General features: G+C 43.2%; 1 protein-coding gene across 1 annotated transcript; it reads right to left on the bottom strand.

The window, feature by feature from the left end:
• Positions 1-62,010: 62,010 nt before the first annotated feature.
• LOC124606349 (homeobox protein HMX3-like) lies at positions 62,011-134,449 on the bottom strand. The gene is made up of 5 exons (XM_047138331.1): positions 134,299-134,449; positions 94,110-94,365; positions 85,668-85,858; positions 62,197-63,047; positions 62,011-62,127 (listed from the first exon to the last, which is right to left on the bottom strand). The coding sequence occupies exons 1-5, from the start codon at positions 134,447-134,449 to the stop codon at positions 62,011-62,013; spliced, it is 1,566 nt and encodes a 521-aa protein (XP_046994287.1).
• Positions 134,450-144,179: the final 9,730 nt, after the last annotated feature.

Raw genomic sequence — 144,179 nt, 5'->3', positions numbered from 1 at the left:
TCATAGTGCTTGCAGTGGATCCTGATGCAGTTTGGCATTTCTGTGTGATGGCCTGGATAGATGTCTGCCTACTACACATTACGACCCTCTTCAACTTTCGGCGCTCTCTGTCAGTCGACAGACGAGGACGGTCTGTACGCTTTTGTGTCCCTTCACGTTCCCACTTCACTATAGCATCGGAAACATTGGACCTAGGGATGATTAGGAGTGTGGAAATCTCGCGTACAGACTACAAGTGACACCCAATCACCTGACCACTTTCGAGGTACGTGAGTTCCGCGAAGCGTCCCATTCTGCTCTCTCACCATGCCTAACGACTACTGATGCCGCTGATGTGGAGTACCTGGCAGTATGTGGCAGCACAGTGCACCTAATATCAAAAAACCTATGTTTTTGGGGGTGTCCGGATACTTTTGATTACATAGTGTACATTTTAAAATAACTACTATGGTGATTAGTCAAGCTGGACTCGCGGTGTAATAACACGGTTAAGAATAGTATGGTACTGCTCAAAGCAGCAAAAGGTTGCACAGCTGCGTTCTGCTTATCTCGTAGTTGAATATGTTTACCGTTTACAACAGTAATCAAGCCAATGCATCAAGTAATAGGTTCCAAATCACAGTGATGTTGCTTTGCAAAATATTCGCGAAAATTTGTTTACAATATAACAATGTACTCAGATGCCCAGGTGACAGAGACGTGAGAGCCCAGTTAGAACCCACGTTATCCAATCACTGTCTGTGACCTTTTTCTTTTCGCTTTTTCCAATTTATTAATAAAAGAAAAGTTTCTGGCTTTGGACTGCTTTAACAAATACAAGTATAATAGTCTAATAACTCTTAACATTGTACTCGATAATGGGATAAAGGCCGAATTCTAAATAGTATAGAGGATAAATACAATGAAACGCCTTTAAACGATGGTTTGTTCGTTCTAAACACGAACAATTTCTTGTTCGACCTCCGAGTCAACTATTAATGTTCTTCCACTTCAAGATGCTGCCACCTGCAAGGCATTTCTGTCTACAGAGTGCCACACTTCAGTAGGACGTGCTAAACAAATGGACGCAATATTTAAAAGCAAATTACATCGATTCTGTCTTTGTCATTATTCTACCATGACCATCGGTGAAATTGGCGTCTAGATCAACAGATACAGTATCCAACCTAATGCATCCAGACAGTCCTGTGTGATGCGGAACTGACCGCTAGATGTCATGAGAGGCGGATCAGCGGATACATAAAACTAACCGGGGAGTATCCTGCTGTCAGTAGAGAAGCAATAACAACAGAATAGGTCGCTCAGGTGAGTTCAGTGACTTCAAATGTGAACTAGTCACTAAATTCCTCGTGAATAACGAATCCATGAGGGACAGTTCAGCCCTTCTAAAGCTGTCCAATGTTATCGTGCGGGAACGACAGATAAACCAAGAAGAGACAGACCTCATGTACTAATGAACAAAGACTGCCGATCAGTGCAGCAGTTGAAATCAGCGGAAGGACTCACCCGTTGCAAAGTGATGCAAAGCAGTTCAGCTAGCGCATTGACTGTGAGTACGGAGTTAAAAAGAATGGGGCACGATAACTGAGCAGTTCCTCAAAGCCACTCGTAGTCGAAGATATGCGACACTTGACGTGCTGTAAAGAGCGACTTCACTGGACAGTGGGTGATCGGTAATGAGCGATTTGCAGTAATGAATCACACTGTACCCACTTGGCCATCCCGCTACGGTCGCAGGTTCGAATCCTGCCTCGGGCATGGATGTGTGTGATGTCCTTAGGTTAGTTAGGTTTAATTAGTTCTAAGTTCTAGGCGACTGATGACCTCAGAAGTTAAGTCGCATAGTGCTCAGAGCCATTTGAACCATTTTGAACTTGGCCATCCCATGGAGGGGTTGGGTTTCGCAGATGCCCGGAAAACGTTACCTGCCCTCGTGTGTAGCCCGAACAGTAAGTTATGGAGGAGGTGGTGTTGCGGGGTGATGGGTGTTTCTCGTGATTAGGACGCGGTCCTCCTATTACGCTAAATGCAACGTATATGAACACACTTGATATCATTGTGTACTGCGTACAGTACAGAAACATTCCGGGGTCAATGATTGTTTATACCAGCACGACACTGCATCCTGCTGTGAAGCAGCATTTGTGAGGAAACGGATTATCGACAATAACATTCCAGTAATGGCACAAAGGAATTACTGGCATTGGCTGCGAGTGGGCATTGATAGAAATAAATAGGATTTGAACCCGGGCCAAGCGCAAATTTTCAACTTTTCCAATTGATTTCAATCAATGATCGCTCGCAGCCAATGTCTGTAATTACTTTGTGTCTTAGTTAACAGTGGCTGCTGGATCAAAATGGTCTCTGTTCTTTCGGACATGTCCTAAACCGTAGATACCACATATACGAGGGTTGGAACTTTAATAGTGGCAACTATTTATTTACAGCTCGTACAAAATAGATACGTGTTTCAAAGTTTTACTGACCTTCAAAGTAGTCATCAGCATTGTGTATAACCCGATGCCAGCGATGTGGAAGTCGTAGGATACTCTTACCAGTGCCAGTTGTGTTGACAGTTTGAGCGTTGCGGTCTATTGCTCGACGAATTTGTAGCAGTTGTGGAGCACTGTACGTGCTTGAGCGTTGTTCTGCAAAATGATGGTCAGGTCCTGCAGAAAGTGTCATCACGTCTGTCTCTATGCTGTTCATTTTTGGAACACAGCTTACGACCAGCTTAGAGACAGAAGCGATGACACTTGCTGCAGGACCTGACCATCCTTTTGCAGGACAATGCTCAAGCTGTTACTGATTTGTTTGACTAATGCGGCTGCTAAGTGCTATACCACCTATTGCACTCCCCTGACTTAAGCCCTGGGGAGTCCAACTCGATTTCTAAAGTGAAGGAAACATTTCAAGGCATTCACTTCAGAACTGCTACAAATTCGTCGGGCAATAGACCGCGCCGCTCAAACTGTCAACACAACTGGCACTGCTAACAGTATCCTACTACTTCTACATCGCTGGCAACGGGTTATACACAATGCTGGTGACTGCTTTGAATGTCAGTGAAACTCTGAAACACGTATCTATTTTGTACGAGCTGTAAATAAATAGTTGCCACTATTAAAGTTCCAATCCTCGTACATTCCAGTAATGGAATGACTTACCCGTAGTCCCGGACTGCACCCAATGAAACATCTTTGGCATCAGTTAGAACGTCGACTCCGCTTCAAACCCTTTGTGTTTAACATCAGTATCTTCTCTGGTTTCGGCTCTGGAAGAAGAATGGATTGCCATTCCTCCACAGACTTGCAGACATCCCGTAATGTCCACAGCCTAATTCAAGCCATCTTTAGAGCGAAGGGACGACACAATCCATGTTAACGTCCGCTTGTTCGTGTACTGACTCATTTAATGAGATATGTAACAGACTAGGAAGACAGTCTTAGCAATCTCTCTTGATTTCCTCAAAAGCATGCAGTTGTCTGAGATGACAAAAGTAACTTTCTCTGCCAACGCTCCCAACATCGACGAAGGAGAACTGTTGAAAACTAGTGTTTCACTTTGGATAAAATGTTATTAGTCGAATAAAATACATATGCTGATATATATTTTCAGCTGGTGGCGGCCAGTAGTTTATTATAGGCACTGAAGCAGCAAGAACAGTACGACTTTGCAATCGCCATGAGTAGTGAACTTTTAGAAAGAATAATAAAAGAACTGCAAGCAACTGAATTACGCATTGCAGCTGTTGCTAGCGACATGGGAACCAAAAATTTGAAACTATGGAGGGAGCTTGGGCTATCAACACAGAAAACGCATTTCTCAAGCCATGTGTATAGAGAGAGGATAGTATGGGTATTCAGTAGCGTCACCGTTATTGAAATTACCACTTGCTAGACGAAGGAATCATTTTGCTAGTTGTCATGGCCACGCCAAATAAGTTAGTAAAATACCTGTTGCATCATCAGAAGAATGATCTTCAAATTATGTTTTATAATTCAGAGGTGCACCTGTACATTGCTGGATGCGCACGTCACAGTGTGAGGAGAGATGCATAATCATTTTCACTCCACTCTGCACAAGCTGTGAAATACGTGCTTTTAACAACACGCGAACGTAATTTTTTGGAACTCATTAGCGACACTTGTTAGCTCGAGATACCCAGAAGACGAGAGGATTACCCTAAAAAGTGCATATGGCCTCTACCTCAAAAACCGGGACATTATGTTATGATGGTTTTTGAATCTTCGGCTATGACTGTAGGGAAAACGGCAAGTCTCTGAGCATTTTAGAAAGGACTTTTGACACCTGCTCTCTTTAGCAATATAGGAAACTTGGAAGCGTCTTACATATTGACCACTGGATTGAAGCAGGTACTGACTGTGGAATTATTTTTCCACAGTTTTTGGTCTTCGAGCATTCCATAACGTTTTACGTAAAAAAAAAAAAAAAAAAAAAACAGGAATATCCTCATAACGTTCACTAGAAACGCGAACGCTGTTCCTTTTTCTCATGGTTCTGTAGTTTCTGAGAACAAAACTCTGCCATTAATTTTTACTTCCATTGTCATAGTAAAATTACTATGAATACTGCTTCAGATAGCACGCTTCCTCTTTTTTGGTAAGCATCGTATCTGTCCTGTTGTGAAACGCTATGAAAAAATAGCCTGTGCATAGTTACTAATAGTTTTCTGTCTCTTTCTGTAGCTTTTTGAGGTGTGACACGACCATTAGCCATATCTTTACCGTAACGTGATGCTTCCTACAGACCTCATTTTATTTTCCAGTAAATAGTACGGCTGAATCCTGAATAAATTCGGTAGCTTCGGGAAACGATGAAGAATAACATTATGCGCATAGGCGTCCGCAATGGAGGGCAAGAGAGAACACTTACCCCCTCCTGGGGTGTGCGGTAAACTTTTTATTAAATCCAGAATTCTCAATATAATAGAAATGATTGCTCCTACTCAACCACAGATTTGGCACTGCCTATTGCAAGTGGGAAATTGTGGCTTTAGTAAACACGACGTTGTTTGGTTGTCAGGTTGTTTAAGGGAAATCATACCATTTTCTTATCGTTGCAGCGGTTTTGCCGTCGTTCTGCAACCTTGGCGGATGTGAACTTTTATGGAACTTACCAAAAAAGAGTCCCCCATCTCCTAGATTACTTGAGAAACGACAGAAAGGGACAGTTTCAGCACTCAGCGCAGTAAAAAACATGTCTGCAGTACGATTGCACGACACCCGCCCTAATTCCAACAACGGCCCCATCGTCTGCTGCACGCCTTGAACTGATCAGTAGGTTTGCATATGAACCGTGAATGCTTGTGATACCACGTTCAGTGTTATATGGTAGAAAGATTATAGCATAGCCTGAGGAACTCGGCTATGCTATATTGCGGGTGTATTCACCGACCCAAATTCAGAAAAAAATTAATTTCTGAGGTGGAAGAGAGGAAAAATGGTAAAATATCAAAGCCAATAATGTGTTTGGACGTTCTTAACCCAAATGGTTCTTGGACTGGACGCAACGCAACAACTCAGCAATCTAGGGCGAAATCTGACCGTAAAGGTTATGAGTTCTCAAATCCAGTTGTCATAGCTACACAATAACGTGTCAGGCTAGGGAGACCAAGACCAATGTACATCCTGTGAGAGGTATTTCTTGGGGCACGACACATTCTCGTACACAACTGATCGGTTGCATAAAAATGATGCTTTTGAAATCTAACCATCTCTTGGATAAATAACTACCGACTCCCGTGATAATGTGTTTTATCAGTTATGTTGTTTCAATGAGTTACAGCACGATTGTGCCTGGTATTATTTATTTCGCCGGCAATCCAGTTTTCAATAGAAAAGTAGTAATGAAAACCTAAACCGCAAAGATATGTGCACACGAAGCGATTACTACTTGAAGCTAGCTACCAAATCTAGTTTGCAACACGATCCCCCACTGGCATCACAGCAAACGTTATGGCTGTATTTTGCCCGAAAAGTGGAATACATCCGCCTTGTGCTGACAGCCCGTTGTACTCCAGACCTCGACACAGTGTCCGTGTGGATACTTCTGTGCCTGGAAACAAGCTCATTTACTGAATAACGGCAAAATGGTTCAGATGGCTCTGAGCACTATGGGACTTAACTTCTGAGGTCATCAGTCCCCTAGAACTTAGAACTACTTAAACCTAACTAACGTAAGGACATCACACACATCCATGCCCGAGGCAGGATTCGAACCTGCGAACGTAACGGTCGCGCAGTTCCAGACTGTAGCGCCTAGAACCGCTCGGCCGCTCCGGCCGGCAGTCAAGGTACGTGACTCGGTTTTGCGAGCCCAAATGGTCGCGAGAAGAATAAGTCTGTGCTCTGGACTCATTGTGATTCGCATGGCATTATAGCCCTAGGAAATCTGTCGGTCCGATATATATATATACACTACTGGTCATTAAAATTGCTACACCACAAAGATGTGCTACAGACGAGAAATTTAACCGACAGGAAGAACATGCTGTGATATGCAAATGATTAGCTTTTCAGAGCATTCACACAAAGCTGGCGCCGGTGGCGACACCTACAACGTGCTGACATGACGAAAGTTTCCAACCGATTACTCATACGGAAACAGCAGTTGACCGGCGTTGCCTGGTGAAACGTTGTTGTGATGCGTCGTGTAAGGAGGAGAAATGCGTACCACCCTTTTTCCGACTTTAATAAAGGTCGGATTGTAGCCTATCGCGATTGCGGTTTATCGTATCGCGACATTGCTGCTCGCGTTCATCGAGATCGAATGACTGTTAGCAGAATATGGAATCGGTGGGTTCAGGAGGGTAATACGGAACGCCGTGCTGGATCCCAACGGCCTCGTATCACTAGCAGTCGAGATGACAGGCATCGTATCCGCATGGCTATAACGGATCGTGCAGCCACGTCTCGATCCCTGAATCAACAGATGGGGACGTTTGCAAGACAACAACCATCTGCGCGAACAGTTCGACGCCGTTTGCAGCAGCATGGACTATCAGCTCGGAGACCATGGCTGCAGTTACCCTTGACGCTGCATCACACACAGGAGCGCCTGCGATTGTGTGCTCAACGACGAACGTTGGTGCACGAATGGCAAAACGTCATTTTTTCGGATGAATCCAGGTTCTGTTTACAGAATCACGATGGTCGCATCCGTGTTTGGCGACATCGCGGTGAACGCACGTTGGAAGCGTGTATTCGTCATCGCCATACTGGCGTATCACCCGGCGTGATGGTATGGGGTGCCATTGGTTACACGTCTCGGTCACCTCTTGTTCGCAGTGACGGCACTTTGAACAGTGGGCGTTACATTTCACATACTACAGTATCGTGTTGAAGCTGCTTGGGCAGCTGTACCTGTACACGCCATCCAAGCTCTGTTTGACTCAGTGCCCAGGCGTATCAAGGCCGTTATTACGGCCAGGTGTGGTTGTTCTGGGTACTGATTTCTCAGGATCTACGCACCTAAATTGCGTGAAGATGTAATCACATGTCAGTTCTAGTATAATACATTTGTCCAATGAATACCCGTTTATGATCTGCATTTCTTCTTGGTGTAGCAATTTTCATGGCCAGTAGTGTACGTGACAGTCGTGGGGGGTCAACCAACGGGAGCAGCAGTATGACGGAACCGCAAACTGCTGTCTCAATACGACTCGAGCATGCCGCTGTTGAATTCCGACACATATTCAGAGCTCACATTTCTGACAGCGATACCGCAAAGGCTATGTCGCGGAGTGAATATTTAATTACAGATATGAGACCCTGTGTGATAGAATTTAGTGATTTTTTTAACGTGAGTAAGCACTTGCGTTATTACTCGTAGAATTCTGTGTATATTCAGCTGGAAATCTGATACATCTTTTGATTTGAAATTCATGAGAAACTGCAACTATATGAATAGGATGTTAGTGGCAATTGGCTAGATTCAATGCTTTTTGTAAATCAGAGAGAATCGACTATGTCAAAATAATACACTCCTGGAAATTGAAATAAGAACACCGTGAATTCATTGTCCCAGGAAAGGGAAACTTTATTGACACATTCCTGGGGTCAGATACATCACATGATCACACTGACAGAACCACAGGCACGTAGAACACAGGCAACAGAGCATGCACAATGTCGGCACTAGTGCAGTGTATATCCACCTTTCGCAGCAATGCAGGCTGCTATTCTCCCATGGAGACGATCGTAGAGATGCTGGATGTAGTCCTGTGGAACGGCTTGCCATGCCATTTCCACCTGGCGCCTCAGTTGGACCAGCGTTCGTGCTGGACGTGCAGACCGCGTGAGACGACGCTTCATCCAGTCCCAAACATGCTCAATGGGGGACAGATCCGGAGATCTTGCTGGCCAGGGTAGTTGACTTACACCTTCTAGAGCACGTTGGGTGGCACGGGATACATACGGACGTGCATTGTCCTGTTGGAACAGCAAGTTCCCTTGCCGGTCTAGGAATGGTAGAACGATGGGTTCGATGACGGTTTGGATGTACCGTGCAATATTCAGTGTCCCCTCGACGATCACCAGTGGTGTACGGCCAGTGTAGGAGATCGCTCCCCACACCATGATGCCGGGTGTTGGCCCTGTGTACCTCGGTCGTATGCAGTCCTGATTGTGGCGCTCACCTGCACGGCGCCAAACACGCATACGACCATCATTGGCACCAAGGCAGAAGCGACTCTCATCGCTGAAGACGACACGTCTCCATTCGTCCCTCCATTCACGCCTGTCGCGACACCACTGGAGGCGGGCTGCACGATGTTGGGGCGTGAGCGGAAGACGGCCTAACGGTGTGCGGGACCGTAGCCCAGCTTCATGGAGACGGTTGCGAATGGTCCTCGCCGATACCCCAGGAGCAACAGTGTCCCTAATTTGCTGGGAAGTGGCGGTGCGGTCCCCTACGGCACTGCGTAGGATCCTACGGTCTTGGCGTGCATCCGTGCGTCGCTGCGGTCCGGTCCCAGGTCGACGGGCACGTGCATCTTCCGCCGACCACTGGCGACAACATCGATTTACTGTGGAGCCCCACGTGTTGAGCAATTCGGCGGTACGTCCACCCGGCCTCCCGCATGCCCACTATACGCCCTCGCTCAAAGTCCGTCAACTGCACATACGGTTCACGTCCACGCTGTCGCGGCATGCTACCAGTGTTAAAGACTGCGATGGAGCTCCGTATGCCACGGCAAACTGGCTGACACTGACGGCGGCGGTGCACAAATGCTGCGCAGCTAGCGCCATTCGACGGCCAACACCGCGGTTCCTGGTGTGTCCGCTGTGCCGTGAGTGTGATCATTGCTTGTACAGCCCTCTCGCAGTGTCCGGAGCAAGTATGGTGGGTCTGACACACCGGTGTCAATGTGTTCTTTTTTCCATTTCCAGGAGTGTATATTTTTTTGACATTTTGTGGGTAGTTCGCATTGAAGTCCCAGGAATGATAGGGGGCGATTATTCAATCATAAAAACGTGTGGGACTTACAGTAGTCACGAGGAAGGGTCCGTGACAAAGAGGGACCTTGCTGCTCTAGCGGTGTATTTTATGGGCCTACACGGGTTCTTTTTTTGGATGATGTTGGATAATTATTACTGATTGCTTCTCGTTTTACATCTATGTTAAGACACTCTCTTTCTTACGAATCACCTTACAGATTAAGTTATAAACGTCATTTTATGTGATGTACCTATGTCATAACTCATTTAGTGGTAGAAATGGGAAGTGGTAAGGTGCTGGGTAGAAATTCCTTTACACATTTTGTTTAAAATAATTTATTACGTAGAAATTCGAAATTCAATATAAAAAAACAAAGATCTTGTATTAACTTTGAGAGGATGAATAAACATGTGCTGTGTTCTGTAAATTATGATTTATGATGATATGACGCTACAAGAAGTAATAGTTTGACAGTGCGATGGTGATTCACATGAAACCAAGCGGAAACCACAAATTTTAGGCACCAACTATAGACCAGGAAAAGTTTCAAAAACGACATAAATTTCATAGAACTTAGGTAACAACAAGTAAAAGCCTGAGTTAGAAATCTTAGCTGCGCTTTCGCGAATTCCGACTTAATTTAATTCCAGAAGAATGAACTTGCAGTTACCATATAAATTATAAAACCCTATTAAAGGTGTTATAGGAAAGTCCAATGCAGTGAACAGATTTTAAAAGGAACAACAATAATTTCATAGCTTCAGCTGGTGAACGCTTTAAAACTTGAAGATCAAATACGCAAATACCGAATAACGAAAATCTCAGGCACACAGCCTTTTCAAACAATATCTAGCCACAGCAGCTGATGCATCTCATTTGAAACAGTGGTCGTCGTAAGAAAAACATTGACTGGCTTACAAGGTGGCAGGTTACTTAAGAGCCGAGGTCCAAATAACAACACACAGATTCAAGACCCACTATCAAGGGCAGCTTCCTTGGTTTCTAAAAACACTCAGTAATCAAAGTGACCTTTACAATGCGTTAACAAAGAAGAACATTTGGGTACAATTACCTGAAACAGATTTTGTTACCATAAGCAACCAACATAACTAAAACATAGGGTATGGCACTTGTACACTCCTTAAGTGTAGTAGCTATCGATTATAATGTTAAGAAAATACGACCAAATTGAGGTCACACCGCTGTCCAAACTCTGCATGATAATAAACATAACTCGGCTTTCAGATGTAACTAGGGAACTGTGTAAGTCGTACGAAATTCTCACCACTTTCTGGAGGACTCGGTGGAAGGAAACCATTGTCACCTAGCTTAGCTCTCTAGACCAGCTAGAATTAACATGGTGGCGATCGGATACCAGAGAAAGAATAATTGACATAACTCCCACAATAGTCTACCATAATGTCATCAGTTCACTGGAGGCTCCACAAGCGCCCGCTCCACAGAATTCAAAAATAGTATACAGTCTTCTGATCTGCTCCTAAGGGGGAACGTTGATGAAATTGACCAAAAATGTCAACTATCGATTAATTTTTTATTTGTTAGTACAACTGATGGACAATAAGTTCCCAAAGTTTCAAAGTTGGAATTGCATCCGAAGTGCAGCTCAGTGTATTACTTTCAACCTAACTTTTGCGGGATACCTCTAGAAGGCCGTGATGCATACTCTTTGGTTTTATAGATCATCTTTGGCCGATCCTGCACTTCTCAGAAAGCGTGTTCATGGCAAAAGCCAAAATCCAAATGAGTCTGTAAATTCATTCATATGGAAACGATACCCTAAAAACACATTTGCACCTGCTACAGTTGTCAGAATTGCAACTTATGATGCAGTTATTGTATTTAATGATGGGAACGTCGGGAGGATGGAGGTGTGGGTGATGGAGAAAACAATTCCTTTATTCCCACATACATTTAGCAATAACTGAACACTACACACATGAATGAATTGTGTAGACATGAACAGCACGGAATAACTAACTAAAGCTAAGTCAAAGAATAACTATATCACTGCACGTAAATTAACACTTCACGGAATGTTTATGAAGCACTGTACACTTGTAGGGATCGATTGTCAGAAATAGGTCACTACATGACTCCCCTCTTTAAAGCTAACGATACAGCAGATTAAATTTCACACGCTGTCCAGCTCTTGTAACTACTTCTTCCTTGAAACCGGGCAGTGCGTCACGTTTATCAGTGGTTGTGTCAGGGAGTGGTGTAGTAGTGCTCGACGTCGGTCTTGGTGTTGCAGTGACTGGTGTTCGCTGAGCGTTGTGGCGTTCATGGGGTACAGGAACACATCTTGTAGCTTCTCCTGTCTTCTCTGGTTTGTGTTCAGTGGTAGCTGTGGTGTGTGTTGCGTCCAGAAATGCTGGCTTGATACGGTCCACTGCAACTGTGGTGGGTGTACCGTTAATCATTATGCGGAAAGTATTGGTATCCCTACTGACTACCAGATATGGTCCGTCATATGGTGGCTGCAGTGGTTTACGCACAGTATCATTGCGTAAGAATACATGCGTGCACTTGTCTAGCTCCGCAAAACCGAACGAGTGTCTACCAAGCTGGTTTCTGGGCATTGTTGGTCTCAATTGGCGTATATGCTCTCTTAATCTTGTGGCGAATTCTGAGGCTGTGATTGTATCATCTGCCATGCTGTGCAGAAATTCTCCAGGTAGGCGTAACGTTTGTCCATACACCAGTTCTGCTACTGTTGCTTTCAGATCACTTTTGAATGACGTTCGTAGACCCAAAAGTACGATAGGTAGTGTCTCTGTCCAATTCGGTGTTGTGTGACATCTCAGTGCTGCCTTTAACTGTCGATGAAGACGCTGAACCATGCCATTTGATGCGGGGTGGTATGCCGTGGTGCGTACGCGTTTCGTACCTAATAACGTAGCCAATGCTTTGAAAACATAGGCTTCAAATTGTCGTCCTCGATCAGTTGTAATTCTCAGTGGAACCTCAAACCGGGCAATCCAACCACGAAAAAATGTTTGAGCTACAGTTTCTGCAGTGATGTCCTTCATTGGAAATGCCTCAGGCCACCTAGTAAATCTGTCAATCACCGTGAGGCAATAACTGTAGCCTTCCGATGCCGAGAGTGGGCCGATGATGTCAACATGCACATGGTCAAAACGCTGATTTGGTGGAAGAAATGTGCCTAATGGTGCCCTGACGTGCTGTGTGATTTTATTCCTCTGCTTCACAAATGTTTTACAGTCTGTGTGCATACATGGCCATACAAATTTTTGTTTGACCAATCTGAGTGTGGCTCTTACTCCTGGGTGTGACAGATTGTGCATTGATGCAATTGCCTGTGTTCTGAATTGCTGGGGCACAAATGGACGTATCTTTCCTCTTGCTACGTCACAGTACAACTAAATGTTTGCTTCAGGAACTGTCACGAGCTGTAGCTTCAACCCTTTCTCTTCTTGCAATAGACCACGCAACTCACTATCACATTGTTGCGCATGCGCGAGGGCGTCGTAATCAATGGCCTTTGTCACTGCTTCCACCTGTGCGATGTCATCTGCTACTGTGGACACTGCTTCTATGCGAGAAAGTGCATCAGCTGGAACATTTAGCTTCCCTTCCTCCACATACACAATGCTGGTCGTGAACTGGCTGATATAATCTAAGTGTCGCAGCTGCCTGGGCGATGCTTTCTCTGGCTTTACCTTAAAGGCATAGGTAAGCGGTTTATGATCTGTGTAAATCGTGAACTGTGGCCCTTCTAATGCGTGTCTGAATTTTTTTACTGCCGCATAAGCGGCGTACAGCTCACGGTCATATGTTGCCCAACGTTGCTGAGATGGTGACAACTCATGACTATAAAATGCAATGGGCTGCCATAACTGATCAATTTGTTGCTGAAGTACGGCACCAATGGCAGTCGACGAACCATGAGAGCGAGTGGATCATGCGCGACCGGGTGTGCTAATTGTGCGGCCTCTGCTATAGCTTTTTTTATAGCGTGAAACGCGGTGTCCCCCTCGATAGTCCAATGTACACTGTGGTTAGGTTTAGGTGCGCCTTTAAGTAGTTCATTCAATGGTGCAGTTATCAGTGCATGATTGCGAATGAAGCGTTGGTAGAAATTCACTACTCCAATGAATCGTCGTAATTCTCTGACTGTGACAGGGCGGGGGTATTTGTTTATGGCCTATACTTTACTGTGTGGCGGTCGAATGCCCTGTGCATTCACCAAATATCCTAGAAAGTGGACCTCTTTTCTCCAAAAACACACTTGCAGGATTAATTACTAGTCCATGTGTGCGTAGGTGGTCAAACACTTGTGCCAAAAGCTGTAAGTGCTCCTCTTGTGATGGAGACATCACCAATAAATCCTCTATATACACATAGCAAAAATCTAAATCTCTTGTAACCTCATCCATAAAACGTTGGAAGGTCTGGGCGGCATTACATAGTCCGAATGGCATTCGGGTGAATTCAGATAGACCAAATGGTGTTGTCACCGCTGTTTTAGGAATGTCTTCTGCAGCTATATGGGTCTGATAATAAGCTCGAACTAGATCAATGGTAGAAAATATAGCCTTACCGTGAACATTTGCAGAAAAGTCTTCTATATGTGGAACTGGGTACCGGTCTGGAATGGTCCTTACATTGAGTTGGCGATAGTCACCGCAGGGGCGCATCCATTCTTCTTTTTAGGCACGATGTGAATTGGGGATGCCCAACTGCTACTAGAAACTCTGCAGATACCTTGTGACAGCATGCTGCGAAATTCCTGCTTTACCACTTTTAGCTTTTCGGCCGTTAAACGTCTAGGCCGAGCGTGAGTTGGCGGCCCAGGCGTGGTCAAAATGTGGTGGACGGTTGTATGCTTGAGTGGTGGGAGAGTAGGTGTTTGCTGTGTGATCTCGGGGTATCCTTTCAGTAATCGTATATATGGCGTGTCGCCTGTGACTGTGCGTACCTCTAGTGGTGTGATACAACGGACTTTTCCTGTTGTATGCAGACTAGTAGTCAAATCTATTAGCCACTGACGTCGTAGATCTGGCAGTAAGTCGTAGAAGGACAAAAAATCTGCTCCGATAATAGGCTGTGATATATCTGCCACTGTAAAATGGCGTTCAAACACACGGCGTAGCCCCAAGTTAAGGAATAATGTTACTCGACCGTATGTTCTAATTTTGGAGTCATTGGCGGCGTATAGATAACAGTCGTCCCAGCTCCGGCGTGATAGGCGGTTTGCTGGGTATGCGGATACTTCTGCGCCATTATCGACGAGAAACTGTAGTTTTGTTTCGCGGTCTGTCACAAAAAGTCGGCGAGTGTTTGCACTGGAAGTTATCGCTGCTACGGTGTCTGCCTCGTGTTTCCACTTGCAAGGTGGCGTACACTTTCGTGCATCATTACCAAATGTCTTGTGGTACCAGCATAAGTTCTGTAGTGATGCCGGCCGCGGTGGTCTAGCGGTTCTAGGCGCGCAGTCCGGAACCGCGCGACTGCTACGGTCGCAGGTTCGAATCCTGCCTCGGGCATGGATGTGTGTGATGTCCTTAGGTTAGTTAGGTTTAAGTAGTTCTAAGTTCTAGGGGACTGATGACCTCAGATGTTAAGTCCCATAGTGCTCAGAGCCATTTGAACCATTTTTCTCTGTAGTGATGGTGATCGATTGCGACTGCGTGACCGTCGGCGGCGTGGCCGCGAATCCGAGTCCACCAGGATGGTGAGAGGAACGGGGTGTCGGTGCCAGGGCCGTGGAACTGTGGTGCCGATGGTCTGTAGTCCTGCGAACGTGTCACGGAGGGCGTCCACTTTACTGTATAGTTGGCGAGCCTTACGGCGAATGGTCGTCTTGAGAAGGGCCGTATTTGTCTCCTCATGCACAGTGACAATCCTGGTGAGCGAAGGGGCATGAAGACTCCACCTCAGAACTTTATTCTGTAGGCGCTAGAGAGTCAGCATCCGGGACTTACTGATCTTCACCCACGCAGAGGAACCATGCGTTAGTGAGGGTAGGACTTCGGAGAGATACAGCCGAAGCGTCAGCTCTCGGCTGGAGAAGAGCGGGTACAAGGCCTTTGTCAACTTTAACCCTTTATGAGTGACGTATTCCGCGTGGCGGTGGAAGAAAAGTTTCTTACCCAACCAGACCCTGAGGTACCTGGTAGCTTTGGCCACGGGACCCGGACGCTCCCGATTGAGATGTTGTTTCGGTGTACAGGGCGCCGTTTAGTGAAATACACAGCCATGGTTTTGGCGGCATTGGGGGCCATTTTATTGGAGCAACACCAGGTGACCGTTGCGTCCACTTGCCTTTGGAGGCGAGCAATGAGTTGATCAGGATTGCAGTCGGTCGTATAAAGCGCCGTGTCATCGGCTTATTCCTCCAAATGGCAGTAACAGATGATGGGCATGTCATTGACATAGATATTAAAAAGAAGAGGGGACAGCACAGAGCCCTGAGGGGTACTCATTGACATGTGGCGTACATTGGAGCGCTTTCCTCGCTGAGCAACGAGGAAGGTCCACTGGTTAAGGAAATCATCCACGATATTAATGTAGATGTCAGGGATGTGCTTTTACGTCAGCATCTTATGCACCAGGTTGTCCTGCCAAATCTTATCATAAGCAGCAAAACTGATGAAAAGATTTACTTCACTTTATACAATTCATAGTCACAGGAATGAGCTAGACGTTTGCAAAGAGCCTTTGAATATTAAAGCGTCACCTGATACACACATTTACTGAAATTTCTCTCGAAGTCCGAAGTTCTCGGTGTTCAAACGCACAGTTTGATCTAAGACGTAACACATGAGCCCTAACTAGTCGATGTTGTCTTCTTGGATGGAGGTCAGGAGCTGTCACTGAGCGATTCCATGCTCGGCTACACATCGGCCTCCGTGCGGTGGCGCTGCAGTGCTGGCAGCGGGGCTGTGGCTCCAGTAGCGCCTGCTATTTGGCGGTGTGGATTGCAGCGGAACATCACTGTCTTCTGTCGTATCGATGTGAGATGCCTACTTTGGTATGGCACTGCGACCTTCGGGTGATATCGCATTAAGCTTCTTACTTAACCAATGGCTAGTCTAACAAGGGGCACGTTTGACACTGAACACTCGAAACTACACGAACCCATGCTTAGAATAACACTCTGTCATAAAAAAGAAAACAGTGGTCTGTGTCATTTCCATGCAAAACAATGAATTCTACACAAGTGACATTTCAATAGAGGCAAACGAAGTAACAAGACATCAGAATCATAGGTGGGAAATTATAAATAATTCAAAGACATCAGTGTGTCATTACATTTTCAGTCAAATGTGCCAAAAGCCCTCTGCTCAAAGCAATTATAATAGTCCAAAACACACATCCCTACACACATGACTATGCTTATATTATTTCTCATAGTGCGGTTGTGGGATTTCGATGAAGTAGTTAAAACAATGTGGAAGAGAACAATGTGCAAATCTCACTAAGGCCACGTTTTTACATTCAAAATCGGTTTCACATTCAAGCAGTCCAATACCACAAGCCACACTAATTACATTTTCAAATGATATGGATATATCAGTGTCATAACTGGACTTTCGCCAAGCATGTCGCAACATAGGCGTAGACTCTGGAGCAGAAAATGGATTGTAAATCACGGAGTGAAGTTTGATGGTGAAACAATGATCACGATGTAACTTCACTTGTGGTTTGGCATGTTGCAGTCTTACAAAATCAGCATGTTGACGCAATAAGCAAACATCAAGGGATTGGTAATATTTTGTTGTTTCCGTGGCAATATCTTCAGCATTACATCTCTGTGTGAAAAACTTGCATCTAGTCACAGGAATGAGCTAGACGTTTGCAAACTGTCTTTGAATATTAAAGCGTCACCTGTTACACACATTTACTGAAATTTCTCTCGAAGTCCGAAGTTCTCAGTGTTCAAACGCACAGTTTGATCTAAGACGTTCTATATGACCTATCCAGGAACCACTCGGCAACAGGCTCTTTCCACTTATTACATGTTCGCCAAGAGCTGAAGTCAGAAAACATTTCATATGTCCTTTATCATTTTTCCGTTTTTGCTTGCCTCCACATGAATGTCTAACGGGCAGTTTGTTTCAAGTTTTTTTGTAAATATTTGGACCGAAAGTGCCTTGTGCCGCTTGAAAACCGATGTGCAACTTGTTTGATAGTTTATCTGTCGTAGATGAAGCCACATGACTTGTGTACTGTAGGTAAAGCTATGGACAGATTGCAACTAATCTGCCAGGAAGTTTCACACTAACAGTAGTTTTCTCTCCTCTGTGAGACTGCTGATGCTGAATGCATTTCATAGTGGAATTGATTCTGGTCACTGTCCCAAACATTTTCTTTCTCCACACACTATCATAAACATGTTCACTTTCTCCACGAACTATTATGACTTCTGACGTATACTACCATCGTCTTCCATGTCCTTACGTGTGACAAATGTAGTAATATGCCTGGATAAAATGCAGTATTCAGCCTTAAGGTTGTCTATAAAACAAATCGAAGCCTTGAAATTATCCAGACCAACCATCACAGGTTCTTCTAGTGCCCACATTTGCAGATGCCAATAGTGAACTGTAGACCTATACGACCTTGCTCTATCAAATTGCGATATTACGCGCTCTTTTATGGTTTGTAATTGTGACAGTGTGTTTCCTTTGAAAGGAGCTCCTGCTCGTCTTTTGCTTGACACATAATTTAGAATTAAAGTGCAATTTGGTTTACTTCTCAATGTACTCACAGCGTCTCATAAGTGTGCTATAGGAAATGAAGCCACGATTGTAATAGTCCTCAGAAATGTTCTCGAGCATGCTGTCGGTAGTATCTTCTAATGGACTGGGCGTCAACGGTTTGGGTGGAGATAGTTGGTACTCTCTTTGACTGGACTGTACCTGATGCTCTGGAGATGAACGCCGTGTACAGCCTTAACAACCACCTTCAGCTTCAGGTTCTTCTGGTCCTTCAAAACCCCAGTATATCTATGCAGAGTAATATCATGTATTTCCGTATCATCCCCATTACGTTTCTGAATTATTGTGGTATATAATATATCGGAAAACTCTCTGTCCTCGAGCCCGATTTCATTTCCATATCCAGCATATCGAAAGTTTGTCCCTAATATTTGGATCACATTCGCAGGATTAATTCTCTTCTCTGTACCCAACTTACAAAATGGTTCAAATGGCTCTGAGCACTATGGGACTTCACTGCTGAGGTCATCAGTCGCCTAGAACTTAGAACTACTTAAACCTAACTAACCTAAGGACATCACATACATCCATGCCCGAGGCAGGATTCGAACCTGCGACCGTAGCGGTCGCGCGGCTCCAGACTGTAGGGCCGAGAACCGCTCGGCCACACCGGCCGGCTACACAGCTTACACCGAGACACACACCTAATACAGCACTGCACCTATACCATTCACTTAACTTGAGCACTTGTTAGTGTAGCTTCAACATGTCACCGTGTGATGGCTCTATCAGTGATTTGTATGGAAATGACCATGACCACTGTTGTTTTCTATGATCGAGTGTTAGACTAAGCATGGTTTCGTGTGGTTCCGAGCGTTCAAAGTCAAAAGTGTACATTGTAGGTAGTGACAATGCTTTCTCTAGTCTTTAGTTTCTTTGCCGGCATTCCAACAACTTAATTTTTGAAAGTAAAGTATTTTGATGCGTTTATATTATCTCAGTAATTACATTGAGATCTTTTTAGTTTTAACTGACAGCTTACATCAGTAATTTGTAGTGATCTGACTGCAATTGAGGCAATTAAATGTAGAGTCTCCTGCTGTATTCTAGAGCTCGGAGAAGTGCATGAGTGCTTCGACAACCATAAAAAAGTAAATTTTTAGAGACCATACTTCTTCTTTACTCGAATTCGTTGCGTTGAAGAAACGGAGGCTTCGGCAATAACACACAATAATACATAAGGTGTAGGGGGCGGGGGGACCATAGTTTATGAAACCCGTGAAAAATTTGCCTCTCTTTCTAATCGTAACAGGATGCCAAAAAGGTATTGCTCGATCTAGGCTATTTTAAAACGTTGAAATGATTTCCTGACATTCTTAAAATGACAAGGACTGTATTTACATATGCCTTCAAATCGATTATTTTCGGCGTACTCTTATTGGGTAGACAAAACACGTCTGGTTTGGCCGAAGTCCGCAGGGGATAAAACGTAATGGTGGGTGCAAAAACAAGAGAAAGGCGTAGAAGTCGATGTCATTGATTGGTGAAGTCGATGGATTTACAATATTTAAAATTTTCGACGACATTTGAAATAATTAATTGTACAGTCTGAGATTGTATTTAGCATATCAGGTCAGCTCAAAAGTACTTCAAAAATCGTAAAACTGCAATATCTTCGAATCAGAAAACGAAAGTATCACACAGATCCTTCCTTATTCTCATTCGCTGCGCCGCCAAAACGTAGAATTTGACGATCAGTCTGTAAAATATGTAGGTTAGGGCCCAACGGTTCACGAAATCGGAGTAAAATTTTCCCCTCTTTCCGATTGGGAGAGAAGGCTCTAAAATGTCACGATTTCTGTGCTTCTATAAAAGGCTTAAGAGCGATTTCCAAAAATCCTTAAAATGGCAAGTACTTTATTTACGTGCGCCTTCAAATCGTTTTTTATCGGCACGGGCTAATAAGTAGGGACCAAAATCGTCGGATTTGGTCGGAGCTCGCAGGGGGGGAACGGGAAGTTGAAATAGTAAAACAAAAAGCGTTGTTGCAGTGAAGAAGCCTATGCGATTAATTGGTGAAGTCGATGAATTAGTAAAGGTGCGATTTGGCGCCGGTGGTTTGTTGGGGTCAGCGTTAGTGGGAGTTGGTGGTGGGGGGCGGGAGGGGGGGGGGGCGCAGAGCAGCATTTCGGCAGTAAGCGGCTAGGCTGGCCGGTGACGGGTCCGCGCTGGGCGCCCACTTGGAATAACGCCGGTGATTAGCGGGACGGCGCGATTCGGATTTCCATTTAAATGAAAAGTCGCCGGCAGCGCCGCGGCGCGGGCGCGAGTTTAATTATTGACGCGCGGGCATTCCGCGGCCGGGCCGAGCCGGGCAGGGTTGCGCGGTCTTCAGCTGTTGCATTATTTATAAGTGTTGGCGCGCCGGGCCCTAATGCGGCTGGCAGGGTGTGAAATATCCCCCGGGAGCGGCGGCTTATGATTACATTCATTGGTTTAACCATGCGCGTAATGGGGTTTTATTTGCTCGGCCGAGTAGCGCGCGAGGTGACCAACTTGGCGCGCGGCACGGGGAGGTACGCGGGCGGCGGGCGACGCCCTAAGAGGATAAGGGCGCCGGTCCAGCACTCACTGTGCACCCGGCCATTACAGCATATAGCCCTCAGGAGAATGCGCTTCGTCACAGGCGTGTACTTACAAGCTCTTCTTACATTGTAGACACACCAGGGAGAAATGAAGAACGAGAACTTTCAAAGACACATAAGCACCACGCTTAGGTAGAGTTCTGACGGAAGGTGGAGCAGATGAGAGGCTGAGGTTCATTAAAAGAATATCAAATACAGAGAGACTGTGGTATGTCATTATCAAACCCCTCCGTAAGACAGGGAATACACAGATGCCAATAACTACAGACCTGTTTCACTGCTTACATCATTTTCCACAATTTTTGAGAAGCTATTACATTCTAGAATGGTATCTCACCTGAGCTACAACAATATCCTCAAAAAATCACAGTTTGGATTTCAGAATAGATGCTCTACTGAGAATGCCATTTACAAGTTCGCTCACCAAGTTTTACAGGCATTAAATAATAAAAGAACGCCGGCTATTATTTTCTGCGACATATACAAGGCATTTGACTGTGTGAATCACAGTATTCTCGTAGAGGAATTGAAGTTTTGTGGGGTTAATGGCACAATTAACCAGTTGGCAGTGTCTTATCCAACAACAACAAAAGTGCAGGAAGTTGTACTTGGTGACTCAATGAATGTAATTTTGTCATATGATGACATGATGGAGACCGTGGCTGTTGTTTGAAGACAAATGTTGATAGTGTTAGGACAGCAACCAGCCACAAATTTACTTTCAGTTCCATTATTCAAAGGCTACCGTTACCGGTTTCGAATCGTTGTGATTCATCCTCAGACGGTTTACATGCTTTCTTTATGACATGTGGTGGTTTTTTTTACGGATTAATTGTCCTAAAATATAAATAATACATAATTATAAACACGCCACACACAGATAGTTGCGTTACAGATTTTCGTTGCATGTGACTTAAGTGAAACGTCGGTTTCGAATGTTTGTTTTCATAAAATTCGTCCAGCAGATGTAAATGCATTCCCACTGGATTCTTGTTGTAGCACACGTAAATTGTTCTCACTGAACACTTAAGATTTTCCACTGAGGTGATTTCTACCAAACACCACATGTTTTGATACACACAAAGAGCTTACAAACATATAAGTATCACAGATCCTATGATATATCATAACATTTGACGATGATGTCCTATGTTTGGAAAGGATGATATATTCATTTACACAACTGTAATGCCTTTCACACTAGTATGGAGACATTGAATTTTTTTTACTAGTACAGAGACATTGAATTTTTTTTAGTTGATGTTGCTAAAATAGTTATAATGTTTTATATACATATATATATATATATATATATATATATATATATATATATATATATATTAGGACTGTATAGGTAAAATAGTATATTATTTAGTTGCATTTAGTATCATGAGAAATATAGTAACATATAAATTTGCTACTTGATCCGCAGATAGGTGTACTAATATTATTTGCTTTGGAGGCTGGGAAGTTATTTTTGGAAATTTTTCAGGAAAGGGGTGTTAGCTAACTCTGTTTGTTCGTTAAGGATATAGTCTGGGGTGCTGCTTTTGTGTGTGTGTATTTCTAATTCTTCTAGTATATTCATAGTGGCTCCTTTTTCTGCTAGATGCAAAATTTTTAAGTCGTCCTCAATGTTTCCCACTGAATGGTTTTCTTCGGCAGTGTGGGCTGCAAATGCTGATTTGTTCAAGTTACCAAGTCTGAGAGCATCAATATGTTCTTTGTATCTAATTTCAAAACTTCTGCCTGTCTGTTCAATGTAGAATTTTGGGCATGTATCACATTTGAGTTTCTATATTCCTGATTTACGGTAGGGGCTCTTGGATGTATTGACATCATTGACTACTTTTTGTTGTAATTTATTATTTGTGGAAAAGCTGATTGTGATATTTTTCTTCTTTTTAAATAATTTTGCTATTTGGTATGAAAGTGGGCCTATTTATGAGAGAGTAGCATATTTAGATTTGGCTTCAGTGGCACACTGATTTGGCTTGAAGCGACTGCTGTGAAGTGGATCTGTGGTTTTTGTCTGCATTTTGTTGTGGAGTTTTTCTATCATTGTGGGTTTATATCCATTATTATGAGCAATTGTTTTAATTATATTGATTTCATTTTTTTGGTCTGTGTCACTCATTGGTACTTTTTTAATTCGGTGTAGCATCGTTCTGAAATATGCCACTTTTTGTTGGTGGGTGTGGCAAGATGAGTTGGTAATACTGACATCTGTGGTGGTAGGTTTTCTGTAAATACTAAATTGATGTTTATTGTTACTATTTCAAATTTTCAGATCAAGAAAGTTAATGATTTTATTAGTTTCATGTTCAACTGTGAATGTAATATTTTTGTGCATTTTGCTTAGATCTGCTGCTAATGATCTATTTCATTGCTTGTACCATCAAAGAGCAAGATTGTATCATCAACATATCTTCTGTAGTAAATTATTTTGTTTGAGATGTGCTGGTTGGTTGAGAAGAATTTTTGTTCTATATGGTTGATGCAAATGTCAGCCAACATCCCAGCTAATCTACTTCCCATTGCCAAACCATCATGTTGTTGGTACAGTTTGTTGTTGAAGCTAAAGTAATTATGCTCTAGAATAAGTGAAAGTATTTCTATGAGTTCACAGATCTCTGCAACACTAATTTTCTTATGTTTGAGCAGATTGTTTCTAATAATGTTAATAGTCTCTTTGACAGGGATGTTCATGTAGAGGTTGACTATGTCTAGTGATGCTAATTTAGCTGTTGGTAGGATATGGATGTCTTTAATTAAGCTTATGAGTTCATGTGTGTTATGTATGGTGTAGTTATTTTCAAATGTTTATAATTTGGTAATGAGGTCTTTTAATTTACGGCTTATGGAGTATGCAGGGCTGTTTCTTGAGTTAACAATCGGGCGAATGGGACAATTTTCTTTATGAACCTTTGGCTGTGCACGCAGTTTTGGTGCTGAGGGATTCATTTTTATGCAGTTACGTATTTCATATTTGTTCAGCGAAATCCTACAGTAAAATTCCAAACTAAACTCCGAAAGCTACTACAAAACTGTAACTTTACTAAATCAGGATGGCCGGATGCGGATTTGAAACGTCGTCCACTTAAATGCGAATCCAATGTGGTAACCACTGCGCCACCTCTCTCGGTAAAAACTGTAGAGGAATGCATCTAGCAAATAACTGAGGACATGGGTTGCAATTCCTATTCTGAGAAGAAAAGGTTGGTACAAGTGAAAAATTCATGGCGGTCCGCACCAAACCAGTCAGAAGACTAACGACACAAGAAAATTGCAATAGACAACAGGTAAGAAATGAACTCTTCATACGTTAATTATATTGCATGCTCCCCACGTCTTTCACTATAAATGTTACAAGTATTGACATAGATTAAAAATTTACAGTCACATATTTAAGGGCTAACTGTATTATATATAAATAATTATTCTAGTTCGCAATGTCCCATTAGTTTAAAACGTATCTTCCATGTGGAGAATTTATTTTTATGCCTTTGTGAAGAGAGTAGTCCTCGATATACGCTACAGAGTCAGTTTCCTGTTAAGCCATCCGAACAGTAGAGCATTTAAATTCGTCACACTCCCAGACAATGGACTTTATTCAGTTATTTTCGAGGTATCTTGACTTTCTTATGTTTCAAGTTTTCATATGCTGCAATCTCTTGAGCCACACGTTCTAAGCACTGCTGCTGTGTATGCCATCGTGGAAGAAATGATATGCTTCTCAACTCAAATAATTTATAATTCAATTGAATTTCCATGCCATCAGTTTCCCATCCCGACGAATTTGCGTGGCATTGCATTTTGCAATCATACTATTCCACTCGACATAGAATAGACCTTGTCAACGGCAAAAGATCGATATTATCTTAAAATGTTTCTATGATCAACATCAGACAATTCGCAAATCATTGTGAACGTTATGCATTGTCTTTCTATGCATGTTTTCCAAAACAGCAAGTAAATGGCGCACTTAAAAGAGTTGGCAGTATTGCAGTTCTTTATTTTACATAAAGTGGAATTACTTTATCTTTCATATGAGTTAAGGCAACAATCTGTACACACTATACCCATTGTACCCGTCAGAAATATGAGCACTGGCGATTAAAGGTTTCTCATTTAAATTAATATGTTTGCTGCGATTAATCAGATGTATGCAAATCAACTATTTTTTGCTATGCCCATTATACATTGTGCAAAGTAATTTTCCCCTGTTCTGGGTCATATTTTCTAAATATTGAAGTCAGATCGCATTCCTATATAAAATCATGATTCTAAATTTTGTATGTAGACAGTGTTTCATTTCTGGGTATATTTCGGACTTACCTTTGTAGGCAATTCGATTTCAAAACTGAGCTGACGCAACGTATTGAGAATAATGGCCCTTGAAAAGTAAGGATCTTCAGAATGCCAAGGTATTCTATTTCTTAGTTACACGCCTGGAAGTGTGGCCCCCATGGATAAGCTTTCAGCACTACTGGCTGCTGCAGAAGATGTTCCACCCAGCTACAGGTGACCACTTCAAGGTTGACTTCACGTGCGTGGGCGAGCGGTTCTAGGCGCTACAGTCTGGAACAGCGCGACTGCTACGGTCGCAGGTTCGAATCCTGCCTCGGGCATTGATGTGTGTGATGTCCTTAGGTTAGTTAGGTTTAAGTAGTTCTAAGTTCTAGGGGACGGATGACCTCAGAAGTTAAGTTCCATAGTGCTCAGAGCCTTTTTTGACTTCACGTGCTGTCAAAGACGAATCTAACATGTTCGTGAGTTCAAGGAGGTATATGGTATAAATTATGCCCTAATCATAGTTGTGACAGTTTGCACTATGTATTAGGATTATTATACAGATTACATGACACACATAATTCTTATTTTCTCTGAGCAGTAATTTCTTTGTAATTATGGTATAGCATTGTACTTGGAATGGACATAAAAGTAATTTATTTACTTTTACTATTACACTAAAATATTTATGTAAATTGCTCTTAAAAGCCTTTTCTTCTGTGGCAGTGACCACTCATGTGGTCAACACATACGTGTAACACACCGCCTGCTCCACCTCTCTGTGGTCACCTCTTCCTCCATCTATCTGTCCATCTCATCCTCCCACCTCTATCTATCTATCTATCTCCTCCTCCCCATATCTCTGTGTCTTCATCTCTTCCTTCCCTCTTTCTGTCCATTTCCCCCTCCATCTCGTTCTGTTTATCCCCCACTCTATCCATCTCAAACAGTCCCCAGTCATGCTCATCGGCAGTTGTAGTCCTTGTAAAAGAGTTCAATAAAGCAGACAGTTACTACTCCCACTACCAGCCTGTGATGCAGAGAAGGCTATAGAGCAGAAGCTTGCAAATCATTTATTTGCTCCTGCCGTATAGGCCACCTTGAAAAGCAGATCTACAAGGCAGCCTGATATTATTCCAACATAGCATTCCTGTCACACAGAGCAGTGTACTTGTTAGGGCCTGGTAAACAATTTCTTGCCCCTGACATGTAGGCTGCACTGCAATGCATGTTGATTTAGCAGGCTGATACTGTTCTTACACATCATGCCTATTGTGCAGTGCAGCCCATACAAAAGGTAACACATTTTTGCCATATCCCACTCCTGTTGGAGCTAGGATCTTATTAACCCTGCAGTACAGGCCTGTAATTTCTGTGCCAAATTTACTTGAAATCGGTCCAGGGATTTGGGGGGGGGGGGGGGGGGAGGAGATCCTGGGCATACACACACATACATATGGACATCACAGTGATCTAAAAGTAGCCTACATACTGAATAACAATAGTATACACTGGAAGGGGTGTAGGTATCACTCTCAGCCACTTTCCCTCCTCTATCCTCTCTCCATAAGAGACACAGATGATGAAATCTATGTTAAAATCGCCAAGACTCATAAACACACTGTCAATGTGAATGAGTGTTGGCTGATTGAGAGAAGTGATGATATTTGCCTGTCACTCTTTCCCCTACCATCAAATTAAGGGGTTCTCACCTCTTAATCTTCTCCTCTCTGAAACATGGAGACATCGAACAAATTCTCTTACAGGAAGAAATTCTATTTCTGCAATAATAAACTTGATTAAGACAGCTGCAATTAAATCGGTTATAGTCGTGATAAAAGGTAGAAATGCGAGGCAGTCCCGTTAAAGAAAAATGCACATTTATTAGCCAGCAAGTTTTGACCATATGGCAATCCACTGGCTTGCTGTGGAGCAAGCTACATTTACATGACAAGACAGAGGCACGTGAGAAATAATAGTAACTTGTCAAGTTGCTAGAGCTAATACTGATTAAAAATCGGAAATGAATCTCCAGAATTTAGAATCACGAACGAAAGTAATGAGCCACGAGTAATCACGTAATGCGAGCATACAGACAGTAGGAGCGTAGCAAAGTTTACCACTCTAACGCTGATGGAACCGTAATGCTGATGCAACAGTTCATGGTTCCTTGCAGGATGATGGAAAACAAAGTGTATCGCAAAAAAGGCGGCGTTTGCCGTTCTGCTACTAGTCAAAAAATGATTCCTACCGAGATCCGAAACGAACTGAGAGTGTGTTAGCGTGTCTCAGTAGTTTTGTTTCCTCAAACGCCACACAACAGTGTGATTCCTCCAATAGGAAAAGGTATCCGTAGCAACTTGACTGGGTATGGCAATTCAGGTTGTTGCTACAGTTTTCGCCATCGCCTTGCCTTGAATTTGAAACTAATGGCCCTCGAAACTTTCGCAGATTTACGGCGTATTGTATATTTTATCAATTAAATGATTGGTGATCATGAAAACTGCTCTGCCCTCACTGTTCGACAGTGTGGTTATAATTTTATTTAACTCTCTCTCGCTCTCTCTCTCTCTCTCTTTCTCTCTCTCTCTCTCTATCTCTCTCTCTCTCTTTCTCTTTGTAATCAGACTGGTTTGGACGTCTGGACAGGTGCTAGGACTTTTCCATGTTCTCTAAGCGTCCCAGCAAAGTTTTTGGGCTCTAACACGATGACTTCCCCCAGAATGGAACTCTGGATCCACCCCTGCTACGAAAGAAGTGACTTACAGAAGATCTGTAACATCGATTCTTGATTATTGCGCATCCGTCTAGTTCCTTGCCAGGTTGGATTACTTCAAGAGATAGGAAAGATCCCATAAAGAGGGGCATGTTTCGTCACAGGACCAATTAGTAAACGTGAGAGTGTCACGAAGATGCTTAACAAACTCTTTTTCTACAGGACCATTTAGTAAACGTGAGAGTGTCACGAAGATGCTTAACAAACTCTTTTTCTTTCAGACCCTGCAAAAGAGGCGTTTGAGCCATGCAACGACCTATCGATAAATCATAGCACGTCCTTGAGGCAAAGATGCTGGTGTATGGAACGGGTCAGCGAGATGGCGCGCTAGATCTGGGAAAGAGGGATTTCACAGTATGGCGCTCGGCGAGGCGAATGGAGCTGACGATTGGTGGTTGCGGACTGAAGCGTTGCGTTGTTGGCCTGTGGCCTTCTGGTTTCTAAGTCTCCTGGGTCCGATAGAAGACGTCGTGCTCACACTAGACGCGGGGCGTGGAGAGCGCAAAGCTGGTTGAGACGTCTGTGTGGATCGGCTTTTGGAGGTGTGAACTGTGGGAATTAAGTCCGCTCACCTTCCTGTCGCCGCCACCGAGATCAGCTGCCTCCAGCACCGATTAAGAACCCAGTGAGAATATCCTTGGTGTGGAATTATTCGAACTACTATTTCGTTTCTTCACTGTATTTAAGTGGTGACAGATGCAGGTTAATTCGATGGTTAGTTCATGGCTCCACAGTAACCGTTTCCGTCAGAATCATAAGAGTCACTAGTTGTACTGTCGCTGGCCGATATTTGAAAAAGTTATGTAGAGTGGATCTGCTCTGCCTCCCTGTGTTGTTAATGTTCCTAGATTAGCGGTACTTGTCTCCACTCTGAGATACTTTATGTACGACAGATCATAATGTGCCGTGCACCCGCCAGGTTAGCCGAGAGCGCTAATGCGCTACTTCTTGGACTCGGTTAGGCGCGCCCGCCCCTGATGGAATCCACCCGGCGGATTACCGACTTCAGCCAGGCTACGTGTGGTTTTTAGGCGGTTTTCCACATCCCACTCTAGCTGCACTTTATTATTTTCAAGGGCCTGGGCTCAGACCCTTATGGTTGCAGCACTTTAGGCACGGAATACGGTGGTAAAGGACGGTTGGCGCTCTGTGCGCTAATGAAATAGCATAAGGAAGATTTACATTTATCCAATGTGTTGCAAGTGAATTACCTTCTCCGCAGCTACGGCAAAGCCAGTGGATGCAGAACGCATCCTTAGAATACCCTGACTTGTCCCGGCTGGGTCGCAAATTTTCTCCGCTCAGGGACTGGGTGTTGTGTTGTCCTAATCATCATCATTTAATCCCCATCGACGCGCAAGTCGCCGAAGTGGCGTCAAATCGAAAGACTTGCACTAGGCGAGCCGTCTACCCGACGGTAAGCCCTCGTCACACGCCATTATTATTATTGTGTCCACTTCGACAGATTCTCGAGACCATTGTCTCTGCGGCAGCCGCTCATGTAACGCTACAGTGCCATGCAGGGCAGCAGACGGCAAGAGTAGCTCGATAGTGGCATCGACCACCAGGCCATCGACTGCGTCTTACTTTGGCACTCTCGTTACATCAAACCAGAGGTAGGCCGTGCGCGCCAGTCTCTGCTTAGTCGAGGCCAGCATTCCTTAGCAAGACTCCCAGATACAGCGACAGGCTGGCGGTGTGCCAAAGACTGTCATTTAGGCTCTCAAAAATCTGGAGGTAGAAATCTCCAAGACTTCACATCAGCACATGAGATGGAGGCAGCTCACAACAATCAGGATCGGCAACAATCTCGAAGGCAGAAGAGAGTCATCTGGCGAATAGTACGCAGTACATCACAGGGTCTGCATCGTAGCTGGCTCAGTGCAATTACACAGAGTATGTGCTTGGAAGCCTGAGTATTAATTACTGTCCGTCCAAGGCAATGACTTTACGTCCTGCTGAGGCTGACCACATGTGTCCTCGTTTTCTGAACTCATCAGCTTTCTTTGCAATACCTCGATGTCACAAAAGTGGCCTTCATTCTTTCAGCTTGATGCTTTTTCGCCTTGTCTGCAGGATGATAGGTGTTCTTGGGGGAACATCTACTCATTTCATGCGGCAACTTGCTGCGCTGTCAGAATGATGTTACAGTCCTTCCTTAGTGGGTCATGTTGCTGAATTAGCTATGCAGACTTCTTGCTCGAGTGAGTTGAAGCAACAGCTTATGGGGTACGCCATATTATTTGCAGTATTGGCTCTCTATCTGTTTGTCATTCTGGTTGCTACAGGATGCAGTGGCCTCGTCTCCTTAGTGAGGTCATGTTGCTGAATTAGCAATTCAGACTTCTCGCTCGAATGAGGTGAAACGATAGCTTCCACGACGTGCCATATTATTTGCAGTTTTGGCTCTCTGTCTATTTGCAGTTCTGATTGCTACACGGTGTAGTGCTTAGAAAATTGGATATGATATCTTTCTGTGGTGCAACATATTTAAACATTTGAAAAATGGGTGTTATGCTCATGCTACATAGGATCATTGTGGCATACAAGTTATAAACTAGCAAACGTGGACATTCTGGTGTATACATTTAACAATAAGAATATTTTTTATGACCTACATCTAGTTCCAAAGCCTGTAATTCTACCCCTGATATTTCCCCAAAAGGTACACACCCATATACAGACTGTAGCAACCACAAATGTCACATAAGGATTATATGGTGACATACTGGTAAACACAAACGAGATATTATGGGTAGGAAGCACATAACTGAATAAAGCAAAAAACACAATGAAAACAAGTTATGAAACGTTAACTAAAATATCACTAATGCATGAGTGCCTTTAGCTTTGAGTCCAACTTACCCTAACTACCACTTTTGTCCGCAACATCTGTAGGAAGGCTGCATTTGCGAAGACCAGGTGCTTTATCCAGAACAGCCCATTGTTCAGATAGAATAGCTTCAATAACTTATTCCAAGCCATGCAGGAGAGGTGGTGGTTTCCCACCAGCACCTTCTACTCTGCTTATAAGAAGCATTGTCTCATGTTCTTCGCAATCTCCCTCTGCCACTGAAATGCCACTTTCCTAATATTTGTAATTTTATCGGCTATCGGCTGCCACATGTCTGTACCTGGTCATCTACTGCAGTAGAGATTTTTTGATGTCTAGACATACCTGATTTTGTTCAGCAGTGGGCCATTACAGCTTAATGATTTCCGATTCAAATTCCATGAAGGTTGTAAGCGCTTTGTGACTGGTAATAATTTCACATTTACGTCTCCGCTCAGGTCGCTACTCATTAACTCCATCTTCCATCGAAGTAGTCATGAGTTTGACAAGCTGTCTTGAAATTGCCAATTCCATGTTTTGATATGCAGGTCACAGCCTGCGCTACAAATGCGGAATTTAGTCAGCGAGGTGAAGCACTTATCATCAAAGTTACGGTCACTGATGCATGCAGATCGCGCAGCTAAACAAGATTCTCTCCCACTTGCTCTGTCTTACATTAATGCATATATTCCACCAGGTTGCAAATTTTCACAATTGCTCTGTTAGTATCTGGCCATCTGCCTACTCTCTGCTAGCGGTATTAATGGCAGTGGCACCACAACTTATGTGCTCATCCAATCGTGAATGGTATCGGGCGAGTGGCAGGCATCATGGGTGAATGGGTTTTTTAAAAAAAAAAAAAAATTAAAAAAGAGAGAGAGAGAGAAACTTAAACCAACTTACGCTAAGGACAACACGCGTGCGCTCGGCTAGTCTCTCAGAAGCTCTGCATGGTGTGGAGATGATCCACAGCATAGACCTCGCAACAAAGAAGGTTGGGGATGTTCAGGACTTACAGGTACCATTTGGGGCAGCAGCGGTTAGCGCATGTCCCAAATACTGCGACGGGCGTACAGTGCATCAAGCGCCATCAGTTCGGTTCGGCAAACCATAGGTAGAAGTCTTCAAATCTCCTCACCAGTGACTGCAAGATCAACGACTCAAAGTGACGGTATCTGGTGGACCAGACAGATAGCAGTCTAGGGCAGGCAGAAGACATCTTGACGAACGGTGGCAGTGCATCACAGGCTCGCCTTTATAGCTGGTGTACTGCAACGTGAAGACTGACCCAGAGACTGAGAAGCCTGAGAGTTTATTATTACTGTTTTAAGGCAGTGATGTTATGGTGGGTCAGAGATGAGCGAATGATGCCCGCTCCTTAATGTATTCTCGGTTTGTTCCGTTTTCCTCAATGTGCCTGTTTGTCGTTTTGATTGCGACATAGGGCGTTGGCCTACCTTACCCCAGCTAGGTGCTGGGGCTTTGAGAAAATTTTACATTTAAGTAGAAAACGCTTCCTCTGTGTAACGGTATACCACGCAGTGCTCAACATTCATACGCCAATGAAATGCACTAATCCATGGCGCTCTCACAATGAAACATTAGCTAAAAAATCAACAGTAATAATGTACACAAAGCAAGTATCAATTATAGAGCAGTAAATATGTCATCGACACTATGTGATCAAAAGTATCCGGACACTCCCAAAAACATACGTTTTTCATATTAGGTTCATTGTGCTACCACATACCGCCAAGTACTCCGTATCAGTAACATCAGCAGTCGTTAGACATCATGCGTGATTTCCACACCCCTAAACATCCCTAAGTTCACTGTTTCCGAAGTGATAGCGAAGAGGAAACATGAAGGGACACGTACAGCACAAAAGCGTACAGGCCCACCTTGTCTGTTGACTGGCAGAGACCGCCGAGAGTTGAAGAGGTCGTAATGTGTAATTGGCAGACATCTATCCAGACCATCACACAGGAATTTCAGACTGCATCAGGATGCACTGCAAGTATTATGACAGTTAGGCGGGAGGTGAGAAAACTTGGTTTTCATGGTCGACTGGCTGCTCATAAGCCACACATCACGCCGGTAAATTCCAAGAAGAATTGGCTGCCGTTCCCCAATAAACCTTCCAGAACCTGACTGAACGTAAGCCTGCGAGAGTGGAAGCTGTCATCAAGGCTACGGGTAGGCCAACAACATATTGAATTCCAGCATTACCGATGGAGGGTGCACGAACTGGGATCGCATCTCGTGGTCGTGCGGTAGCATTCTCGCTTCCCACGCCCGGGTTCCCGGGTTCGATTCCCGGGGGGGTCAGGGATTTTCTCTGCCTCGTGATGGCTGGGTGTTGCGTGCTGTCCTTATGTTAGTTAGGTTTAAGTAGTTCTAAGTCCTAGGGGACTGATGACCATAGATGTTAAGTCCCATAGTGCTCAGAGCCATTTTTTTGCACGAACTGGAGGGTGCCACGAACTTGTAAGTCATTTTCAGCCAAGTATCCGGATACTTTTGATCATGTATCGTATGTCTGTCACATTTGCTAGTAACTCATTTGCTTTTTTATTATGTTGGAAACTGTGTAAGAAATATCTCACTCAATTTGTTTATCTGCAATATATTTATAAGTATCACATGACTGTGGAAGCACTGCAGTGTAATGCTTGTCATTTTTCATATTAAGGATCGTGGTGTGCCAAAGTGTGAAGTGTGTGTGTGTGTGTGTAAGCTAGCAAAAGAACGTTATCGGTATCAATTTATAACGGCTACCGGAAGGCAGTGGAAGATAAGTGTTCTCAGACCTCAGACATGACGATCTTTTCGTTTCGTTAACGTTTCTGCTAACGAAATTTCCATCATATCCGCCAGTGCCACTATTCTTGTGTATAACTGCACGTGACCCGGAATAAAATGCTCCATAACACCTCCATCTCATAATAAACTCGAAAACTAGTTAATGGTGCAATAAAACGTATCAGATACAAAAAGCGACTTGTTGCTTATTATTCTTACAAACACCACACTGAACACGAACTGAAGTCCACAACCTGTATCAGTAACAAGGCATACTAAGTATCACGGGCTGATGTATGAGTCCATTTTAACGTGGACTCCTCATACAGACAATTTAGTGCAATCCTTCGTTAGTGCACTAAGTCATGTGTGCTGGGAAGCCTCCATAGAACGTCATTTAACATCGATGGAGCAATTTTTGAATTTCTTCGCGTCGTCAGTCTTCTAACTGGTTTTATTTCCGACATGCAGAATCTGCGACACGTGTGCAGAATTAATAAATGTTTTAACCTAATTGTTGTTCAGACATAGTCACACGTGTAAAAATTGGACTCATTTGCCGTTCTCGCAGTAAAATAGGCTTCCATCATATTTTATCACATCTACACTACTGGCCATTAAAATTTATACACCACGAAGATGACGTGCTACAGACGCGAAATTTAACCAACAGGAAGAAGATGCTGCGATATGCAAATGATTAGCTATTCAGAGCATTCACATTGGCGCCCGTGGCGACACCTACAACGTGCTGACATGAGGAAAATGGTTCAAATGGCTCTGAGCACTATGGGACTTAACTGCTGAGGACATCAGCCCCCTACAACTTAGAACTACTTAAACCTAACTAACCTAAGGACATAACACACATCCATGGCCGAGGCAGGACTCGAACCTGCGACCGTAGCGGTCGCGCGGCTCCGGACTGTAGCGCCTAGAACCGCTCGGCCACTTCGGCCGGCCTGACATGAGGAAAGTTTCCAAGCGATTTCTCATACACAAACTGTAGTTGACCGGCATTGCTGGTGAAACGTTGTTGTTATGCCTCGTGTAAGGAGGAGAAATGCGTACCATCACATTTCCGACTTTGATAAATGTCGGATTGTAGCCTATCGCGATTGCGGTTTATCGTATCGCGACATTGCTGCTTGCGTTGGTCGAGATCCATTGACTGTTAGCAGAATATGGAGTCGGTGGATTCAGGAGGGAAATACAGAACGCCGTGCTGGATCCCAACGGCCTCGTATCACTAGCAGTCGAGATGACAGGCATGTTATCCGCATGGCTGTAACGGATAGTGCAGGCCACGTCTCGATCCCTGAGTCAACAGATGGGGACGTTTGCAAGACAAGAACCATCAGCACGAATAGTTAGACGACGTCTGCAGGAGCTGATAGTGCATGCTGGGCTATCAGTTCGGAGACCATGGCTGCGGTTACCCTTGACGCTGCCTCCGATGGTGTACTCAACGACGAACCTGGGTGCACGAATGGCAAAACGTCATTTTTTCGGACGAATCCAGGTTCTGTTTGCAGCATCATGATTGTCGCATCCGTGTTTGGCGACATCGCGGTGAACGCACATTGGAAGCGTGTATTCGTCATCGCCATGCTGGCGTATCACCGGGCGTGATGGTATGGGTTGCCATTGGTTACACGTCTCGGTCACCTCTTGTTCGCATTGACGGCGCTATGAACAGTGGACGTTACATTTCAAATGTGTTACGACCCGTGGCTCTACGCTCCATTCGATCCCTGCGAAACCCTACATTTCAGCAGGATAATGCACGACCGCATGTTGCAGGTTCTGTACGGGCCTTTCTGGATACAGAAAATGATCGACTGCTGCCCTGGCCAGCACATTCTCCAGATCTCTCACCAAATGAAAACGTCTATTCAATGGTGGCCGAGCAACTGGCTCGTCACAATAGGCCAGTCGCTACTCTTGATGGACTGTGGTATGGTGTTGAAGCTGCATGAGCAGCTGTACGGTTACAAGCCATCCAAGCTCCGTTTGACTCAATGCCCTGGCGTATCAAGGCCGTTATTACGACCAGAGTTGGTTGTTATGGGTACTGATTTCTCAGGATCTATGCACCCAAATTGCGTGAAAATGTAATCAAATGTCAGTTCTAGTACAATATATTTGCGCAATGAATATCCGTTTATCATCTGCATTTCTTCTTGGTGTAGCAATTTTAATGGCCAGCAGTGTATTAATTCAACCTGCTAAGGGTCCAAGATTGACGAACAAATCTCATACTTTGCATGTAACAGATCACGAAAATTTTAAACGCGTTGTACGTGTGATAAATAATTATAGATTGTACCGAACATCAGGGGTAATCACGGGTACTTTTAAGAATGCATATTGACATAAGAGTCGTGTGGTGGAACTGTAGCACATCTATACGTATAAGATTTAGCGTTACAACACTGAGCTGACATGTCAAAAAGCAATGTGATGATCATGTGACTGGCTTATAAGTACTTAAAAGGTAATGCAATAAGTCTGTTCGGTACATTTAGATATCTATCTGTTTACCAGCGAGACAGTCAGTTCTCTAGACATGTCTAAATATTCTTCGCATTCCCATAATTACTTTCACGGCGACAATAATTCTTACTAAATTTTGTCCTTGTCGTTAATACTATCAAAGAAAGCCACAGGGGATGTCGTGCTTTTGCCATCCACAGTAAACGCAAATAGCCATGTGTTCGAAATATTTGCAGCATTAAGGGACGTACAAGAAATCTCTTTATAAAGCTCCATTGAACGGAATGGACAGTGTCTTGAAAGGAGGGTATAGGATGAACGTCAACAAAAGCAAAACGAGGATAATGGAATGTAGTTGAATTAAGTCGGGTGATGAGGAGGGAATTAGATTAGGAAATGAGACACTTAAAGTAGTGAAGGAGTTTTGCTATTTGGGGAGCAAAATAACTGATGATGGTCGAAGTAGAGAGGATATAAAATGTAGACTGGCAATGGCAAGGAAAGCGTTTCTGAAGAAGAGAAATTTGTTCACATCGAGTATAGATTTAAGTGTCAGGAAGTAGTTTCTGAAAGTATTTGTATGGAGTGTAGCCATGTATGGAAGTGAAACATGAACGATACACAGTTTGGACAAAAACAGAATAGAAGCTTTCGAAATGTGGTGCTACAGAAGAATGCTGAACATTGGAGGTATTGAGGTATTGAATAGAATTGGGAAGAAGAGGAGTTTGTGGTACAACTTGAGAAGAAGAAGGGACCGGTTGGTAGGACATGTTCTGAGGCATCAAGGGATCACAAATTTAGCATTGAAGGGCAGCATGGAGATTAAAAATCGTAGAGGGGGACCAAGAGATGAGTACACTAAGGAGATTCAGAATGATGTAGGTTGCAGTAAGCACCGGGAGATGAAGAACTTTGCACAGGATAGAGTAGCATGGAGAGCTGCATCATACCAGTCTTAGGACTGAAGACCACAACAACAACAGCATTGACATCTGAAGTTGTTTTAAAAGAGATGGTTACATTGCATCTACTAGACGTTTAATAACTGTCACGCTATGCATTGGCAAGCCCAGCCATGTGAAAATGGCCGACTGTGCCTATAGCTCACTTCCATGCGATAGTGCATTTGTTGCGAAAACTCTACGCCCATAAGTGCGGCAGCCGCCAAGGCTGTTGTCAAACTGTGAGAACCAGCTAATCAGCGCTTCTGACGTTAAAACATGGGTTTGAAGATGGGTGACCATGATGTCATGTAGCTGATGACGCTGCTGAGCTAGCCCTCGTGGTCTGGTAGTGGTCGTGGTCGCACAGTGGCGTTGGCTTGATACCGTGTATCGCACTGACGAAATTGGAGAGTTTATTACGTAGATAATAGTTAAATGATCCACATGTCCCCTTCTGTGCCGTTACTTATTGGCCCTTTCCTAATGGCTGTTGACAGTCTATTTCAACACAGATTTTCTCACAGATAATATCGCACAACGGTTCTGTAATGTATGAAGGAACATTTAAATTCTTCTTGGTAAGAAGCGTAATATTTTCGATCCAATTTATGTTTCCTATGTCACGAACAAAATTATCTGGTTTTTCGGTAGCAACCACAAACCTAAGCATTCATCAGTTGGTCTCGTCTTCTTCGCCAATAGCTGGGGAATGTGCAGCACTTTGCAGCTATCCACGCTGACACGTTCTGCTACCACAGAAGACTGATCGATTGTGGCTCTGAGGCCTCCTTTTATACTCAAAGAACCAAGATGGCGGCACTATGGCGAGTTACCACCATACCACAGCTGTTTCATAACTTATTCGTTAATTGATACTACATGGAAATGATTGACATAAAGTACAGAGGAGCACATTGTAAAAACTGTTTTTCGGTGATTAATACACATAAATGGCCTTGCACAGGGATAAACACATGATCCATTCTGTTTGCAGTTGTAAGATTCTATTGTGGTGTAAACTGGCAGGTACCCTAACACACTAATTTTACAATGTTCTGCGTGCCTATCGGGCGAGAGAAGTTGGCCGTTGGGAGACCTTGAAAAGTATCTGAAACTAGTCAAGAAGGCAAAACATCTTTCATTTTGTAGCTATTTCAGCTGCCCTTACTTTAACAGTCATGATTTCCATTGAATAGCTCTCTGCACATGAATAACTTAATGCTTTGTTGTCGACATGTAGTTATACACTAAATCAGTTTTGCAGTGCCATACATGTTACATAGACTACTGTTGATGAAAATAGGACTTTAGTATCCCACAAAACTAAGCTCATCCGTTAATATTGTGCTGAATTCTTCAATTCTATCATCAACATCTCACCTTTTCTGGCTGCTTTCCAGTTCCATTGCTTTTTACGTTGATTGTCTCGCTTTTTCCCCCAAATATAGAAGCATGTGCTTCATACCTCGAAAAGAGTGTGCCACACATAAGCAAATTTGTCGATAGTCTACGGTATACTGATACAGTTGCGTATTGGTATATTGACTTTGATGTAAGAACTCCTCGAAGTTTAGTTTTACCTACTGTCATTCAGTTTCCTCATTTTATCAATAACCAGAAGGTCATATTCCGTGTGATTCCAGCAGTCAGCGCATATGCTAACAAATCCATTGTACGGCATGTCAATTTCTGCATGCCCTAGGTAAATATGTTTCAAATTTACGTAGTTCTATTTCAAGGCAATAATAAGGTACATATCATCCCTTACCAACTGCTTTGGAATCCTGGAATATGTCCTGCTCAAATAAAAAACATGGCTTTCATATGACGGCCGAGACCGCCGACAGTTGAAGAGGGCCGTAATGTGTAATTGGCAGACATCTACCCAGACCATCACACAGGAATTCCAAACTGCATCAGGATCATTGCAAGTAGGCGGGATGTGAGAAAACTTGGTGGTCAAGCGGCTGCTCGTAAGCTACACATCACACCAGTAAAAGCCAAATGACGCCTCGCTTGGTGTAAGGAGGACGATTGAACAGTGGAAAAACGTTGTGTCGAGTGACGAATAACGATACACAATGTAGCGATCCGATGGCAGGGTGTGGGTATGGCGAATGTTCGGTGAACGTCATCTGACAGCGTGTGTAGTGCCAATAGTAAAATTCGGAGGCGGTGGTGTTATTGTGTGGTCGTGTTTTTCATGGAGGGAGCTTGCAGCCTTTGTTGTTTTGCGTGGCACAGGCCTACATTGACGTTTTAAGCATCTTCTTGCTTCCCACTGTTGAAGAGGAATTAGGGGATGGCGTTTGCATGTTTCAACACGACCGAGCGCCTGTTCATAATGCACGGCCTGTGGCGGAGTGGACACTACAATAACATTACTGTAATGGACTGGCCTGCACAGAGTCCTGACCTGAATCCTATAGAATACATTTGGGATATTTTGGAACTCTGACTTTGTGCCAGGCCACTCTGACCGACATCGACACCTCTCCTCAGTGCAGCACTCCGTGAAGAATGGGCTGCCATTCCCCAAAAAAACCTTCCAGCACCTGATTGAACGTAAGCCTGCGAGAGTGGAAGCTGTCATCAAGGCTACGGGTGGGCCAACAACATTTCTAAATTTAGGCATTACCGATGGAGAGCGCCGCGAATTTGTAAGTCATTTTCAGCCAGGTGTTCGGATACTTTTGATCACATAGTGTATGTGCGAAGACAGCTCCCTCAGGACGTGTTAACAGCAACAGAAGAAGATTAGTCTGCCCACAGTCAGATTGTCCAACAATCAAATCACATGTATTATCAAGGTGTAGTGAGACATTTATGTTCTCCAGGATTCCGGTATCATTACAATACCAGTCACTTATTACAAGACCCTTGTGATGAGGCTGTTTCATCCCCTCGTTCATGGTGGCAACTGCTCATCTGCATTAGTATGTAGGTGTTTTATAAAGGAATCAGTGACATACATACAGCTCTTAAGCTTTTCTTCATTATAAACGATTACATATAGCTGGTATGTAAACAGACTTAGGTAATATTGTAGTTATGTTAAACATCTGGAAAAAGTGATTCATGCATTTCCACCTTTATCGACCAACAGCACGGATCATAGAGATGAGCTACGTTTTTTTGCAGTGAGTGGAGAGTTCGGTGAGGTAATTCAAGCAGATCACTCTACAGTGTTCATAGAATTGCTGAACATACGGCTGCCACCTTAGTCAACGCTCTAGCTCAATCTGTGTTGCTTAGCTGCTAAAAATTATATTCTTAAAGTATAAAAATTCTTACAGTCCATATGTGGCATAACAACAAACCAGTGCTTAACAGTATTGGTTAAAAACAGTCTTGGTTGCAATTTTAATTTATTTTTTATTTTTCAACGACGCGTTTCGCCTTATTTAGGCATCTTCAGGTTATCTTTCCTAGATGGACACGTCTGCTCCTGCAAATGTATGCACGCTCTGTTGTTAAATACACTACTGGAAATTGAAATAAGAACACCGTGAATTCATTGTCCCAGGAAGGGGAAACTTTATTGACACATTCCTGGGGTCAGATACATCACATGATCACACTGACAGAACCACAGGCACATAGACACAGGCAACAGAGCATGCACAATGTCGGCACTAGTACAGTGTATATCCACCTTTCGCAGCAATGCAGGCTGCTATTCTCCCATGGAGACGATCGTAGAGATGCTGGATGTAGTCCTGTGGAACGGCTTGCCATGCCATTTCCACCTGGCGCCTCAGTTGGACCAGCGTTCGTGCTGGACGTGCAGACCGCGTGAGACGACGCTTCATCCAGTCCCAAACATGCTCAATGGGGGACAGATCCGGAGATCTTGCTGGCCAGGGTAGTTGACTTGCACCTTCTAGAGCACGTTGGGTGGCACGGGATACATGCGGACGTGCATTGTCCTGTTGGAACAGCAAGTTCCTTGCCGGTCTAGGAATGGTAGAACGATGGGTTCGATGACGGTTTGGATGTTCCGTGCACTATTCAGTGTCCCCTCGAGGATCACCAGTGGCGTACGGCCAGTGTAGGAATTCGCTCCCCACACCATGATGCTGGGTGTTGGCCCTGTGTGCCTCGGTCGTATGCAGTCCTGATTGTGGCGCTCACCTGCACGGCGCCAAACACGCATACGACCATCATTGGCACCAAGGCAGAAGCGACTCTCATCGCTGAAGACGACACGTCTCCATTCGTCCCTCCATTCACGCCTGTCGCGACACCACTGGAGGCGGACTGCACGATGTTGGGGCGTGAGCGGAAGACGGCCTAACGATGTGCGGGACCGTAGCCCAGCTTCATGGAGACGGTTGCGAATGGTCCTCGCCGATACCCCAGGAGCAACAGTGTCCCTAATTTGCTGGGAAGTGGCGGTGCGGTCCCCTACGGCACTGCGTAGGATCCTACGGTCTTGGCGTGCATCCGTGCGTCGCTGCGGTCCGGTCCCAGGTCGACGGGCACGTGCACCTTCCGCCGACCACTGGCGACAACATCGATGTACTGTGGAGACCTCACGCCCCACTTGTTGAGCAATTCGGCGGTACGTCCACCCGGCCTCTCGCATGCCCACTACACGCCCTCGCTCAAAGTCCGTCAACTGCACATACGGTTCACGTCCACGCTGTCGCGGCATGCTACCAGTGTTAAAGACTGGGATGGAGCTCCGTATGCCACGGCAAACTGGCTGACACTGACGGCGGCGGTGCACAAACGCTGCGCAGCTAGCGCCATTCGACGGCCAACACCGCGGTTCCTGGTGTGTCCGCTGTGCCGTGCGTGTGATCATTGCTTGTACAGTCCTCTCGCAGTGTCCGGAGCAAGTATGGTGGGTCTGGCACACCGGTGTCAATGTGTTCTTTTTTCCATTTCCAGGAGTGTATTTCAACTGTCTGAGGGAAGATCTCTGTAGAGACTGAATGATCACACCGTATCACTGATGGAGACTGAAAGTTTTCGTGGAATAAGGCTGAAATCTGCATTGACACGTTACATAGAACACACCATTACCTACTGATAATATTACTATCCTACGAGAGAATTGGTATGTGGTGCTGCTTTTGTACTTCAACAATTAGAACTTTTCCGTCTGTAAACGATCAAAAAATACTCGTTGGTCTTGTAGTAGCAGCAATTGATTCGTATCTACAACGGAAATCCTCAACAACTCCAGATATCCACTTCATCACCGTTGATATTCTGTCTGTAAGCATAGTCATGTTGACATCCGTGGGGCGTGACGTAGATGATGATGATGTTTGATTTGTGGGGCTCTCAACTGCGTTGTTATTAGCGCCCGTAAAAATTCCCAACCTTTGCTCAGCCCAATATCGCCACTTTCATGAATGGTGATGAAACGATGAGCACGGCACAAACACCCAGTAATCTCGAGGCAGGTGAAAATCCCTTACCCCGCAGGGGATCGAACCAGGGATCCCGTGCTCGGGGCGTGATGTAGAGCCTATCATGGCACACAGTTATCTTAAACAACCTTCTTAAGCTCCACATGGCATTACGTCTACTCGACTTCGGACTGTGCTGTCAATGAGTAGAAAATTGGGAGGATATGACTGGGTAGAGTGCAACTGTTTCCATATTCCGTAAGTGTATGTCAGTTCCTAAGTTTATGAAGCAAATTTAGGTTTCTTGGTGAACGAAGTGATGAGCTTGTGGTCCTAACCAGTAGATTTCACATAGAATTTGATGGACTTCTTTTTGATGATTAGGTAGGTGGATGGCTGCTCTAAGTGTTGGCTTATGTGTGTGTTGAGAACATAACTGGGATCGTTTGTTACAACTCTGAAAATTCTATTCTGGAGAGTGTGCGTTTGGTAAAAGTGTAAATACCTGCCAGTTGCGGGGCAGTGCTACGTCTCTAGGTTTCGGACGGTGTGACCACTGACTTGTGGCGGAGACGGTCGTAACATTTCCTGGTGGCGACTCCCGTGGCACACAGTGCCCTCAAAGATGATGTCGACCTCTGATGGTTAAATATTTTGCGATTGAGGCATTGTGTTTACTCGAAGAAGCTCACACGGCATGGCAGGGATTTGTTCGGAGAACAAAGGAGGATATAGAAACCGACGGCACACACAGCAAATTGTACTTGACAAGTTGAGAGAATGGTCTGTTGTTTCTAGCACCTTACCAGGATGGCGTCGATTAGCACGCTATATCCAAGTAATGAATACATTTCGAGGCCTTCATTGTTAGCCACCAAAATGCTACAGCAATGAGATATTCCTTTTGATTAATTAACATTAATCTGAGAGTATAATATCATATGCCATATGCAGTCACGTAATACGTATTTTTAATGGAAAATACGGAGTCTGACCTTATCGAAATATGCACATTTTGGTCGTAATTGCCGGCCGCTGTGGCCGAGGGGTTCTAGGCGCTTCAGCCCGGAACCGCGCTGCTCGCAGGTTCGAATCCTGCCTCGGGCATGGATGTTTGTGATGTCCTCAGGTTAGTTAGGTTGAAGTAGTTCTAAGTCTAGGGGACTGATGACCTCAGATGTTAAGTCCCATAGTGCTTAGAGCCATTTTTTGGTCGTAATTTGACATTGTTCTTTTCCGTATTTATAGTAGCTTTTCCTCTACTGCTTCGGTCGCGACTGTGTAGCAATTAGACCAAAATAATTGTATAACCATGTATTAATCCCACCGAAAAATATATTAAAGAAGCTTTCCTTCTGCTATGCAACTTTGACAAAGCCAAAAGCCTGTTAAATACACCCATGATTAAAAAAAAGAAAAAAGAAGAAAGAAACAGACCACCTTGAACGACTAGAGATAGGACGTCTGTATTTACAGGTTGTGTTTGTGTATGTTAGTATGTTCTGCAGGAATTATTAGTATTTGAAACACGTCGGCCTGAAGTTACAGGTCAAGATCGATATCGCAGCGCAACACCACCTACCATTAAAGTGCTCCTGCGGCTCCCGTTGTCGCTATAAACTGAAGGAAATGAATCAGTGTGACTTGAGAAAACGTGCAGGATCCCTAAACCATACTATCAAATCAGTGAGTTTGGAAGAAGGTGCATTATTGGAATGACAGAATGTGACGCATCCAGTAAATTATAGCTCGTGTGGGACGAAGAGTTTCGGCCGTGCAGTAGGCGTGTGCAGAATGGTTCACGGAAAGTCGTAGAACACCACGAGATGTGTCCGGCCTCACCAACCAGACCAGCCCCCCACCCACTCCTGGAAGTGTCCGAATGTCATTACAGATCTGCGTCCTCCTCGGCTCTGGAGCAACAGTAGAATGAAACGCATCAGGAGTGACAGTACGTCGCCGATTATTACTGAATGGGTTACATACGCCTACCCCTCGCGAGTGTGCATAAACTTGATAGACGGATATGGTTTGTGGAATGACGTCACTGGGGACAGGAATGGCATTAAATAATATTTTCAGATGAGTCTAGGTTCCGTTTGTTTGAAAATGGTGGCCGTGTTTTCGTTCGCCGTAGACAGGGATACGGAAGTACTAAGGAATGACGAGATACGTTTGAAGTTCTCTAACGCTATAGGTACAGCAATAAGGAATAGCGCAGTAGGCAGTACAGTTGAAGAGGAATGGACATCTCTAAAAAGGGCCATCACAGAAGTTGGGAAGGAAAACATAGGTACAAAGAAGGTAGCTGCGAAGAAACCATGGGTAACAGAAGAAATACTTCAGTTGATTGATGAAAGGAGGAAGTACAAACATGTTCCGGGAAAATAAGGAATACAGAAATACAAGTCACAGAGGAATGAAATAAATAGGAAGTGCAGGGAAGCTAAGACGAAATGGCTGCAGGAAAAATGTGAAGACATCGAAAAAGATATGATTGTCGGAAGGACAGACTCAGCATACAGGAAAGTCAAAACAACCTTTGGTGAAATTAAAAGCAACGGTGGTAACATTAAGAGTGCAAGGGGAATTCCACTGTTAAATGCAGATGAGAGAGCAGATAGGTGGAAAGAATACATTGAAAGTTTCTATGAGGGTGAACATTTGTCTGATGTGATAGAAGAAGAAACTGGAGTCGATTTAGAAGAGATGGGGGATCCAGTATTAGAATCGGAATTTAAAAGAGCTTTGGAGGAGTTACTGTCAAATAAGGCAGAAGGGATAGATAACATTCCATCAGAATTTCTAAAATCATTGGGGGAAGTGGCAACAAAACGACTATTCACGTTGGTGTGTAGAATATATGAGTCTGGCGATATACCATCTGACTTTCGGAAAAGCATCATCCACACAATTCCGAAGACGGCAAGAGCTGACAAGTGCGAGAATTATCGCACAATCAGCTTACCAGCTCATGCATCGAAGCTGCTTACAAGAATAATATACAGAAGAATGGAAAAGAAATTTGAGAATGCGCTAGGTGACGATCAGTTTGGCTTTAGGAAAAGTAAAGGGACGAGAGAGGCAATTCTGACGTTACGGCTAATAATGGAAGCAAGGCTAAAGAAAAATCAAAACACTTTCATAGGATTTGTTGACCTGGAAAAAGCGTTCGACAATATAAAATGGTGCAAGCTGTTCGAGATTCTGAAAAAAGTAGGGGTAAGCTATAGGGAGAGACGGGTCATATACAATATGTACAACAACCAAGAGGGAATAATAAGAGTGGACGATCAAGAACGAAGTGCTCGTATTAAGAAGGGTGTAAGACAAAGCTGTAGCCTTTCGGCCCTACTCTTCAATCTGTACATCGAGAAAGCAATGATGGAAATAAAAGAAAGGTTCAGGAGTGGAATTAAAATGCAAGGTGAAAGGATATCAATGATACGATTCGCTATCCTGAGTGAAAATGAAGAAGAATTAAATGATCTGCTGAACGGGATGAACAGTCTAATGAGTACACAGTATGGTTTGAGAGTAAATCGGAGAAAGACGAAGGTAATGAGAAGTAGTAGAAATGAGAACAGCGAGAAACTTAACATCAGGATTGATGGTCACGAAGTCAATGAAGTTAAGGAATTCTGCTACCTAGGCAGTAAAATAACCAATGACGGACGGAGCAAGGAGGACATCAAGAGCAGACTCGCTATGGCAAAAAAGGCATTACTGGCCAAGAGAAGTCTACTAATATCAAATACCGGCCTTAATTTGAGGAAGAAATTTCTGAGGATGTACGTCTGGAGTACAGCATTGTATGGTAGTGAAACATGGACTGTGGGAAAACCGGAACAGAAGAGAATCGAAGCATTTGAGATGTGGTGCTATAGACGAATGTTGATAATTAGGTGGACTGATAAGGTTAGGAATGAGGAGGTTCTACGCAGAATCGGAGAGGAAAGGAATATGTGGAAAACACTGATAAGGAGAAGGGACAGGATGATAGGACATCTGCTAAGACATGAGGGAATGACTTCCATGGTACTAGAGGGAGCTGTAGAGGGCAAAACCTGTAGAGGAAGACAGAGATTGGAATATGTCAAGCAAATAAATGAGGACGTAGGTTGCAAGTGGTACTCTGAGATGAAGAGGTTAGCACAGGAAAGGAATTCGTGGCGGGCCGCATAAAACCAGTCAGTAGACTGATGACCAAAAAAAAAAAAGACAGGGGAGCGGCCGGCCGGAGTGGCCGTGCGGTTCTAGGCGCTACAATCTGGAGCCGAGCGATCGCTGCGGTCGCAGGTTCGAATCCTGCCTCGGGCGTGGATGTGGGTGATGTCGTTACGTTAGTTAGGTTTAATTAGTTCTAAGTTCTAGGCGACTGATGACCTCAGAAGTTAAGTCGCATAGTGCTCAGAGACCTCTTTTTTTGTGAGACTACGGCTACTGTTGCACTGTTTCCGTTTGGCGGCATATTATTTCAGTTTTGACGTATTATGTAGATTTGGTAATTGACATTCACTCCTTTAACTGTAGCATAGAAGATAAAAACTAGAGAACAAATTTTTTGCTGGATGAACCAGAACTCCACCGACAAACTTTCATAGTTTGTTCACGGAGATACCTTCTGAGTGTCTTGATATAAACGACCCGAGATCTCTGGCGGCACGTTACATGAATGTTGTTTTTCGTTTCGTTTCTTGCCCCCTGTTAGAACTCTATCTGCATAATAGGGCACAATAGGGCACATGTCAACGGCAAGCGCCGTGTGTCTTGGCTCCATTCGCTCACGGTACCTGTTGTTGACGTCAGTAATGCCCTTCCTACCTCCCTCAAGTTTGCATTCAGTACTCCTCTGTTCTGTCTCGGGGTTTGTTGTCTGGCAGTGTTAGTTGTACGCTAAGAATGATAAAAAGCACCAGTTTGGACACGTTTATTACTGATCAACAGTTGACCGATCTGCATCTCATATGTGGGTTCATTAAATGCCATGCAACAGCGCACAACGGCGCTATTTTGAGCTGTTGCCACAACGACTGCAACCACACCACAGTACTTTTGCGTCTGAGGGTTGTTTTATACATTGTAAGGTTTGGCTATTGCATAGTAAAGGATTTTGAAGGTCCGTGTAAATATTTTTTTTGCGGTAACAAACCGAATAAATAATAATTACACTACTACTCTGTAATTAGCCACCGACGACAGTGAAGAATTTCTGAAAGTTTGTCGGTGGAGTTCTGGTTCTTCCTGTATAATGATTTACTGAATTTCAAACAGTTTGTCATCGTGTTATGGAAATATTTGCCAGGCTGTTACCGAAGTAAAGATGGAACGATCATGTAGATAGTGTTGGGGAGAAGGCGATCCAAAGACCGCGTTTTATTTGCAGAACACTTAGAAGATGCAACAGGACCAATGAAGAGAATGCCTACATAACGATTGTCTTTCCTCTTATGGAGTACTGTTGCGCGGTATGGGATCCCTACTAGATGGGACTGACGCAGGACTTCGCAAAAGTTGAAAGAATGACAGCTACTTTTGTATTATCGAGAAACGGGGAAGAAAGTGTTACGTATACGATATGCCAGTTGGGATGACAACAATTACAACGAAGCCATTTTTCCCTGCAGCGAGATCTTTTCATGAAATTTCAATCTCCAACTTTCTCCTTCAACTGCGACCTAGATAGAGAAAACGACCATCGTAATAAAATAAGAGAAAGAGATTAATAGAGGCGACAAAGTCACAGGCATACATTAGCTGTTAAATACGCCATACTGTATGTTAATGGTTTATCATTGTGCACTATGTCAGCCATATTACATAGCTTCGAAATGTACTCCTATCCTATAATACGACAAGTGGTCTGCAAGACCAGACATACGTTTTTTCGACGATGACATGTCACAGACAGGTCAGACATTTTAACATATCAGCATGCACTCAAGAATGGTTAATCATGAATGTGTAAAATAAATGAACAATTAACAGTCAAATAAAGGAATTTTCTTTCAAAAAATTCAAGGGGCAACCTAAAGCCTAGCTACTAGTCGTTTGGAAAACATCAATCGATATTAACAGCTCAGTAAAGCATTTAGTTCCTTGTGAAAAATATTCGGAACGTTTTTTGATAATGTGACCTCTTTAATACAATATTCACAAAAATATTTTTTGTGCAGCATCGCCTCAGAGCCTTTAGCTGGGCGGCGTGTCTCGATAGGGAAGCCAGGGTGCTCTACGACCGCTCAATAGCTTCTACAATCCAGGAAGAACAGGTTTTACGACACACACACACACACACACACACACACACACACACACACACACACACACATCCATTTTCACAGCATCCCATAAATACTCAGCACGATGAACTCATTCGGCTTGACAGGTACTTCATCTTCCTTTGAGAATTCATGAAGCCCATTTGACACAATGAGAGAGCGGTAGAGAGCTACATGTCTACCTGAACGCGCGCGTCCCGTCAGGCAAAGACGCGGTTGCGATACATCCCCGTACCTTTTGCCTATGAGGGATGATTCTAGAAGTACCAAATTCCCATTCCATCACGAAAACACGTTCTTCATGCGACGATTCCATCACCAGCCTACATTGTCAGTGTTGATCTTGGGTCTATCGTCTGTTGTGCTTCTGGAAGGCTTATGCGACATCTTCAGTATGAGCTATAAATTATAACGACTAATGTACTTATACAACACGTATTAAGAATAAAACAAAGAAAGAATAAAGCACTGAGGAGCAACTGAAAAGATGTTACCGAGAAACTAAATATCAAATCAAAACATGGTAACACATAGTAGATGAAATGAAGGACTTCTATTACTTTGGAAGTAAAATATAGCATGATGGATGAAGTATCGAGCATATAAGAGACAGAACAGCAAATGCAAAGCAAACATTCCTTGCCGGAAGGAGTTTACTAGCGTCAAACATTGGAACTACGAGAGGTGTTCACTAAGTAACGCAACACGTGTTTATTGAGGATTCCAACGCACCGTGTTATTCCCCATTCTCTTGACTACAAAACCCGTTTTTCAACATAATCTCCGTTCAATGCTCTGGCCTTAAGCCATCTTATTGGGAGGGCCTGTGTGCTCGCATGGGACCACTCCACTGGTCGACGTTACAGCAAACGCCTTGCTGCATTTACGTATTGCTTACCGCAGAGTGGTCCGTCGTTGCTCTTTATGATCTTCTGTCAAGCGGCGAGAAACCCGGTGGGCACATACCCCAACAGGTGGACGAGTGTATCAGTGCTACCAGCAGAGACGTCCAGCTGTGCAGCGAGGTGTTTTATTGTGATTCATCGATCACCTCGAATGAGAGTGTCCGCACGTTCCAACATTGCAGGATTCTGTTGTGCTATGTTGGCCGGCCTGCACGCTGAGGATCGGACAGGTATGCGTGACCTTGTAGCGGTGATGGCAGAAGCCCCGCCCAACTACTCACCGTGCTTCTGTTCACAGCCAGGTCTCCGTTGATACTTTGTAAGCGTCTGTAGATATCTGCAATGCTCTGGTTTTCCGTCAGAAGAAACTCAATGAAGTTCTCTCCTTGGAACGCATCTCCGTTGCGGACGTCATTTTGAAGAATACGTATAGCGCCGCCACCCATCGGAACTTCATCTACATCTACGTCATTACTCTGCTATTCACAATAAAGTTACTGGCAGAGGGTTCAATGAACCACCTTCAAGCTGTCTCTACCGTTCCAGTCTCGAACGGCACGCGGGAAAAACGAGCACTTAAATTTTTCTGTGCGAGTCCTGATTTCTCTTATTTTATCGTGATGATCATTTCTCCCTATGTAGGTGGGTGCCAACAGAATGTTTTCGCAATCGGAGGAGAAAACTGGTGATAGAAATTTCATGAGAAGATCCCGTCGCAACGAAAAACGCCTTTGTTTTAATGATTGCCACTCCAATTCACGTATCATGTCTGTGACACTATCTCCCCTATTTCGCGATAATACAATACGACTGCCCTTCTTTGTACTTTTTCGATGTCATCATGAAGCTATAGTGCCTGAAACGGGAGTATTCCACGATGTCCCGTAACAAACATCGCATTTTATCAAACGAAACTGGCCGTGAAAAAAATGTGTTGCATTAGTTATTGAAAGCCCCTCATATTTTGAGAAATTTGTGTGAACGCCCATGTATAATACTGTATTTTATGGAATTGAATTATTTGGACACGGGAAAAACCTGAAAAGGAAAGAAATGTTTCAAATGTGGTGCTGTACACGGTCGATGGAAATGAAGAGGACTGAAGAGATAAGAAATCTCAAGAGAATCGGAGAGGAAAGTAATGTGAAAATAAATACTAGGAAAAGGATCAGGATGATAAAACACAAAACGTGTTAGGACGGCAGCGAATAACATTCGTGACATCAGCTGGAGCCGTGGGGGGAAATAGAGACTGGAATATATACAACAAATACTTGTGGCCATTGGGTGTTTGAGCTACTGTGACATGAAGAGGCTGCCACAAAGGACAGATGAAAGAACAAAGGTAGCGGTATTTCCCCACTTGATTAAAAAACCGAAGATTGTGTGCCCTCTAAGGGGCTTTTCAGAGTGCAGTGCTGGTAGTGAAAGTGAAGAATAAGCACCACTCTTCACAAGTTGCTCATATCCAACGATAAATTATGTAAGCTACCTGCTGCAGTCTGGCTTGTTCACCAGTGCCTTAGACGTGATTAACTCCGTACTGCATAGTGCGACTCTATTCGATCCATGTCTTACAAGGTGCGACTTCGCATCACTTACCTGTAACTGGGGTGTTGCTGTAGACGTCCAGATAATCGGTGATTTAGGCTGTGTGCCTATAAGGCTGCTAATGATGACGGTGACAATCAGCGTCTGCTTCTTTGACACCCTTATCTCTTGCGACCACAGTAACAGCCCAAGATTTCGTTTGCTCCAACGCTCAGAGTGATATTCGCCAAGAAGCTTTTACATATGTCATTAATCTATTTGCTGACTAGCAACTCAGAAAACAGCATCCACATTAATAGTATAAACAATCTCTCTTTGCTTCAGTGACATGCTGTTTCAGAGGAAAGTGTCGTTGGGTTGTGGAGGTCAGTATCAAAGATTATCAGTTTGTTTCATTTACAGCTTATTGCCTTGTTGTCTTTCCTTCAGTGTTCACTGTTGTTTGTGTGGTGTAAATTACTGTGTGATTTCCAAATTTTAAATTTCCATGTAACGGAACAAGTAAGTTGCTAGTTGTTGCTTCCTCTAAGTGACAATGATGAAACTCAGGAGACTGTTGTGAAAAATTTCGGTACTTCGGAGATCTTGTTAACGGTGTTCTCAGAGATATATTTTCTAGCGTTTATGAGACAGGTCACTATTTTTTATGATTTATGAAAGTAATTTCGAATTATACCTGTTGAAGAACATCAACTGTGCTTTAATATTATCAAGGGAAACAAAACATTATGCAAATGATAAATAATAATGTCATTCATCATTACACTCTTATTGCATATATTACTTTTGATTTTATTACACATCAGATCAGTAATTACAATAAATACATACATTATTTGTAGGATGAATAGGCTTTGTGCGAGACTAATTTATCTAACGTCACGATGAAAATTTACAAGCAGATTCGTTTTGTTATTTACATAACAGTTTTCTATTAATAAATAACTATTTGTACAAATCAATCGTTTAAAGAATAGTTCCAAATTAATGCTTTTAATTCGTTACATAACTTGGAATAGAAGTCACTAGAATAGGTTCGACGCAAGAAATTCTTCTTGTTTGAGGTAAATGAAAATGAACAACCGACTGAGTGATGAAATTCGAAATATTGTTTTTAATTAAAAGAGAACATCTTCTGTCACTGAAATATTACTGGTTCCCTAAGCAAACTGTCACAGTCACTAAGTCTGTTTCTTAAATCCTGCAGTATTACTGCAAGTAGACACTGCGTTCACGTTATCATCACGTTTCGAAAAATCAGAGAAAGTTTGTTTTAGTGAAAAACTATGATTTTATTTCGTACAATATTCTGTACTACTGTTTCAGCTTAATCCCAAACGTAGGGTTGTGGCGCAGGGAATTATCAGTTCACACAAATTTCAACGACTGTAGGGAAACCTTAACGTGCAATTTACTCTTTAGCTAAATACTGAGCGTGGAGACATTTAGATAACATTTCTGTTTCACATATCATTTCATGAAGGCTTTTCACGTAATTTTATGAAAAGCAGTAAAGTATTCTTGCAAACTATTGGTCTGGCTGTAACAAGTGAATTATCATTTCATTAAAGCTATAAACGCTGTTTTCGAGTAGTACAAATAAAACAAAAAAAGAAAAGCAGCAAAGAAGTACTCGAACGATGAGTTGACAGTTGGCCTGGCCTTTGTTTGTTACAGCCTTAAATGATTACTGTTTCCAAAAGCCCTGAGGCAATCATTAACAGAGGACACCAGGGTCGCATTTTTGAAGTAACTGAATTAACTTTAATTCTTTCATGTACCACGGATCTGTTTCGGATGTTACTTTACGGTATGAGTTGCACTGTCATAATACTAGTTGTTTCTAAGGTAGATTAGTGATTGAGGGCTGTCATTGCACTGGGATTAACTCGATTAACAGAAGAAGGAAGCCTTTTCTAAGGTTAGCTACTAAAGCGTTCTAAATGGAGCCAGATTTCTTAGACGTAAAGTAACAGTAACAATGTTACAAATATTAACTGTAGCACTGACAATAGCAATATATTCGAAAAACAATGACCAGCTCAGTTGATAAACTCTAACGATTGCATTTCTCAGTTGCACTAAATCAGAGTAGCTAGATTTGCAAATAAGTAAAAACATATGTAAGATAGTAGATAAAAGGACTGAAATTAAAGTTGTTTATATTAAAATGATACATAAATTTGTACACAATGATTCTGAAATTTTTGATATGAGTTGATTCAGAAAAAACAACTTTTACACAGATTTAACAAAAAGGTAACTCAAACATCCCGTAGAAGCAGGAAATAGTTTCCTATTATTATATTAAGAAAATGCTTTCTCTGTCACATGAAGTGTACTCGTAGATTAAAACATTCAGAAAATTCAGTTTGCGTTAATTCTGATGTCCGTCTGGTACCGTTCTCTTTCTCATTTAAACATCTCACTTTGGCTTATCAGAACTATTTCACTTTTATAAGCGTGTTTATACACGGTCTGTGTCTTTAATCAAAACAATTAATGGGAAGCAATTACTTTCAAAGACAGTTCCTAGAAACCGTTCAGAATTCGTTACTGCACTGCTCTTTCGTGGAAGGGTTTCAAAGCGCCTGCATCGATATGACTGTCCACTTGTGTACCTCGCTTTATAATGAGAGCTCCTGAGTATTTCACACGCTGTGTCAGTTTCACAGGCTATAGACTATCGCACACGGAAATAGCGTCCATTAGCAGCATCTTTTAAAAATGCGATGGCATTCAAAATGCAGACTACACATGAGTATTCCAGAATGAGAAACAGTTATTTATCAAGTCATATAATCACCAAGCATCTGCAATTGTATGTGCCCACTTCACTTATAATCTGGCTTTGTAGACGTTAGTCCGTTATCCTTGAGTCACCGTAACTAGTATTTAAAGTTGTAGTTTCGTCCAGATAATGAGATCTGTCAGTAGGATCACACAACACAAGAGGAGATGCAGATTCAGCAGAAACGTTGTTGCTCTTCAAGATTGAGTTCCCGACGAGCTATGAGAATGTTTCACCCAGCAATCGTCGAATGCTCGGTATGCTCAAGAGCACATTTATTTACATAACGGAATCAAACATGTTAAAATAACTTCGAGGAAGTGTCCATTAACCCACTACCAGAGTACCGCAATTTGCCCTGCAGCTAGTAGACGAGTGCGTACGTAACTTTGAGACATAGGGTCCTATGTACTTTGGACAGTAACAAATGAGTGCGCGAGTACTCCGTCTCGTTTCAACTCAACGTCTGAATCGACTCACTCTAATATTACATTTTTGTGAATAGCCTGAGAAGAGCACAACAGAGTCATACATCAGCCTAAATAGTGCTGGCTGTGATCCCGCACGAAACACTGACGAGGAAAGCAAAGAAAGACAAGAATTCGTCTAGAACAAAATTGTACAAAAACAAAATGTTAAAATGGACTATTGCACTTACTGAAGTATGCCTAGTTAAGTTAAAAATATCTTCTGAATGAAAATACCTGTAACTGAAGTGCGTTATTGTATAATTTATGTTCTTTAGACACTTTTGTCAGTTAGGATACTTAGATATGAATTTGGTTTTTTAGATTTTGTAAAAAAAAAAAATGAAGATAGTAATAATTAATAAGTATCCCTAACGTAGAGGAACAACTGCAAGAACTGAAAACAATTAAGTCGCAGGTCCGGATACTACGGCATTGGCCCCTTACTTAGCTTGCATTTATTGCGAATATCTCGTCCAACGCAAAGTCCCAAGAGACTGGAAAAAAAAGTGCAGGTGATTTCAGTGTACAAGAAAGGTAAAAGAGCGGACCCCCTAAAATTATACAATATTCTTAACATCGGTTTGCTGCAGATTTCTAGAAGATACTATGAGTTCGAGTGTAATAAATTTCATAGAGACCACGAATCAGCACGGTTTAGAACGCATCACTAATGTGAAACTCAGCTTGCCCTTTTCTCAAATGATATCCTGTGAACTATGAATGAAGGGCAATAGGTATGTTCCTTATTTCTAGATTTCCGAAAAACATTTGATACAGCACCCCACTGTAGTCTGTTGACGATGGTACGAACAGACGGAATAAGTTCAAAAAATGGTTCAAATGGCTATGAGCACTATGGGACTTAACATCTGAGGTCATCAGTACCCTAGATCTTAGAACTACTTAAACCTAACTAACCTAACGACACCACACAAATCCATGCCCGAGGCAGGATTCGAACCTGCGACCGTAACGGTCGCGCCGTTCCACACTGATGCGCCTAGAACCGCTCGGCCAAACCGGCCGACGGAATAAGTTCCCAGATATGCGATGGATTGAAGACTTCTTAGATAATAGAACCCAGTATGTTGTCCTCGATGACGAGTGTTCATCAGAGGCAAAAGTAGCGACGGGAGTGGCCAAGGGAAGAGTGACAGAATCGTTATTATTTTCTATGTACTTAAACGATCTGGAGGACAGGGTGGGCAGTAATCTGCAGCTGTATGCTGATGACGTTATGGTGTACGGTAACGTGTCGAAGTTGAGTAACTGCAGAATGGTACGAGATGACTTGGAAAAAATTTGTAGTTGGTGTGATGAATGGCAGCCAGCTCTAAATGTAGAAAAATGTAAGTTAATGCGGATGAGTAGGAAAAAGAAAACCATAATGTTCGGATGCAGCATTGGTGGTGTCCTACTTGACACAGTCACGTCATTTAAATATCTGATCATACCGTTGCAAAGCTATATGAATTGAAAGGCGCATGTGGGGGTTGTGTTTGGGAGCGCGGAAGGTCGACATTGGTTTATTGGGAGAATTTTGGGAAAGTGTGGTTCATCCGTAAAGGTGACCGTCTATAGGACTCTGGTGCAACCTCTTCTTCAGTCCTGTCGAGTGTTTGGGATCCTTACCAGGTCGGATTAAAGGAAGATATCGGAGCAGTTCAGAGGCGGTCTGCTAGATTTGTTACCGCTAGGTTCGAACGACATGCAAGTGTTACGCAGATGCTTGGGAAACTCAATTGGGGCCGCGCGGGATTAGCCGAGCAGCCTCAGGCGCTGCAGTCGTGGACTGTGCGGCTGGTCCCGGCGGCGGTTCGAGTCCTCCCTCGGGCATGGGTGTGTGTGTTTGTCCTTAGGATAATTTAGGTTAAGTAGTGTGTAAGCTTAGGGACTGATAACCTTAGCGGTTAAGTCCCGTAGGATTTCACACACGTTTGAACATTTGAACTCAGTTGGGAAGTCCTGGAGGGAAGACGACGTTCTATTTGAGGAACACTTCTGAGAAAATTTAGATAACCAGCAATTGAGGCTGACTACAGAGCGGGTCTACTGCCGCCAACATACATTTCGCGTAAGCTTCGCGAAGAAAAGATACGAGAAATTAGGACTCATAAGGAGACATGAGTGTACCTGCGAGTGGAACAAGAAAGGAAATGAATAGTAGTGGTACAAGGTAAATCCTCCCCCCCCCCCCCCCCCACCCTTCTCCGCAACCGTATGGTGGCTTGCGGCTTATTTATGTAGATATGGATAGACTGTGTATCTAATGAAGAGGTATTGAATAGAATTGGAGAGAACAGAAATTTGTTGCAGACCTTGACTAAAAGAGGGGATCAGTTGGTAGGTCACATTCTGGGACATAAAGAAATCATCAGATTATCAGTTCATTGTTAGAGAGAAGCGTGTAAGTATGCCTGGGGGGATGGGGAGGGGGGAGGGAGGGAGCAAAAATGGTAGAGGACGACCTAGAGACTAATACAGTGAAAAGGTTCAAATGGATCAGGTTGCCGCATTTATTCAAGGATGAAGAGTCTTGCACATGGAAGTGTAACATCGAAAGCTACATCAAACCAGACTTGGACCGAAGATCACAACATAAGCAACAACAAAAAATGTTATATTACTCTTTAACTTAAAACGGTTAGCTATTGTAACATGTCTCAATGTCGTGTTGCAAGGAGAAGACGAGAGGAAATGAGTGATGAGTAGATAAAAGTTGCGGAAAAGGTATAAGTCGATCAGTAGTGCCCTATCGAAGCAACCACCTCAGTCACTTTAAGCGGTTTTGGGAAATCACAGGATATCTGAATCTCACGGCCTTCCTCAGTAATATGTCCAGTGTCGACGACAGCTCCACCTTGATCGGTGGCCAATGAACCACTCAAACAGCGTACCTCTCGAGGATGAGTGGCCGTGGAAACGATTCAGTCGTGAAAAAATTCGAACCATTAGCTGAAAGTTGCTGTTGCGAAATCAACACGAAGATTGTAGCGATAGGGCGTAGTAATAACAGTTGCATTGCTGTTGTAGTTTTAGTGCATGTAATTGCAGTATAGTTGCTGTGATATCACGAATAGCACCCGGTGTTTTAGATAATGGCGAAATTAGTTTTAAAAAACTTAAAGAACGAATTTCTGTATTTGTTCTGTTCATCAACCCTAACAGTGGAGCGAGCTGTTCTAGATCCGACCCATTAAAAGAGTCGCGGTTCTATTCATCCAGTTGGCGGACAAACAGAGTGGGGCAAACGGCGCATCCCAATTCGCAATAAATGGGAGGGGCTCACAGTTCCGTCATACTTCTTACACTCAAGGGAAACCTCTGAAAAACCTTGGTCGGGACCGGGAGATTCGAACCACATTAATTTATTTCTGGAGCAATGTCCATCGTTAAGAACTTCGTCCCAGCCAAATATTAAAATGTTTTGTATGCGTAAAGTGTGTACGTGTTGTACGAGTGTGTATCTGGTGCTGAGCGGAGTGATGTGTTTCCGTGTCAAATGAAAGAATGAAAACCCTTGACTCGTTTTCTCTAACTGTAAAGGAACATCCGATTGCGAGTAGGAAAAATGCCGAAGGAAAGCGCATGTAGTCTAGCACATTGGTGGTCATCTAAATTTTAAGAGTAACAATAGTAGATCAAAAACAAATAAGGAAACGTGATGTGATTGACGCTGGTAATGCAGTTCGATATTCAGAACACAGAAAAAAATTACACAATTCATTGACCATTCATACAGTGTAAGATAGGTGTTTACATAAAGGTGTAATAACTACTGAAATATAAAACTGAACGAAAAGTCCAATAGTCCGCAATAGATGCATTTACTGAAGTGGATTAAGGATTTACACAAAAGGTTTCGCAACTTTTAAGTGGCATCTTCAGGTGTATACCTGCACAGAAACTATTTATAAATTAATACTTTGATATTGGGGAAATAAAATTATCTGAGATTTTAAAGTATTTAGTAAACATATTTAAACGAGGCAGAAAATACTATCATCTAGTTAGGGGACTGGATGTGGATCACATAAGCCCCACAAGGAACGGCCGTCTTCGTATATAAAAATATATACTTGTAATGTCATATCAAAAGATGGTTACTTGAAAACTTTGTCACACATGGCATAGCGAGCTATTACAGAATGCCGCAGAGTTACAGTTGGCGTGGCTAGGCAAAGTTCTCAGCTTTCTTCAATTGGTAAAACCATCCTCAATGATGAATGTCCTATCTATAAAAACGGAGGAATGGAATTAGGAATCAGAAACAGATCCTTGATTAAATAGAATGAAGCAGTATGCAAAATGAAAAAGAGGTGGTGACAATCCCGTGTAACGTCAAAAAACAACCACAATCTGGAATGCTCTCTGTTAAATTCTCAATGAACTATCATCGCTTGACCGATCAAAACATATTCCTGTGGGCATATGTCAAGTAACGATCGATGCTCCTCGTAAATGTTATCCAGGAATAGATTGCGCCCTGGAGTGACTGAAAACGAAAAATAAAGTTAATGATGAAAACTAATAAAATTAGTGGACAAAAAATGCGATGAATAAAATTGTTTTAACATTTTTGGGGGCCACCAGTGATCGAGAAGAAGCCGAAACGCTTTTGTGTTTTTGTCACCAACATATTAGTAGTCGTAGAGCCTGACAGCTCAGGCTACGATGTGTCCAGTGCGTTCCCGTCACCTGTCCGATGTCTGCCGTACCGGTACTGAGACAGTTAGGGAAATAGAACTATCGCGGGCAATATGGAAGAAAGAGAAGCGCGAGCGAATGGTCGTATTCGGTTTTTGGCCGAATTCTAGGAAATTAAACCTTATCTGTAAAGGAGATCGCATATAGAATATTAGTGTCACCCTTTCTTGAGTACTGCTCGAGTGTTTGGGACCCGAACCAGGTCGGATTAAAGGAAGACGTCGGCGCGCTGCTAGATTTGTTACCAGTAGGTTCTATGAGGACGTGAGTATTACGGTAATACTAAACGAACTCAAATTGAAATCCCTGGAGGGAAGAAAGTGTTCTTTTCGCGAAACGTTATTGATGAAGTTTGGCCGCGCCGGGTAGTCCCCCCGTCTGGGGTTCGAGTCCTCCCTCGGGCATGGGTGTGTGTGTTGTCCTTAGCGTAAGTTAGATTAAGTAGTGCGTAAGCTTATGTATCCGATGACCTCAGCAGTTTGGTCCCATAAGACCTTACCACAAATTTCCGAAGATAAAGTTTGGAGAGTAACAGAGTTAGAACTGCCACCAGCGTATATCGCGTAAGGACAGCGAAGATACGACAAGAAAGCTCAAAGTTCTTAAGGGTGCATACAGACAACTGTTTATCAGGTCCTCCGTTTACGGGTGCAACAGGTACGGGAATGACTATCAGTGGTAAGTGATATCCTTCAGCATGCACCGTATGGACGGAAATGCTTGTGACCACAAATTAGCACAGTTTTAGAAATCAACCGTCATGCGAAACTCAGCAGGCAGTTTTTTCACATAATATACAGCGAACCACGGATAAAATGTAACAGCCAGATTCCCATATTTTTAGATTTCCGTAAGGGACCACACTGTCGGCCGTTAAGGAACGCACAAGCATACGAAATAGGTTCACAGACATGTGAGTGGCTCGAAGACTTATTAACGGAACCGAATATGTTGTCCTCGACGGCGAATGTTCATCAGAGATAAGGGTATCGTCATGAGTGCGTCAGGGAAGTGTGACAGGATCGTTGTTTTCTATATACATAAATGGTCTGGTGCACAGGGTAAGCGGCAGTCTGTGGCCTTTGCTGATGATGCTGTGGCGTGTGGGAAGGTGTCGTCGTTGAGTCATTGTAGGAGGATACAAGATAGCTCTAAATGAAGAAAAATGTAAGTTACCGCAGGTGAGTAGGAAAGAGAGACCCGTTATATTCGAACAAAGCATTAGTAGTGTGCCGCTCGGCACAGTCACGTCCATTACGTCTCTGTGCATAATGTAGCAAAGCAGTATGAAATGGAATGAGTTTGTAAGAATTGTAGTAGGGAAAGCGAATGTTTGTCTGCGGTTTATTGGAAGAATTTTAGGAAAGTATGGATCATCAGTAAAAAAGACGGCATGTAGGACAATAGTGCTACCTACTGTTGAACACTATTTGAATATTTGGGATCTGTACCAGGTCGGTTAAAGGAAGACATCGAAGAAATTTGGAGATGGGCTGCTATATTTTTTTACCAGTAGGTTCGATCAGCACGCTAGTATTAAGGAGATGCTTCGGGAACTGAAATTATAATCGTTATGCGGAAGGTGACTTTCTTTTCGACGAACAGTATTGATGAAATTTAAAGAAGCGGCGTTTGAGGCTGACTGCAGAACGACCCTACTACCACCAACATAAACTTCCCGTTAAGTACCACGAAGACAAGTACGAGGAATTAGGGCTCATACTGAGGCATATAGAAAGTCGTTTTCTCCTCGCTCTGTCTGTGAGTGGAACTGAGAAAGGAATGATTAGTAGTAGTATAGGGCACCCTCCGCCAAGCAGCGCTTGCGAAGTATGTATGTGGATGTGGAAGTAACATATCGAAGAAATTCATAGGTGTGCTGCTAGATTTGTGACCGGTAGGTTCTATGAACACTTAAGTATTAGAGAAAGACCCCATGAACACAACTGGGAATTCTTGGGGGGAAGAAGGTGTTCTTTTCGCGAAATACTATTGATTAAGTTTGGGGTATTCAGCATCTGCGACAGAGTGTAGAACGACCCTACTGCCACTAACGTATTTCGCATAGGATCGTGAAGACACGATAAGAAAACCCAAGGCTCGTATGAAAGCATTGGGACAATTGTTTTTCCCTCGCTCGATTTGAGAGTGGAACAGGTAAGGGAATGACTCGCGATGGTGAGTGTTATCCTTCTCATGGTACCTTGCGGAGTATGTACGTAGATGGAATACTAGAGGAGGGATGTACAACCTTTTAGCTTACTAGTGTCACACTGGAAGAAGACAAGTATTTTCGGGCCGTACATAACATATTGCACTTAACATTAACAATAGCCACTGGAAGAAATGAACGAATGAGATAACAGCACCTTGGGGCAAGAGTTTCAAATTGAAAATATTCTGTTGATCAAAACTTTATTTAATAGGAATTTTATGGATGTATTTCATCGATTGTGTGAAAAATCCTCATTTTTTAGGCTGCACTGATACTTGCTCTGGGCCGCATGCTGTCCACGGGCAGCGGGTTGGACACTCCTGTACTAAAGTTACCGATATCCACTTTGGAATGTGTTGTGATGTCCTAAGGAACAAAAAGTTCTCAAAAATGGACACAAACAGTTTAGACCTCAAAAAGAGTTATACATTTATAAATGTATAAACGTTTTTGCGGTCCAGACTGTTTGCGTCCATTTCGACAGTACTTTTAGCCAGACCGCTGTCCCCAACGAGAAATGTAATCAAAAATTACTGAAAAGTTCTCATTCTGGAACAATAAACTGCAACACGCTTTTTGAATGCCATTCGTAAAAGCGATACACCTTAAGGAAGAAGCTTTCGTTGATCGGTGAGTAGCTAAGTCAGATGGCATACGGGTGTGGCGCACGGGCGGTGCGCTGGTAACTGGTTGGGAGCTGTGGCGTGCCGCGGACGCAGCTGACTAGTGTAGCGAGAGAGCGCCGGGGGCGCCGGGGGCGGCGGCCTGCTAGACGAGGCTGGACAGCGGCGGCCGGCTGGTGGCGGGGCTCGGCGGCAGCGACGGGTGGTGGTAGTAGAGCGGGTAGCCCGCGGGCGCCGACGCAGCCGACACGGACACGCCGGCCTCGCCGCCGCCCACGCCGGCCCCGACGGCCGCCCCCGCCGCCGCCGCGGGGTGGGGGTGGCCCTGCGCCTGGGCCTGCGCCTGGGCGGCGTGGTGGTGCGCCGCGGCCGCCGCCGCCGCCGCCTCGTGGTACAGGATGGGCACCCGCACCAGCCGCTGCGCCGCGTGCGCCATGTTGGCCGCCTCCAGCTCGGCCGCCAGCTGGCGCTTCCACTTGTTGCGCCGGTTCTGGAACCATATCTTCACCTGCGTCTCCGTCAGGTGAAGCGACGCCGCGAGGCCCGCGCGTTCCGAGCTGGACAGGTAGCGCTTCATGTCGAACGTCGACTCCAGCTGGAACACCTGGCTGCGCGAGAACACCGTGCGCGTCTTCTTCTTCCGCTTGTTGTTGTTATTGTTGTTGCTGCTGCTGCCGCTGCTACCGTTGCCGTTGCTGCTGCCGCCCCCGGAGCCCCCGCCGACGCCGCCTCCGCCGCCACTGCTGCCGCCGCCGTCCTTCTTACCCTCCTTGTCGTAATCGTCGTCGTCGTCCACGTCCTCCTCGATCTCGACGGAGTCGACGTGTGAACCCGCCGCCCCTGCGGAGGAGGATCCCGACTGGTGCATGCCGTGGTGGTGGTGATGGTGGTGGTGGTGGTGCAGGAACCCCTGCGGCGGCGGCGACTTGGGCCGCGTCAGCGACAGGTAGGAGTCAGCGGCGGAAAGGAAGGCGGGGTGCGGGTGCAGGATAGGTGGCTGCGGGGGCGGTGCGGAGCTGCTGGCGGGGCTGCTGGCGGGTGTGGCGCCGCCTCCGGGGGGGCTGTATCCGCGCGCCGCCCCCAGAGGGGAGCTGGGGCTGCGCCGGCCACCCGCACTGCCACTCCGCCGCGCCGGAGAACCCGGCGGGCTGCCGCCGTCCTCGTTCGTCGTCGTCGAATCACCTGCGAAGCACAACCCAAGTCATCACCCAAAACACCACCGTCTCCAAATCTTAATCATTAATGATTCATAATGTTTGATGTCGCAGCGGAAGGACAGCGAACATATAAAACAGTAACATAAAGTCAGTCCAGATTGCAACAGTTATTTATTTATTTCGGTAATCGGTTTCAGTCTAAGAGACTATCTTCAGGCCAGAAATCCCTTGATGACTTGTGGGGCCGCATCACGGAGCTGCTGGGAGTACCAAAAAGTACCAGTCCACAACTGCTCCAAAAAACTGCCACTTGGCTTCTGGTACATTTTGCAACGCATAGCAGCTACGTGAACCAGCCCCACCAGTTATCTACAACTACACCTACATCTACATGGATACTCTGCAAATCACATTTAAGTGCCTGGCAGAGGATTCATCGAACCACCTTCACAATTCTCTATTATCCCAATCTCGTATAGCGCGCGGAAAGAATGAACACCTGTATCTTTCCGTACGAGCTCTGATTTCCCTTATTTTATCGTGGTGATCGTTCCTCCCTATGTAGGTCGGTGTCAACGAAATATTTTCGCATTCGGAGGAGAAAGCTGGTGATTGGAATTTCGTGAGAAGATTCCGTCGCAACGAGAAACGCCTTTCTTTTAATGATTTCCAGCCCAAATCCTGTATCATTTCTGTGACACTCTCTTCCATATTTCGCGATAATACAAAACGTGCTGCCTTTCTTTGAACTTTTTCGATGTACTCCGTCAGTCCTATCTGGTAAGGATCCCACACGGCACAGCAGTATTCTAAAAGAGGACGGACAAGCGTAGTGTAGGCAGTCTCCTTAGTAGGTCTGTTACATTTTCTAAGTGTCCTGCCAATAAAACGCAGCCTTTGGTTAGCCTTCCGCCACAACATTTTCTGTGTGTTCTTGCCAATTTAAGTTGTTCGTAATTGTAATACCTAGGTATTTAGTTGAATTTACGGCTTTTAGATTAGACTGATTTATCGTGTAACCGAAGTTTAACGAGTTCCTTTTAGCACTCATGTGGATGACCTCACACTTTTCGTTATTTAGGGTCAACTGCCACTTTTCACACCATTCAGATATTTTTTTAAATCGTTTTGCAGTTTGTTTTGATCTTCTGATGACTTTATTAGTCGATAAACGACAGCGTCATCTGCAAACAACTGATGACGGCTGCTCAGATTGACTCCCACATCGTTTATATAGATAAGGAACAGCAAAGGGCCTATAACACTACCTTGGGGAACGCCTGAATTCAATTCTGTTTTACTCGACGACTTTCCGTCAGTTACTACAAACTCTGACCTCTCTGACAGGAAATCGCAAATCCAGTCACATGACTGAGACGATATTCCGTAAGCACCTAATTTTACTACGAGCCGCTTGTGTGGTACAGTGTCAAAAGCATTCCGGAAATCCAGGAATACGGCATCGATATGAAATCCCTTGTCAATAGCACTCAGCACTTCATTTGAATAAAGAGCTTGTTGTGTTTCACAGGAACGATGTTTTCTAAACCCATGTTGACTGTGTGTCAATAGACCGTTTCGTTCGAGGTATTTCATAATGTTCGAACACAATATATGTTCTAAAATCCTGCTGCATATCGACGTTAACGATATGGGCCTGTAATTTAGTGAATTACTCCTACTACCTTTCTTGAATATTGGTGTGACCTGTGTAACATTCCAGTCTTTGGGTACGGATCTTTCGTCGAGCGAACGGTTGTATATGATTGTTAAGTATGGAGCTAATGCATCAGCATACTCTGAAAGGAGCTTCTGGCCTGAAGATGGTCTCTTGGACTGAAACTGGTTACCGTACTCCATCCATACATGTCATAAAAATGGATGTTTGTATGTGCCTTTGTACGCCTGTATGTTCCACATTTCATCTTAAACCACGGGACCGATTTTATGTATCCCTTACTGTCGGGCAACAGTCGTTGTGGTGCTAAGAACCACGTACCTATGATAGTGCAGAAGATATGACGTCATAATCGGTGAGCTGTGTGAGAAACTAGAGCATCGTGCATGACTTTCAAATTTATTACTTCTCTGCTACGAACTCTACCCGCAATAAATTTCGAAGATAGTATCCACATATGCCGCTCTATGTACGTACCAAATTACATCATTTTATGGCACATATATGGGAAGATATGACCTCATAAACACTGCGATGCGCAAAAAAGAAATAAATAAATAAATATAAAAAATATCGCATCATGCATGAAGCTTTAATACACTTTTTTTTTTTTTTTTTTTTTTTGCTAAAACACACGTACAGTCGACTCAAGGAAACCTCCGACACCTGGCAATGGTCTTGATACCTTTCAACTGCCTATCGCAAACGGATGCAGACGAAAACAGTAGCCTTCTGTAGAGCTTATGAAGAGGCTCTGGCATAGAGGTGTTTACAAAATCGCCTTGTAGACACGCAAAGTAGCTGCGCCCAGCTGCCTGGACATGAAACTAAAAATATCGTTTATAATCTAGTTCTCAGTTACATATATATTACAGAGAATTTGTGTGTTGCATATTATGTTTCATAATTTGGATACTGTACTTACATATTTGTACATTATGCATATTGCTTTGTACTACTGTTTCAAAATCAAAGAGCCGGCCGAAGTGGCCGTGCGGTTACAGGCGCTGCAGTCTGGAACCGCAAGACCGCTACGGTCGCAGGTTCGAATCCTGCCTCGGGCATGGATGTATGTGATGTCCTTAGGTTAGTTAGATTTAACTAGTTCTAAGTTCTAGGGGACTAATGACCTCAGCAGTTGAGTCCCATAGTGCTCAGAGCCAAGCCATAATCAAAGATGCTTTCATAAATACATTGGAATGAATTTTTTCGATGCTTCGCTACAAACACAGTTCATTATTTGTTTTTGTTTCTAATAGAAAGATGGCATAATGAATATCTCGGAAAATCCCGGATTTTCAGCTAGTTAACAAATATATAATTGTTGCAGTCTAGACTAACTGTTTTTGTTTTCCTATAGTCATTCAGGTGGCACATTTTTTTAGATCATACAGCACAGTTTGGATCAAAGGCAGTTTGTCGTAATATAATCAAACGAAGCCTCTAAAAAGATTTTGTTTTATTATTCTGCAACTAGTTGAGACCTGTCGGTCACCATCTGACAACTCATAAAAAAATTTCATTAGTGAATATTACATACTTGCAATATGTAATCATGGATTTTAAAATTATAGTCATCCACTACGAAAAATGTTACAGGTTTTGCGATGTGATGACCACTAGTTTGAAACGAGTTGCAGAATAATAAGACAAAAACTTTTTAGCAGCTTGGTGAGATTATGTTACAACAAAATCAATGAAATATTTAGAAGGAATTTTCATCCTACAGCGGACAGGGCACCGATTAGAAACTACCTGGCACTTGAGAACGGTCTGCCCCACCGGGACTCGAACTGGAACGTTGGTAATGTCCTTGCCGACATTTTTTCGGGCCTCTATCCACTCCTATAGCCTGTCCTTGCGCTCGCAAGGTAATGCCTTCGTCAGATAGCTTCCTTCAGCTGTATTCGTATTTTTCTTAAGTAACTACATTTTTCCTCTTCTTCTTAAAATGATCTAAACACTTTTATTTCTTAAAACGAAAAACTTTTTTCTCTTAAGAGGGTCTTAGTATTTGATTTATAGGGCACTTATTGTAAATTTTACTTTTATTTCCAAGGGTATATACTCAGAAGTTTTCTTCATTCTTCGTACTGCGTAAATTAATTGTACTTTGCTAAATAAAAATCTTTTTTATGGTAAATGGATAGTAATGAATTACTGACGAGTCTCTTATCAGCCAGTACTTAGAATTCATTAACTAGGGTCTTACGGCTTCATGTGCATAACCATGATTCATTTAAATTATACGAGTACTTACTGCGGTTTTAAAAAAGAAATAAACTGGAAGCTAAATTTGGCACAGTATTTATGACAATGACTTAACTACCTACGCACAATTCAGGACTCGTCCTCACAGCATTTCCTTCTGCAGTACCTGTCTCCTACTTTCCAAACTTAACAGAAGTTTTTGTATGTCCATCCTTCTGATTGGACGTTTGAGCGACTTCGGCCGTTTACTTATGTAATAAAATGCAACACCTCCATCCGTCCTTACGATGTTATTTATTACATGGTTACCAGTTTCGGTGCTTCAGTACACCATCTTCAGGCCTTAAGCGACGGTGAGGAGGTTAACTCCTGATTTTCGCAGAGCGCATGTAAAACGATGTTGTATCTCCACCCATCAACTACCAAGCGACTCAACCATATAATAAACAACATCGTAAGGATGGCTATAGGTGTTCCATTTTATTACATTAACAGAAATTCTTCTGCCTGAGCCGACCGCTGTGGCCGAGCAGCTATAGGCGCTTCAGTCCGGAGCCGCGTGACTGCTACGGTCGCAGGTTCTAATCCTACCTCGGGCATGGATGTGTGTGATGTCCTTAGGTTAGTTAGGTTTAAGTAGATCTAAGTTCTAGGGGACCGATGATCTCAAATGTTAAGTCCCATAGTGCTCAGAGCCATTTGAACCATTTTTTTCTTCTGCCTGAATAGGTCAGTCCGCAGAGCACTTACCTGGGAAAGACAAAGTTCCCGTCTCGAGCCTCGGTCATGCACACAGTTTTAATCTGAGAGGAGAGAGTGGTTTATTGCTTCCATTTGTCAAAAAATATTACACGCTTGTTGTCAGTTGACGTTACGTTAACATACCGTAAGCACTTTATTATACATTCGAGACTGTTTTGCTGTGATAGAAGGTATAACACTGTCCGCAGTATTGATGAACAGGAAAAGTCATCAGACAGAGTGGACTGAAACATCTTCCTGAAGGTCTTGAAAGATTTTGGTGTAGACTGGGAGGGCAGGAATGTTATAAAGGAACTCCACACAAAACAAAGTGATTGGAAGAGGTGTTAGATAAAATTTGTCACCGACAAATTATTACGCTAACTAGTAGACAAAGCAACAGAAAAGGCATAATACATTATGCATAGTAGTGGGTGAATAAACGACGGCCGGCCGTTGTGGCCGAGCGGTTCCAGGCGCTTCAGTCCGGAACCGCGCTGCTCCTACGGTCGCAGGTTCGAATCCTGCCTCGGGCATGGATGTGTGTGATGTTCAAATGGTTCAAATGGCTCAGAGCACTATGGGACTTAACTTCTGAGGTCATCAGTCCCCTAGAACTTAGAGCTACTTAAACCTAAGTAACCTAAGAAATTGTTGAGGCTTTCGTGGCCACTTGTTGACAAACTGCCTATTGGCTTCTGTCTCGGGTTCTTCGGCCGACGTTCATCTAATGATTTTTCTGACGTTTCGCCAGCACGAGTGGCTGGCATTGTCAAAGCTTCACCCTCCATTGCTGGTGGTGAACTGGAGCCGAGCGCTATTGCGCAAACACGGCGTAAACACGATTTTCAAACCGAGACAGAAGCCAATCACACACATCCATGCCCGAGGTACGATTCGAACCTGCGATCGTAGCGGTCGCGTGGTTCCAGACTGTAGCGCCTAGAACCGCTCGGCTACTCCGGCCAGCTGTGTGTGATGTCCATAGATTAGTTAGGTTTAAGTAGTCCTAAGTCTGATGACCACAGATGTTAAGTCCCATGGTGCTTAGAGCCATTTGAACCATTTTTTTGATAAACAACGAAGACAGTTAACTTTAACGGTTATCAAATAGAGTTGGCTGAATAAAGAAAGAACTACAGTTTATGATGGATCGCCAAAGTGGGAAAAGGGCATGCAACGAGGGTAATTATAGGAAAGGGGAAATTGACGACAGTAAACATACATGAAGGTTCCGTCAATATGTAACTGGAAGGACATTTTTTTTTGGTGCTTAGGAAGCTTGGGAATAGAAAATGTAAACTGTGTGGAGCAAATAAGGAGTGGAATATCTGTAGGCAAAAGAGATTTTGAAAAGGTGGAAGGTTTAGTGACAGCAAAAGGAATTCCACTGGGATTAACAAAGAGGTGTGCCAAGTCTTTTACCTGCAATGTAGTATTGTGTGGCAGGGAATCATGGCCAGTAGAAAGAAACTCCGTCCGAACAGGCCCCGTAAGACCAATCTGTATCGACCGACAGGCGTTACTCGATATGGATATTGAGGGGCATTGGTCAGTACATGGCACTCCCGGCGTTTGTCAGGTTTCGTGATCGGAGTCAAAAGGAAAGAGAAAAAATTTGTGGATAGTTTTCAAATGTGGATTTCGTTTAAGCAATGAAATTATTTTCTGAGAGATTACAGAAACCACTTTTTAAGCGTGTATACGGTTCGCGCTATGTTTTTTTCTGCCTACTGAAAAATTACGGCCGGACAGCAAGATTGGTTGCAAACGGGTATGGTAATCCATATATTCGCACGCTTACATGCAGCTGGCACAACGCTGAGGAAGTATCGTCCTCAGAGTAGTCTAAGGGATTATGGGCCGCGAGCGGTTGCTTCGTGCGATGTCTCTTCGACAGTAGTAATATACGTAATTGTAGCGGTCCGGGTTTAGTGAATTTGGCACCGGAGCGGCGCACAGTTGGAGGCACTGCGAAGCCGTAGTAGCGTCCGCCCGGAATTACGGGAGAGGGAGATTGCGCAATCGGCTTAAACAATCCTCGGGTTTAGAATACAATAGTGTAAGCACTTAATCGATGAGCGCATTCACGCTCGCATGCGGAGAAGCCCCGCGCGCCTGCCCTAAGCAATTCCAAGGAAGCCCGGCAGCGGCGCTCAGACCGTGTCAGCGCCACCTCCTCGTTACGCACCGCCACGCAGCTCGCACGCGCGGCACGCACGCCACGGGACAGGGGTCTGCCTGCAGTTACCGTCCTCTCCAGTTTCACGGGAACGTGTCCGCCCTAACGGCATTTGTAGCGGAGACACCTTACACAGAACATACACACGACTACTAGTCTTATATATATATGTTGGCCACGACATCTTGGTAGATGATTGTTGCAGTGTCTGTGTGTTTATGGGTTGCATTTTTTCATATGACTTGTCAAGCCAATGGCAGCACGGCATCTCTTGCCGCAATTGTCACAAGTATATCTGTGTATCTGGCTGCTGAGGCAGGAGCAGTGGTAGCATTGCGAAGCTTTTTCTGCCTTAATCTGTCTAACAAGCCTTCATCATGCTTCGACATTCCAGATGATATATCATCACGCCACTCTGGTCTCATGTTAGCCCGTGCCTCCCATCTGTTTGCGTCGATTCCAAAGCTCTCCATATCTCGTTCACAGGTGTCCTTGAACCTCAATACAGGACGTCCTACAGGTCTTTTGGCTATAGAGATCTCTCCAAGCATCAGCTCACGTGGTAATCTGTCAGGATCCACACGGTGGATGTGTCCCAGCTAGCGGAGTCGTCTCTGCTTCAAGATAGCTGAAATACTGTTGCAGTTAGTTTTAGATAGTCTTAAAGGTGTAATTACCACCGAAGAAACAATAAAGTTGCGTAATCAATTTTTTGTTTGTTTTCAGGATCGTGCCCACAGTGCTGGTGCATAATGGCAACACCGTGCCACAGTACCGCAGCACGCCACAACACGAGGAAAACTCAAAATGGCGCAGTCATGGGCGGCCGCAAGAATTTTTACAAGAGAAGGGAAAGTAAAAACTTGCCGTTTTGGATATAACTGATTCGGTGAACTAAAAACATGTCGTATCCAAGAATTAAATTTGACAAGAGGTACACAAAACTTCTTGCATTTCAACCGGAAAGTAAGGTCCGATCAGTCGAGAAATGAAAACCACAGTGAAAAGCAAAAATCTTTTATTCGTAACAGTTAGCCACACCTTCCAGCTACCTCTGTAAATAGTCGCCGCTTGACTCAGACAAACTTTGCAGTACCCTCGTCACAGAAAGCAGCTGCCTGTACTTTTCGCCAATTCTATATGGTGGTCTACCTTTCGTTATCTGTGCCAAACAAAATACATGAAGTGCTGGCTACATAGACAGTGAGCAGAGATAAACAACGGAGGGAGCCAATTAAGGGCTGTATTGTGGGTGATCAAACACTTCCCACTGAAAACGCTGCAGGAGCGCCTTCGTTGCTCTGCAGAATACGGCTGAAAATTGTCTTGTAGAAAGAAACGCGTGACATTTATGTTATGTGGGCTGCATAGCGCCAGGCGAAATCTCTCACCAGATACACATACTTGGCGGGAGAGACTATTGTTTTAGGCATTTCTGCGTGATCACTTGTCGCTCTGAACTCAAAAGAGCGACGTGAATCGATCGACAGTCACACTAAAGACGCCAACACGTCTGTGCGAAGTTCTATCGGATTTTGGCAGTGGTTTCCATTTCTTGGCTAATCGGACCTTACTTTCCGAATATGCCTCGTAGTCACCTACTTAGGATATTTAAGGCCGATAACTTCGATACTGTGCCTAAAGGTAAGCATATTTCGGTAGGAACCTATATGCAAAGTATATCTTTTTGGGGCTCCATAGCTCAATCGTTAAAAACGGAAGCCTTATAAGATCACTTTGTCGTCCGTCTGTCCATCTGTCTGTCTGTCTCTCTCTCTGTCTGCCCGACTGTTACAAACCTTCTTCACAGTAAGGGGCAGATGTATCAACTTGAAATTTATGGCACGTACTGAGATCTATTGTCACTTGGTGAAGTAAAACACGTAAGCCAGTAAGTCAATGCAATAAAAGATACGGCCATTTATGTCACATATTTTGATAACTCGCAAATGCGTTCATTAAAACCTATAGTGTACTTCCCACTGACCTAGAACCCCGAAATGTGAAAGAATCAAGGTTTCACAGCACAAATAAAGGAAAAATCTGAAAACTATTAAATTGCGATTATATCACACGAAAAAAAATTATTTGTTATCCTACTTCAAACTTAAAATTAAAACGTTCTTCGAAGTCATGAAGTTCCTGAGGCAGATATTTTGCCACTATCAGTGCTGTTAGCAGACAAACAATATCGAGGTCTTCTATCCCCAGGATGGATGAACTGTCTATACACACAACTAACTTTGTACAGAACCCTCAGAGCGTGAGTCCTAATCCCACGAGACCAACTTTTTTTGTTATTAGTGCCAATATGGATGCCACCTTTTTGATTTAACGACCAGAAATTACTTTCTCATTCGGCTGAATCCACGGTATCCAACAAGTTATTAAATAGTTAAAAAATTGATTTATTCATTCTCCTATAATGACTGACTGAAACTGAAATTTTAAAATCTGAAATAGGAGAAAAAGACAGAATGACTAAGAAAATCTTGTGAGGTATTAACAAAATTTCTATTACCCCTTGAAGTGGAGAAACTGGGAATAGTCTTTACAGAAAGGCTTATAAAATTGTGACACCTATAACAAAAAAATGGTTCAAATGGCTCTAGGCACTATGGGAATTAACATCTGAGGTCATCAGTCCCCTAGAACTTAGAACTACTTAAACCTAACTAATCTAAGGACATCACACACATCCATGCCCGAGGCAGGATTCGAACTTGCGACCGTAACGGTCGCGCGGTTCCACACTGAAGCGCCTAGAACCGCTCGGCCACACCGGCAGGCACACCTATAACACCATTTGCTTATAGTATTTCATATCTCTTCACGTTGACGGATTTATTGCATTGCTTTCATGATTTATATATTTCAGTGTCAATTGGCATAAATGAAGTTGAACAAAATACGTTTTGAAAGCTACAACAATTTGGGTTGTTTAGGTCAAGACAGCTTATGACCAATAGACGACCAGAAAAATGTGGAAACCTTTCAAAACCATCTTCAAATTGGCTGCTAGAATCAACGTTTAGAAGCCTAGGACTGCACTAAGGTAATACCTATCGCTCCAGTTCGTTATTGAGTAGTATACCAATGGGATTGCAGAAATCGTAGATTTGTGAGTGTACATGGCATTGTATCATGGACCACTTCATTGTGACCATTATTGTGACCAATACTGGTGATAACCATTTTTCCCACCTTGTAAATTCACACATTTTTTCCCTCTATTCTCTTTCTTTTTCTAATGATGTGTGAACAGCGACAATGTAGGCAAGCCATCATAGTTTTCCATAAACAAATGGCACACTATGTAATCAAAAGTATCCGGACAACTGGCTGGAAATGACTTACAAGTTCATGGCACCCTCCATCGGTAATGCTGGAATTCAATATGGGGTCGGGTCGCCCTTAGCCTTGGTAACAGCTTCCACTCTCGCAGGCATACGTTCAGTCAGGTGCTGGAAGGTTTCTTGGGGAATGGCAGCTCATTCTTCGCGGAGTGCTGCGCTGAGAAGAGGTATCGATGTCGGTCGGTGAGGCCTGACACGAAGTCAGCGTCGAAAACATCCGAGAGGTGTTCTATAGGATTCAGGTCAGCTCTCTGTGCATTATGAACAGGTGCTCGATAGTGTTGAAAGATCCAGTCGCCATACCCGAATGGCTCATCAAAAGTGGGAAGCAAGAAGGTGCTTAAAACATCAATGTAGGCCTGTGCTGTGATAGCGCCACGCGAAACGACAAGAGGTGCAAGCCCCCTCCGTGAAAAATACGATCACACGATAACACCACCGCCTCCAAATTTTACTGTTGGCACTACACACGTTGGAAGATGAAGTTCACCGGTCATTCGCCATACCTACACCCTGCCATCGGATCGCCTCATTGTTTACTGTGATTCGTCACTCCACACAACGTTTTTCCACCATTCAATCGTCCAATGTTTACGCTCCTTGTTCCAAGCGGGCGTCGTTTGGCATTTACCGGAGTGATATGTGGCTTACGAGCAGCCGCTCGACCATGAAATCCAAGTTTTGTCGCCTCCCGCCTAAGCCTAACTGTCATAGTACTTGCAGTGGATCTTGATGCAGTTCGGAATTTCTGTGTGATTGTCTGGATAGATGTCTATTACACATATCGACCCTCTTCAACTGTCGGCGGACTCTATCAGTCAACAGACGATTTCGGCCTGTATGCTTTTGTGCTGTACGTGTCCTTCACGTTTCCACTTCACTATCACATCGGAACAGTGGACCTAGGGATGTTTAGGATTGTGGAAATCTCGCGTACAGATATATGACACAAGTGACACCCAATCACCTGATGACGTTCGAGGTCCGTGAGTTCCGCGAAGCGCCCCATTCTGCTCTCTCACCATGCCTAACGACTACTGAGGTCGCTGATATGGAGTACCTGGTAGTAGGTGGCAGCACAATGCACCTAATATGAAAAATGTATGTTCTTGGGGGTGTCCGGATACTTTTGATCACATAGTGTATACTACTGTTGTCATTCTGCAGCGCATCAGGTGGAAGGGACGTCATTATGGGGACGGATGACAGGCACTTATACTGCTGCATTGTTTATTTGTATTGTTTCCGTGTACCGGGTGTGACACCAGCTGCTTTCTCCTCGGTTAAGGCTTGCTGAGTGCCTCTCTCTATAGAATACATGGCCTCCAATCACTCATTGCTGAATAGTAGCATGTTGATAAGCTAATTCATTGAGATGCTTTATGTCATCTGAGCAATGATTCGTAGCGACCGTTGGATATTAAAAGATAAGGAAAGAAACAGGCAGCATCGCGTTGGCTATAGTTGTTAGAATCAGTTATATCCTAGTATTGATGAAATGGAAATTACACATGTTATATTCTTTCAAATTATAATGAGCCCAATGCAGCAATAACAGGCACAGGCAACCAATACAGATGTGGGATATAAAACGACACCTCTCTTTGAATTATTTAATGATATAAAATTTTGATTACAAAGAGCAAAGTGACTGTCAAGGAAAAACGTAACAATCAATGAACACGCAAAGACCAATTTTGACAAGAAATGTATTTATTCATTTAAATAACAACAGTAAAGAGATGATACCGTAATGACTATACTACCTAATACCTGAAGTAGTAGTGAAGAGATGTCTGAACGCATCATCTGTAACCCTTTCGATAGTCATTATTCGAGCTTCAGCCTTCGAGAGCGTGTAGACTATATTCATCTTCTTTTTCCTTTCATTGAAACCTTATGGAGTGGACTGATTTAATACTGACACTAAAGTGTATGTATATTAGTTCTTTTGATACTTTACGCACGTAATAAGTGTGGAACAAGAAACGACGTACACACTGGAAAAAAGACTGTAACAGCTATGAATATTGATAGGACCAACAGATAACAGAAATAAGAAAAACGCACGAAGCACTCACAGTCCTACTCTCTACATCGGTTTCTTTAATATGAAAACAAACTCTATGTATATACCATTTGGCTATAAACTTATAGCTGTGGATCACCAGGGTAGCAATGGGACAGGCTCATAAGAGTGTTGGTAAAATGAAATCATTATTACACTTTGATTTCCCTGCATTACTTTAAGCAATTTATTCCGTAATTGCTCCAACAATGTCACAACCGGTTCCCTTCTATCTCGTATTGTGCATTGGTCTGTTGTTCCACGGGTAATAACAATGCTGTTGACGCAAAGTTGAAATTAAAACAGGAAGTCAAGTTACTGAAGATGGACCCGTATGTAGAAGATTGCTACTCTGATCCGATACATTATTCTCGGTCACGTACATACCCATTTCGTCAATAATACATAGCCAAGGCAAGTTTCTTCTCCAACACATGTGAAAGCAAGTTAGTTTCTGCATTACATGAAAAGTCAGTTGACGCATTGTTCAAAAATTAAAATTATAAAATTGTTAATACGGTTTACTAGTGTCTTTTATTGGATCGTAGTAAATTCGTCAGTGAATCCCGGTCACAAAAGGATTTTTCACCTATTTCTCCAATACTTAATTTATAGTAGCCCAGATATAATCACATTTCTTTAATATGTTGATGCTACCTTATGTTGCTCAGTGTTTTTTTTTTTTTTTTTTTTGTTCATGACATAGTTGACAGTGCGTTAATTTTATTTTATCATCTCTATGCATCTTTGTCCGATACCACTTGTAGATTAAATTATTGAGTTTGTAGAGTAGCATGGAGAGCTGCATCAAACCAGTCTCTGGACTGAAGACCACACAACAACAACCCAACATCATTTTCAGATTATTTAAGTAAAGGCTCATTGTGAGATCGTAGAATTTGTCTCGGAGGTGTCTGTGGCACCTAACTTAAAGTTTAGGCTGGGACATTTTGTGGTCGAGTTGTTACTCGCGGAAAGTACAGATTAAAACGTTTCAGCATCAACGGAGAAATAGAATTATAGTGTATCTACAATGAGCTTCATAGGAACTCGAATTATTTCGGTATCACTTATACACCCACTGTAGTATGTTTCCATTGTGAATAGCACAAAGTTGCAATTACATTTTGGTTCACATTACATAAAATTGTTCCCTTATGGAGGGCAGTACGGTACTGAAAGGCTCGTGGATAGTTGTGTGTGATGTCAACAAGTATTCAGAAACCAACAGCGGTGATCTGCCGATGAAGTGTTTCAGTTAAAAACTAGTCACGATAGTGGAGAATAAAATTCTGTCAATATGACGTCTATTTAGTACATGATAACTAGTTTACAAATATCTTTACCTTGTTCATAGAAATGCGTTCTACCAAAACTACGGTTCGGCAGTTTTGATACAGTACATATATGATGTAGTAAATATTAGGATTACCGGTGGTATGTGTAGCGTTGGTAGGAAAAGAAACATAAGCGAACGTGTAAGAGAGAAACACTCTTTGTTTGTTTGTTTGGTTGGTTGTTTTGCACATCTATAGAGTCGCACATCATTCAGTCTTAGTTCTCTGTGTGTTTTATATCCGTACAGAATATAACTTGCATTTTTTAAGCAGTAAAAATTGGTTCGTAGCGTAACTTCTGCTCTGTTATGTGAGGAAAGCAATAACTTTTGATGCAAGTACACTTTACAAGCACAAAAATAAAGAAATGTTTATTAATATTGCTATTTTGCATTCACTAGAAAGTTCTTCATCATGATCAAAGGTACGAATTTCCTGTTATTATTCATTAATGCGAAAGTTGTTTATGCATAACAGCAACATATTTTACATACGTTCGACGACGTATTGAAGCAATGTTTGACTTATTTTTGGTTTGCGTATTTCTTTACTTTACCTCCTTTGTTTGAGGAAATAACGTTTTCTAGCGCTGTATGATAAATCTGTATTTTTTTCTTTATTTTTACAACAAAATTCCTCTGTTTCGCGCTACGAATCAATAATTTTCGAATAAATGCGGAATGAACGATTGGCAATTTCAGTTTTGCTTTACATACTGTTTATTTTTACCGAACAGGCTTCGGGGTAACTATGTAGAAAAGAACATGTTCTGTAGGTTACACGGGCCTTTATATATTTTCACTCGGTTTCTAGACGGTTGACCACGTCCGGTTTCCATAGGAATCTAGTAGACACTTACCGCATACTTAAGGAAAATTATCGCTACGGGGTAAAGCCCAGTAGGTACGGAGCACACGCAATGTACAGGTAAGCTGTGCCCTTTACTTAAAGCTTCTACGAAAACTAATGTAGACTAAACTCACTTCATGCATTGTCCTGGACGTGGCATTCGTTAACGCACCTGCCTAGTAAGCAGCAGATCCTGGGTTCGAACCCAAGTCGGGTACACATTTCCACTCGTCGCCTCTGATTCCACGTAATGTCCCAATGCAGCTGACTGTAGCCGGCCGCTGTGACCGAGTTTCAGTTCGAAAACGCGCCGCTGCTGCGGTCGCAGGTTCGAATCCTGCTTCGGGCATGGATGTGTCTGATGCCCTAAGGCTAGTTAGGTTTAAGTGGTTCTAAGTCTAGGGGACTGATGACCTCAGATGTTAAGTCCCATAGTGCTTGGAGCCATTTGAACAACCTACTGTAGGCTACGGTATTTTTACAACTGTAATAAGTTATTCAGTCTTTAAAGTATAGGCCGCGACGTAAACGTGCTGCTTGTGTATTTTGTACTGCTGCGTGCTTAAAAGATGTGAACAGCAGCGTGCTTTATCGACCAGCGTCGCGCGACAGGACATTCCGCTGTCCTTTCATTTCATTGATGAATCGTTGTTTATTAACGAGCAATTTGTATGAACTTTTTTTGACAGGTAATTTGCTGGAGTTTGGGGCAGTGTGAAGCGCAGTTATTGAGCGCGGGGGCACCGTGTTTTGTTCGGGGCTGATGTTTAGACCACGGCAAGTGAGCGCCTAATTGGCTTACAGCTTACGGGCGGCCATGGCACGCCAGGGGCTTCTAGCAGTTACAGCCAACACTAACTTAAAAGGGGGGCTGACTCGACTTGACTTACAAGCGACAACATCGACTCTTGACGCGTCCCTGGTACATAATACCTGCGGAGCCATTTACCCGCCCGCGCCAAAGCCGACACGGCCGCGCTCGGCCGGCACGCAACCAGGTCACGTGCTCTGCTTGCCTCTTTCCCCCCCTCCACCCCCCCTCCGCCCCCACACACACACACACCGCGGCGTGCGCTCCCCGTCATGACAGTCGCTCACAGTGCGAACCACGTGTTCATCTTGCGTTTTGATTCAGCAACCTTTCGTTTCGTTTACGTAGTTTTTCGTATCGATTACGGGTGATTTCTTTGGTATGTTTTGCGACCGCTCTTTGATCGATTTCGATAATTCTCTGCTGCACGGGAAGTATTTAGGTTTCACTGGTGACGGCTGGAGTATCTCAGCCAATGAACGCCTAGTGGTGACACGTGAGCGAATTGAATTTGAGGGTGGTATGGGTGGCAATTGCATAGAAGCAGTTGTGCTGAGGCAGTCAGCCTGTTGTCACCTCTGCGCAGTCCTACATGGGTTTGCCATGTACTGCAGAGTATCTTATTATCAGTTAGTCGGTGCTGAGCAGTTTTGCATGTCAACTGCATGCTATTGTTTGTTGGTGCGAGCAGACAGTGTTGAGCCGAAAGACCTCGGTTGCAACTTGTTTGTATCAGACAAGCTGTGTATGAAAATTGAAGGTGGAGGGAGGAAAAAGGAAAAGAAAGGAAATGGATTACTGATGTCAGATGCATTGAGACATCATGCGGAATCAGCGGCGACGAGTGAAAATGTGTACCGGACTGGGGTTCGAAGCCGCGATCCCCTAGTTATTAGGCAGGTGCGTTAACCACTGCACTATGTCCAGAATAACAGACACCACACATTCACGTGGTTGCTTCGCCTAGATGGGCAATGGCTCCACCTTATTCCATGCGGATGCATAAGCATGTCCGACCTCCCGTGGTAATCTCAGAGTAGCGAGAATGGAGGAAACGGACAGGTTCAAACGGTTCAAATGGCTCTGAGCTCTGTGCGACTTAACATCTGAGGTCATGAGTCACCTAGACTCAGAACTACTTAAACCTAACTAAGCTAAGGACATCACACACCCATGCCCGAGGCAGGATTCGAACCTGCGACCATAGCAGTCGCGCGGTTCCGGACTGAGGCGCCTAGAACCGGCGAAACGGACAGGGACGGGAATTTGGATCGTCCTTGAGACGTGCCGAGACAGTGCACACAAGTGCGACAACACTGTGTCCCGGACGTCGCATTCGTTAACGCACCTGCCTAGTAAGCAGGAGATCCTGGGTTCGAATCCAAGTCGGGTACACATTTCCACTCGTCGCCTCTGATTCCACGTAATGTCCCAATGCAGCTGACATACGTTATCCCTTCAGTTTCCCTTCTGCACACCACCCCCGTCCCCAACACCTTCAATTTACATTTAACGTATCACAGCTGCGGATTTTGCGTGGTGCCTGTTCTTTCGGACATGTTGCTATTCATGAGAAGAACACGGCTGGCGCTGGAAATCTATTTCCCAGAAACTTCGCTCACTGGAAGAGGAGCCAAAATAAGCGAACACCTGTCTCGGTTTATGGGTAGATTTTCGACAGTTTCTGACAAAACAACCGTCAAAAATTTCGACATTAACGTAGATCCAATCTAGTGCACATTAAGATCATCCGAACTGCTGACACAGTGACTAACGTCACGGGATGAGACTTTCGCGTCCCATGTTCGAAACCTTTGTTTTAGTTTGTTTTATTTCATTTCTTCATTTGTCTACCCATGTCCACGGAAGGTTACTACACGAATATCATGTCAGAGAATACAAGGGCGTAATATTAATTACAAACTTTCAACTGGGTTTCACAAAAAGTGTCATACATTTGTTATTTATGATAATGTGTTACGGTATTTCCAGGGGTTACAATATTTTTAAAATGCCATATTTTTATATTTCATTCTTATATCAGTTCTTAATTCTCGTACATTATTCTTCTGTTGATTCTTCAGGAAGATTTGGTGCATTCCTTTGGGTGACACCGATCGTACAAACATTCGAAACACAGAAATTCACACCAATACGAGCATCGCGCGAGGGCAGGTTTGCCACAGCTGCGTTTCTTCGCATGACTCTCGACAGGGAAAGAAGCGTAGTTAACACTGTTGAAGATTTCACGCATTGGCAATAATTTCGTGGCAGACCACATAAAACGGATCACTTTTCCGAAAACTGGAGCTCGAAATTGATTATGAGTCAACATACACCAACAGGAATTTTACCGAAAACAAAAGTTTGAAAGTGGCTGCAAGGCGTAAGTGCTAAGTACCGCTCCGGGCGTCCGGTATCAGCATCGACTTTGGCGTTGCAACCTCATATTGATCCACTTACGCAAGAAGACTAACTGTTTGCAGTTCAAACAATTTCTGAACAACAGTGGATAAGTGCAGGTGAAAGTCATCGTATATATAATCAGGGTGAGTCACTAACTTTTGCCACCAAGAATAACTCCGAAACTATGGTAGGAAACGAAAAGTTTGCGGGACAAAAGTTGCATGGGACAACCGGGGCCGTAATATGACGCAGAAAATATCTTTAATTCTAGGTGGGGTCGACTCAGAGAAATGAAGGTCAACTTTGTTTTTTTTTAATGGGGTGCTATAGTTTGGTACTTATTTTCTGATAGCGGCTATCGAGACGAATCCAATGACGTTTAACAGCAAGGTCTTTGAAGGTCAACGAAGGTTAAAAAGATGAAATGAACGTCCACTTACAAAAGGTATCCGAAGCGGTGACCATTGATATCAATGCAGTGCTGCAATCTTCTTATCATGGATTGAGTGGTATTCCTTACCACATCGACACTTATCGAAGCACATGTTCTGACAGTTCTCTCACATGTCTTCAGGTGTAGTTGAATGTCTTTATAAACTATTTCTTTTACGAATCCCCACAAGGAAAAATTCAGAGGCGTCAAGTCTGGCGAAGCAGCCGGGCATGACAAATCTCCTCCGCGCCCAATCCAACGATTTGGGAATTGTCTCGGCAACTCATTCCTAGCCATCAGCGAAAAATGTGCCGGACACCAGTCGTGTTGATACCACATTCTGTTCCTTGTTCCTAAAGGTATTTCTTCCAATAACGGCCTTAATGTTTCTTGCACGAATGTAAATGGGCGTTCATGCCACCTTTTTGACCTTCGTTGATCTACAAAGACCTTACTGTTACACATCATTGGATTCGTCTCAATAGCCGGTATCAGAAAATAAGTACCAAATTATAGAATCCCATTAAAAAAAAAAAAAGTTGACCTTCATATCTCTGATGGGACCCCACCTTGCAACAAAAAACCAACGTCATATTATGGCCACCGTTTTCACATGCAACATTTGTCACACAAACGTTTCAGCTACTATCATACTTTCGGAGTTATTCTAGGTGGCATCACAAAAAGAAACATATCTCATTAATTGCACCGAACTGAAAGATCGATCTATTAGCTAAAGTGGTGCGTCTCTGGACAATATTTTTGCTTGTGATGAAACACGGATACACCACTTTGAAGAGGAGTGCATTTGTGCAGTGGAAACAGCATGAATCACCTGTCCATAAGAAATTTAAAACACAGCCATCGGCTCATTTTAACCATCTCTGGGAGTGCAAGGAAACATGCCCAGGTGTGGGATCGACATTTTGAAATCATCTATACGGTGATGTAGGTTAGGATCCCAGGTAACACACCCTGCTGCCATTCATCCTGTGGGCCATCGTTTGCTAGAAATGAACGAATAATGTCGGAATTTTGCCTGATATTCTACTGCCTAGTTCCCAGAGACGCGCTCTGACACAGCGTGTAACGTATGTTCGTGGCTTGCAGACTGTCGTTGGTTTAAATCTTGCAGGTCCTGCAAATCCTTCTTATTTTAAAATTTTTGTCGAAATGACTGATTATTTCTATTCAGTTAATTAGGTTAAATGTAACCTTTTATAATTTATTTTCCTTTTTCACATCAATGTAATCATCGCATCAACTATTTCACCTGCCCTTATTTTGTCTTCCAATCTTTCTTTTTCCACTAGGAATCTTTGTCTATGTCACTGTACCGCATGACACATTGATTAGGTGGTGCAGACTTTTCCATTGTGAATCCGTCAATCGCAAGCGAATTTGAGGCAAGCAATAGACACGTGTGTATTCATCACCGCCAAAATTAATACGAAGAGCTGCATTACATGAACAGTGCATGTGTTGCATACCTATTGGGCTTTATCTCATAACGATCACTTTGTTGCGGTTATTGTCTTAGTAGATTCCATCAGAAACCGGAAGCGGTGAAGCGTCTGTGAGCTGAGTGAACCTACAGAACATTTTTATTCTACTTAGTTATCCTCCAGTCTGTTACGTAAAAATAAACAGTACCATATTTATACCAAAATTAGAATTGTCAATGTTTAATTCAGGTTTTATTCGACCATTGTTGATTTCTAACGTGAAACAGATGGATGTTGTAGTAAAAATAATGAAAACAATACAGATTTATCATATAGCGCTAGAAAACACAGTTTCTTCTAAAAAAAAGGCTAAATGAAAAAACGCAAAAGGAAAATATATCAAACATCGCTTCAGTACTTCGCCGAACTTATATAAATCATGTTTCTGGTACTCATAAACGAACTTCGCATTTATCGATAGTAACAGGAAACTTTTGCCTTTGATCATGACGAAAAAAGTCCTATTGAGTACAAAGTAACAACAATAACTATGTATGCATTTCATGTCTGTGTAAGTAAACTGCACTTGCATCGAAAGCAATTCCTTTGCTTTCAAAAAAGCGCAGAAGTTACGCGATCAACAAATTTTTATTAGGTATAAAATGCAGTTTATATTCCTTAGAGATAAAATACGCAATGGACTAACACTGAATGATGTGCTTTTCTAATTATGTGCAAAACAAACAACCAAACAAACGAAAAACAATTCGTCGACTACCAGTTTATCTTTTACACATTTATTCATGTTCCTTTCCTTACCAACGCTACCAATACTTACGGAAATCCTACCATTTACTGCGTCATTTATTTACTGTACCACAACTACCGAACTGCAGTTTCGGTAGAACGCAACTCTAGTTTGAGTGGTGTCTGTGTCATGACTTGCCGTTAGGAGCCGGTACTGTGAACGTGACGTAAGGTTGAAAGATAAGCGTCGGTGCGGATTATAACTGCAGGCAGTTAACGTGGGATTGGACAAGGTGAACAGGGCTTCACTTGAAAAACCGTATTTTAACAGCAACAGAAACAGTGCTGCTACTCTTCGCGAGTATCGATGCAAAAATGAATACGGAGAGGTCCTCTTTCGGCACAGGCATTGAAGACCATGCGTCGAAAGTTCGAATTAACTGGTGATTTGGGAATTGCTCTTGTGAGAGGCCGATAGTCAGTTGTGCCACAAATTCTTGAAGTGACTGTTGTCACAGCTGAGAATTCTGGATGCAATGTGTGATCTTCAAGCAGCGCATGAGCTGAACATTCCACCGGCCGAGAAGTGATGAGAACAGCTGTGAAATACATTCTCTACTGCATTTCCAGGCTGTCGTGGAAGCAGTTGGTCGTCACATTGAGCAATGTCCATAATCTGTAAAGTACCCATGGTACGTAACAAACGATTGGTGAAAGTAAAGTGTTTTTCTTTCAACGGTTTATTCGTTATTTCTCTTCTGCATGTCCTTACAGATATTTGCAGAAAGTTTCATTGTCCTACGAGCTCTCGTTTTTCATGGGAGCAGTCTCCAAGTAGCAAAAGTTTAATTACGATCGCCCTATACATTGGACACAGTTGTATATGTTGCTTCATTGGACTATCAAATTTGGCCTCACCTCTCGTATTCTCCTGACACGGCACCTAAAGAATTCGTCCTCCCACCTCGGGTTAAGAAGCCATTGCGTGGAAAGCATTTCCTCAATGGTTATGGGGATATTATAAGGTCACTTGCTTCTGAATCCGGTTCACTACATCTGTTGCTTATTTTTCATCTTAAATCGACGTTTAGAGTTACTTGAACAAAATAGCAGTTAAAAAAGCTCAACAGGACATACATTTTCTCATTCTAGAAATTTATTATGCCTGCTGTTGGCAACTGATTGCATCAGAGAGGGGAAAGCTGAAAAATAAGTCCTTGAGGCAACTAAAGACGCCAGAATAACAATAACAAGCAAAACCAATAAGAGGAATAGAGAAGGTGAGGAACATTAAAAGCCAAGAAGACTGTGGATCTAGAATGTATGAGGAACAACAGAGGTGAGTCATTGATCAAATGTAACTTTGAGGTGAATTTCCTGAGTATTAAATTTTGTGACATGTTTATTTTATGCGCAAAAATATCTATTTGAACTAGAGGTCCGAAAGTTTTTAGTATGTTTCAGGGAACTATTTGGAGGAAAATAGACTTCACACACAGACGTGTTGTCAACAGGAAGTAGGATACATATTGATTAATTATAAGAAGTAACCTTAATTTTAATTATCAGATGTAAATGTTTCTAGAATAAAAACTTATAGCTGTAACGACACGATTGTACTCTACCTTTTAAGGTAGGCCTGCTGTTAATGTGCGCTTAAAGTACCAAGCATGTATGTTAGCTAGTCAGTGCATATAATCCAAGTATGGGCCGGCATGTAGAAAAGTAATTTACTGATCTAAAAAAAAAAATGTGATAATCAGTGCGAGAACTAATGTGATTAATTGTAGATGAAATGGTTCAAATGGCTCTGAGCACTATGGGACTTAACTTCTAAGGTCATCAGTCCCCTAGAACTTAGAACTACTTAAACCTAACTAACCTAAGGACATCACACACATCCATGCCCGAGGCAGGATTCGAACCTGCGACCGTAGCGGTCGCGCGGTTCCAGACTGTAGCGCCTAGAACCGCTCGGCCACCACGCCCGGCAATTGTAGATCAAAATGATAAGCAAGAAACTCTATTGTATTGTCCTACAGGTTTCATCACACTAAGGCTTCACGTGTTTTAGTTATCTTCTGTCTAGCTTCACAGGCAAGTTACCTTAAGATTGGACATTTTCTGGATGGTTAAATTCTACATTTCCAGGTATCAGCAAGTTAGCTATCTGTAGGAAATGTGTCGCCTTGAGGGGTGAATGTGTGGAGAAGAATTAACACTGCCAGCAAGTTTCAAGGCTACAGCTTGATTTGTTCGAGGTGATAATTGAGACATTATATCTACCCTTGTAAGTCGAGTGCCGGAACACCAGTGCGAATGAACGACCGAGGCTACGGAGGCTGTGCAACGATACAGACAGAGGGAAGGGAGTAGCTTACCGGTGGGGCTGGGCCGCTCGAGGCCCATGGACGCTGGCGGGGGCGGCACGCGCGACCACGCCGCGTACCAGGGGCACGCCTTGTCGCCGGCCGCGCCGCCGCCTCCTCCGCCCCCGGGGTAGACCGCCACGAACGGGCTGCGGCCGGACGCCGCCGCCGCCAGCGCGCCGAAGTGCGTCATCAGGCCCAGCCTGCAACACACCGCACACACTCTCACATGTCACACCGTATCTCATACCTACCGCTTATAGCATTACAACACAGAGCCTCCTTTTTTTCACATTTTTTTTATTTCCTATTTTTAAGTACGAGGGGCGTTTGAAAAGCCCGTGCAAAGTCCCAGAGATGGCACCACCGGCCCGTATCGAGGTCATGTTTAGTTAGCAGCATCTTTGGAAAAAACCCACACAAAGTTTCAGCCATATTTGTCTATTTCTTTGTGTTTGGCTTTCGTGTGAATCAAGGAAGTCGAGTGACTGTCAAAAAATGGACGAAAAAGAATTTAGTGTGGTGATTACACATTACTTTACGAAAAGCAAAACGCCTCAGGAGACTTAACAGAAGCTTGATAAACGCTATGGTGACTCTGCACCTTCGATTAGAACAGTTTATAAGTGGTTTCAAAATTTTCGGAGTGGCCATATGTGCGTAAGTGATGCTGAACGTTCTGGACGCCCTGTGGAGGTTACGAGTCCAGAAATCACTGATAAAATCCATGATATGGTGATGGAGGGCAGAGGAGTGATGGTGTGTGAGATTGCTAGTGCTGTGGACATCTCGAATGAACGGGTACATAATATTTTACATAAACATTTGGACCTGAGAAAGCTATCCGCAAGATGGGTTCCGTGATTGGTCACGCTTGACCAAACACGGAATCGTGTGAAGTGTTGCAAGGACGGTTTGCAAATGTTCACGAAGAATCCGCAGGACTTAAAGCGTCGTTTCGTCACTGTGGATCAAACATGGATACATTACTATACTCCTGAGACCAAAGAACAATCTAAACAATGGGCTACCAAGGGAGAATCGGCGAAGACCATTCCTTCGTCCGGAAAGGTTATGGCGACTGTCTTTTGGGATTTGCAAGGGATACTCCTCATCGACTATCTGGAAAACGGTGAAACTACAACAGGTGCATATTATTCATCGTTTCTGGACCGTTTTAAAACCGAGCTGCAAGAAAAGCGCCGGCGATTGGACCTAAAAAAAGTCATTTTCCATCACGACATTGCACCAGCACACATCACAGCAGTCGCAGTCGCAAAATTAATGGAAATAGGATTCCAACTCGTATCACATCCCCCTCTATTTTCCAGACTTGGCTCCCTCGGACTACTGTTTGTTCCCCAGTTTGAAGAAATGGCTGGCGGAACAAAGTTTTTATGAAAATGAGGAGGTGATTGCAGCAACTAATAGCTATTTTGTAGACTTGGACAATTCCTATTATTTAGAAGGGATCAACAAATTATAACAGCGTTGGACGAAGTGTATAAGTCTAAAAGGCGACTATGTCGAAAAATAGAAAAGGTTTACCCCAAACACGTAAGTAGTTTTTATTTTTGCACGGACTTTTCAAACGTCCCTCGTATAAGAGACGAGAAAAAGCTTCCGTTGGAAGACCGAATAGTCCAGGAACGTTATGCCAAATTAGGCAAAACCGACTTAAGCAATCGTCCAACCGAGTCACCAGGTTGAAGATACCCATTTGGTTAAACACCGTCTCTTGCTGTACATCGTCGTCCAACAGGAACCGTTGACGCTTCAAGGCCTTGTTTAAAGCACCGACGGCGTGATAATCGCATGGGGAGACAAATGGACTTTCAAGTGATAGAGAACATCAGTCAGTCGTCCTTTTCTTGGAGGTTTTATTCTCAAATCTAGATTTCGGCTAGTGTCGAGCAATTATCAATGCACCATTTCATAGTATCAATGCTTGTTCTAGTGCATCAGTCCCCTGTTGTTCGGGTTTCTGTCACAGTTGTGTGACAGGTAGATCTATCACTTGAAAGTCATATCACCGTCGCTGAGTGCACCCACGTTCCTAATGGAAGGTAACCTGACGTCAGGACTATGGGAAGGGTGCTCGAGTGTCTTCCACTTCGATTGGCGTTATCATCAATCAGAACCATTTGTCCCAGTTTTCCCAGACGTTTCACCTGAGGGTACATAGACATGCTGACCCATACAGACACTTCATTCTCCGATAGATGTCTACTGATGTGTGTTCTTCGGAAGCCAAGAGAAGAGTAACAGTACGTTGGTCCTTTGGACGCTTTTGGTAACGTCGCCGTATTTTATGTTTGCGTATTAACAGCACAGACGCTGGAAGTACACGAGTGCCACCATGATCCCTTGCCTACTTCTCTCTACTCCTATAACCACTACATTGCTACATTGCATACACGCTGCCACAACGCCCTCAAACCGAAATTTTTTATCGCCCCTTATAATTTCATGTTAGAAGTGTATATACGGGATGCAGTCGGTATAGTTGCAGATATTTCTGTTGGTGACTGAGGACGTATGTTAAACAACATTACATTACTATTTACGTCATTTTTAGACAAAAATTATAGCTATTACAAGTCGTACGCTTTTAGTTTGGGCATTACCTTCAAGTACGAGGGCTGCTGGGAAAGTAACGTCCAACCGGGCATGAAATGGAAACGACAGTGAAAGTCTGACGAAGCTTTGCAAAAAACTGTTGGGCAGCGTCTCTAGTATGCCCATCGATCAATTCATGTTACTCTTATCAGCTCTGAGCGCTCATTGAGCACATAAAGACACCTACAACAACATGTTTCTCAGCAATTATGAGGCTCTTCGCCTGAGGTGATGCAGCCCACTTAACATAACTGTCATGCGTTTCCTTCTTCATAACAATTCTCGGCTGCACTCTGCAGGGGCAATGAAGACGCTCTAGCAGCATTTTCGATCGGCAGTGTTTGATCACCACAATACAGCTCGTAATTGCTCCCCCCCCCACCCCCACCCCTCAGTTTAATCTCTGCTCACAGGAACCGCTGTCTATGAGGACAACATCTTGGCATGGACAACGAGCTTTAGACCAGTGCAGAGAATTGGCGGAAACACAGGCGACTGCCTCCTATGATGAAGGTACAGGAAAGTTGGTGCAATGCTACGACAAATGTCTAAGATTCGACTACACAGAGAAGCAGTAGTGTTCTTTTATTATGTTTTTGGCCATGAGTTTTGTTTATTGAAAATAAATGGTTGGTGGAACTTTAACACAGTAACGTTTTTTATCATTGCCGCGTTACGTGTCACAATGTTGTAAGTAAAACGTGTTTGATTTTCACTGTGCTTTCCTTTTCGCGACTGATCGGACCTTACTTTCCGAATATCCCTCGTACATATGACAAAGACAAGTCATTAACGCTTACTTTCCCCTAGGTAGCAGGTTACATTTTAAAGTGTGGACCCTTGGACGCAAAACGGTCAGTCTATACTGACAGGCGTACTCCACTTAGTGGTGTAGTGACAGTAGTGCAGAAAACATCAGGTTGAAAAGTTTGTGGGAAGACTGTTCGACGCAGAGGAAAAAACAGCCAACACACTGATATGTTTACCTACTCCTAAAGTACCACAATAAAAATATCGCCACTTGTACTCGTTACACCCTGTATAATTTTTCGTTCTATTTTCAATACCAATTATCTATAATACTGTAAAGCAAATTATTGGAAATGATTTGTAATACTGTGGTAAAGGAATGTAGTAGACACGTTTGTAAGGTCAGGGCTCTTGCTATGTACGATAAGTCTCTAGACAAAGATAACCTCGTCATGGGCCTAACATCCGTGGCATGAGGGAGCGTGCACACAGAGTGTTGCAAATTAACAATGAGACCGGACGTGAGTAACTTAGTGTGTCAACTTGATGGAGTTAAAATGGTAGGAAGGCAGTATGAAGATAATGAGCAATAGTGGGGACCACGGTACAGCAGTTGTTTGGTGAGAGTTTTAAGAATATCAATGGAAGAACACTGCGCGGCCAAGCGTATTTAATTCTGCTCGTAAAAAGAAGAAGAGCCTTTTTCCCTTGCAGCACGCCGCGAGTACAGCATCTCCGCTCAAAAGTTAAGACTCCGTCATTCTAGAAGTTAAGAAATACAAAAGGCCTGCCACCGTATAAAAAAAAAATTTTCAAATGTGTGTGAAATCTTATGGGACTTAACTGCTAAGGTCGTCAGTCCCTAAGCTTACAGACTACTTCACCTAAATTATCCTAAGGACAAACACACACACCCATGCCCGAGGGAGGACTCGAACCTCCGCCGGGATCAACCGCAAGGTCCATGACAGCAGCGTCTGAGACCGCTCGGCTAATCCCGCGCGGCAATAAATTAAAATTTAATACAAAAATGCGGAACATCAAATAGAAGAAAAAATATCTTTTTTTACTAGAGACTGAACAGTATAACAATAGTAATAATAATAATAATAATATTGTTATTATTATGGTTTTTATTATTATTACACGTACAGGGTGGCGAGAAAAGTTATGAGATTGACAACACTTTGAGCGATCTGGCAACGCTGCACAGTCCAAGACTGCAGCGCCCTAGACCGCTCGGCTGATTCCGCGCGGAGCCACCGTATCAGAGTCCGCAACTAAACATTGTAGGTGTTTTGTTAACTCTAAATTTTGTCAGTCTTAATAACTATGCCAAGTCATCACTACCAATAACACTATCCTTTTCGTATCACTGCAATAGCCGAGTGTCACACAAATGAAATTACTTTCATTTTAAATTTATTAAAGTCCAGAAAGTAAATTTTGTTAGCTCAGTGAAATCTGCAACTTCATAATTTAACTGGAGTGTAGATTAACTTGTGCACATTTAACTACAATCAACATCTTTTTTTGAGAAAGAGACTTATTAATCATTTGTCACAGTTTTTCTGGCAAAATTATAGCACAAAATTTATTTCAACAGTGTGACTTTATGTACTTATCTACATGTATTGTGATTCTTGGCTTTCGTACTTTCGGCGTTGGCTCTTTACGTGCTGCTGTATGTGACAGGTTCAGTAGTGTTCTTTTATTATGTTTCTGGCCATGAGTTTTGTTTATTGAGAATAAATGATTGGTGGAACTTTAACACAGTATCGTTTCTTATCATTGCCACGTTACGTGTCACAATTAGCAAATGACTCTGGATTTTTAATTGTTACAAAGCTTCCAGTGTGATATTAATTAACGTTCGAACATTTTATAAGATTATGCATATTCAACCGAGCTCTCTCACGTGGATTAATTGTCACCGTTCACAGAAATTTTATTAATTATGATCTAAATTTACATTTAACTCAACATAATCAGTTTTATAACCTTTGATCAAATTCGAGGTGGAGACCGCATTATTTCAGTAAACTACTACAGCTTTGCTAAATTTCAGTTCAAAATTAATAACGTCTCGTTAACTAGTTAAAATCAAAAAACACAATCGCACATTTCTCTAGCTTCGATTGTTATTAGCTCAACGTATTTCTTTGTCGTAATTACTTCCAGTAGCACACTTATTCGCATTCTGTCGCTACAAAATTCTTCAGAATAAATGCCTTTCCCGAAAACTACAGGACATTACTTTACACCTGTCATTTAATTACCAGGGAGTATGGATAAGTTACACGCTGTGCAGCAGAGAGATAACGCTAATTTAGCACACTGTTTGATATTAAAGGTGACGCCCCCATAAGACGCAGTCGGATGATAACGTAATTTTGTACGTGTACACACCCTCGGCGGGCTGTAAATGTTTGCAATTCTCTGTGACAGGTAGTATGGCCAACAGAGCACATAAGTGTTGTTCATGTTTAATGGTGTTACCAGACGTGGTAAGGGTATAGAGGGAGTCCCAGGAAGAATAGTCATTTTTTCAGCGGTATGACAGGGACGATCATTCGAAGCAAAAAGGAGTAGTGAACACGGACTTGGAAATGCATACGTTAACAGCTATGACTATCTTCGATATTGCAAGCTCTTTGCTTTCCATATTTTTGGAGAAGGTAGTGCTATGACCAGACGAAACTATATCTCTCTGCTCTGGTGATGGCAACCTCCCTAGAGATTCTGGAGTTTGTTGTCCTTGGACATTACTCCTCTGGTACTGGGTTGAAATTGTTTCCTGGCATTGGGCTAGTCTGAGCAGCAGGAACGAATTACTGGGAGTGCTAGAAGACTAGAAAACTTAGGAGGAAGGTGTCTTCTTCTCCTCTGTTTGATTCTTGGCGTTACATCGATGATATGACGCCAGTCGCGTTCTGTAAAAACTGGATGCCTGTTTATCAGGCACAGGTCCTTCTGGATGATGTCGGTCAAATTGGCGATTTCCCAGCTGAATACATATGGCTTATGGGGAGGGGAAGGTTTGGGGATATTAGATGGGGTATAAGGAGAGGGATAGGTGTGAAATGGGAGACGAAAGAGTAGTCGTCCGGGCGTAACTGAGCGCTCTTTCTTTGCTTTGGAAGAGGGCTCATCGAGCTGCAAGATATGAAATAGTAGTTCACTTTGTTACATGACTGATGAAAAGATTTATTTAACTTCGTACAACCCTTTGCCGGAGGAGTGCATAGATATTTACAACTTTCAGTGACTATTGAAATGCATACAATCACAAACTTCTCTGGAAGTAGAATTTTCGACATTTACATCTGAGACTTCACTAAGGCTGTTCCTACTGGATGATGCTGACTGCATCAACTGAGGTCACGAACTGAGGTGGAGAACTTCTAACCCCCGACTCTACATTGACCTCTGTGCGAGGGCGTTGCTGTGCTGAGAAAGAGGGCGTGTCTTCTTCAGCCTTCCAAATTTGTCACTGCAGACTGAAGCGAGACCTTGCTTACGTCTGTGGTATCGATTTGCGTTGCCGACTTTGGTGTGGCGCTGCGATCTTTGGACGATACCACAGATGGTATTAAAAAGAAAAGCAATAAACAAGGGCTGTAAAATGTGTACGTTCAGAACTATGAACACTTTTTCAGTAAAAGACTTGTTTCTCATGGTGGTACGGGAGACGAATATGTGCTCATGGCTCTTAAAGTATGACGATAGGATGGCCCGAGTGTGGTACTGTGTACCGAAACCATTAGCCTGTAAGAAAGATAAAGTGCGACTGTAGTCTAAAACACACACTTTGCTGTAAGAAGGAAGAAAATGAATCTCCTCAGGAGCTAGTAAAATAAATGAGTGATACGTGAGACTGCTCATTTGCAGCTATGTCATGTTACAGAACTAAGTTTTTCAGAATTAGTTTTGAAACATCATAAAAAACTAAAATATACGAATGATGTTTATCGTGTGGATAAGAAAAAATCCGCCTTTAGCAACTGAATGTTTATTTGCAAAAGATGGATTTGTTCCTACGTACATGATCAACAAATTCAAGTAATAACGGAGGAAGAATTGCTGCAGATGTTAACAGTATTGAAAAACATACGAGCTTTCGAAATGTGGTCAGAGCGATCACAGAATTGAATTTAGAATTGGTTCAAATGGCTCTGAGCACTATGGGACTTAACATCTGTGGTCATCAGTCCCCTAGAACTTAGAACTAATTAAACCTAACGAACCTAAGGACATCACACACATCCATGCCCGAGGCAGGATTCGAACCTGCGACCGTAGCAGCCGCGCGGTTCCTGACTGAGCGCCTAGAACCGCGAGACCACCGCGGCCGGCCAATTTAGAATTTCGACAAGGACATTGGTGTACGTTCTCAGCGTCAAGAGACGTAAACAACCGGCTGTTAATCGCTCACTTACAAAAGACTGCAAAGGAAGCCTTTTCCATCCGTAGAAGTCAAAACGACTACCTGCAACGAAAAAGAGTTACAGTTGTTGACAACTGCAGCAGTGGAAGTCGGAGAAATGGAAGTTAAAGTACCTACGTAACACTTGCATTTGCAGCAATTAAATCCATTAAGGATGAAATGCACATTTTCGCTAGAAAAGAGGCTGAGTTAAGTCTTACAGCTTTAGAAACACAATATATAGCAGCCAAATAGAGAGAGAAAGAGAGCAGAAAAAAATCATCAGCATTCTGTACAGACTTACGATACGAGAGAAAAAGAATTGTCGGAGCTAACTAAAAGGCAAGCGGGCTTTACTGTAAACGTTAACGGGCGAATTCTGTGCGCTTGTGTTAGTTCCCGAGTCGTCTTTGAAACGGGATTGCACAGAAAAATGAAGAGACTACAAAAGTGTGGAAGGTTAGCGGGTCACAGTTCCGCGGAACCGAGAAAGGAACAATGCGGCAGGACAAAAAGGTCCTTTTGCACTGTTCTACATAAAATCTCGTGAGTGTAACAGCCGACAAGGACGGTTAAAAAAAAAGAAAAGGGAAAGAAAGAGAGACTGCGCGGGTTCGCAGGTGTGGTGCCAGGCGGGACTGGGCATGACGTGGCAAAACGGTCTCCCGTCAGCGCGGGCCACCCAGCAAGTGCAGATCAGGAGCGCGATAGCCGCGCCGCGGAGCCTCGGCTGGGCGGAGGGCCGGCGCAGGAAGCGCGCGCCGTCGTGCCGTTGTAACCCGAGCGAGCGCCGCAGCTGGTGGGGCCCGCCGCCCACAAAGGACGTCGCAGGGGCGGCCAGACTGCACTGCCCCGACTCACTCCGCGTGGACGCCGGCGCTGGCTTCCGCCATCCACCAATCTGGCGGCGCTCTCCTGCGTTTGGCGAATGATCGCAATCAAGATCTGAGCTAGTGAACTCATGTTAGTTTCGAGATAAACAACGAAAATACACTACTGGCCATTAAAATTGCTACACCACGAAGATGACGTGCTACAGAAGCGAAATTTAACCGACAGGAAGAAGATGCTGTGATATTCAAATGATTAGCTATTGAGAGCATCCGCACAAGGTTGGCGCGGGTGGCGACACCTACAACGTGCTGACATGAGGAAAGTTTCCAACCGATTTCTCGTACACAAACAGCAGTTGACCGTCGTTGCCCGATGAAACGTTGTTGTCATGCCTCGTGTAAGGAGGAGAAATGCGTACCATCACGACTTTGATAAAAGTCGGATTGTAGCCTATCGCGATTGCGGTTTATCGTATGGCGACATTGCTGCTCGCGTTGGTCGAGATCCAATGACTGTTAGCAGAATATGAGTCGGTTGGTTCAAGAGGGTAATACGGAACGCCGTGCTGGATCCCAACGGCCTCGTACCACTAGCAGTCGAGATGACAGGCATCTTATCCGCATGGCTCTAACGGATCGTGCAGCCACGTCTCGATCCCTGAGTCAACAGATGGGGACGTTTGCAAGACAACAACCATCAGCACGAACAGTTCGACGACGTTTGCAGCAGCATGGACTATCAGCTCGGAGACCATGGCTGCGGTTACCCTTGACACTGCATCACAGACAGGAGAGCCTGCGATGGTGTTCTCAACGATGAACCTGGGTGCACGATTGGCAAAACGTCATTTTTTCGGATGAATCCGGGTTCTGTTTACAGCACCATGATGGTCGCATCCGTGTTTGGCGACGTCGCAGTGAACGTACATTGGAAGCGTGTATTCGTCATCGCCATACTGGCGTATCACCCGGCGTGGTGGCATGGAGTGTCATTGGTTACACGTCTCGGTCACCTCTTGTTCGCATTGACGGCACTTTGAACAGTGGACGTTACAATTCAGATGTGTTACGACCCGTGGCTCTACCCTTCATTCGATCCCTGCGAAACGCTACATTTTAGCAGGATAATGCACGACCGCATGTTGCAGGTCCTATACGGGCCTTTCTGGATACAGAAAATGATCGACTGCTGCCCTGGCCAGCACATTCTCCAGATCTCTCACCAATTGAAAACGTCTGGTCAGTGGTGGCCGAGCAACTGGCTCGTCACAATACGCCAGTCATTACTCTTGATTAACTGTGGTATCGTGTTGAAGCTGCATGGGCAGCTGTTCCTGTGCACGCCATCCAAGCTCTGTTTGACTCAATGCCCAGGCGTATCAAGGCCGTTATTACGGCCAGAGGTGGTTGTTCCGGGTTCTGATTTCTCAGGGTCTATGCACCCAAATTGCGGGCAAATGTAATCACATGTCAGTTCTAGTATAATGTATTTGTCCAATGAATTCCCGTTTATCACCTGCAATTGGTTTTGGTGTAGCAATTTTAATGGCCAGTAGTGTATTTTGAGATTCCACTCTGTACTCTCCTGAAGTCCAGTAGGACCAAATACACTCTAAGGGAAAAAAGGAACGACTCACAACGAAAGAATTATCAGAATGGGATCCAATCCGATAGATGTAATGTACAAGTACTGACAAATAAATGATTAACATTTCAGAAGAATTGGATTATTTATTGATGACCAAGATCTTCACAAATTGAACAACTAAATAACGCGTTGGTCCACTTCAGCCCCTTATGCACGCAGTTATGCGTCTTGACATTCATTGACAGAGTTGTTGACTGTCCTCGTGGTGGATATCGTCCCAATTTCTGTCCTATTGGCGCGTTAGATCTTCGAAATCTTGAGCAGGTTGGAGCATCCTGCCACTCCTACTCCTAAGGCTCTCAATTTGGAGAGAAACCTTGCTGGCAAAGATGCTGTTTGGCAAGCATGAAGACACACAGTAGAAACTCTCACCGTATGTGTGTGGATATTATCTTGTTGAAGCACGGAACGCCTTAACATGAAGGGCAACGAAACGGGGCGTATAATATCATCGACGTACCGCTGTTCTGTAAGAATGCCGTGGATGAGAATCAAAGGTGACCTGCTATGAAAAAAATTGGCACTACAGACCATCACTCCTGGTTGTCGACTTAATGGCGGGCGACAGTTAGGATGGTACCCCACGGCTGTCCAGGGCGTCTACAGACACGTCTTCGCTGGTAATTTGGGATCAGTTCGAACCAGGACTCATCACTGAAGACAATTGTACTCCATTCAATGAAATTCCAGGCCGAAGACGTGTCTGGATACGCCCCAGAGAGCTTTGAGAACCAACCTGACTGTCCCCCGCCGTACGGCCACACAACCAGTAGTGATGGTCCAGGGTTGCCATTTCTTTTCATAGCAATACCCCAGTGCTTGTCATCAGCGGCACCTGTACAGCACGTCAGTAAGTCGACGATATCCTACGTCCCGTTCTGTTAACCTTCATGGGAGCCTATCCTGGGCTTACATTTCAGCAAGATAATGCCCGCCCACACATGGCGAGAGTTTCTATCATACTGCTTGCCTTCATTCTTCCCAAACACTACTTTGGCCATCGAGATAGCCCAGTCTCTTTATTGAGAACTTTTGTAGCATTATGGGCAGGCTCCAACAACCTGCTTGCTGAAGCCCAGATGTAACACGTCAATTGGATCGAATTTGGCACGATATCCCTCAGAAGAACACTCAACAACTATATTAATCAATACAGAGCTGAGTAACTGCTTGCATAAAGACCAGATGTGCACCATCCCATTATCGACTTGCTCAGTTTGTGAATCTCTCTTTCCGGAATAAATCATCCAAGTTTTTCTGAAATTGTAATCATTTTTTGTCGGTACGTGTGCATCACATCAATTGATTTCCATTACATTACAGTGTAGTGGGTTATTCTTCCACTACGCTGTAGCGAGAGCCCTTGCTACTTATCATTTCGCCATTACATGTTTTGAAAGTTTTCTCATTTCTCCTAGGTATTGGCAGGTAAGACCTTCAACCTAAATGTGTTCTTGAACAGTAAGGTTTGAAGTTATTGTTTATGACAAAGCCATTTCATTTGGATGTTGAATCAAAATTGGTTAATAAAATGTAGGCTATAGTTCCGTATACTGGATCCTCTTCAGGTGCTTAAAGCTACCCCTTACTTTATTATTTTAAACTCTACCGATGTTATCACACACCCTTCTTCTTTTGGAATTCTACTGCAGATCCCAAGAGGATGGTGAGTAAAGACTGATCAAAGTTCAGAAAAAGTAGAGGAAATCGAAGGCGGCCAGAAAAAAGTGTAACGTTTCAAAAACAACATTTATTAAATTATCCAACATGAGGTACGGTACATCTGAGAATGTATCTACAACAAAAAGAGGGAGACCTACAATTTTGGAAAAAGTTCTTGAAGAAGAGCTAGTTTAATAATGTCTTTCTGTCCAAACTGCTTTCTTTGGGCTTACTCGTAATGAGTTTCAACAATGAAATTTTTGGGAAAAAATGGGTTAGTCTTTTTCTCAAACGTTACAAAACCAGACGGTCAGAAAGAGAGCAAATAGGTACATCAACTACAGCAAACGAAACCAGAGGAACTCTATAACCTTCTGGGATTGTTATATTATACTTACTTCGAAACTTGTTTATGTTTTCTCCCATTTAATACTTTTTGCCAATTTTATTTGGAGTTTTTTTTTACTATTTTTTAAAAACCTACGACTTTTGAAAATATTTTTCGAACTTGTTAACAGTAACGTTTTTGAAAACATTTTTCCATAATACCTTTTAATTATATTTTCTAAGAGTAACATATTTATAAGAAATAATGTTTCATTGTTTTCTATTTTTAAAAAATAACAAAATGAGGATTCAGTTTTGGATACTTTCCTCTAACCCTCTGTGAATAGTTTTATAATAATTTCATTCTTTGCTTCGAAAGGTAGTGATCCATTGTAGAGCCTCGGTTATTTTCAGCAAAATATGAGTAATCTGGGACTGCTACAGAGTGGTTTCGAATCCTGAAAATCTGTGAGGGGATCACCAGTCTACAGAAACCGATACTGCTACGATGTAACGAATCTTACCCTTACCGCTCAGTTCTGGACCAAAGCCTACAGGTGGCGCCCATCAGCTGGGAAGCGTGGTGAACTTGTGGCATCGGCAGGAAAGGTGTGCAAATAGTCTGTGGAGCGAAATCATGGAATGAACAAGTCGGGACGTGGCCGCCCTGGCGCGAATAACAAGGTGAAGTATTTATACTGAGTATTGTTCAAAAACGTTCAAATGTGTGTGAAATCTTATGGGACTTAACTGCTAAGGTCATCAGTCCCTAAGCTTACACACTACTTAACCTAAATTATTCTAACGACAAACATACACACCCATGCCCGAGGAAGGACTCGAACCTCCGCAAATTCTATTACTGTGCTCTGCGAACCAGCATATTTATCGATGTACGACCATTGGTACGCTTGTTACTGCTACGAAGATACGGAATCCAGTTGAGTTTGGCCCTGCTGCACTCGATAGCGCATGCGTGCGTAACATGCTTAATAAATTGTACTGTTTCCATTTGAACACTCCGATGGCCTTTGTCAGTGAGGTTCGAACGTCGATGGCAGATTGCGGTTGGTGCTGAATATGAGGCTTTTTGGCTTCGATACTGGCAGTGCGATTTGAATAAACGACGTTGAATTACAATACAGATGTTGGTTTCAGTTATCATTATTCAAGTACTCAAACGATACAAGTTTAGAGCTGGGTGGGATTGGCATGGCCGCGCGGGATTAGCCGAGCAGTCTACGGGCGCTGCAGCCATGGACTGTGCGGCTGGTCCCGGCGGAGGTTCGAGTCCTCCCTCGGGCATGGGTGCGTGTGTTTGCCCTTAGGATAATTTAGGTTAAGTAGTGTGTAAGCTTAGGGACTGATGACCTTAGTAGTTAAGTCCCATAAGATTTCACACAGATTTGAACATTTGGATTGGCATGTCTTTAATTTTATCAACGAGGGCAACATAATTTCTGATACGAAAATTATGTTTTGAAACTGGTTTTCTTTTGAGTGGAGTAATCTCGTTCCTTCGCTTGTACGCGACATGGAGCAGGAAACACTCTACATATCTTCTGCACAAATGATGTCGGTGCAAAAAAAAATGGCTCTGAGCGCTATGGGACTTAACATCTGAGGTCATCAGTCCCCTAGAACTTAGAACTACTTAAACCTAACTAACCTAAGGACATCACACACATCCATGCCCGTGGCAGAATTCGAACTCGCGAGCGTAGCAGCAGCGCGAGATGACGGTGTAAGTCGCACATCATTTTGTCTATGTTTGAGACATTCAGTTGTCCCCTGAAGCCGGCCGGAGTGGCCAAGCAGTTCTAGGAACTTCAGTCTGGAACTGCGCGACCGCTACGGTGGCAGGTTCGAATCCTGCCTCGGGCATGGATGTATGTGATGTCCTTATGTTAGTTAGGTTTAAGTAGTTCTAAGTTCTAGGGAACTGATGACCTCAGAAGTTAAGTCCCATAGTGCTCAGAGCCATTTGAACCATTTCGTCCTCTGAAGATGGCCTAAGAAACCGAAAGCCGATTCGTGACCAAATAAATATAATTTTTCAGAGCATTTTTCCAATTCAATATTATTATTGTTTTCTGCGAAGAACAGATGGAAAATTGAGTTAATGGTAAAATAAGTTTGTCAGGTCATGAAAATAGCGGATCTTGTATGACGCGGTAAACACTAGGGAAGGGTGATGGACAGAAGGAGAACATACAGATTGAAATCCATATTCGCAATGAAACTCTGGCCCTGATGGTGGAGAACACGGGTCACACCCGCCAGCACTTGTACATGATAAGCATAATTTCTTGGATAGATTCCAAACAAGGAGTGTGACTTCGTGGCGTAAAGTGTGAGAGAGGTGGGGTGTGAACGTGTTTGTTTGCTGCGGCAGCTTTGCGGGCTCGGATCTTCGATTACCGAAGGCGCAAGGTGATGAGGAAGACGCAGACGCCGGGGCCGTCCCAGTAGAGGCAAGCGGCTCGGGAAGGGAGGGGGAAGGGAAAGGAGGGGAGGGGAGGGGCGGTTGCCATGCCTACAGCTCCTCGTGTCGCATCAAATTTGCATGAACACTTAAGCGTCCTCATCAAAGTGTAGAGAGAGGCAGTCGCCGCCGACTTGGCGGACAGTCGCTGCCGCGACAACGGGACCTCGCTCCACCGCGGGCTGTCGCGACGCAGCTGCCGCGGGGAAGGCGTGCCGTCGCCCCTACACACGGTGTTCGGACCGATGACTTGCGTCCGTAATTCACAAAAGAGTGGCGTATCAGAGGTTTACACAGGGTCCTGTCACATTAATATGACCACCGCCTATGTTCGACGTCAACGTGCAACGTGATAGACATCCCTGGGGTTGTGAAGCAGCTGAATGGGTTGAAAATAAATAAAGCGCCAGGTCCTGATGGGATTCCAATTCGGTTTTACAGAGAGTGCTCTACTGCATTGGCACCATACTTAGCTTCCATTTATCACGAATCTCTTGCCCGACGTAAAGTCCCGAGCGACTGGAAAAAAGCGCAGGTGATACTTGTATATAAGAAGGGTAGAAGGACGGATCCTCAAAATTGCAGACCAGTATCCTTTGCGTCGGTTTGTTGCGGGATTCTCGAACATGTTCTCAGTTCGAATATAACGAATTTCCTTGAGACAGAGAAGTTGCTGTCCATGCATCAGCGCGGCTTTGGGGGGCGTCGCTCCTGCGAAGCTCAACTCGCCCTTTTTTCACATGATAGCTTGCGAACCATGGATGAAGGGTATGAGACGGATGCCATATTCCTTGGCTTCCGGAAAGCGTTTGACTCGGTGCCCCACTGCAAACCCCTAACTAAGGTACGAGCATATGGGATTGGTTCCCAAGTATATGAGTGGCTCGAAGACTTCTTAAGTAATAGAACCCAGTACGTTGTCCTCGATGGTGAGTGTTCAACGGAGGTGAAGGTATCATCTGGAGCGCCTCAGGGAAGTGTAGTAGGTCCGCTGTTGTTTTCTATCTACATAAATGATCTGTTGGATAGGGTAGATAGCAATGTGCGGCTGTTTGCTGATGATGCTGTGGTATACGGGAAGGTATCGTCGTTGAGTGACTGTAGGAGGATACAACATGACTTGGACAGGATTTGTGATTGGTGTAAATAATGGCAGCTAACTCTAAATATAGATAAATGTAAATTAATGCAGATGAATAAGAAAAAGAATCCTGTACAGTTTGAATACTCCATTAGCAGTGTAGCGCTTGACACAGTCAGGTCGATTAAATATTTGGGCGTAACATTGCAGAGCGATATGAAGTGGGACAAGCATCTAATGGCAGTTGTGGGGAAGGCGGATAGTCGTCTTCGGCTCATTGGTAGGATTCTGGGAAGATGAGGTTCATCTGTAAAGGAGGCCGCTTATAAAACACTAATACGACCTATTCTTGAGTACTGCTCGAGCGTTTGGGATCCCTATCAGGTCGGATTGAGGGTGGACGTAGAAGCAATTCAGAGGCGGGCTGCTAGATTTGTTACTGGTAGGTTTCACCATCACGCGAGTGTTACGGAAATGCTTCAGGAACTCGGGTGGGAGTCTCTAGAGGAAAGGGGGCGTTCTTTTCGTGAATCGCTACTGAGGAAATTTAGAGAACCAGCATTTGAGGCTGACTGCAGCACAATTTTACTGCCGCCAACTTATATTTCGCAGAAAGACCGCAAAGATAAGATGAGAGAGAATATGGCTCGTACAGAGGATATAGGCAGTCATTTTTCCCTCGTTCTGTTTGGGAGTGGAACAGGGAGAGAAGATGCTAGTTGTGGTACGAGGTACCCTCCGCCACGCACCGTATGGTGGACTGCGGAGTACGTATGTAGATGAACCATTCACAGGCAGCAAGTGGCGGGACTAGTATTGGAAGGAACATGATGCGTGTCGGGGGGACGCGGAAAACAGTGCAGTCGTTGTCGTAATGTGGATACGGAGCGATTTATCTGGCGTCCAAAAGGACATGATCATTGGCTTTCGGGCCGAGGGTGTAAGTGTTTGCGAAAAGGCTAAGTTTGTAAACTGCTCGTGTGCTGCGTGGTTAAAGTGTACCGTCCGTGGCAAAGTAGTGCTACCCAAACCAGAGGCAAGGCAACTGTGGTGCACCACAGGCCATAGAGGACAGAGGTGAACGATGGGTATGGAAATGCTTACGGGGGAATAGACGTGCAATTACTGTCACGCAACTGACTGCTCAAATGAACCAAGGGGCTACCAACAGTGTTTCCTCAACGACCGTTCACCGAACGTTGTTGCTTGGTTCACGCACTCATGCTGTCTGCTGTTTATCGGCGACGAACGTTGGAATTTGCATGACAGTACCACCACTGGACGTCCACTGACTGGCGGCAGGTGGCCTTTTCAGATGAGGGGGTTGGATTGGGTTGTTTGGGGAAGAAGACCAGACAGCGAGGTCATCGGTCTCATTGGATTAGGCAAGGAAGAGGAAGGAAATCAGCCGTGCCCTTTCAAAGGAACCATCCCGGCATTTGCCTGGAGTGATTTAGGGAAATCACGGAAAACCTAAATCATGATGGCCAGACGCGGGATTGAACCGTCGTCCTCCCGAATGCGAGTCCAGATGAATCACGTTGTTTTTTTTTTTTTTTTTTTTTTTTTTGCTCAATCGGACAGATGGGTGTTGTTGGCCTGTGCGGCGTGAAACGTCTGAAAGCAAATACACCGCATGTGTTATGATGTGTTATGGTCTCAGGAACGTTTCCATAGCATTCTCTAGGTGATATCGTCATTCTCGAAGGCACAGTGGATCAACGAAGTATGAGTCTATCCATGGGGACTATGTTAATCCCTACATGCTCGGTTTTTTTCCCCTCGGCCTGATGGCATCTACCAACAGGACAATGCAACGTGTAACACATCTATTGATATACATGAGTTGTGCGAAGAGCACCAGGGTGAGTTTACCGTACTCCCCTGACCACCAAACTCCCCGGGTTTAAACCCGATCGAGGATCTGTCGTACCACCTCGATTTGATCTGGATGTTCGCCCCATGGATCCTCAATCGAGAAACCCTGCGCAGCTGGCAGCGGCACTGGAGTCGTCATGGCTCCACATCCCTCTCTGTACCTTCCAGAACATCATTCACTCTCTTCCTCCACGCCTTCCTTCCGCGTTGCAAAATGTGGATATTCGGGCTTTTGACTTTGTAAACATTAATGTGACTTGACAGTGTATCCCACAATAGCAGGCATTACGACTGTCGGAGATTGCATCGACCACCTATTACGCCCTAACAATTAACGAATTGTCCATCCACACTGTAGTTTTACAGTTTTCCATCAAGAACGGTTTCACCTATTACGCACTAACAATCAACGAGTTGTCCATTCACACTGTAGTTTTACAGTTTTCCATCAAGAACGGTTTCAGCTGCCAGTAACCACATTCTTAACTGCACAACATTGGTTGTATTTAACTTGTTATGTACCGTATATAACTGATGTCTGAAATGCTGCTTATAGCCGAAACTAGTAGGGATAAAAAAAAATTAGACTTTCAGTTTGAAAAGGTACTGAATATTATTAAATAACAATTACCTATCGCACTCTCTGTCGTTACTTTAATTGAAGCAGCATTTTACTACATATACTTCACTGCTCTGGTGTTGTAAAATATTGTAAAGACTACTTTGCTGTGTTCTGAGCCATGCAAATGCATTTTATTAACGTGCGACCAACATAACGTTTGACTATAACCCAGTCATAACAAGGTCCCGTTTTTTTGGGCGCAGAAATCTCGCTTGATTATTATCCAAACATAGTTTCGGGATTTTCGAAACAAAAAATAGTAAACCAAGTTTGAAGTATTCTGTTATAAATTAGAACGAGTATCTTCGTTCACAGTACAAATTTGTGGATGTGAAGACGCAGATGACGAAAATTCTCCCATGAACCGGGATTTGACAGCTAAATGACGTAGATATAGTGAACAAAGTATTTCGGCTAAAGGAAAAGTACGAAGACGAGGCAAATGAAGAACAGGTTTTCGTGCAACCCAAGGCACTGAAATCTGCTAACTGGCATTAGAGTAACACAAAATTCATTTGACGATACCGAAGTTTTTTGACTCTCCGAAAAATGTAAACCATCGTCTTAAAAAGTGAATGAAAAACAGAAGCAGAAAAAGTGAACGATTATTGCCCACAAGTGAAATGACTGCTGGTGGTAGGAAATACGAGTACCGTGTGTTTTAAGCGTATTTTTGTAAATAATTTGTCGGTTCTCGGCTATTAAAGCGTAGGCAATGTAGTGTTATTTCAAATGTGATAGGTAGCATATTTGTAAACACAGTAAATAGTTGTTTCCTGTAAAAACATGCATATTTTGGATTATCCATGTTTTTAGGTTGTCCGTGCAACGTCGTGTCCGCATTAACCCGGATAATTGGGAGCTTGCTGTACGTCTATCTAGTATGGTCGATTAAAGACACTCTGAAAGTAAAGTACTAACATTATTTTAAAAATGGCGTTCATCCAACTTTATACGTCTCTCGCACCCAAGCATGTTCATTCCGTCGTCTATTTCAAAACAGAGAAAGAACACCGTATTAAAAATCTTACCCATCAGTTACAGCCAAGTATTGTCATGAATTTAGCAAACATACTTCTACGAATTGAAACATTTAGGCAGCCGTTGTGCCCGAGCGGTTCTAGGCGCTTCAGTCCGGAACCGCGCTGCTGCTACGGTCACAGGTTCGAATCGTGCCTCGGGCATGGATGTGTGTGATGTCCTTAGGTTAGTTAGGTTTAAGTAGCTCTAAGTTCTAGGGAACTGATGACCTCAGATGTTAAGTCCCATAGTGCTCAGAGCCATTTGAACCATTTTTTGATTCCTCACCAGCGTCGCTAATACCGATAAATCAAGCGTAATCAACTATTTACCACTAAACAAACAAAGGGGAAGTGAATTTGGTGAAGTAAATAATAATAATGGCGTGTGACGAGGGCCTCCCGTCGGGTAGACCGCCCGCCTGGTGCAAGCTTTTCTATTTGACGCCACTTCGGCGACTTGCGCGTCGATGGGGATGAAATGGTGATGATTAGGACAACACAACACCCAGTCCTTGAGCGGAGAAAATCTCCGACCCAGCCGGGAATCAAACCCGGGCCCTTAGGATTGACAGTCTGTCGCGCTGACCACTCAGCTACCAGGGGCGGACTTGGTGGTGGATCCACATTACCTAAAGTACATGTAGGCAATGAAATGTTTTGTTTCATTTGAGCGGAAATGGACTGCTCTACTGCACTCAACAATAAAACTGGATGCACCTGCAACATTGTTAAGTTGCGTAGATTATAGCTGGTTCTAACTGTGCGAAACACTGAAGGCTGTGAAGATTACAACTGCAACATTAAGAAAACATGTTACTCTTCACAGTAGAAACAAGACTTCGAAATACTTTGCAAACATTAGTAAAACCACGGTCAGAGACTGAAGGGCATTCAGGTCCGAACCTATACGAAAATACAACCCATAAGGCAAAACAAACCTTCTTGTGACCAATGAGTAGGAAAATCACTCTAAGTACGAACTCACGTAGGGGATTCTCAAGTACGTGACAGATAAATGACCTTTGGATAAGGTGATAGTGCATTACAGCTGATTGATAAGAAAGATACTCTGAATTTTATAAATGCAACTGACGGTAGAGTCATGTGGGAGAGAACAGAAGAAGAAAGGGAAAAAGAAACAAGTAATGAAGAAATTAGGAAAGCATGCAACTTCATCTTCAGTATACTAGACAAGTTAAGAGACGCTGTTTACTTTGGGCTGCTACATTACTGCAACAGCATTTTTCTTATACTTTATGGTGGCTAATACAATTTAGCTAACAGTAGTCACGATTTCATACTGTATCCTTATAAATAGGGTCTACACAATGTAGAATTTTGAATGTCGGTTTTCTTCAGCTGTAAACGAGTTATGTATCAAGCTTTGAGAAACACTACTTACATTCGTACTAAGAGATGTATTTTAAGGTCGTGGAAAACACTCACTAGAATTGGATTGAGTGAAAAGAGGCCTTCCTGTACCACTAATAACAGCACAGGGGGAACCCGAACTCTGCCGACAAAATTTCGGAGGTTGTTCAGCGATATTTTCTGAATATTTTGTACAAGTGCCCGTAGTCCTTGGCACGTTGGTTACGGAGTATTCTGTGTCGTTTTATTTCTTACCCACATTTATCTTTGTCTCTGTATCGCGCAGAAAATAGTGGAAATTTCGATGGTAGGCGCTGTGTGTCTTGGTTGGAATAAAAATGTTTCTATTCAGTTATGGTACACGCTGAAGCAAGGGCGCCCGCTGGAGAAAGTGTGGGGGTCGGACTAACGTTAAGAAAACTACCTCGAAAATGACCAGTAAATATCGGTAAAACGGCTTAAAATAAAATAAAACATGTGCAAGCTGAGTTATAAAACGAATTACTGAAATGAAAAACTTTGTAGGACGTTGGAACTGAGATTATAGAAAAGATAATCAATTTAAAATCGCTATGTTTTTCTTTAACAGATCTCAATTCCTGAAAGTTCATGAAAATTACTGTATAAACATCTTGCAGTGTATGACAGTCTGCTTGCAGGGAGTCTCGAAAGCAAGGAAACATCTGTTGTCGAACACGTGCTTGTAGCTAAAAAAAGAAATTCTACTTTTGCTGAAACAACTTTGATTAGTTTCAGAAATGGATCTAAGAAAAACGGCACACGAATGTCGGTTTATCAAAAATGGACACTACAGTTTTTACAATTTCGCCACAAAATATCGATTTATGTCCCAAGCGTGGTACAGGGAAACAACAGCAAGTGACGCGACAACGGCGATAGGCTGATGAATCATGAATTTGCCGCAAATGAGATGAAAACTTGCAGAAGCCCTTGTGCTGAAATAATGGCAGCTTTACTCTTTGGCATCAGCGTTGTCTTAAGTATTGCAGTATTGCTCGGTTGTGTATCGAGTTTGTTTTTCTGTCAATTTTAGTAGTACGTTAACAGTGATGCAAAGCAGTGTTGATAGGGTTTGCTGGTAAAGAGGTGACATATGTATGTATTTTGTTTGGAGTTCACAGAAACAATAGAATAGCGGTACAACGACGCTTTACTGAGGTGTTGCCGCAGCGGTGGCAAGCACGTAATAGTACTTTTAAATCCGTGTTTGGTGTTATTACTTTTAGTAATTGAATATTATTGGCTTTCCACTGTTGTCAAGGTATTTTCTATGAAACAAAGGTAACTGTGGTAACAAACTGAAGAAATCTTAATTACATTCCTAGTACGTAACGAATCACAAGGACTATGGTTTCTTTGTTCCAAAACACTCAGAATAAATCCCTGAACACCCTCGACATTCTGTCGGAGGAGTTACAAATTCATCCTGTGTACCCTTGGAGCATTAAACGCTAATACTCCTCTTCTCCTTTTCTGCAAAAATTTGCATTTTTATGCAATTGTATAGTTTTACTTAGTGATGTTTCTTTATATACGTTCATCATGTATTATTAACCAACCGGGGGACCCGTGTGAAACTTTCACACTTTCATAGTTTTAAATAATGATAGCATTTGGAATAAGTGCAGTCGTTGGGATAAAGGTAGTTGTGAGAATGCTGCTTTTCACTCTGAGGAGGTGTTTGAGCTGCAGCTACGTTTTTTTAGTGACACATCTAAGTGATAGCTTCTAATGTACTTTTCCTTCGTAAACTTGTCATTCATTATATCTGACGGTAGTATCCAAACAACCCTGTTATTGATAAAAGTTAATAATTTATGAGTAAATACAATAATAAGAGAAATAAAGAAGTTTACTAATCATGACAATATTTGACTTTCATCAATTGCTTGTAATTTCTAACTTTCTACCTTAATTACATTTACGTGTTGTTGAAGAGAAGTCTAATGAGAAATACAAATTCAAAATACAGAAAAGTAAATAAATGCGAAATGTATAAGTTAGAACTAGTGTTCGCTTCTCACCTGGTATATCATTAAGACCACAATAATCCCTCACTCTATTTTGAGATTTTAATTGCACTTCGTACTGTATATAATCGCGTTAGGCCGTAGTAGCAATAGGTAAAACAAAGTTCAAATTGACAATGACAGTTTCCGTCTCGAAAAATATATTCGTTTAGGAAAGTCAACTTGTACAACGGGTAGATATAATGGAAAACCACTGTGGCACGGTTATTGTCTACGACAAAGCTGTGTACAAATTATGCAGTTAATAAGTACTTAAATAAATTAATAGTCGTGCGGTAGTGTTCTCGCTTCCCACGCCCGGGTTCCCGGGTTCGATTCCCGGCGGGGTCAGGGATTTTCTCTGCCTCGTGATGACTGGGTGTTGTGTGCTGTCCTTAGGTTAGTTAGGTTTAAGTAGTTCTAAGTTCTAGGGGACTGATGACCATAGATGTTAAGTCCCATAGTGCTCAGAGCCATTTAGCCAAATTAATAAGTGAATAAAGTGGTATTTGTAGTAAGATAATACGAAAAGTGGGTCCCTTATTCGTGATTAATAAATTAGTTTCATAAAATGTACGTGCGAAGCTGTTCATCCATGATGTCCTTTTGCAATGATTGATAACAGTCTCTTTTACGTGAAGGTTTTCCACAAACAGTAAGTTATAGTGCAAAATCTGTATGCAGCGTCAGAAGCTGGTTAAAAAACCTTTCTAACGATTTCTCATTTATCCCTGTACGATTAGTATGTGTTGAGAAAAAGGGTTGTTGACTTGAGAAATAATATCTGCGATGATGACATCATGACGTCATCATGGTATCAGCGAGCCGTCTGTGTTGTCGGCGAGACGGCTCCGTAGCGACGGCCGCGGTCTAAGGCGCGCCGGTGTTCCACTTTGCAGGGGACGCGACTCGGCGAGAAGTTGCCACTTCTCCCAGCAGGCCGCGCTAAAGTAGCTGCAGCACTGAGCATACATAATTGCTTCGTCCAGAGAGAGACACACTTTACTCTCTAGAATGCTTGCTCAATATTTCATGGCGGGCAACATCAAACTTTATACTCGCTCGCATCCCCCGACTTACCTGGCGCTGGGCGGTAGGGAGGGGGGGGGCTTTCAGAAGACGGCGCCGCCATTAACCCGAGCCGGGCGGCGATTGGCGGACGCGGGGCGGGCATTTTCATGCAAATTACCCCGCGCTATCAAACTTCCGCGATGACGCGCGGCCGGCGGGCCGCGTCTGCGCCGTGATAGCCGGCGGACACACCCGCCGTCGCCGGCCACCCCACCTCTCCCCACAACTGTGAGAGCTCGACTAATTGACGCTTCTAAATGAAAACTTTTCACCTTAAGCCGTGAAGTTAAACTGTTTATTCTATTCTCTGTCGGTTGTAGACACATTCTTATGGCCACAATCAATCACAATAGATTTCCAAAGCCACACTAGCCTACAGCAGTCTGTCACAAGTAAGCGGAGACTGCGGGTCATTTTCCTACAAGCTTTGGTCAGTTAAGCACCTACACACGTTACCTGTGCATTAGGTGATTTGCATAACTGTCGGGCGTTACCTAATAACGATTGCTTTCTTTACGTATACAGTCAATTTCTTACTAGGTTCACCTTCATCTACATGGCTTCTCTGCAAAGCACCTGGCAGTCGGTTCATCGAACCACCTTCACGATAATTCTCTATTATTCCACTCTCGAACAGCAAGTGGAAAAAAACGAACACCTATATCTTTCTGTGCGACCTCTGATTTGCCTTATTTTATTATGATGATCGTTTTTCACTATGTAGGTCGACGTCAACAAAATTTATTCAAGTTCGGAAATGAAAAATGATGATGGAAGTTTCGTGAGAACATCCAACCACAACGATAAATGCCTTTGTTTTGTCCATGACCACCTGAAATTCTGTATCATGTCGACGACATTCTCTCCCCTATTTATGGATGATACAGAACCTGCTGCCCCTCTCTGAACTTTCTCGATCTACTCTGTAATCCTATCCGGTCTTGGTAGATCTGTTCCAGCCTGGTCGTAGGTTGTGTTCAAAAAATGAACAGCATAGTGACAGAAGTGATGACACTTTCTGCGGGACCTGACCATTACAATGCTCAAGCACGTACAGTGCAAGCTGTTGCTGATTTGCTTAACTGATGGGACTGCTAAGTGCTATACCGCCTACTGCACTCCCATGACTTAAGCCCTCGTGAGTTCAACTCGATTTTTAAACCGAAAGAAACACTTCACGACATTCGCTTCAGAACTGCTACAAATTCGGCGGGCGGTATACCGCGCTGCTCGAACTGTCAACACAACTAGCACTGATGAATATCCTACGGCTTCCACATCACTGGCAACTGGTTGTACACAATGCTGGTGACTACTTTGAAGGTCAGTAAAACTTTTAAACACGTATCTATTCTGTACGAGCTGTAAATAAATAGTTGTCACTATTAAAGTTCCAACCCTCACGTCGGTGTTGGCAGAGCTTACCACACTCAAGGCCTGATTTCATTTATATAGCCAGTAAAGATTCAGATGGCTTAACTACGCTTGAGGAAGGAATTCAAGTAAAATTCGCAAGCATAGTGCAAAAGCACTTGTAGGGTTAGGCTCGAGATTGTTAGTCCGAGTTTGCAATTACCCCATGTTCTGCTAGTCAGTGAAAGAAGACTCCTTATCCTCCAAATAATTATTATTATTCTCCACATCTAATTAATATACACATCTAATTAATACACATCTAATTAATATACAAATGCTGTGGTTATTAAATGTTAATGTAACTTTGAAATTGAAATAATTTGTTAATTTGGCACTCAGCTATTATTGATACCTATGTCATGGCTAGAGGACAAATGTAAGGATGTAGAGACTTATCTCACTAGGGGTAAGATAGATAGTGCCTACAGGAAAATTAAAGAGACCTTTGGAGAAAAGAGAACCACTTGTATGAATATCAAGAGCTCAGATGGAAACCCAGTGCTAAGCAAAGAAGGGAAAGCAGAAAGGTGGAAGGAGTATATAGAGGGTCTATACAAGGGCGATGTACTTGAGGACAATATTATGGAAATGGAAGAGGATGTAGATGAAGATGAATTCGGAGATATGATACTGCGTGAAGAGTTTGACAGAGCACTGAAAGACCTGAGTCGAAACAAGGCCCCGGGAGTAGACAACATTCCATTAGAGTTACTGACAGCCTTGGGAGAGCCAGTCCTGACAAAACTCTACCATCTGGTGAGCAAGATGTACGAGACAGGCGAAATACCCTCAGACTTCAAGAAGAATATAATAATTCCAATCCCAAAGAAAGCAGGTGTTGACTGATGTGAAAATTACCCAACTATCAGTTTAATAAGTCACGGCTGCAAAATACTAACGCGAATTCTTTACAGACGAATGGAAAAACTAGTAGAAGCCTACCTCTGGGAAGATCAGTTTGGATTCCGTAGAAATGTTGGAACACGGGAGGCAATATTGACCCTACGACTCATCTTAGACGCTAGATTAAGGAAAGGCAAACCTACGTTTCTAGCATTTGTAGACTTAGAGAAAGCTTTTGACAATGTTGACTGGAATACTCTCTTTCAAATTCTGAAGGTGGCAGGGGTAAAATACAGGGAGCGAAAAGCTATTTACAATTTGTACAGAAACCAGATGGCAGTTATAAGAGTCTCCCCGATGTTATTATATTGAGCAAGCAGTGAAGGAAACAAAATAAAAATTCGGAGTAGGTATTAAAATCCATGGAGAAGAAATAAAAACTTTGAGGTTCGCCGAAGACATTGTAATTCTGTCAGAGACAGCAAAGGACTTGGAAGAGCAGTTGAACGGAATGGAGCCCGCATCTCGTGGTCGTGCGATAGCGTTCTCGCTTCCCACGCCCGGGTTCCCGGGTTCGATTCCCGGCGGGGTCAGTGATTTTCTCTGCCTCGTGATGGCTGGGTGTTGTGTGCTGTCCTTAGGTTAGTTAGGTTTAAGTAGTTCTAAGTTCTAGGGGACTGATGACCATAGATGTTAAGTCCTATAGTGCTCAGAGCCATTTGCACCATTTTGAACGGAATGGACAGTGTCTTGAAAGGAGAATATAAGATGAACATCAACAAAATCAAAACGAGGATAATGGAATGTAGTCGAATTAAGTCGGGTGATGCTGAGGGAATTAGATTAGGAAATGAGACACTTAAAGTAGTAAAGGAGTTTTGCTATTTGGGGAGCAAAATAACTGATGGTCGAAGTAGAGAGGATATAAAATGTAGACTGGCAATGGCAAGGAAAGCATTTCTGAAGAAGAGAAATTTGTTAACATCGAGTATAGATTTAAGTGTCAGGAAGTCGTTTCTGAAAGTACTTGTATGGAGTGTAGCCATGTATGGAAGTGAAACATGGACGATAAATAGTTTGGACAAGAAGAGAATAGAAGCTTTCGAAATGTGGTGCTACAGAAGAATGCTTAAGATTAGATGGCTAGATCACATAACTAATGAGGAAGTACTGAATAGGATTGGGGAGTAGAGAAGTTTGTGGCACAACTTGACTAGAAGAAGTGATCGGTTGGTAGGACATGTTCTGAGGCATCAAGGGATCACAAATTTAGTATTGGAGGGCAGTGTGGAGGGTAAAAATCGTAGAGGGAGACCAAGAGATGAATACACAAAGCAGATTCAGAAGGACGTAGATTGCAGTAGGTACTGGGAGATGAAGAAGCTTGCACAGGATAGAGTAGCATGGAGGGCTGCATCAAACCAGTCTCAGGACTGAAGACAACAACAACAACAACATGTCATTGTAATTGTCATGGCCTATTATTGCTTATGAGTTATTATGATTCTGAAGTTTTAAATTGACTTAATTGATTAAATCTCTTCTCACAAGTTATTTAGTAGTTAACAGGACCCAAGCAAACTCCTTTTTATTAAATTCATTATTAGTAATAATAATCTTTAGCCGCTGCTGCTGTAAATTGCTGTAAACCACATGGAAAAAGGCAATCACCTAAAGAGATGAGTGCAAAACTTAGGGCCAAAACAGAGACACCGACACACCACAACATATCACGTACTCTAATCCAGTAAATTCCGTTGCACAAGTCAGATTCTGTATCACTTGTAAATTTTTGTTCAAAAACGAGGCCAGATAGCTTAGGTATCATTGTTACACGTTCATTTGTTCCTGTAGTTTTCATATTCAAATACACAGTCAGATAGCTTATCCAAATGTTAGTTTTAAGTTCTTCAAGTAACGGCCTGTTGAGGGCCTAAATGACAATGAAACTGACACTCATACAACACGCATACAGTGTTATGCAGGTTAGTTTCCGTTTACTGATAGCTCAGGTTGTTTATCGAGTACATTTTCACAGACGAACGTAGCAACGCCACAAATTAGTTTCATATACGTTACACATTGGCTGTAGCTACGTTACAATATTCTCTATTTATTTGTCGAGAAGAGCCATCTCCTCGTTTACAGAAATCTTTACCATTATCGACAAACACCACAAAAACTTGTTTTTTGGATATCAAAACCCAGGCGCGGATTCCCAGGCGGCTATGCAAAAAAATGGCTGAAATTTTTGCATTATATTGCTAACATCCCGATCTCGAACAACCGTGAAACTTTTCTTGATATCTTTATTCATTTCCAAGATAGAGAGGTTCGAAGTTACCCTACTTGTACATTTAAAATACGCAAGCAAAGTCCGGCGTGAGGCAAAAACGTAGTTTACGAAGTGACGTAGTACGGAGGAATTTAGGGTAAACTGTCTCCGTTACCATCTTGCAACCCTGTCCCAATGTTGTAGTACTGAAGCACATATAAAATGTCTTTGCAGCAAATCTTATCTGAGATGTGAAATTAGCTTTGCTGACAATATAATTTTTTTTATATGACTTACATACCCTACTGCAGCAGGGAAAAGAAGAGAACCATCGGTAAAAGTTCTTTTCTGATCACAAAAAAATGCTAATATGAACATTTTATATATTTATATAAAAGACTCTTACTGTAAAGTGGGTTACCAGTTGCCTCATTCTACCATCCTCAGTGCCTTTAAAATTTTTCCCAAAAATTTTGGTGTGTGAACGTACCCGCGCTTTTTTATGCTGAGAGAAGAGAAGTCAGTGGCAGTGGCTCATCCAACTTTTGAAGAAACTTTCTAAAGGCTTGATCACGACGAGGCAGCCTAGCATGAGAGAAGACAAAAAGCCGGTACTTGCTGTTACGTTGCCAGCCAATTGTTCGGTTTCCGGCCACTGATCACCGAGTCACAATCGTGACCACACCCAGGGACGCAGATGGCAGCAGGTGCTTCGTTCTTCCTTTGCTGTTTGTTCCACGAACTTCCGGTAGTAAAACTTCGATTCCTTCTCGCAACTGTTTCTTTTTGTACTGTTAGTGTCCCTTCTCGCTGTCACCATACCTCACCGACAGCTGCAACACCTTCATTCTTAACATTACTTGTGTGCATCTGAATCACAAATAAAAATTTTTTCACTGATTATTTCAATTATACATACCCCTCTGCTATCCAGTAATCATTTATACCATTGCGCTTTGTTATTATAATTTACAGCACTTCGAACAAAAGCTCAATCCGTTCTCAATTTATTCTGTTAATCACATCATTTTCCATACTTGCATTCTACATTCAGGTCATTAGTGTCAAAATTTCTTTAAAAGATTGTCGAAAGAGTAAGACATACGTGAACAGTCTGAATGAAATTCAGTTAAAAATCTGTACGGGTAAATGGAGGCCGAAGCAATAATCTAAAAGCACGGAACATCCAAATAGAAGTAATATTACGACCTGCACCGGGAACAGAAGATAGAAAACAGAAACACAGAAATAATTTTTGTAAGGGTATATATTTTCGAAAAGTGTGATTTTTAAACTGTGAAGACCTTGCAGCCATATTTAAAGACAACTAGTTTAACCATATAATGGAAGCAGGGATGAAAGGAAGGTCATAACGCTATGTACAGCATAAGTGAAGACGGTTTTTAAGCAGCAAGATAATGATGTAGGTCGGCACAAGCACAGACATCTATAACCACAACTTTCTAAAGGAGTTTGTATAGACAGAAATGGCAGATATTTGATCGAACCAATAAGTGATGACTGAAATTCGAGTAGAAGACAGAAATCAGTAACGTATAGACTAACTAAGGCAAGAAGCAAACGACAAGGATTCGACCTAATCTGACAGAATTAAATCACAGTGTCATGAGCTGTGGGTGCCATTTTAGAGAATGGCGAAATTTAGCCTGTTTGTTGCGTCCAGAGGCAAACACTAACTATTTCATCTTCCGTCTCTAACCGACACGGATAATCTCTCTGTTACATTAACGCGACATTATAAAAAGGAAAAAATAATCTAAAAGTATCTGAATGTTTCTGTTCATTCACTGAAACCATTTGATACCACTCCTTCGCACGTTATACGGTCTCAGTTTGGAAATACTTTACATATTTGCTTTCTACAGTCAGTACTTCGCCCTATCAACTCAGATCAAGAATGAAGCGCTGAAAAACAGAAAAAATGTATCAATGATACACTTTTCGCTTGTTGTTGATGGATAACACTGTAGATCGCATGAAATAAATGTTCTAATAAACGACATAAGAAGTTGTAAAGGTTTCTAGTTGTTATTTTTATTATTATTTCAGTAAATTCTACGCATTTTCCTTCAATTATCAACTTAGTGAGGTAGTCCTGTGTTTGAGATACTTAAGATGTCTTAAGAAAAAGTGTGGTTCGAACCACATCTGGCCATCTGTATTAAGTCTGCAGTGGATTCCCAAAGCCACCTGAGATGAACGCTTGGAAGGCTCCTTCACCAAGACGATGTGCCATTCCCGACTTCATCCCAGTCCATCTAATCCCGTCTTTAATGACAATGCTAAGGACGGGACCTTACACTCCAAGCTCCCTTCCTTCATTCATTGATACCAGGCAGGAATCTCGAGCGCGCTGTCGTTCTCGGCTTTTATGTACGCTAAAGCTTTGAAGATCCTTTTAGAGTGACAAGACTCTCTGATTCCTTATATGCACGTTTCCCTGGAGTCAACAAACGGGACTAGGTTCATAAACCTCTTCTAGCCTGGTCAGTGCTATATCAGATGCTCAAAACGACAGCTGCTATGTCACGATAGTCCCAATCAATTTGGTTGGTGGCAGATGACAAAATAATTAAATACAAGCATGTTCTGTCACTGTCCCTTCAATATTTTTAAAGGAGGACTCTTAATAGGCATTATTTTCGTACCGTCTACCGATGTTTAAGGTTCTTAACTATGGTTTCTACTTCTGGCAAAGCTAGAGAGGTGTTTGTATCTCACTTCCCATTTCCGTTCTCCTACACTCAGGACAGGGTACCCTACTAATCTCTGGCAACTGTATGCGGTACAAAAATTTTTATGTTGAAATAGTTCAGACAAAGACTGTATGTTTTGAAAAGTTCTATCTGCTTACACGATCGAAAATTACTTGTATGGCTAGTGTAGAAAGTAGAGTTATCACTGTCATTCTTTTAAAAAATTGGGGTTATGGTATTTTATTATCAGAATATTAGATCTGTATGAGACAAATTCAGCGATACAACTCTTTTGTAGATCAGTCAAGATATTACGATGCGAACTTTTGCGCTGTTCTTGCAAGTGATTGATTGCGTTCTGCCCGCGAGTTTATTCCACTCACCACACACTGCCGATAGAGGCGTAAACGCAAAGTATCGCTTGCCTCGTCGTCATAAGTTCCCGTGGTTACTGATAAACTTTCGCGAGGCAGGCCACTCGAACGTCAGGAAAAACAGCACAAAAATTCTCATATTCAATGTAATCTTATTCTCTAACTTAAGTCTACAAAAGAAATACATCACTCAGTTTTTCATAAGCATATTCGCTGTTCTGATGGCAAAAAAAAGAGTTCCATTTTAAAGATGCCAGTAATCATTGTACCGGGTGATAAAAAAGTCAGTATAAATTTGAAAACTGAATAAATCACGGAATAATGTAAATACAGACGTACAAATTGACACACATGCTTGGAATGACATGGGGTTTTATTAGAACCAAAAAAATACAAACGTTCAAAAAATGTCCGACAGATGGCGCTTCATCTGATCAGAAGATAATTAGCATAACAAAGTAAGACAAAGCAAAGACGATGTTCTTTACAGGAAATGCTCAATATGTCCACCATCATTCCTCAACAATAGCTGTAGTCGAGGAATAATGTTGTGAACAGCACTGTAAAGCATGTCCGGAGTTATGGTGAGGCATTGGCGTCGGATGTTGTCTTTCAGCATCCCTAGAGATGTCGGTCGATCACGATATACTTGCGACTTCAGGTAACCCCAAAGCCAATAAACGCACGGACTGAGGTCTGGGGACCTGGGAGGACAAGCATGACGAAAGTGGCGGCTGAGCACACGGTCATCACCACACGGCGCGCGCCAGTGATCTTTCACGCCTCTAGCAATACTTTGTTTTTTTTTTTCTTCTTCTTCTAATAAAACCCCATGTCATTCCAAGCATGTGTGTCAGTCTTTACCTCTCTATCTACATTATTCCGTGGTCTATTAAGATTTCAAATTTATACAGACTTTTTGAGCACCCAGTACTTTCTACAGTGTGCCATGAGAACATTTTGAACTAAAGAACCTTTGTCTCAGTCATAGTTTTGTCGTGTTTGGCATAGTTCTAGCAGACACAAGAGTTTAGTGGGACCTTAATGTAAGTTAAGCGCAGGAGGTTTAGATTTACTTTAAGGTCGATATAAAGATAGGCTGGCTTTCTAGCTACTTCGTGTCTCAACTTCTTTGAATAACAATTACTGAAATTCCGATGCCTGGAGTTAGGCGCTTCCAGCTATAGAGCAGTATAATGCACAGGCGCCCCACTCGTACTGCTCTTTTCAACACACAGAGATCTCTACCGGTCCCTCCAGAGTCAACAGCTTACCCCTCGTCTGTGGGGTGCGAGAGCGGCCGGAATGCCTCGCTGGAGAGCTTCTCAACTCGAGGGCCTCTCGCCGCACTGCAATGCACACCAACGACTAGCTGCTCTGAATGAAGTCCTCTTACCGCAATGTTCACTGATGCGAACATTCGAAGTAAGCTTGAAACCGGGCCGTTGTCTTCCCCGTTCAGACATCTTCCTGTTGATCTATCCGAACGTCCATAGGCAACATTACGCACAGTTTCAGACTGCATCTTCACCTGCCAGACTTAACGCAGTTGGGGTATACACTGGTAAGCCAAAACATCATGACCACTGGCGGCGTTGGTGGCACGTGATGCGCTAGCAAAAGTATGTAAGCGGAGCAGACACGGACGGTAGGCCTATGGAATGCAAATGGGGAAATCCATTGAGATAAGCGACTTTGATTAAGGGCAGATTATCATTACGCAGCGCCTGTAAAGAGTATCTCGAAAATGGCGAAGCAGGTAGAGTGTTAACTTACTACTGTCGTGAGCATCTATGGAAAGAGGTAGAAGGACAGTGAGACTACCACAAGGCGCTAAACGGTTGGACGTCCACGACTCTTCACAGAGCGTGGGTTCAAATGGCTCTGAGCACTATGGGACTTGACATCTGAGGTCATCAGTCCCCTAGAACTTAGAACTATTTAAACCAAACTAACCTAAGGACATCACACACATCCATGCCCGAGGCAGGATTCGAACCTGCGACCTTAGCGGTCGTGCGGTTACAGACTGAAGCGCCTAGAACCGCTCGGCCACACCGGCCGGCCCAGAGCGTGGGATTCGGAGGATCTGTAAAGTAGGATAGTAGGTGGTCTGTGACATTTGTGCCGAAAGAGCACAATGCTGGCGCACGCACAAATGTTTCGGAGCACACTGCTCATCATATATTGTTGAGCGTGGAGCTCGGCAGCAGACCACGCCTACATGTGTTCACATGTTGACCCAACGACATCGTCAATTACGATTGCAGTGAGCACGGGACCATCGGAATTCGACCGTCGATCAATGGAAACGTGTCGGCTCTTCGGGTGAATCACGTTTCTGCTGTACTACACTCCTGGAAATTGAAATAAGAACACCGTGAATTCATTGTCCCAGGAAGGGGAAACTTTATTGACACATTCCTGGGGTCAGATACATCACATGATCACACTGACAGAACCACAGGCACATACACACAGGCAACAGAGCATGCACAATGTCGGCACTAGTACAGTGTATATCCACCTTTCGCAGCAATGCAGGCTGCTATTCTCCCATGGAGACGATCGTAGAGATGCTGGATGTAGTCCTGTGGAACGGCTTGCCATGCCATTTCCACCTGGCGCCTCAGTTGGACCAGCGTTCGTGCTGGACGTGCAGACCGCGTGAGACGACGCTTCATCCAGTCCCAAACATGCTCAATGGGGGACAGATCCGGAGATCTTGCTGGCCAGGGTAGTTGACTTACACCTTCTAGAGCACGTTGGGTGGCACGGGATACATGCGGACGTGCATTGTCCTGTTGGAACAGCAAGTTCCCTTGCCGGTCTAGGAATGGTAGAACGATGGGTTCGATGACGGTTTGGATGTACCGTGCACTATTCAGTGTCCCCTCGACGATCACCAGTGGTGTACGGCCAGTGTAGGAGATCGCTCCCCACACCATGATGGCGGGTGTTGGCCCTGTGTGCCTCGGTCGTATGCAGTCCTGATTGTGGCGCTCACCTGCACGGCGCCAAACACGCATACGACCATCATTGGCACCAAGGCAGAAGCGACTCTCATCGCTGAAGACGACACGTCTCCATTCGTCCCTCCATTCACGCCTGTCGCGACACCACTGGAGGCGGGCTGCACGATGTTGGGGCGTGAGCGGAAGACGGCCTAACGGTGTGCGGGACCGTAGCCCAGCTTCATGGAGACGGTTGCGAATGGTCCTCGCCGATACCCCAGGAGCAACAGTGTCCCTAATTTGCTGGGAAGTGGCGGTGCGGTCCCCTACGGCACTGCGTAGGATCCTACGGTCTTGGCGTGCATCCGTGCGTCGCTGCGGTCCGGTCCCAGGTCGACGGGCACGTGCACCTTCCGCCGACCACTGGCGACAACATCGATGTACTGTGGAGACCTCACGCCCCACGTGTTGAGCAATTCGGCGGTACGTCCACCCGGCCTCCCGCATGCCCACTATACGCCCTCGCTCAAAGTCCGTCAACTGCACATACGGTTCACGTCCACGCTGTCGCGGCATGCTACCAGTGTTAAAGACTGCGATGGAGCTCCGTATGCCACGGCAAACTGGCTGACACTGACGGCGGCGGTGCACAAATGCTACGCAGCTAGCGCCATTCGACGGCCAACACCGCGGTTCCTGGTGTGTCCGCTGTGCCGTGCGTGTGATCATTGCTTGTACAGCCCTCTCGCAGTGTCCGGAGCAAGTATGGTGGGTCTGACACACCGGTGTCAATGTGTTCTTTTTTCCATTTCCAGGAGTGTATATCGATGGTTGTCCCCACAAACGCCGTCATCGAGGTGAGCGGCAGCTCGAAACGTGCAGCGCGCCACGGCCGCAGGCTAGTGGGAGCAGTGTGGAAGACATTCTTCCGCGCTTACATGGGACATGTGATAGTACCCAAAGACACGGTGACAGCTGCGATCAGCAGTATCTCTTCATGCTTGATGTCTTCTCCGACGGCGATGTCGTATTTTAGCAGTGTAATTGTCCGTGTCTCGGGGCCAGAATCGTGTTGTAATGGTTTAAGAAGCGTTATAGCGCATTGGTGCTTTCGCGACCGAATTCGCCTAACCCTATGGAACCCATCTGAGTCGCTATCGGGTGCAATCACCACGTACACGAATCAGTGGCCCGTTATTTACGTGAATTACACGACCTTTGCGCAGACATTTAATACTACGAGGTGCGGCTAGAAAAAAACCGGACTGATGCTGGAAAAAAACATTTATTTACAATTATTTACAATTTCATGTTATCTCCTTCAATGTACTCTCCTCCTCGGTCTCTACACCGCTCCATACGAATTTTCCACTGTTCATAGCAATGCTGCAGATCATTTTCGGTAAGTCCATACATTACTTCCGTGGCTTTTTCTTTTACTGCTTCAACAGTCTCAAATCTAGTTCCTTTCAAAGCTGACTTGACTTTAGGGAAAAGAAAAAAGTCACAGGGGGCCAAATCAGGTGAGTAGGGTGGATGATCTAAGATGGGAATGTTGTGTTTTGCCAAAAACGTCTTCACTGACAACGCACTGTGAGCTGGGGCATTGTCTTGGTGAAGGATCCATGACTTTTTTCTCCACAAATCGTTCCGTTTTCTCCGTACTCGCTCACGTAGGGTAGCCAGGACGCTAATGTAGTAATGCTGATTCACTGTTTGTCCCTCTGGTACCCAATCAATGTGCACAATCCCTTTGATGTCAAAAAAAAAAAAAATCATCATTGCTTTGAATTTCGATTTTGACATTCGTGCTTTTTTTTGTCGTGGAGAACCAGAAGTTTTCCAATGCATCGATTGGCGTTTAGTTTCGGGGTCGTAAGTAAAAAACCACGATTCATCGCAAGTAATAACATTTTGTAAGAAGGTGGGATCACTTTCAATGTTTTCCAGGATGTCAGAACAAATCATTCTTCGGCGTTCCTTCTGTTCAATTGTGAGACACTTTGGAACCATTTTTGAACACACTTTGTTCATGTTGAAACTTTCATGAAGAATCTGCCTAACACTTTCCTTGTCAACTCCTGTTAACTCAGACACTGCTCTGATTATCTTGTCGAACAAGTTTACCGATTTTTTCAATGTTTGCATCAGTTTTTGCTGACAATGGTCTGCCAGTGCGAGTGTCATCACTGGTGTCTTCGCGGCCATCTTTAAATCGTTTAAACCACTCAAACACTTGTGTTCGCGATAAACAATCATCGCCGTACACTTATTGTAACATTACAAACGTTTCACTTGCAGATTTTCCTAGTTTGAAACAAAATTTGATATTAACACGCTGTTCTTTCTGTACACTCAACATTTTCCGACGCACAGACAAAACGTCAACTACTTAAAACAGACGCCACGGGCAGACTGAGTGCAGGAGGCAGATGAAACTCGAGCAGTAGGCGGAGCGAGAGTCACGTGACAGGCTACGCGACTTTCAGCCTTATTGCATTCGTTTTATTGTTTCACCAGGACTAGTCCGGTTTTTTTCTAGCCACACCTCGTACATACCTCCATAAACCTACCAACAAACTGTCCGATCACTGATACGCAGAATCAGTGATGTATTTCATTCCAAAGGCGGTCAAACAAGCTATTAAGCAGTGCCCATAGAGTTTTGACTGTTCAGTGTAAACAATGAATTGCGAGGGTCAAATCAAAACAAAGCCTCCACCTGCGTAGCTCGTGTTTCAGTAGGAACATCTCAATAAATCAAACGCATAAATAATGCTTAGAATTTTTTTCTTTCATTACCGATATTCACTTTTTCAATCTCCAGACTGTTGGCTACACTTCTGCCAACTATGGGCAATTTTTCTGGAGCTGTCACGGAAGAAGTCGTCATTCCTTCCGCTGCTAAAGTGCGCGTCATTTATGACGGCGGCCGAGTTTAGGTTCGTTCTGCGCACCTGACGTCACAAAACACAGCCAGACAATGAACAGAGAACGACGTTGCCAGAGCTCGACTGCAGTGCAGAACATGGACGAGTGTCTTCAGTTTTAGAAACGTTCAGTAATAAATAAAGTAATTGAACAAAAGCAATGTCTTGATAGCAAACCTTCTTTTATATGAAGTTTGGAAAAAGCATTTTTATACCAATTCCTTCACATTCTATTAATTAATTAAACCAAACAAGCAATAAACCTCCTAATTCAGGCGATAGCAAAGAAAAGTGTTTGTATCATTCTCACTAACCACTTTTTCGCAATAAAGAACAGCAGTAATTGTTTACCTCCTATTGTACTTCGACGAAACGCGAGTAATTCATAGTCATACCAACAGTGTTTGTCGGTATTTTGCGCGATATTTTAAAGTCCTCTGGGAGATGTATTGAATGACGAGTTGGGTAAGTGTAATGGTTAAAGTAGAACACTTGAATGACGAGCTGCGTTAGCGTAATGGTTAAAGTGAATGGCTGCTATGCGAAAGGTTCTGAGCACAGGCGAGCAGTGCAATGATGACAAAATTCGCGCACATCGCGGAATGCGGGGAGCACGTCTCTGTAGCAGCGAAAGGGTTAATACGGCCGTGGTGGCTTTACTTCATAAACTGCGCGCTCCCCCCTAAACGTAAGTTTGCGAACTATACTATGGCGCTGCTTCTCTTGGCGCGTACAACTGGCAACGCAGCAATCTCCCGTGTCTGGGCGGGCATGCGCGAACCGCCAAGATAACGCAATTGAACTATAGCCTCTCACACTTCATTATATGCGTAGTGATGTCCCCGCAGACTTTCCTTAAACTATCGGGAACACATGCAAGTCAGACGGAGCCAAATTTGTGCGGTTTTATGGGGATATGCGGAATACGGTTACGTGTTCTCTCTGAGTGACACGTTGATCATCCTGAATTAGTCTGTCAACGTTTTGCTTATTCAAATAAGTGGTTGTTGTCACGGAGCGTTCCGTCCCCTCCTCTGCATCTATAACCGTAATGGATCAACGACACCTAGTGCTCCAATCAACAGAATCATCATAAACGGCTTACACTGTCAGATGAATTCCCTTTGGAGTGACACCTTGTATTGTCAATAATTAAATGACAGCAAGTTGTTGAAATCGTACTGACCGAAAGTCTCAACTGAGTTCAATCCCTTACACTGTAACTGCACACCCGTACACTGCTAAGGCTTCCCGCCAACTGGAGCTGTAGGGGAGAGTCTACGAAATACCTGCTGCATAGCACTGCTGCCATCTGTTGTGGAGTTACGAAGGTAAACGCTTCGCTTTTCATTAAATCCTCGTACAAGTTCCCGTAATTAAGGAGATAAGTTTACATTCGTGCGACGTTCACTGCTGAAAAGCTCATCTGCGACGTAGCTAACGTTTGTTCTTCTTACTTTGTCCTAGTATGTGTTTCAACATCCTTTTGTTTCTGAACATTGAGGTAATTATACGGTCCAAAGCGGTTAGCGCAGTACCCATACGACCAAAAAAATATACACATGACTACCGGCACTGCTAGTGACTAGTTGCTACCATAAGAAATATACTTATGTAGCTATAAAGAAGTGATTAAATTATTTCTGAATTCAATGAAACTCTGCTCTGAAATGAATAAATCCAAAATGATTTCCCGAAGCTACTGTAGGATTCCTCTTAACAGCTCATGTTCTGTGTCGTGTTTTGAATTCGAAAAGAACGCTACGTAGCCAAGTTAGCCAGATGAAAATTCTTAAATACTCCTATACTTCAGTCCTTTTTCAATTTCATGCTGTTCTGTTCTCTCTCTAAAAATTATCTGTATATGATATTCTGCAATTTGAAATGTCTTTTGCTACATTTTTTCAAAAATAATTCTTCCTTAAAACATTTATGTTTACAAATATGCTATAGGCAACAGTACAGCCTATAACAAATTTTGCAAAAAATTATATTGATCTATTTTGAATCTCTTTGGATCGAAAACGTGCTCTACTAAGACAAGTCAGTAAATATATCCATGGTCTTAGTCACATGCTAGAGGGGGCATAATAACTACGTGAAAATTTCTTTCATAATTTGTTTTTACGTTTGTTTTTACGCGTAGCAAAATCATTCTGTTTTCTTCGACACATTGAAAGAAATGCACTTTCCAAGAAATTATGTTAATTTTTGTTTTCATATTATATACTTACTTCTTGGTGTAGCGGTTCACGTAACAAGCTAATCGTGCTGATCAAAGTGTCGTCACTACTTCTCTACACCCATCTCTCGCGTCTAAACGCCTCAGCTCGTGTCCAAAAGTTTGTTCCGTCTTTCTTAAGATCTCTGTCATCGGAGTATGATGAATGCACACGGCCTGTAGGAGCTTCGGTGATTTTATTAACAACGTTTCTCGAACCATATTTTCTAACTTTCAATGACTTCTGCGCCCTTTAAGGTCAATGCATATGAAACTGTTCCGTCTTACTACTCGACGCCTCTTTCTCGAATTGTTTTAATCAGCTTCCCCAGCTCTCCGAGTTATCGTTTTCAGAGAACAAAACAGTAACAACAAAAATTACAGTGTAAGGGTGTTGTAAGTCATGGCCTGTCAGCATATACTTTGTCTTTAGTTCACTTCAATATCGATCGTAATGCCACGTGCCTTGTCAATTACGTCCAGAAGGAACTGTTAATGTTGTATTCGGATAGTTTGCTCATCAGTTCCTTTTCAAGTATCTTGCCATTTTGTCTAGTTATTAGTACGAAACCAAAAGCTGTGACTCATGTTCGTAGCGAATGCAGGATTTACTGAAATAATGAGGTAAAATTACGCTTCTTGGCAGGGTGTACATTAGTGGCTGAATGTGATGATTATTTATGCAGTGTAGTGACATATATGTGTTGTTAAGGACGATTATGGAAATGAGACGGAGTAAGAGGAAAAAATCGGTGTCACGGTCCACTCATTGTCAGATGGCATCAAGGGGACCACCCAGCTCAGCGGCCGCACTCAGCTGACGTACCAGTGTAAATAGTGTACCAGGCTCTCTCTCAGTCACTAACATTTAGCTCCATACTTCTTACTCAGTTTTCTGGTCAGCCTGTGCACTTCCAATTCCCCTCCTCCTTTCAAACCACCACTCCCGACGTAAATTCCTCGCTCACTAGGGTTCAGATTAATTACTTCCTAATGGAATAAAATATTAAGAGCGTTTGTCATCTAAATCAGCAACAGGGTAGGGTAATTTTGCATATATTAATTTTTTTAATGAGTTGATATAATGCAACCACACTAACAACAAACGATAAGTTCAGAGAACGCCGATGGTTTCTGCGCATTTTATTAGAGATACGGTGATGATGCCGTTTGAAAGTGTGATCATCCTTTATTGCAGACGTGCCTGAAGATGGTGAATTGTATCACCGAAATCGGTTGCAATTAAATAAAATTAATATACACAAAGCCGGTGGTATTACTGTTGCGACACACAGCTGTGCTGTCTCATTATCCATTAGAAGACGGATGTGTGAAAACAAAGTTTTAAGTAGTCAGGTGCAGTACGTCGATCTCTTTGCTTCATTTGTGCTGTGGAAGTGTTGTCCAAACATCGGCGGTTGCTGAGTACGTTACCGGGTTACAGTCTAGTAAATTAATTAATTATCTTAGAATTAGCTATTCTCTGTCCTTGTCGATGTTGAAAAGTGTGCAGAATGTTTCTCACTTCGGAAGTAACCCACAGAGGCAGGGCACTCTGTAAGCTCCCATTCCATTTCCTCGCTATACTACAGTACATTTAATTTGAAGACAATCGGATCTCTAGAACGGAAACAACTTAGAAACAGATTACACCAGGTAAAATGATTAAATCTAATACGTATTGCTCATGACGTGCCTGTCATTAATTGGCACCCAAAATTAACAGCTAATGATGGGAAGGATCCGCTGCAGTAAAAGACGATGTCCATTATTCAATTAGTTTATGAGTGATTTTAGATTTACCCGTCGAAGGAAGACTTTGAATATTTCACGATTATTCAGCTGCGGTGGGGCGTTCATAACGCGCCTTCTGGGTAAGGCCACCCGGCGAAAGAATTCCCCCCCCCCCCCCCTCCCGCCAAAAAAAAAAAGACGCTCTTAGTTTTATATCTTCAAACGACAGAACACACCTATATGCTTTTCATTCACACGATATAATTCACAAATCAGTGCATTTATCCAGAGAAGCTACAGTTCGTTCCTGTTAGTTCACTAATGTTCATAAGTATCTTAAGGTTATTCGAAGTGCCAGCATCAACACTAAGACCGTCCTCAAACAGACAAGGTAACTAACACCGGGACGTGGACGAGACAGCGCCGTCTGCATACTGGACAGCTGGTTAACGTGCTATGCGCTCCCACCGCTCTTCAGCGGCATTCGTCGGGTTTATTAGGCTCTTAAAACACCCATTATTTACGAAAACGGACACGTGTAAACTGTTACGCTAACAGAGTTAGCGTGACAAGATATCTTGCATCTTGCCGGTAAATACCTTCTTCAATGATGGCGGGCAGCTTCGAAAAAATCTTCTCTTCGATTCAAATGAAATTACGATACGAATCTCGATCTTGAAGTCTTTGTGATGAAGTGCGTTATTCCACTGTGTTGGTAGTCAATGCAGTATCGAGAATGTACATGTAATGCGCACGCAAACTGAGACTATACACGGATGAAAATTCGATTAGCTTAACAAATAATTTATATATATATAGAAATTAAGAAATATATATATATATATATATATATATATATATATATATATATATATATATAAATTAAGAAATAATTTTATATATATAGAAATTATTTGTTAAGCTAATCGAATTTTTATCCGTGTATAGTCTCAGCTTGCGCGCGCAACCCCTGTACATTCTCGATGCTGCATTGACTACCAACACTGAAATAACGTACTTCATCAAAAAGACATTCCAGCCGTTGGTCTTTGCAGCAAGAACTGCAGCAGATATACACACATCAAAAAATGTTTTGCATCACCTCGGTTCCGAGAGTCCCGGAACCTGTACAAAATGGTTGAAATGGCTCTAGGCACTAAGGGACCTAACATCTGAGGTCATCAGTCTCCTAGACTTACAACTACTTAAACCTAACTAACCTAAGGACATCACACACACCAGTGCCCGAGGCAGGATTCGAACCTGCGACCGCCGGACTAAAGCACCTGTTCTAATTAAACCTTTATGTATCAAGTAATATGTAGTTCGATAAAACTACATCAATTTTCTGTCTTAACTTTCACGTGTCCATTGTTGACGGCTCTACGATCAGACGTCAATGCAACCGATCTGAAATTTTAACTCGATGTCACTGCTCGTTCCGTGCGCTTGCTACTACCAGCGTTGTCGGCGCAACACGACGATGTCGCAGCCGCCAGAAAAAGCAACTGAAAAAAAACCAAGGCAGGGCTCATTGACTAGCGCTTGCTACGTTAAACATTAGTCTACAAGTAGTTAAAGACACTCTGTTCTTACAAATAATGTAATAATTAAGTTATTCGTGACATTTGGTTGTAAGAGAATCTCGAGATACTTCCGTTTTCGCCTTCGTAATTACTCAGATGACTTCGTTAGTCTCCAGAGAAGCACACGATGTTTTCGACAAAGATAATTAGAGGTGAGGCGAGGGTGGCGCGGTTTACTTGGGGCGGCGCGTGCAGGGGCCTCAGTACTCTCCCGGCTAAAGCTGCTTGTGGTAAAGCTGCAACATGCGAGAGTTTACAGCAACGTACTAAAAGGATTCCAGCGTTCGAGAAACCGTAACAGTGCCGCTAATGGGCGAAAGCGCTGAAAATAAGTGGAGCTCCACAACTCCTTCTAAAAGATTTCGCAAACAAGATATTTGCTAAAGGTATTTTGCTGGGGATAATGTTTAAAAGAAGACTTAGGACTGACCCTTTTTTCTGCTTCTTATGTAATTACGGTCCTCGTTTCTCCTCTTGACTGTCAGTTTCCTTTAGAGTTTACGCGGAAGCCTAACAGCGACGTTGACAGCTTCGGCTGCGGCCTGTAGGGCCACCGAAAATGAAAAAATGTGGAGGACTGCCGGAACCAAAAGGTCTGGCACGTAGCCCTACTCTCTCCGCTACTGGGACATGAGAAATCGCAAGTACCCCATCTTTTATTCCACAGAATGCTGGACAAAAAGTTCGGCGTGGCTGCTGGGTGACATAACGAGTAGTTTTAGCCTTCAGGTGTTGTAGCCTGTATTAAAAAGAAGTTCCATCTGTTGCAGTTACAAATGCAAGATAACAGATTTTATATAAAATAAACTGAACGTACTGTTAATGCGGCAAATACTATGCAAACTCATCTATTAATCTGTGTTCATAGCCGTTTCCTCCTCGCCAGTCAGTCTCGCTGATATAGCAACCCATGAACAGAATATGTTTCTGATGTAGAGGTTATTATACATTAGAAAGCATTTACCAGACACTGTCTCGAACCGCAAATTAAATTATAAGAACACTTAGTGCGTGGTACAACTAAAATTAATCTCTTTCATTAAGTCTACAGTTATTTTTAGAGTTTTTTAGCTCATTAAGAAGTAAAATCTCTCGTTCACGACGTAGTGCAGAATACATTTTCCTTGTTCTGCACATCGCTAACACAGATATAAAACAGTCCATAATAAAGAACAACACTTCATATAAACAAGAAATCTATTTCACATAAAATTCTTTGTCAATGAGAATAACCTACACACCTTTTGAAGAGGATCCAAAATTCTGATTACCATCGCCAGAGCGCTGATAGTTGCGTGCTAGAGAGCTGGAGCGCTCGAGCCGAGGTAGCTACTTAATATATAGCTATGCATCGATACGATTTCCAGAGAATGTAAAAGAAAGCTCAAATATTTGATAGGTGTTCTGTATTACTACCCCTCAGTCACGTGGACAACATCTAGGAGGTAATTCAGGTAGCGTCATACATTGTGAAGCAAGTCAGCAATAACAGACGCGGGTGCTTTAGAAATGCCCATTGTGAGTTGTGGAATTGTTTTCGGCAAAGAAGGCACTCACACATGGCGTTTTTCATAAGCACATAAAAAGAAATCTATGGGTGTCAGGTCTAGATATTTGAATGACCAAGAGTAGTAAACAGCGTCGTGATACACCATACGACACGACTGATCTTGTAGTTTGGAAGACGTTCACTCACAAATTGCAAATGATGTTATTTTCAGTTTCATTTTGAGAACACGCCAAACGGTTATTTGTGGCGTTTGCAGTTTCTTTCTTCACGCTTCCGGTGCCATCTGCGAATGTTGCTGGCATTTGGAGCTGGTTGTTTGTATAGCTTGCGAAATCTCAGCACCATGATGACAGAAAGACGGTTCTGAAATTCTTTCACGCAAAATGCCTTCTGTGCTGGATCCGCCATTTTAACTTACGACACGGAACTTATGAGTTACGCATCATGGCGCATAGTTCCAGGTCGACACGTAAGTAATAGTAACCTCTCAAACAATTGTGAGTAGGACCAAACAGAACTTTCAATTTACGAAGCTCGCGCTCTAAAATCTTGTTTCCTACCTAACAATAAGAGAATATCGAAAGAAGGCGTAACAGTAACAGTTACATACACGGTAACATATTTTCGTTTAGCGCCATTAGACACCACTTCAACGAATTTCTGGGAGCCCTTTTTGCAACCCAAAAGCATTTCATTCTTTCTCTGGCCTACTGCCTTCTGGTGAGTGTGGAAACTCTTAAAGCTGTTGAGTGGACACATGTAGTTTTATTCGTTAGCGGCTTTTTAAATTGAATTTCTGGGACGTGCCCATACAGCCATTTCAACAATGGAAAGACGATTTGACAATGTGCTTTCATTAGGGTCAAGCCGTAACCTGCACGAAGTTACAAAGGCATAGACTTGTCGTGTGCCGCCATGAAGGTGCTTTTTGTCAGTTATTACGATACGAAGGTAGGAACAACACAACACACAGTCCCCGAGCGGAGAAAATCTCCGAGTCGGCGGACAACTGAACCCAGACCCCTTCGGTTAGCAATCTGCCTCGGGCATGGATGTGTGTGATGTCCTTAGGTTAGTTAGGTTTAAGTAGTTCTAAGTTCTAGGGGACTGATGACCTAAGATGTTAAGTCCCTTTGTGCTCAGAGCCATTTGAACCATTTGAACACCAATATATTGGATCATATCTTTAAATAAAAATGACATACTTTTGTTTTAAATTACTTTTCCAATGAAACGTCAGTATTCACAATAAATTTAAAAAAAAAAGTTCAAATGTGTGTGAAACTGCTAAGTCATCAGTCCCTAAGCTTACACACTACTTAATCTAAATGATCCTAAGGACAAACACACACACCCATGCCCGAGGGAGGACTCGAACCTCCTCCGGGATCAACCGCAAGGTCCATGACTGCAACGCCTGAGACCGCTCGGCTAATCCCGGGTGGCAATAAATTAAAATTTAGTACAAAAATGTGGAACATCAAATAGCAGAAAAATATCTTTTTGTGCTAGAGACTGAACAGTATAACAATAATAATAATAATATTGTTATTATTATTGTTTTTATTATTATTACACGTACAAGGTGCGTGTGAAAAGTTATGAGACTGACAACACTTTGAGCGATCTGGCAACGCTGTGTTGTTCTACTTGAGTAAACCGGTGTGTTCATCCCCCTGAGATGCTGAATGGCGTTTCAGCTCCGTACAGTCATAACATGGTTTTTGAGTGCGCCAACAGTGGAACGGTGTTGTTTTTTTTGTGTTATGAGAACGGAATAGCGGAGTTTAGAGCAACGTTATGCCATCAAGTTTTATGTTAAACTTTGGGAATTTCGTATATGTTCGTATACTGTTTTCTCGAAGGAAATCGGTAGTCCCACTTTTCCAGCCTTTCTTCTCTCTTACGGGACCTTAATTTACTGCAGTTTCTGTACTGCCTGAAAGTGCGGAGAGATCACCAGCGAATCCAGACAGTCAATATCTAAGCCTTTGGTTTCCCTACTTAGCCTGATGTGTTTATGATGCGCATGGATCTTCAACTCTTTTTTTTTTCTGCCGACTGTGTTTAATAGTATGTTGAACAGTAGTGTTCAGCGAGTCGCAGTCAAATGAAAACCGTACACGCGCCACAACGGGAATATGGAACGAATCCATTTAAAAGCAATCACCACACGCGTTAAGACATTTATAGCACTGGGAGTCGAGTTAATCAGTTCTTTTTTCGAAGAACGCGGTCAGCCACTGTCGGGTCCACTTCCTCGTCCGACTGAAATCGACGACCACGCATGTCTTTCTCGAGGTCGCCAAAGACGTGAGAACCATACGATGAGAGATCTGGCTGTATAGGGGGGTTCGTCAGTGTTTCCCCACCAAATCGCTGAAGCGTAGCCTTCGTCCGATTGGCTGTGTGGGGGCGGGCGTTATCGTGCATCGGGGGGATTGAGTCCGACAACATCCCCAGGGGTTTTGACTTTATGGCACGTCTCAGTTTCTACAAAGCGTCTTCGTAGCACTGTACACTGATAGTGGTTCCACGCTCGAGCAACTCGGCGAGTAGAGGAAGCGTTCTGCTGCAGAGTAACGACCCCCTTACCCCCCCCCCCCCCCTAATGCCAAGCCAATTGGTTTGGAAAACACTGCAACATACTCTGTACAGCCTGGATCTTTCACCGCGGGATTTTTCACTTCTTTGGCGACCTCAGGAATGACACGTGTGGGTGTGGTTTCAATGGGACGAGGAAGAGCAAGAGTGGGTGCGTTTGTGGATCCGTCAGCGTCCGACCGCATTCTGAGAAACACAAATTGATATTTTCGTCTCCCAGTAGGATAAATCCCTTGATGCGTGTGGTTATCATTTTTGAACGGAACCGTTCCCCGATCCCGTTATGGCGAGTGCTTGGTTTTCGTCTGGCTGCCTCTTCTAAATAATTAACATTATTTATTTATTTATTTTCGTTACAGCCGTCTATGGGCTACGTTTACACAACTTCCCTCACTTTCCAAAGTTCTCTTCCTTCCTCTTTCGCCAATACTCCTTCATCCGTTGGCTCACTCGTGCACGTTCATCTGCCGAGCATACTCTGCTCTTCCTCGTTTTCTCCTCGAAGAAATCCTTCACCTCCGCAACCTTTTCCTAAAAATCTGCCTGTTCACAATTTCTTCTGCCGTGATCCCGCATTTTTCTAGATCCCAGTGCACTTCTTTCACCCATGGAACTTGTGTCTTCCTGTTCTCCTGGAAGAGAAGAATCTTGTTGGAGAGCCTCTCTTTTAATGTCCATATAAAGACAGTCTTCTTTTCTTTATTGTGGTGGTGATATTTTCAAATCATTGATAAAGTTCTTGATTTGATATTAGGGGGAATGTAAATTCATTAGATATTTTTCTAGGACCAAGATTTTTTCTAAGGAATTTCCTTTCTTTCTTTTCCAAGTGTGTAAGTCCCTTTTTGGCTATTGTCTCCGGTGCACGTAAACATTCAGCTTTGACGACTGTGCTGTAGTGTTCGAATTTAGCCTGGTATGAGAGTGATTTAGATTTGTATGTATTGTGACACAATCTGATTGCTATTTCCATTTTTCTTGCCCGTTCTTCAATTTCTGCATTTTCATTGTTGTTTGGAGTCAAAATCTCTCATAGGTACTCGAACTTCTGAACTCTTTTGATGTCGCCATACTTGGTCCTCATTGTCCAGACTGGATCACTGGCATTTATGTTCATATATTGTGTCTTCTCAAAAGATATTTGCAATCCTGCTTTCAATGCTGATTTCTTAGTTGCAATTTGCAGATTCTCTGCAAAAAACACTATATCATCTACAAACGCGTAGGATTCAAATAATTAGCATTATTGATACATTTTTTTATTTATCAAAACGGCATTTAGCATGTCTGTATCAAATCTTTATTTTCAAACGACCAGTAATTAACAAGAAAAACGTTGTTTTTATTAAAATTATATTTTAGTATTACTTAATTAATATTTTAATTTGTCAGGCAATATGAAATTTAAATAAAAGTAAAAAAAAAGTTCTTGTGGCTAAGGTTCGAACTAGTAGTTTTACCAGAGCTCGGAAATATTTTAATCGGCAAAGGTAATTTCTTCGAGATTTTGTTTTTAAGTAAGACGAAAATCGAAGAAGGCCAATCCGTAAGATCTTCTTCTTAGATCTGACCTGTCGGCCGTGGGACTGGTAGTGTTTTGCCGTGTGCCCAAGGCCGTCCTCAAGCACGTGGAAAACGTTTCAAACATTTGTACCGCGGCCGCCATCAGAAGGCGGCAGTTTCGCGTTGGCGGCGGCGTTCGCCGGCGGCGTTGGCTGGGTAAGCTGCTCTGCGGTAATCGCGGCCGACAGCGCGGCGCTGACGGGGGAATACGCGGCAAGGCGATCCGCGCGCTCAGCCGACATCTTCCTCCCGCGGCCACCGCCCCCACCGCCCCCGCACTACTCTCCGTCGCCATCGACTTCCCCCGCGCCCTAATCGCTTCAACTTGCCGAGAGGCGCCATCAAAGTGCCACTGCTGCTCTTCCTAAGCCTGTCCCTTTTTAAGTTTCTTAACCGGTTCTCCGCCCGCAAAGTGTCTCCGGCCTGTCGTCCTCGCCGCATCGATCTCGCCTCAAAACGGCAATCAGCTAAAAAGCGGCGCGCCACACCACCGCTTATCCATCTTTCCGTTATACGTTCAGAGAACTCAGTCCTCGAAACGCACACTTTTCGCAGAGTGAGGACGAAAGGAAACACTCGCAGTTATGCTTCTAATTCTACCATCAATCGTCACTGCAAATGTGGAAATGAGAAAATTAGCTGACATCTCGCGACTGATAATTGCTGATATGAATAATAAATAACCTTCTGATCCACAGTGACGCGATAAAAGTCACAGAATATCTCCGAACATCGCGCTATAAGCGATGTCGTGCTGTTAGCGAAGGTTCAAATGGTTCAAATGGCTCTGAGCACTATGGGACTCAACTGCTGTGGTCATAAGTCTGTTAGCGAAGGCACTCGCGTCAGTCGCCTCCTGTCATAGCCCATTAACGCGAAATTTCGCCTCCCTGTCGAAACAGATACATTCGTTGTACGTCCCACATTGATTTCTGCGACTGTTTAATGCAATGTTGCTCGTCTGTCAGCACTGACAACTCTACGCAAACACCGCTGCTCTCGGTTGCTAACTGAAGACCGTCGGCCACTGCATTGTCCGTAGTTAAAGGTAATGTCAGAAGTTACCCGTTTTCGGCGCAGTCATGACACTGTGGATCTCGGAATGTTGAATTCCCTAATGATTTCCGAAATTAAATATCTGATGCATCTAGCTCCAACCGCCAATGCGCGTTGAAGGTTTGTTAATTTCCGTCGTGCGTCCATGTTACGTCGGAAACCTTTCCACGTGACTCACGTGAGTGCAAATGACAGCTCGGCCAATGCATTGCTCTTTTATGCCGTGTGAACGCGGTACAGCCGACATCTATGTATGTGCATATCGCTGTACCATGACTTCTGTCACGTCAGTGTAATAGATAGCAGCACTAGACACTGAAGCATAAGACAACGGTGACCACGTGAAACCTGGTGGGCTCCATTCAGACTCGTGGGACGAAATTAAAATCTGGCTGGAGTCACGCTGGGAGGCACACGACATGCATTCAGCTTCTAGTGGCAGGAAATGTGGAAACGTCAAGGAACTGTTCTTACCTTGAGCTACGTCTGGAAGAAAGAATGAAGAAAAATCAGTATACCTTTATAGTACTTGTGCATTTGGGAAATTGCCGTAACAGTGGAGACGTTCGAAAATCTGGAAAGGATGGAAGTAAAATAAAGAGACAGGACACTCATGTACAGTATCTACAAAGGTGGTGTCGATTAATACAAGTGAGAGATAGAGAAAACCGATATTGTATAAGATGCTTTTGTGATTTATCTCTACTGCTGCACGGTAAGGGACAATGGTCGATCAGAAATGAAATTAAATAAGAGGAGAATACACACCAATGGTATGTGTCGTAGGTGACATAGTGAAATATTCAGGATTTTAAGTACCTCGATTGTCCTCATCAACATTCTCGCAAAGTTTCTGCGTGTCTTATGTTGAATTTTTCGTGTATCTGTAGTGTTTTTTCTGTGTACCACACTTGCCCTTCGTGTGAGTTTGGAATCAAGTGCAGTCTCATCAATAGTTTGCCAACGGAGACTAGCTCCTTTCAGCAGTAAAATAGCACAGAGTGTTACAAATAGAATGAATCGTCAATTGTGTGATGAATTTTTACCCATTCGTTATTTACAAATCTTATCCATTTACTGTAGTGATGGTCTGGGGTGTCATTTCTTTTCATAGCAGGCCCCCTTTGGTTGTCATCCGCGGCATCTGTCCAGCAAGTCGGTAATCTGGCGATATTCTACGCCAAATTTTGCTGCCTTCCGTTGCAAGCTACCTTGGGGTTACATTTTAGCAATATAATTCCCGCCCACACACGGTGAGAGTTTCTACCGCTTGCCTTCATGCTTGCCAAAACCTATCCTGGCCAGCAAGATCGCCAGATCTCTCCCCAACTGTGAACGTTTGAGCATTATGGGAAAAGTCCTGCAATCATCTCCGGATTCTGAGGACCTAAAGCGCAAATTTCACAGAATTTGGCACGATATGCCTCAGGAGAGCATCCAATGACTTTATCAATCAATGCCAACTCGAATAACTACCTACACGAGGGCCAAATGTGAACCATCGCGTTATTGACTCAGTTAGTGAAGATCTTTCTCATCAATGGCTCATCCAGTTTTTTTGAAGCTGTAACCATTTGTTTGTCTGTACATGTACGCCACATATGCCGATTTCCGTCCCATTTGGATAATTCTTTCTTTGTGCGTCGTTTTTTATCTTAATGTATTTTGCACACTCTGTAGATAAACAGCAGTTTAGGAGTGATTGGCAGGAAATCCGCCTCCGTAGCAGAAGTCGCTATCGCACGTCTGTGCGGTGGTTCTCGGCTCGCGAGTAAGGCGGTTCGAATCTTGATGGTGGATGAAATTTTCACTTACAGCATATGGCCGGGAAGGGGAGTAAAGGTGGTGGCGTGAAGTCGCTGATCACTTGTCTTTCCACCAGTGTCCTGGATTAAATTCCAAATCTCTCCGCAGTGTCTCATGGTGTGACGGTTTGTGACACTGTTGATCATGATCCGTCCGTCAGATGCGGACGGTAAGCTTGGCGGCTCCCTCGATGTTACTCGAGAGGAATACCCTATCAGCTGGCTCCGGGTTTCACCTTTTCCCTTCCTTCATCATCACCCAACACGAACATAACGCTTCACTCCACACACACACACACACACACACACACACACAAACACACACACGCACAAAATTATTGTCACCAACACTTCACATGTGCACTTAAATACACAGCTCTCATACTTCGCGACGGGAAGGTACCTGCGGAGGATGGGAAAACCTTTCCAATTAGGCGGCTGAACTTGCCCTTCAGGGTGTCCCAACCATTAGTGCCATACGACCTTACATTACTATTGGTAGGATACTGAGGAACTTTAGTTTGTCTACGAAACGGGCTGCATATGAAACGTACGGCCCACACTTGAATACTGGCTGAAGTGTCGGGGGGTGGTATTGGCTAGGATTAAAAGGGGACATCAAACTATGCAAAAAAAAAAAAAACAAAAAAAAACGAGAAAAATGTTAGAAATGCTAGAAAATCTCAATCGGCAAAAAATCCAAGAAAGACGTCGTACACCTTGCGAGAGACACCTAAGAAAAATTCAAGAACTCTTTCCAGGGCAGAAATAAGGGAAATTCTTTGGCCCCCTTCAGATCTATCGCGTTCAGTTGATACAGATAAAATAGGTAAATAACAGCTCGCATGAAGGCGTACAGACATTGTTCTCGTGCACCACCCGTGACTGGACTGAGAAACGACCGTAATGTACAGGCTGTCAAAAAACTACATCTACAAAATTGTAGACAGTTTAGAGGAGATAAAAAAATCACTTACGTGATAAAGATATCACGGCTACAAAATTCCTTACTTGGTGTCCATAAAGATTTTGACCTTTGTGGTATTCAGAGACGATGCCGTACATTATGATTAACCTTGTTTTAGAGATGTTGCTGCCCTATCGACTTATTTTTGTGGGGAGGGAGGTGACGCGTTTGTTGCATGAGGCAACTATAAGCACGCCAGAATAGTTCGTACCCCTTTTAGCTGAAGCTGCAGCCATTGGTCATGACAAACCTGGTTGTTTTTAGCATTTTAGGCAGTCATTGACACGCGGGTACAAGTTTTGCATTAAATTTTCAGTACACGTAACTTAGATTATCTTCCTGCGTACTGAGAACTTCCTAAGTGCAAAACGTAGACAGATGAAATTTTCTGCAGCCCACCAATCCCCGAGATGTATATCTAGATGAGCAGCAAATTACAGCGAACAGAAGAGCAGAGTGTACTTGTACTCTGATGACCGTCAGATGTTATCCTGTCACGATGGCTGATGTAGATGTACCGACAGAAAAGTGGTTTCTTAAGTGCTTGTAATTAATTTACTCTTGTCATTACGACTCACATGCAGACATTATGTAGGCATCAGAATGATGTTTTTAGATTGGTCGTTAAAAACCGGTCCCTCGGGTACGGTAACTATCTTCGCTGAGTGGAACAGCTGTGTCTATCTTTCAGAACCTGTCATTTTAGATTAGTCACGGTTTTTATAACCGTGTCGTTTTAAACGATATCCTTCGAAATTACCTGTATCAATAACTATTAATTTAATCAGTGCATTTCGCCAACTTGCTAGCAACTTACCATCGGATTACTCCGGAGATTATTGAGAGATGCATTACGGCTGATACAGTTAACTTAAAGTGAACATTCATCTGAATTGCTCTTACATTATACCGCATGTTCTAATTGATTTGACACTCTAATTGTTTAACTTCACGGTGAAATTTATGTAGTTGCTTGCACGTACACGCTCTTTCAAATTATGAATCTTAGTTAGCAGGCATTCTTTATTAACTGAGGTGTTGCAGATGCAGTCAACATTTGTTTTCTTCAGTTGAGTAAACACGTCACCATAAGTGTGAAATATTTGGTTAGAGCTTTATTTTGATGGCGACCCAAAACAGTTCTTATCATGTTTCGTGTGTTAAGGCACACATCAAGATGAGTTGCCTACACTTTTTACCTTTGCTTCTGGCAGGTAATAATTATAAGGCTAGTGGCAACTAGGCGAGGAAACCCCATAACGTGCTTGTAAGTAACCTAATCTCGGCCATATACAACTGAACTATTATCAATATCAATCACGTAGAGTATTTAGCCAGCTGATGACATTTTTCTCATTAGAAAGAAGTATGTACGAATACCTTGCCTGACAAATGAAGCACTTAATCTTTGTGTGTCAATATATTCTCCGAAGATGTGCCATTTTTTACACATCGCGATTTTTATTTACCTCTGTTATTCGTCTTCTGTTTTATTTTCTTGTCAATAGTTTTACTCATGCTGCTGCTATTTGTATTTACCATATCTGATCCCGTAGTGCTTATCTTTCTATCTCTATAGACAGCTTGTACACAGTATATAGTACGTCTTAAATTCTTATTTTGCTCTTTTGTATGTTTTTCACTTCAATATAATGCTTAATGTCATGCTACACAAGAAGGGTTTTAGAAAATTCTCTCTCAATTTTATCACAGCATTTTATGCAAGTGGAACTCTTTAGCTTAAGCACCCTAACTAAACATGTGCTTCTTTCTGTACACTTCTTACCACATTTCCATTGGATGCATTGTGTAATCTTGCATATATTGGATGCATTGTGTAATCTTGCATAGTAGATGGGAAAAGTCATCCACCTCTTCTCCTTCTATGTCTTCCCAGTTTTTATGTTTACTCGATTGTTTTTGGGTTTACCTGATATTGTTTTCATATTAGCACATAGTATACCTCCCATTATGTAGAAAATTCTCACTGCTCCTTACTTTAAAGCAAGCAGGAGATTACGTATGAATGAAGTAATTACTTATTGTCATCATCACATAATCGGTGCTTTATAAAACAATGCAAACATTTTACAAATAAATTAATCAAGATCAGTCCCTTGAAGTACATAGGCGTAGGAAGGAATTAAAATTATTTAACCGTTGTGTCAGCATGCTCGCTTCACGAAAGGACTGGAGGACAGACTTTCGGAGTCTCTAAGAACGTAGAAATTTTGCTTCATGACTCACTTAATCACCACACAAGGGAAAGTTCAACTTTTATACTTGATTACATCGTTACAAGAGAACTATTGATTCGGGGAGGGGGGGGGGGGCGAAGGGGCGAGTTGTAGTTCTCCCAGAGAAATTATACTAAAATCTATAAATCCTTATTCATTGAAGTTTCTCCGCACATTTATCATGCTCGGAATTCTCTTTACGACCGAAAGCAACTAGTATTCAGTGGCACACTAACGGTTTGACTACATGTGGTCACATGCTCGCACAAAAGAGTGGTCAGACGCCGCGGATGACAACCAAAGGGGGCCTGCTATGAAAAGAAATGACACCCCAGACCATCACTACAGTATGGCGGAGATAGGTCTGGGACGTATCCAGACATGTATCGCTGCTCATCTGAGATCACTGAATACAATTCTATTCCAGTCAGTGAGAGTCCAGGCCGAAGCCGTGACTGACGACTCCCCAGAAAGCGGAGAAGAAAACGGGAATTTACAGGAAATGATGGGTCCATAGAATAGACTGGAAAGTGCATTATGTGTCTGGAGTCATTTCAAGAAGACTGTATGCTGTACACCAATTATGGAGGCTGGCCATATGTTGGATATGATATATGGAACAGGAGAACATTTTGTATCCTATTTGCGACTTGCAGAATAATGAGCTACACATTGGTTAACTAAGCTGTAATAGCAGCAATAAGTTCCCTTACTGAAGTGTTCTTTTATTACTGAATAAGTGTCAGTGCCGTGTATCATTAACTACCGATATCATCACACAAAAGACAATACTGTACGATACTTTCTACACGTCTTGTAGTTGTTGCACTTTCGCTTTCGATGTGATTAGGTGCAATAAATAACAATATAAAAGTCATTACACTGCGCTATCCGCAGAACTTGTGTGGAGGTAAGAGAATAGTAGGTTAATATTCCGATTACCCAGCACAGTTACACAATAAATTCAAGAAACTTAAGCCGGCCGACACTGCACGACTCACCCTATGCATTTTAAGGGCTATATTTTTTCTAAAATGCAATTTCCTTGCCGGCCGCGGTGGTCTCGCGGTTCTAGGCGAGCAGTCCGGAACCGTGCGACTGCTGCGGTCGCTGGTTCGAATCCTGCCTCGGGCATGGATGTGTGTGATGTCCTTAGGTTAGTTAGGCTCAAGTAGTTCCAAGTTCTAGGGGACTAATGACCACAGCAGTTGAGTCCCATAGTGCTCAGAGCCATTTGAACCATTTTTTTTTGCAATTTCCTTGTTGTTAAGGTTAACTAATGTACTGTTCAACAATGTAAACCAAAATATTATTATATTAAAGTACTTTAGTTGTTCAAAGGAAATTAAATAGTATATTATAGTGTAAGTAGGCTGTTTAGGTTTTTATGTTGGTAACGCCACGTAGTGCTCTGTATGAAAATCACTGACTGTGCTGTGTGCAGTCTGTGGCTGATTTGCATTGTCGGAATATTTACTATTGTAGTGTTGGGCAGTTGGGTGTGAACAGCGCGTAGCGTTGCGCAGTTGAAGGTGAGCCCTCAGCAGTGGTGGGTGCGGGGAGAGAGATGGCAGAATTTTGATAGCGAAAGATCTGCACGTGTGTCCATCAGAAAGAGTAAATTTGTAATACTGGATATCATGAAGTGATATGTACATTATGACTTTTGAACATTGCTAAGGTAAATACATTGTTTGTTCTCTATCAAAATCTTTCATTTGCTAACTATACCTATCAATAGTTAATGCCTTCAGTAGTTAGAATCTTTTATTTAGCTGCCAGTACTGACGCACGCTGTATTGCAGTAGTTCGAGTAACGAAGATTTTTGTGAGGTAAGTGATTCGTGAAGGGTATAGGTTATTGTTAGTCAGGGCCATTCTTTTGTAGGGATTATTGAAAGTCAGATAGCGTTGCGCTAAAAATATTGTGTGTCAGTTTAGTGTTGATCAGAATAAGTAAAGAGCGAAATGTCTGAGTACGTTCAGTTTTGCTCAGCTGTTTGAAAATCAAGGGGATGTGTCAATAGCACTAAGCATTTTACATACTTCGCTGTTATTATTATGAAAATCGAAGACGTGTATGGCACATTAGAAGTAAGGTGACGGCAAGCTATAATTCGGAGGGAGAGGGGAGAGGCAGAGACAGTAATGATGTGAGACCTACCCCTATGTATTCGTGGAAGTGGTTTGCCGTTACGTTCCTCTATCCTGTTTCCAGATGTTAAGTGTGTGATTGTGAGACGCATTTGTATAGTGTAGCTTTCAATGTTTTGTCACGAGCGGCATTAGAAATGTAGGCAGGGAGAATGGTTCAAATGGCTCTGAGCACTATGGGACTCAACTGCTGAGGTCATTAGTCCCCTAGAACTTAGAACTAGTTAAACCTAACTAACCTAAGGACATCACAAACATCCATGCCCGAGGCAGGATTCGAACCTGCGACCGTAGCGGTCTTGCGGTTCCAGACTGCAGCGCCTTCAACCGCACGGCCACTTCGGCCGGCAGGCAGGGAGAAGGCAAACCTGTTGCCAGTATAAGGTCACCCTACGCAACACTCCATGTACCCCGTCTAGCGGACAGAGCTCTATCGACAACCGACAGCGTCACAGACCGTCTCTGCACCGAGTAGGGATACGGATTAACGAAGGACACTGGCGCAGAATTTGCAGGCGAATACCTGTTCCCCGCCGCTTCCACTCTGTTGACTGGTTATTACTGCTAACAAGATTTCCTTCCGGTCAAACGTCACACTAACTTTAGTTAGCGTATCTCATCAGTGCACTGACGCTAGGAATTAAAATGTAGAATCTGAGGAGAAACTTTCAAGGAATTCCTTTACTGACTCAGCTGCATAAACTGGCCGTGGAGCGGATACCCTTCTGCTTCGACTACCACCCGCCCCCCTGCCGCCCCACCTTTTCGGCTACACTGCGAGCGATTACTCCTAACTAGCTGTATATGGGGCCAGTCGGTTCGCGGTTTGGCCGGGCTATCGCTCCACGCCCTCGCGTTGGAACCGGCGACCTCTAGCCATTAACAGATACTGGTTCGACCACAGACGCATGATCAGGAACGTAATATCACGCGCACATGCCCTTAATTAGCATTAATTAATAATCGTATCGTTATTGTCCTGGCGCACAGCCTGATAATTACACGACGTAACTGCACTGAAATGGCTAGCGTAGCAACTCGACCCTTTTTGGCTTCATGTGACGCATTTGCTCAGGCGACGCCGGCTGACGAAATCTGTTCCTTCTTTCAGTAGTGGTTACAAAGCAGTTGTAATTCTTCTTTACAGTGAGCAACCAGTAAGCAAGCAACCAGTCGGGTGGAATGTGCATACACTAGAGGTTGAATGAAGTCCTGCAATTCATCCCCATCTCCTTCTTCTTCGCTTTGGTTAATAGGCTTGCTCTTGTTACTTATTAATCGATTTTTCGATTTGACCATTCATTATCTTCTTTAAGAGATACTCCGTCAACATACATTTCCGAGATGTTATTTTCATTTATTTCGCAATCAGTTTAATTTCTTAATGTATGGTTACCCAGATTTTTTTATATCGCCATCAAGTGCTCTGCTTTGTTACTTACTTTCAATAGACTGAGAAAACGTGTTCGTAATATACACAGATTGTCTACTATACGTTTCTTTTTCCCGCTCCCGCATTACACCGTTTTAGCAGGCACTGTTTCCTACAGTGTCATACTGATTTCTTTTTATGTTTTGCTTTACTGACCTGCCCTGATTACCGATCTTCAACAAGGTCACTTGTGTGAACCATAAAGTCAATTGCTGTTAATTATTACTGTGTTGCTCCATTACTCTATATGTCGTTCCTTTGTACGAAAAAATTGTACAAAGGCGTTGAACTGAACCCACAACAAACTCGCAACGATAAATG

The sequence above is a fragment of the Schistocerca americana genome, chromosome 3 (genome assembly GCF_021461395.2).
Source record: "Schistocerca americana isolate TAMUIC-IGC-003095 chromosome 3, iqSchAmer2.1, whole genome shotgun sequence".
Lineage (NCBI taxonomy): Eukaryota > Metazoa > Arthropoda > Insecta > Orthoptera > Acrididae > Schistocerca > Schistocerca americana.
This window is presented reverse-complemented; position numbering and strand designations above follow the sequence as displayed.

Excerpts from the sequence above, each read along its gene's own strand:
- LOC124606349 (XM_047138331.1), bottom strand. The coding sequence starts at position 134,449 with ATGTCGGCTGAGCGCGCGGATCGCCTTGCCGCGTATTCCCCCGTCAGC. Across the intron at positions 94,366-134,298 it reads GCCTTCTGATGGCGGCCGCG|GAGAGCGCCGCCAGATTGGT; the intron begins GTACAAATGTTT and ends CGCCAAACGCAG. Across the intron at positions 85,859-94,109 it reads GCCCGCGCTGACGGGAGACC|GCTGGGCCTGATGACGCACT; the intron begins GTTTTGCCACGT and ends GGTGTGTTGCAG.